This window comes from Alligator mississippiensis, chromosome 8 (genome assembly GCF_030867095.1).
Source record: "Alligator mississippiensis isolate rAllMis1 chromosome 8, rAllMis1, whole genome shotgun sequence".
Taxonomy (NCBI): domain Eukaryota; kingdom Metazoa; phylum Chordata; order Crocodylia; family Alligatoridae; genus Alligator; species Alligator mississippiensis.
This window is the reverse complement of record NC_081831.1, coordinates 34,372,927-34,516,767: the sequence shown is the minus strand read 5'-3', so window position 1 is coordinate 34,516,767 and position 143,841 is coordinate 34,372,927. Positions and strand designations below refer to the sequence as shown.

At 50.8% G+C, this 143,841-nt stretch overlaps 1 protein-coding gene across 6 annotated transcripts; it reads right to left on the bottom strand.

The window, feature by feature from the left end:
• Positions 1–33,427: 33,427 nt before the first annotated feature.
• Positions 33,428–128,357, bottom strand: KLF8 (KLF transcription factor 8). 6 transcript variants are annotated; one of them, XM_019481882.2, is made up of 7 exons: positions 86,962–87,060; positions 85,157–85,270; positions 84,876–84,999; positions 48,324–48,921; positions 44,836–44,941; positions 44,214–44,350; positions 33,428–40,318 (listed from the first exon to the last, which is right to left on the bottom strand). In XM_019481882.2, exons 4-7 carry the CDS (start codon positions 48,883–48,885, stop codon positions 40,137–40,139), a joined length of 987 nt encoding a protein of 328 aa, XP_019337427.1. In that variant the 5' UTR covers positions 48,886–48,921; positions 84,876–84,999; positions 85,157–85,270; positions 86,962–87,060; the 3' UTR covers positions 33,428–40,136. The 6 variants fall into 6 exon arrangements, with proteins under 6 accessions (XP_019337427.1, XP_059588602.1, XP_059588599.1 ...); XM_059732619.1 differs by lacking the exons at positions 84,876–84,999; positions 85,157–85,270 and adding an exon at positions 128,135–128,357; XM_059732616.1 differs by lacking the exons at positions 84,876–84,999; positions 85,157–85,270 and adding an exon at positions 127,788–128,021.
• Positions 128,358–143,841: the final 15,484 nt, after the last annotated feature.

The following is a 143,841-nucleotide window of genomic DNA, read 5'->3' as shown; positions in this document are numbered from 1 at the left end:
GGCTTCTGGCCTGGGACCATGTAGCTGCCCTGGCACTGGAACCTCAGGCAAGGGGCCCAGGAACAAGTGGCCCCTCCCCCACCCCAGGGCTGGCACTCCCTGCTACAGCCACTCACAGCCGGCACCGGGCTGTCCTGAGCAGGCACAGGCAGTCCCATGTGGGCTGAGAGCAGCTGCAGCATGGGGCTCCAGCCATGCGGTGGGTGAGGGGCCTCTTTTCCCCACACTCCGCAACAACTCCTTCCCTGCCGGCGAGCAGGGGGTTGGGGCTATGCACTGCCCCCAATCTGTACTGCGGGGCTGAGGGGCACTGGGAGTGAGTGGGCATGGGAGCACAGGGCCCGAACCGGTGTCCCAACGCCAGCAGGGCCCAGAGCAGGGCGGCAGGGATACAAGGTCCCAGCCGGCAGGGGCTCTGTGGAGTCGGGCCAGCTCCACACTCTCCCTGCTGGTGCAGCCCAGCCCAGCTCCACAGACCCCTGCCAGCCTGCACCCTGCTCTGGGCCCCACCAGCGCTGACCCTGGGACATTGGTCCCAAGACATTGGGACACTGGTCCCAAGACGGTGACCAGGGGGCGGGGCACCTGTCAAGGGGCGGGGCTACCCATGCAGCCCTCAACAGCTTGCCAAAATTGGGTAAGTAGCTCTCCGCCCGAAATAATTGCCCTCCCCTGCACTAGGGCTTCCTAGTGGGTCCATAGAAGGCAGTCTTACAAGCTGGCCGCAGCAGGGGAACCCTCCCCTAGCTGCATCAGAGCCATTAGGGTCCCTTTACATGGTGTAAAGGGACTAGAGCAAGAATGTGGAGCTCTTCTTTGAGTCCCCCATTCACTACTTTAACCCAGACTGCAACACAAGAACTAGGCACCCATTGCAAGCATTTCCTGTCAGCTGTTTTTCATTGGAAGAAGAGAACCCATTTTTCTCTATATTTTTAAAGAGGGAAAATAATTCTGTCCCAGCCAGCCCTATGAATAGTGTGCTGAGGTCTTGCTCTAGGTGTGTAACTGCAGCTGCAGTTCCTAACCAATTCAGGTATATTTGCAAAGACACATGATATTTTCACACGTCAACAACCAACAGCAGGTGTCTAAAGCTTAAGCATGCAGGTCTTTATGTATCTGTTTATGAGATCTCAATCGTTTCCCCAAATCAAGAGGCAGAGAAGCCATGGGAACTCAGTCATAAAGGGCCAGAACCTCAAAGGTATTTAGGCACCTCGGTCCCATTGAGATCTTTGGGAGATTGTTGCCCCTAGACCACCCAGGAGGCATCCCTAACCTCCCCAACAGCATCCCCCTAAAGTAACCTTCAAAGGGGGAAAATTGGTTCATGCCTCTTTGTTCTTTGCTTCATAGAAATGCAAGGTTTGTGCATTAGGGATGTGCTGAGTCTTGTTCACGCACTTTAGCAGAGGGCAGAGATAGTTCCAGTGCCAGAGCAATGATGAGACTTGCTGTTCCTTATATTGCTACACAGCTAAGAATAGAACAAAGCAAAGACTTGGAATTTTATTAGAAGCATACAATGAGCCCTGATTCAGCAAGGTACTTAAGCCTCTGGATAATGGTAAGCACGCGAACAGTGCCATTTACTTCTGGGAGCACAGCACCTGGGTATCTTGTTGTTTCATCATCTACTTCTTCAACTTTGAATCAAGAACTGACAAATAATTTAATCCCTCCTTGGGATGAGGCAATGAGATTACCAGTGACAGACCAAGTCCCAGCTGGACCCCCTGGTGTAGGCAGGCCAGGAATGCAAGGCCGCACAGTTGACTTTTGAAGCTTGTTTGTTTTTTGCTTAATCATTGCTTGAGCTCCTTGAGTAAGAGAAAAATTCTCCTCCCTTCCCTATTGTTTTCATCTTAGATAGACAATGGTGTCACTACTAAACCTACTCTAGAGACGAGGTCCTTGGCCAGGCTAATCAATGCATCTCTGCTAAAGTTAGTGAAGTGATGCTGATTTACACTTAAGACTCTAGGTTGCCATGAGATCCTTCTAAGGGTGCCACACAATATCAACACTGCTAGGTGTGCAAACACCTATGCATGATTTATATGTTAGATCCAGATTTCAATTAGGAATCCACAGGGTCCAAAACACTCTGGCCTGTTGTGGACTTTCTGAGGTCTTTGCAACAGAAGAATTGCTCTATTACTTCTCCATCGTCAAAAGATGAGTTAAAGCTAAAGCATTTTCTGAGGGGAACCTGGAGTTTAATGAGGAATGCCTAGATCAGTCGAGGCTAACCTTTTGGCAGGCATTCCACCAATTAGCCCCATACCCTTGCTAAGTACCACTCCTATCCCCTTCCCCTGTTCCATCTGCTGTTCCACTTTCTATTCCCTGACCTGTGTTCTCTGCCCAATTTGCTGCTCTCTTTACTGCCACCTGTCCGATCTGCTACTGTGCTGCCACTCTTCTCCCTGGCGCTGCTGCATTAGGAGCTAGGCACAGACATTACACACAAACTGGTTTAAGTGATCAGAAACTGGTTTAAACCTGTAACTGAACAGATGTTCAAAGCACATAAACCAGTTTGAAAATGGCTGAAACCGGTCTGAGATAAACCTAGTTGAATGTAGTATCAGACTTAACTGATTTGTCCAACCGATTTATGCAATGTCTGTCCCAGACCCCTATCTGGTTTAAGTTAAATCAGACTCCCCCAGCATCCTGGTATGCTCTCTGGACTGGGCGTGGCTCTCTGCTCCACAGCAGGGCTGGCCCCTCCCCGCTGTTCCCTAGCTGCAGCTCTGGCAGAGACTTCAGGCATGTGCCTGGCTTCTGCTCCCCCCATCTTTCCTCCTCCCTAAGCAGGGACTCCGCAGTCTCCTCTGCCTTACACAGACACACAGCACTAGCTAGCACACTACATGCTGGCTATGGTCCATGCTGTGGCAGACAGGACAAAGGCAGAATCAACACATAGCTGGTAATGTCCTTCTGTTGTTTTCTTAGTGGTCTGATAAACAGTGAGTTAGGGGTCATAAACACTGTTTTCAATTCCCTGCTGGGCTAGGCTAGTCAGCAGGTAGGGAGTCCCTCCCTAATGAGAGAATCCTGCCAGGGCCTGGCCATACCCCCACTCAGCCCAGCACTGTAGATGGGAAGGGTAAGCTGCTCTAGCACCAGCCAGCTTCTAGCCTGAGCCACTGCAGGTATGTGCCTGCATTTTTCAGTCCAGAGGGGATGTCTTTACAGTTACAAACTGGTTTAGCCTAGCCAGGTTAAACTAACCTCTGTGGTGGGCTTGCCAGCAGCAGCCTGGCATGCTGGCTTCGGAATAGCTAAAACATGATTGGTGGGGAATTTCTCCTCCAACCAGGAGCCAGGATGAGAAAGGCTTGCCCCACCCCTGCCCAGGGGTGAGGCAAAGAACTGGACCTGAAAGAGGACTAACCCCCTCTCCCTCTGGTCCATTCTCAATCTGGGGACAGAGCCCCTGAAGGGAATAAAAAGGCAGCATGCTCGGCACATGGGCAGCTGTAGTGAGGGATGGAGAAGAGGGCAAAGAAGAGCTGGTAGAGGTGGTCAGCCAGGCGGAGAGGTTGCCCCAGAGGAGCCCAAATACGACTTGTCGGATGGGGAGCGGCAAGCGGCCACATCCCCCAGCCCTGCCATGAGGGAGTGTGGCATCGGTGCACAGGCAGTGCACAGAGGGTCCAGGACAGGACCGAGGCCCCAGAGTTGCAAACGGCAGCTCAGGTTCCCAACCCCAGCACGAGGCTGGACAAGCAGAGTACAGCCAGTGCACAGAGGGTCAGGGAGAGGGCCAGGCCCCGGAGCTGCATGTGGCAGCTTGGGTCCCTTCCCCCCAGCACAAGGCCAGGCACATGGAGGACAGGTCAGTACACAGAGGGCCTGGGAAAAGGCCATCAGTGCATGCAGTGGTACACAGGGCCCTGAGCAGGCCAATCCACAGAGCCCCACGAAGTGGCTGAGGCCCCCACAGGGGAGGAGATGCCCAGCCAGAGGAACAAGAGCAGCCTCGACAGGCCACGGAGAATTGCCTGGAAAGGGGATTCCCACAGGGAAGAAGAGTTCCTCCAATCGTTTCTGTGGTTAGCCACTGGAAGGGACGCCCCTGATGGGGAAGGACTCCCGGGCTTGAGGTTGGTCTGTTGGGTGATTTAAGCAGGGTTACCAGGGGCCCATAGGGCATTGGGGTATCCTTTCCCTCTTCTTATCTTTGGGGCACAGCTATTGCTCCAAGGTAACTTGGGTTATTCTTTGCTTTTGCTGAGACCTGCGCCTTTTCATTTGTAAACCCTGCATCTCAGGCTTTGTGAATCCTGTGCCTCATATTTTGTGAACTTGCACCTCATGCTTTGTAAACTTGAATTCCATTAGAGTATAAGACTGCATGACTTTTAATAAGACCTTTGCTTTGATTCCTTTTGTTTCCTTACCCGTATGTAGAGTGTTTGCATAGATATGTAAAAAATCTGCCTATAGTTCTTGTAATGTGTATGTGTTAATACAATGACTTTTATGTCTTATTAAAATTATGCATAGTTGAGTTTATTCTGTGTCCTGGCCTTGCTCTACAAGGAGAGGAGGGAAACTGCATACAGCAGGCAGTTTCACCTCCTGCAGTGCTTCAGCACCTGCTATCATCCCTTCATTCAAAGACGAGGTACTAATATGAGTGCCACTTTGGCTAAATCTGCCAAGATTGAATCAATTTAAGCTCAGGGTTTTTGAATGTCTGTCCCTAGCCACAGAGGCTGCCCAAGCCACATGCAGCACATCCTGCAGGTTGTTCCACCCTGCTCTAGATTATCCCCATCAAGCACAATGGAGTTACACCACAGATCTTGGTGGCTTCTAGTACTCTTGACTTAAAGGGAGCCAGTATGAACATTTCACCTCTGTGCTGCAATGGCCTTAGCTTGCTACTGCAAAAATAAAGTGTAGTGTACAACAATACTGCAGACCCTCTGGATTCCCAGAACTCAGCCTGACTCCTGCTATATAGGCTGAGCCCCAGTCGTGTGACTGAAAGTTCAGAGAGTGAAGTGAGCAGCTCCCCACCCAGCCTGGGTGCTCTGTCCCTGCATGACCAGGGAAGCACAAGGCAGTGCCCTTCATTTGCATGAACTGCGGGTATTGCACAGTATAATGAGCACAATGCAAAACACCAGATCAAAAACAGCCCTGTGGCAAAGTGCTACAATCCCAGCAGGAGCAGCCAGAGGGATTGGGCCCAGAGAGTGGAACTGGTACTCTCAATCCAAACAGACCTTACCCTAAAAAAGTCCAGTTCTTGATTCAGACCCTACCTGGCAGCTCAGACCAGTCTCGAGTTTCCTCATTACTTTTTCTCTTGGCATTTGGAGTTTCCTTACTCCTGGCCAGAGTTCTTGTTCCAGGATGATTTTTACTCTGTTCTATGGAGGGGCTGTCATGCATGCAAACCTATATGAACTGAAGCCAGCAGTTGCAAAACAGCCTAATTTCCTTGTTCCTGGCAGTTGCTTGGCAGGGTTCCAGAACTATGTTTTATAGAGATATTTAAGATACAGATGTGAGTGTATGTCTGTCCATGCCTGTGTGTACATTCATTTAAGTGCATGTGCGTGGGAGGGCATCAGAGACTGGCTTTCTCAGTATGTGCACCAAACGTTCCCCAAGCTTAGTTGTTCCTCAGTTATCTATGCAACCCATGAAGGACTGTGCTTTGCACTGCTTCAGAGGCAGGCAGCAGTTCATGCTTATTTTCAATGCAGGACTGGCAGACCCAAGCTACCTACTTTGGCTATCCCTCACAGTAAAGAATGATTCCACTCAAGTCTTATCTGTGTGTCCTAAGATGGCTGATGAGGTCTATCCAGGATCAACAGACTCTACTGCAGCTCAGACATTTGTTTCTGTGTGGGGTGGTTGGCACTGGATTTTTTTATTTGGTCCACAACATGCTGTTTCTGTCACTCCCCCTTTTCCATCTCCTGTTGTTGCTGCTAAGTTTCAAAGTACTAAGATCCCTGCAGCAGACTCTTTCTCCATTTGGGCCAGTCCTGGGCAATAGTCTTCCATGAGTTGACATTGATGTTGCATTTTTTTAAGTTGGCCTTGAGGACATCCCTGAAGCACTTTCTCTGCCCTCCCCTTGAGTGTACACCATGCTGTTATTCTGTTATTTCTGCTGGGACACATGCACAAACTGTCTCCAAGACACTCGCAAGCTTCTCTGCTGAAGATGCCAGGGAGAAGTTCAGTAGTCAGTGTTGGCAGCTTCCAGGAGTCTTGTGACACTTGGTGCTTTCTTTGATAGTGCTGGCATCTGGAATTGGGGGGTTATCTGAGAATCTTGCTTTCAGTCTCTGAGTACATTTCTAGTGCCTGTGGTTGTGGAAGAAACCTGGAAAATGTGAGGTGAATGTACTGCAAAGCAGGGACATCAAACTCACTCTGTCCCGCAGGCCAGATCTGGACTACAAAGCTTCTCTCAGGCTGGATCCACAGCTGGCAATGGCAGGGCCAGCAACAGAGGCAGTGGGGCAAATGGGGCAAAAAGCAGTGGGGCTTTATGGACACCACCCTTGCTAACCCCGCTGCCAGTAATGGCCATTCCCAGCAGGACTCCACAGCCTCAGACTCTGCAGTAGACCCCACCCCTGCAAGCCCTGCCCCCACCCTGGGCCCACTAGGATACCCATGGGCCATATGTTTGACATTCCTGCTCAGAAGAGTTAAAACATAAAGTAAAAAATATCAATTTTTTAAAAATCCTATGATTCTTAGGGCAAATGTGTGATTCTGTGAGGCCTGAGGTATGAGTGGGAATGCCTAGGGTGAGCGATCCTGCCTCATGGCACTTGACACGTGCACTTGGGGGGGGGAGGTGGGGAATGGGAGCAACACCCTGTTTTACAAGCATTGACAAAGAGTGTCCTGAAACCAGCATTCAGTCCCTCCCTGCTGTAACTGATTCTGGCCCACAAGTCTGTAAATGAAGAGCTTCAAATCCTATTCACATCACCCAAGCCAAGAAGCCCTCCACAAAGTCACATATCAGGTCAGAACTGTGCAGCTGTACGTGGGCATAAGCCAATACTGGAGAACAGAGGTGTGGCTGGGAAGTGCTACCCCCCAAGCAGAAGCAGTGGCCAGGTCACCACTGCTGCTGGGACAGCAGTATTGGCAGCTGCCACTATTGTGCCCCCTCAGTCAGCAACCATGGTGGGTGTCCCACTGGCCCCTTTTTAGTTACACTACTGCTGGAGAGCTGCCCGGAAGAAGGAACCTTGGGGAAGTCAGTCACACGAGTCACCCTACCATTGGGGAAAGACCCCTGGGTTCAGGATCCTTTCCCTCTTCTAAATTGCAACTGTCCACCACAGACATCCAGACAACGGGTGAAATGCTTGCATAGCCACCCTCCTTTCCCCAAACCACTGCACCACTTGTTCCTTTATACCAATATTCAAAGGCTTCAGGAACAAACCAGACACTGCTAAAATGCCCGCTAGTCGTCGTTCCCCCTCCGCGAAGCGTACAGTATCTTCCGGCTGCCGAGCCTTCCCATGTCAGTGTGAATGATGAATGGGCAATCAAATACCTGCCTTTTTGTTTTTCTTCTTTTATTTATTTTTTTAAGCAAGAAAAAATGCCTCCCAAGAGAAGAAGGAACTGGTTTGGATGGTGTTTGTTGCATGATTGGACTTGCCAACCTCAACAGCACTCTGCCCTCAAATGACTCTGTTTCTACCAGCTCCCTCAACCGGGGCAGCTTGCAACCCAGCTTGCCTCTGAGACCCCAAGAAGTGACCCGTTTTTAAGCCAGAAGGGATCTTTAAACTCTTCTCTCTTCTCCTCACATCACCAGGGCCGGAGACTTTCTCAGCATGGTTCCTGCACTGAGGCCACAACTACTGGTTGCAAGGGAGCACCCCAAGTTTTTGCTGGGCCTCCCACCATGTATCTGCAATGTTCAAGGGGCAATGACAGCCTTTTACCATCCTAAAATCTCTAATTCCACAATGATTTGGTACTTTTCCACTTGACACAACTTAATCTCATCCCACTAGTGCTGGTCCTGGCTAGTATAATGGAAAATATCCCACAGCCCGTCACCCAGGAGACTGGATTATCATTCCTAAACTGAAAGGCACCCCAAGCACTACCAGGAGTAACAAGGAATAACAGCCATAAGTTGATGGAGAGTAGGTTCAGGCTAGATAACAAGAGGCACTGCTTCACAGTCAGGGTGGCTAAGATCTGGAACCAGCTTCCAAGGGAAGTGGTCCTCGCTTCTACCCTGGGGGTATCCAAAAGGAGGCTAGATAGACACCTAGTCGGGGTCGTTTGACCCCAGCATCCTTTCCTGCCCATGGCAAGGGGTCAGACTTGATGATCTGCTCAGGTCCCTTCCGACCCTACCTACTATGAAACTGTGAAACTATGAAACTGTATGTATTTTAAGGCATTAGGTGTAGCCTCACATGGGAAGTAAAGGAACCCCCATTACACGGATTTTTAGACGTGAACGGAGCAATGCACTCTTACATGTCCAGTAGGGAGCAATTCTTCCCTACCAGAAAGGTGTAGTGGATTAGCAAAGGGGGAGCCTTCCTATCAGTAGTGCCTAGGGGAGAGGCAGCATGGGGGAGTGGCCCCATTCCCATGTTTTGGCTGGCTTATTTTAGACTGTAAACACTGAGCCAGGGGTGATATCTTTTACTATGCCTGTACAACACATAGAACAGTGGGCTCCTGATCTGAGTTGGGGTTTCTAGAAACTAACAATACAGTTCATACCAATAATTCCTGTGGATCTATCTGTTTAAAGCGGACCCTCTAATTTAAGTAGCTTTCTTTTACTTCTTGTTTACTTGCCCTGAACCAGAACAGTTGCATGTCAGCCAGGCTAGGAGTCACATTTTAATGTTAGAAAAGCAAAGAAAGGAAAGGACAGTGATATATTATGCAGATCTGACACCAGATGTATGTCACAGCAAAAGAACAGTGGGATACTTCTAGCAGAATGACAGAGGAGTCCATGGGGTTTTTTTATCTATATAAAATATTTCTAACATAGAGGATATAACCCAACAGACTCAGTACTGCCCAGGGGGTGTTAACCATATATGCAGTCAAGGGATAGCGTGCAGGTTATGTAGAGATTTGCTCTGAGTGATAGCTATACAAAATACACCCATTCAAATCAGCATCCATTGTTCAAATTGGCCCAGATCCAGCCAAACACTTAAACACATGATTAAGGAAGAAGACTATTCACCTGCTTAAAATAACCATGTACTGAAGTTCTTTGCTAGATCTAGGCCATAATTCTGTTCAGACCTCAACACTGTTTGTGTACATACCCATAATCAAAACAGGTCTCAGCCATAATCAACCATGCTCTTATTACACAAACAACTACAGTATCTGAAGAACTGGCCCATCCTGCTTTCAATCTTTTATAGTTCATAATCACAGGGTTTGACTCTAGACAATATTAACCCTGCTCATATTTCACACCGTTTGCCAAATCTCATTTATCAAGTCGTAAGTATGGCATCTTAGAACTTTATGAAACAAAGAACATGACATGCTCAGATCATAACCTGCTTGGATTAAAAAACCTCTCTCTACAAAACAGGTTTTCTTAATCAAATTTTCTGCAGATAGATGCACAGGCATTTTGGCTTTGTTTCTTCCAGTTGGGGCAGCCCCTTGTCTTAGTTATTTTTAGTCCTTGGTAGTGTAGGAGGCAAGCCTGCCTGTGGAAAATGAGCTTTTCTAGAAGAGATCAAGTGTTCATCTTGATCTTAATCACAAATAACTTCCCAAGGTGCAAAAGGGGGCGGGGAGGGGAGAAGCTTTCCTACAAGTCAGCTGCCCTATGGTCCTGCCATGTGCACGCTCCTAACCCCATAATAAGGGGAAGGCTAAATCATGGTAACTTATACTTGTTTCCCTGAGAGGAAAAACACCACAGAGGTTAACTTTGACAGTGCAAGAGCAGCTGACACACGGGTCCTGTCCACACCAAAGCACAAGGAGCTTTTGCCATCACCTCATCTCTATTTGAAATGACAGGTGGCCACTGATATGTATAAGCTATTCACCCTTCTCGGAGTGATCACCTACAGACTCAAGTTGACGTCACTATGTCCTGCACAGCTGGGTTGTATTTTTAAACCTTTCCCTAATACCAAAAGGTGGTGGTTTTTATTTAATTTTAAATGGGAGCTGAGATTCAGATATAATTAAATGGGGTTTGGAGCAGAGGCTCATAAGCCCAGGAGCATCTAGCCAATGCTTTACCTCAGCTGTAGTCAGACTAACCTGAACTCATTATTACTGAAGGACAATTCAATCCATTAGGATTTTGTTCTGTCTTTTACTATTCTACCATATAGCTCTTCTGCTCAGTGACTTTTGACAGCACCAGAGCCAGGCTCAAATATTGAAGGGTTTGTGTTAAAACACCTCTGACTGTAGCTGCCTCTCAGAAACCTGAGCCAGTGAAACACTTCTGAGTGCCCTCCAAGGCAATACTTCCCTCTTCAGGAGCAGTCTTTGATAAAACAAGGAAAGTGTTATGAAAGGGAAAAGGAATGCAACATGAATTGAAAGAACAGAACAACACTAAATCAATAGGGTTTTTTTTAATGAATAATAATAAAATGCTTACCCCTGCATTAGTTGTGGCAGTAATCCTTTTCCTCAGTTTCCCCATGTTCCAAGGTGGATGTTTGTTGGCTACTTGTCCCCTTGAGAGTGCCCCTCTTTTCCCCTCCAGTGCCCCCCACTCAAAAGTGTCCTCTCAAGAGGCAGTGAAGTCCCAGGGCCTAGGAATGTGCTCAGGTAGATCCATCTCCAGTCTCTAGGGAGAAGGGCTTCCATGAGGAGATGCATCACTTCCACCTTTTAGTTCACAATGTCATCTCTGCACCATCATCTCTCACTGTGCTTCTACCTGTAGCAGACCTTCTAGATCTGGGGTCTACAGGCTCTTTACTAAACTTCAGCAATTCCATTTCTACCAAAGATGGAGCATTTCACTTCCTCTACCATGTTCCTCTCCATGATGCATCACCATGTAACCCAAAAAGAATTATTTCAATACAGTCATGCATTGCCTAATAAATCCAGCTACATGAGGAAACCACACCACTATTCAAAGTAATTGCCTATCCACTACCCAGCAATATACAACAGGAAAGCTGGTTACAGTGAACTCCTCACTCAGTTGGGCCTGCTCCCAGAGGAGACACATGGGTTAATGCCCATTGTGCCCCCGGGAGCTGAAGACCTGGACCTGGACTCCACAAACTCTCCAGGTAGAGTCAGGAGGTAAGTGTACTGGGGCCAGGTGAAGGTGTGCGAATGCAGGGGGTGCTTAGAGGGTGCTCCATGACAGAGTGTTTGTGTGGGTGCATGTGTGAGTGTGTGCAGGTGGGGCTGTGCCGGGCAGGATGCGCTGGCTGAGCAGAGCCCAGGAGGGGAATACCGCCACCAGATCCCTTCTTAGCTCAGCACCCCAAGGAGCCCCGTGACTAAAGCCCCATGAACAGAACATGCAAACAGGCACAGCTGTACTTGGGCACAGCAGTTTGTGCAGGCGTTCATGTGAAGGGTGTGCAAGAGATGCCCAGAGGGCTGGTCCAGGCAAGGAGTCTGAGGCCAGAGGCCCGAAGAGGAGCTGCTGGGACCAGGTAGGGGTGTAAACTTACTCCCAACCATAGCGGTGACCCATTGCGGTTGCAGGTGTCACCAAGATATCCACCCAGACAGAACCCATGGCCCTACCCCAAACCCAAACGGAGCCCCTGGCCCCGGACTGTGGGGGTTGCCCGGCACGGCTGCTGGCAGCTGGGTAGGGGGACACCCCTGCTTGTAAGGTGTTCTCTCCAGTGGAGTCTCTGGATAGCCAGGTGCAAGAGCTCAAGAAGGAGGTACACCACCTACGCAACATCAGGGGCCATGAAGACTTCATCGATGGCTACTGCCAGTCCCTTCTCCAGGAGAAAGAAGAAGAGGTAGAGACAGAGATGATGGCCAGCAAGGAGGCTGTCCACAAAGACCCACCTGGAGCTACCTGGAAGACAGTCACCACACACTCCAGGAAATGCAGGGCCATGCCTGCTCCTCCCCTGCCCTGCACAACAGGTACATTCCCCTCCCCACACATGAGGAGGCTCCGATGGTGACACTGGAGGAGAAGGAAGGTAAGCACCATGGTGCCACCCCCAGGAGGAGGTGCAAGGTGGTGGTGGGGGGCACTTCATCCTGTGGGGCACTGAGGGACCTATCTGCCATCTGGCCCCCCTAGCCTGTGATGTCTGCTGTTTCCCTGGGCCAACATTGGCTCCAAAGATGAATGGCTTGAAACCCTCTGGGTCAAGCGGGCTGGGGGGGGGGAAGGGATGTGGCGAGAGAGATCTAACTGTAGGTGAATGCTACAGACCATGAAACCAGGTCAAGGAACTTGATCTAGAATTCACCCAAGAACTAACAGAGGCTATGCAGGCACAGGACATGGTCGTTATGGGCGACTTCAATTATCCATACATCTTTTGGGAGGAACAGCCAACCAAGTCAGATTGGTTGTGTTCCTTCCTGACCTGCATCAAAGAGCTTTTTCTGACTCAAGAGGTGCACAGGCCAACCAGAGGTAACACTCTTCTAGACCTGGTCCTGGCCAAAGGAAACAACAGAAGGCAGCCTGGACAATAGCTACCATGAAACCATTATGTTCATGGTCCGTCACAAGGCAGACAAATCAGATAGCAGGCTTGAAGTCTTGGACTTCAAAAATGCAAACTTCAACAAGCTCAGGTCACTAGTAAGGAATGCTCTGAAGGACATGGGACTGAAGGCGAAGGAGCGCGTGAAGAGTGGTCATTCCTAAAGGACACAATCCTTGAAACACAAAGGATATCCATTCCCATGCAGAGGAAACGTAGTAAAAGGGCTGGGAAGCCCTCTTGGCTAAACAGGGAAATCATGGTCCTCTTGAGAAAGAAGAAAGAGGCATGCAGTCAATGGTAGCTAGGGGCAGCCCCCAAACAGGACTATATAGCAATGGCCTGCACTTGTAGGGATCAAATTAGAAAAGCTAAGGCAATGACTGAACTACAATAAGCAATGGGAATCAAAGACAACAAGAAGTCCTTCTTTAGGTATGTAGAGAATGGGAGGAAAATGAATGAGAGTGTGGGGCCATTGCTTAACAACTCAGGACAGCAGAACTGGTGTGTTTTCAATGAAAGAAACTGGATGTATATAAGTCTGTGGGACCAAATGAACTTCACCCAAGAGTGCTGAAGGAGCTGGCCGAAAAAATCGCAGAACCCCTGGTGAATCTCTTCCAAAACTTGTGGTGCTCCAGGGAGGTCCCCAAGGACTGGAAGAGGGCCAATGTTGTGCCCATCTTCAAGAAGGGGAGGAGGGAAAATCCTGGAAAAATGTATCAAGGAGTCTATGTACAATAGGATTGCAGAAGGTAGGATTCTGAATGACAGCCAGCATGGCTTCATTGCAGGCAGGCTTTGTCTTACCAGCCTCATCTCCTTTTACAATCAGGTAACTTTCTACCTGGATAATCGAGAGGAGGTTGACATTATATGACTTCCAAACAGCTTTTCATCTGGTATCCCACGATGTTCTCATGAGAAAATTGGAAGACTGTGAGCTTAACTGAGACTGTCAGGTGCATAGGAAGCTGGCTGCAGGGGTAGGACCCAGAGAGTTCTAATGAACGGACCTATGTCATCTTGGCAGAAAGTGGCCAGCAGTGTCCCACAGAGGTTGGTGCTTGGTCCAGTGCTATTCAACACCTTCATCAATGATTTGGATGTCGGGGTGAAGAGCTCACTGGTCAAGTTCGCTGACGACACCAAGTTATGGCGTGGTCATGCTTGAAGATAGGCTGCAGATACAGGCAGACCTAGACAGGCTGGCGAGCTGGGCAGATCAGAACCAGATGAAGGTCAGCATCAAGAAATGTGAAGTGTTTCACCTGGGGACAAACAATCCTCTGCACACCAATAGGCTTGGCAACTCCAGCCTGACCAGCACTATGAATGAAAGAGACCTGGGGGTAATAATTGACCAGTTTGAACATGAGCCGGCAGTGCGATGCTGTAGCCAGCAGGGCTAACAATACTGTGGCATGCATCAATCAGTGCATCTCCAGGAAAGCCAAAGAAATAATTCTCCCACTCTACTCGGTATCGGTGAGACTACAACTGGAGTACTGTGTCCAGTTTTGGGCCCCGCACTTTAACAAGGATGTAGCAAAACTTGAGAGAGTCCAGAGAAGGGCCACCTGTATGATCAGAGACTTGTGCAGCAAGCCATATGAGGAAAGGCTGAGGGACCTGGGACTCTTCAGCCTGAAGAAAAAGAAGGTTGAGAAGGGACTTGGTAGCAGCTTATTGCTACATCAGAGGCATAAATCAAGGGCTCGGCAAACAACTGTTCACCAGGGCACCCTTGGGGAAATCTAGTGTAGCCCAGGTGTACATGAGTATATACTCCCTTCTGCAGTTGAAGGGGATTGTTAGCTGGTGGGGTGCTGAGCGCGAAACTGCACACTACTCCATTTCCCTCTGTCCCAAAGAAGCCAGGCGAGAACAATCTGGAACTTAACTGTATACATACAAATGGATTATTATTTACATAAATGGATAAAAATAGTCATAAATATAAACATATGTACAGATATATTTGTATAACAGTATGTATTCATATATATACTATAAACCTTATTCTCTACAATGTGTCACCACCACTGGGGTTTCAGGTAAGCGACAAGTAAACACAGGTAAGTAATAGCAAGGGGTCCCTGCAGATTCCCCAGGCAAGGTTATAAACTCTATTAAACTACCAATACACAAATATAGAAGTACACAAAATATAAGACACAATATTACAACATATAAGTCGCTCACCTTCAAAATAAAAGGCACATCAACATCAGGTTAGCTTTAACCTCTTAAGCCCCTTCCCCTAAATCCCTCAAGTGGCCCACTGGGGCATTGGCTGCACTCCAGTAACCAGTGGGGGGGGAAATCCTGATTGCTTTCCAGGTTCCACTATGACCTTCAGGGAGAGGCCCAGAGGGAGACGCTTTAGAGCCAGGGAGCCTTCCCTTGCTTAGGCTTCCCCTGCAGCCTCACCACCTGGGGCAGCTTTCCTCTCCCCTGTGGGAATCCCTTTCCAGGGTCCCGAGTGGGTGGTCTGTGTCTCCTGGCTGGTGAGCTAGTGCCCCTCCTGCTGAGACCCAGCTGCCTCTGCTCCTTCTGGCCCACTAGACAGTGCAGGGCGCCATGCAGCCTCACGTGCACCCAAGGCTCTGCCTTCTGCTAAAAAATTGGAGGCCCAGGCTGCTTCATGCAGCACCAGGTCTCAGTCCACTCCTGGACCCTCTGTGCAGTGTGGTCTGCACCGAGCGGCTGGCCCAGTGCCAGCAGCTATAGCCCCGAGTCACCTCAAGCAGCTCTCAGGGTCTCTCACCCTCCATGCAGCACCTCCTGAACCAAGTTCCCAGCCTTGTGCCAGGGGTTGGAGACCTGAGCTGCTGTAAGCAGCTCCCAGGGTCCTGCTCTGTGCACTGGCCTGTGCACTGTGGCTCTGGCCGCATGCCAAGGGCTGAAGACCTGAGCCACCTCATGCAGCTCCCAGGGTCTGGATGCCATGCGCTGTGCTGCACACTGAGAGCCAGGCTGCTGGAGCTGTCCGCTGCTTCCCACCGCTGACGGAAGTCTTCAGGGGCTCTCCCAGGCTACTGCTTCGCCCTGCTGAGCAGCTCCTCAGCTTCACTCTACTCTTCATCCCTTGATATGTCTTCTGTGTGCTGGGCACGCAGCTCCTTTTATTCTCTTCTGAGGCTCTGCCCCTGAAGTTCCCCCGCACCGGCAGAGTGCAGTCTCGAACCAGGTTTCTTTTTTTCTCTCTCTGTCTCGCCTGGATCGGGGTGGGGCAAAACCCCTCCCAACAGTTACCTGATTGTTGGATGGGCTCCACCACCCACAAAGAAGATTTTCCAAGCCTGAGATGCGCCAGGTTGTACCTGTAAGTCCGCCACACTAGGAGTAATGGTCACAAACTCCTGGGAGACCATTTAAGGCTCAACATTAAGAAAAACTACTTCACAACTAGGGTGTCCAGACTGTGGAATAAGCTCTCCCAGAGGTGGTACAATTGCCTACCCTGGAAATCTTCAAGAGGAGACTGGACAAGCACCTTGCTGGGGTCACCTGACCCCAGTTGTCTTTTCTGCTTGGTGCAGGAGGGCTAGACCCAATGATCTTCAGAGGTCCCTTCCAGCCTTACAATCAATCAATCAATCTAGGTCATATTAAGTACAGCTGTGGTGCCTTGGTGTCATCTAATAAGGATAACAACACTTTATTACCTCTATACCCAATACTTAATGACATTTAACCAAAATTTGCACACAGCCTGCCTTGGCACAGTCAAAGCCATCTATGCAAATGAGTTTGGCTTATAGGCTTCTTTCTCTAGTTCATCAGGAGAGGGTGGCAGAAAACTCCTCTGCCTGTAAGCTTCCGACCAAAAACCAGCATTCAGTTGTAGCTGGAACCAAGCAGTTCTCAGGTCAGGATGAGGTGTGCCATGGTAGTACCTTCATAGAATTAGATGATTTGCCCTAAGTAGGGGGTGCTCAACCCCCAGCCCACAAGCCATACCAGGCCCCTGGTGTCATATCATCCAGCTGGTAGGGCTCACCATAGCTATGCGGGGAGCCCCACAGGCCGTGGCCATACATGTTAGATCAGGCATGCAGGACCCAATCTGGCTTGTAGGGTGGTCCTGTGCCATTCAATTGGCCCACAGAGCCAAAACTATGAGAACCACTTCCCTAGGTCACTAGATGCCCAGGCCAGCACCTTCCCTATGTAACCATCTCAGTGCTGCCATAGGCACTGGTATACCAAGGTACCAGACCGGTCCTCAAATTACTTTGGGCAGCCTGAAAAGGGGGGTGAGGAGGAGAGGAATTCCTCCCTTTTTTCAGCTGTGCCTTAAGATTTTAAGATTAGTTTAAGATTGTAGAGAGACTGTTTTTTACAGGGGCAGGGACCTAAACACAGACTCATCACGTACCAACCTGAATGACAGGCTGCAGCATCCCAGAATGGGGCAAGAAGCCATACTGACTTCTTGCCCCCAGATCCCTATACACTGTATGGATACCATGGAGTTTCAGGCTGGACCAAGATTAGCCCACTAGTTGCCACTCAATAACTGCAAGAACCACAAGGCAAAGCATGTGCTGGGGTCATTTAATACAGGGAAACCAAATGAACGTTTCCATGGTGGGGTGGCTCAGTGACAAGTGTTCAGCTACAAGACAGCACCAGCTTTCAATGGAACAACATAACTTGACACAACACAGAAGAGCCCTGCGGCTGTTCTTGTTCCCTCTTTTTTTTTTTTCAGTGGGGGTGTTGTTGAACCGGCCTCCTGGCTGCATGTGATATGATAGGCTGCCTTTCTGCATTACATCAGGCCTTGCCTTGTAGGCACATCCCCCACTTTCCACAGAGCTGAGCAGCTGTACCTGGCTGTGTGGGGAGCAAAGAGCAGCGCACCAGTGGGAAGCTCTGTTTGGGTTTGTTTGATGTCAGGTTAATTGCGTTAGCATTCCTTTGCATTCACCGCCTATAATTTTATTGGCATGACCCCTGCAGTAAGTGGTGCTAATTCAATCCACTGAGAGCACCAGGAAAGTAGAAAGTGCATGCTCCGCCAGGCTTGTGAGGCTACCTGGAGCCTGCACAGCATTTTCTCAGAAATAATACCATCCTTTTTGGCTGCACTTTCTGTGAAGGTGTTTCAGTCACGTTTGCCCCTTCTGAGTGCTGTGGTGACAGGGGGAACCCTGCTGAACTGAGACTAAAGAACTTCCTTATTCTCCAACCCCTCGCCACCCTTCCATTTTAAAATACGTACCTAAAAAAAAATCCATTCATCCAGTTTCATGCTGTAGTTCTCTCTTGGGAACCCCTGTTTCTGACACCGAATTATGCAAACAGACTATGCCACCCAGAAGGATGCATTGGACAGGCTGTTCCAGTAATGAACAGGTGAACCCAAAGGGAAAATGTCTATGAAATGTCTATGTCTATGAATCCACAACTGAGGTAAAAATAAAAGCAAATGTGATGGAACAAAATCTTGCTGGTGTCTTTCACTTCTTATGCAGCTGGCCGGTAACCTTTCATGCCCTGACACTGGGGCACCCAGGTCATAACCTAATGTATCACTGCTGCAACACAGTGAATACCACAAAAAAATCTTCCAGGAATAGGGCTTCTATGTAGCAGATCTAATCTAGCCCCATTACTGTAATATGTAAGCACCTTTGAAGATTTTAAAAATACCAGTCATCATATTTCTCTCTTCATTGTTCATCCTTTCCAGCCTTCAGGAGAAATTGATCAACCAGGTGATAAGTTTCTGGTTTGCTTGGGTAATGGAGGATGCATGGGTGACTGGTGCCTCCTGAATCGGGGGGGGGGACTTGCCCCCCCCACCCCCCAGCCGACAGTCAGTGACCAGGGACGAAGTTCTCCCCGCAGCCAATCCTGCAGACTGGGCGGGGGGCTGCAGCCAATCTCCCCCGCATGCCACTGGCACTTCCAGGTGCACCATTGACACTTCCAGGTTGGCGGGATCGGCCACAGGGTGACCACTTCTCCTGGCGCCCCAGTGCTCTTGTCTGGCCCCCCTGCCCAGGAACGCTGGCTGTCAAGAGGTGCACCAGCGCTCTCAGGGGGTACATGTGCACCCCCATGCACCCCCTACACATTGCCACTGGGAGGATGTCTCATGTATGTGCATGTGTGTGCTTGTTATATGTGATCATGTGTGTATACGCGTATACATTGTGTGTGTGAGTCGGTGTGTTGTATACATGGGTATGTATACATGGAGGGAAGGCTAAGGTTTGCATTTAGTTCTGAATACAGAGATCATTCTTCTCCATTATGGAAATAAGTTCTGCTGCCTCAGTTGAGCTTCCATTGAACCTCTCTCTCCTGTACTCACAAGCTTCCCCTCCGGGTCAGCTGTCATTCCTGTGATGAAAGGTAATGATTATGAATAAGGACAGTGTTGGATTTGAGTATGCAGAAAAAATAGACACTCTCTCTGCCTCCAACCTGCAAAAAGACCCCTACTTTATTCACTGCAGCCAAGTCCTGCTCCTTCCCTTCTACTACTAGCAAAACTTCAGCAACTTTCCTCCTCCCCAAGATGTCAGTTGTCAAGGATCCTTCTACCCTCAGGTTCTCAACTAGTGGTGACTAAGTGGGCCATAGATTTACAATCAGTTCTTTTTTCATCATTGAAAACCCTTCAAGGTTTGCAGACAGTACTGTTAATACTGGCTCTAAGGAGAGCTCATATCTACTTTGGTCACAAGGCATTGTAACTGGTTATAATCGGTCAATTTGTAGGGCCATAATCGTGGTTTGGAGTGTTAACAGAATTCACAGGTATTACCAGGTATTATCTCACAGGGTTCATGATGTGAGTGCTTCTGCTATGGCCTCCAAAGAATGAATGAAGAAGTGGGGCTATACCATTGATTCAACCACCTGTGGCTGCAGCAGAGCCTCAGACTATGCAACACCTACTGCAATGCCCGGTGCTTGAAGGCAATGTACAATGAAAGACCAAGTACAGTAAGGGAGCACAAGCATGTGTAACAAAATGGTCTGAGTCAAAAAGAAATGCAAAGATCTAGAACTCTTGGTTCAGAAATGATACCTTTTTTAGACCAACTGAGAAATTACAAAAAGAAAAAGTATATATTTTTTCCTATAGAAGCACGAGAAGAGGAAGAAGTAGGTCATACTCCAGTTGCTCATCACCTGGAACCCCTTTCCTCCAAAATACATCACTGCTTTTGTCACCACTTTGGCTGACCTGTCTACGACTGCCCTGAAACATCCAAAGCTAAGACCTTGGTACCTACAGCTTGAGCTACAGAGCACAGGTTCCCAGACATGACTAAGGCCTGGGCTTTTGCATCAGCTGATCTCTGGAAAAAATTATTATAACAAGATAAATCAGACCCTGTGGAATGTTTCCCTAACAAGGATGCCCTCACCTCTGCTAATAGTGTTCCCAAGCATATGAAACATGCTCTTTGCCACAGTAACATTTATAGCATTCAGGTGAGGACCACAGCAAAGAAAGAGGAAACAATATCTCCAGGAAAGGGGGAAAAAGAAAAGAGGGCAGCGTGGCCACTATGGACAGCTTTCTAAACCCACAACCCAAGCCCCAGAACTATGAAACAAGACAAAAATCATGAGCTGTTGTTAGTCTGTTGTGTGTTTCACTCTGGTTTATTGCGGCCAATACGAACCCTAGAATGAATCTGCTCCCCTCCCCAGCCTCACTTCTGCTCCACCGAGAGTGGGCATGTTGGAGAATATTGCAGCACTGTCCTCTTTTTCAGGCTTGGGGAAAAGATCTTCAGTTCTTTGCCCCTCCCCAGGTGTACCAGTGAGTTGGCAAGCAGAGGGAAAGACCTCCCCTGGGCGCTGGGCTCTTTCTTTTGCCTCCTCCTCCAGCGTCTTGGGAAAACAGTACCAGCTCTGGAGGAAAAGAAGAGAGCTCTGCCTGCCTCCTGCAGCAGCCCTGATTGGTTGCTTTTCTCCAAGAAGTGGGCAGGCAGCCAATCAGAGGGTACCTTCCTCCAAACTGGGCTGACATCCCTGAGGGGATTGGAGCTTCTCCCATCATTGCCAGGTGCGGTCCAGGCCAGGCAGGAACCGCCTGACTTGTGAGGAAATGGTGTGAGTTGTCAACAGGAAGGGTGCTAGGTTTTGCATATTAAGCTCCTCCTTCCCCTCACAGCCCTGTTCACCCCAGTGACAAGTGTATGGGCATGGGCCATCTACACGTACTGAATGCAGACTCAGCACTGCAGTACAAACCACATCCTGCTTCTGCAGCCAGAAGAAAAATGTTGGTGGATAGAAGCCCGTGAAATAGGAACAAATTGAGTTTCCTTGGGTAAGCCTCTGCTGATAGATGAGATGGTGCATGGGAAGGGAAGAGACATCATTCCCCTAGTCCACAATGTTTAATACAGAGGGTGCAGTGACCTGCTCAAGATCACCCAGCCGGTCAGTGGTAGAGCTGGGGATACATCACAAATCTCTTGAGTGCCAGGCTGGTGGCTTATCCAGTAGGAAACATTGCCCCTCTGGACCAGGAGGGGCAATGTCAACATTGTTAACTAAACATTGTTAACTAAAATCACCCTATGGTTTTTCATCATACAATGTATGTAAGGGAAGAACCTTGAAAGGAAAAATATCAATAATTCCACTTAGCTTGTCAATCCTCATTTAATTTTAAACAATAAGTGTAGACTGAACTGAGCATACATTTAAAGCCAGGCTTATAGAAACCAGTTCTGGTTGGAGTTGTCAAGAATACTGCAAATACAATCAATGACCTCTGAGCTTTCCAGTGACCTTATATAGAGCCTTTAGACAAGGGTGGGAACACGTATGTCCAACTAGTGGGCTCTCATGATCTTCATTACTCCTGGGATTGTCATAGCATGTTATGATTCAATATGCAGAGTTGAAGCACAGAGTAAAATGAAATGGACTAAGCAATATTCCGGTAGTTCCTGCTTTCAAACTCATTGCAAGCCAACAGAAGGCGAAAGATTGGATCTTCAGGATCTGAGCGGTGACTGTGATGAATGTAACTGCTGTGATGATTCTGGGAGATCGATGTACAGCTCTTGGGGACACTATACACCTGGAAGACTGCAGACTCTGTTTTGAAGGTGGGATTGTCTGCTTTCTCTTATACCTTAGCCTTCCTGGTAGACTCTAATTCTAAGGTGTGACAATACAGCACTAACAACAGAGAGTTGCTAAAGCTTGATGAGTCTGTTGGAGATGATGCTAACTACTGCCCAAAAGAACTGGGAATGTCGATGGGCTGGTAACAAGGGAAATCTTCCAAAAGGGACTGTGCCTGATGAGGCTGCCCAGGGGTCAGTTGACAAAGGGGACAGAAAGCTTTAAAGGGTTTTTCCACCATCCCTAGGGTTCAGAAAAGAAGCCATATGCAGGGGAGCACTGAGTGAAGAAGGATACTGGACTGCTTAGAAGACCTTGACCCAAATACTGAAGAACACCAAGGTGGCAAGGACAGTGAATGAGAATGCCCCAGGCTTCCCAGGACCAATTGGGTATTTTAAACCTACCCTTCCCCAGAGCTCTAACTTTGTGGGCATGTTGGTTTACAGAGACCCTCTCCAGGGATGCATAACAGTGGAAGTAGACAGCACTCAGCCTTTGCAAGGAGTTCCTAACATAAGTGACAAAAGAGATATACAGATCTAGACATCCTAGGTCAGTCAGCCCCATATAATAACCCCATTCTGTGAATGTTTAACAGACAGTATGCCTGCACCCATGGAATCTGTCAGAAAAACTGTGACTAGAGACAATGCCTGAAGCCTGCAAAGGCTCAGGAAAGCTTAAGGCACATGGAACTAGTATATAGAGACCCAAATGCAGCAGTTTGGCGAGTGTCCAGCAGGGGGAGGTTGGCCAGGCCTGGGATAACTGATCAGATACCTGGACATGAGGATGTCATTTCCCAGCTGGCAACATATGATTCTGCTTGTTATCTCCCTACACCCTTTCATGTTATTAAATGGATGTATGCAATGCAGCTGCATCCTCTGATCACCCACTGCCTTCTGCAGGTATGTATTTCAGTGAACACACTTGAGAAAAAAGAGTTATTTGCTCCCCGTCTCCTAAGCTGCATCAGCCCAAGGGGAAGGTGGCCTTCAGAGCCATCAGATGGACCCTGTCTGTCCAATAAAACATCCCAATACCAGGTTGGCTCATGACCCAGCTCAGAGTCTACATATTCCAGGTGGATCACTCTTTAAGGGCTTGATTGCAAAAAAGGCAGGGAGCAGGTAGGAAGCCAAGAGCATTAGTGTCTGTGTGTTAGGTATGAGGTGGTGATGTAGAGTAGTCAAGACTGAGATCCCATTCCACCCTTTGGGTGTCTAAGTAGTAGGTAGGTGTGTAAGGGTGAATGCATGTTCATTTTAGTCTTAAGGCTAGTCCAACTGGGCATGTCTACACATGCAAATAATCTAGGAGCAGTTTACTCTCAAGTAAATTACTCAGAGTAAACTCTCTCAGGCACATGTCTATACATGCAGGGACATGGGAGCAGATTTGCTGCTCCTGGCAGCAGACTGCTCCCATTCCCTGTGGCCCTGCAACTGGCCCCTGCAGCAGGCAGGGGAAGCTGTAGGCTCTCCCTGGGTGCTAGCCTAGGGGCCAGAAGATAGCTGCCCTCTGGCAGGGGCTAGGACATTGCTCCCTGCCCCCTGGGAGCTGCCTGCTGCAGGGGTGGGCTCCGCCATCAGTGCCCAAGAGGGGACAATATTGCCTTGCCCTGGCAGCACGGAGCTCCCAGTCCCCATTCCATGATTGCAGGGCCAGGGCTGGGACATCCTTATCTCCCAGCCCGAGTCCGCAGTCGTGGGGCTGGTGCTGAGAGAGAAGTATCTCCCAGCACCAGTCCTCTGACTACGGAGCTGTCGCTGAGGAGTAAGGATCTCCCAGCCCTGTCCCCAAGATCGTGGAGCGGGGACTGGGAGCTCCCTGCAGCCAGGGCAAGGCAATATAGGGCCGGTGATGGAGCCTGTCCCAGCAGCAGGCAGATCCCAGGGGCAGGGAGCAATCTCCCACCTCCTGCCATCTGGCTAACTGGAAGCACATTTGCTACCTGTCAGGTATCTACATGTGTACTACTTGCAGTTACTAATCACGAGTAAATTTGCTACTTGCATTTGCAGATAGTAAATTTACTCAAGATTAGAGCCAATTACTGTACAGTAAACATCTGCACGTGTAAATGCGAATGCTTACTGCACAGTAATTAGCTGTACTGTGAAGTAAAGCATCTTGTGTAGATGCACCCACTGAGCAGCAAAGAGACGGAGGAGAGGACCCGCCTAACGTCTTTTCAGGGTTTTCAGCAGGATTGAATTAAATCATACTTGGATGCCTAAGTACCACTGTTGATGCCTAACAACTGGACCAGGATCTGGCCCTGAATGATTTGTCCAAGATCAGACAGTTGGTGGCAGAAGCAGGAACCACATATCAATCTCTTTAGTTCAGTTCATTATCTCAACCATATGACCATCTTTTGAGGTAAAAGGTATAAAAGTAAAAACTTAGGGTCATTTCATTGTATATTGGCTGCTGTGGTGTCTCCTTTCTACAAATTTACACTCATTTGTAAAAGCAGAAAAAACCCTTTCGACTGCTTAGTCTGGAGCTGGGCTGGATCACTGATGTCACCATGAACAACGCTTGCCCCCGGTGGCTGGGGATGCACGGCGGCCGTGGCAGCATGGCGGCAGCGGAAGCACAGTGGTGGTAAGCGGGAGCTCCCGCAGACGACACCAATGCTGTTGGCGGTGGGAGGAGGGTGGCAAGCACAGGCCAGAGGTCAGCGACTATCTGCAGATGCCCCCAGCAGCGGACAGTGGCCAGCAGGGATCGCTGATTGCCTGCAGACATTGCCAGCGCTGTCAGCAGGGGGGGAGAGGGCGGCGAGAGGCGACCACCTGCAGGTGCTGCCAACAGTGTTGGCGGTGCCTTTTTGTAGGGGGTGCACCGCCACACTCAGGGGGTGCACGTGCACCCGTGTGCACCTCCTACGCATTGCCCCTGGATGTCACATTGATTTTTCTGGAGAACAGAAGCATCTGTTACAAGCCCTGTTTCTTTCCTAGCCAGCCAGCCAACTATTTACCAGTTTCCCTGACAACAGTGTACACAGTGTTAAGTTTCGTCAAACTCAGAAAGGGAATGAAAAGCCAAAGACAAAGAAGCCTGAAACGTTCTTTAGGGGAAGGGTCAGGGGAGGGGCTGCTCTGGAAACCTTCAACTTGGTGCTAGAAGCAAAACACTGATGATGTTTGGGAGAAACTAGCTCTGCGGCCCTGGGACAGGTTGTTCAACCCATTTGTCTTGCAGGTTGGGAGATGACACTGTTAAGGGCAATTCACATGTGCCCTGATCTGCTGCCATCTAGCTGCTTCAGGTGCACAAAGCTCCCAGCCTCACTGTCAGTGTCATCAGTCAACAAGAGGAGGTCTTCCAGGGTCACAACAGACATCTGGGTGCCTGGCACTTGAGACGTGTAAATACCTAAAAGTGTGGTAGAAGCAATACAGGCATCACTTTCAATTTAAGCAGGCTGCTTTTGCTTCTTCCTGGACATAAAGTACTCTCAGCAGGGCTCAGCTACTCTCTTGTCTGTGGTGGGTGGGGAAAACTTATCAAGTACAATTGATATATTTATAACATTTCCACAGTACCCATAGCCTGTGGGAGGGGCCAGAGGCAGGTGTTTTACAAGCGTGCTCATTCATTGACTAGTAAGGAGCATCCCAATCATTTACTGGCAAGCTGCAAGTCACATATTCAGAGAAAATTCTTAACAGACATCATTGGGTGGCTTGGGCAATTGGCAAGGGGATGCGGTAACTTTTGGTTCAAGTCTCATGCAGCCCTGAGAGCTGTTAAGCCATCGTAAGTCAGTGCCAGCCGCACTCAGTCTCCAGTCCCAGAGCAGTAATGAATGTAAGGCATTCCTCTCTAACAGCCATAGGGAGGATCATATAATGAACAATCTTGGTGAATTTAACGAAGATTTGCTGAGTTGCTCATGTTATATCCCTAAATTTGAAGAACAAAAGGGCAGGAGCTGGGACCTGTGATCTTAAAACTCCTTTTCCATCCCTTTTTGGGCCAACAGGGCCTAAAGCTCCTTGAAGTGGCAACTCATGTGTTTGGAGGCAATGGGCTTCTGGGAGGACAGGAGAGGATTTGCTGTGTTTATGGTCTTAGGCCTTCTACCTGCTTAGAATTATGATCCCCTCACCCTGATGCTCCCCACAGCTACATTTCCGCACAATTTTAGGATCACAGGGCTCAATGAGCCAGACCTATGGCCTGGATTAAAAAAGATGCCAAATACTGCAGACATGAATGGCCCTATTGAAGTGGATGGGTCTATTCATGTATTGAAAATTAGTCACGTACCTAAATAGCTGGTTGAATTGGGCCCTGCCTGAGCCAAAAGGAATGGCTGCACCTTGAGGTTTTCAATGTCTGATACATATCACACAGCAGTCGCCCCCTCATGCTAAAAACACAAAATAAGTCCTCTTTAGCAACCACCCAACTACAAGCTTCCCTCACTGGCACCATGTCCCCCTGGAAGGCAAGCTGTACAGCACCTTGTATTGTCAGCTGAGTTTTACGATGCTGTTTTGCCTGATTGCTCTTTATTTTTATGTTTAATTACAGTCATTTATACCATTAAATGTAGAGCAGAAGGAGGCCATTTGTGAGGTGATACAAATTACCCAGGCTAATGACTAGGTGGAGAGCCAGCCAGGTTTATCATCCACTGAAGCCTGGGGGTGGGATTCCAGGATGACCCTTCCCCCTTCAGCTGGAAAGCACAGCAACTGCATAGGAAATGATCAAAGCAGGTTTCCTGGCAAAGGCAGTGACCAGAGCTCTTTGCTTCTAGGTAGTGTCAAGCACAGGAGAAAAAGCTGGTTAGAAACCTGGCTGGATTGTTGGTCTCAAAGGATAGTAATCAATGGCTCAATGTCTAGTTGGCATCCAGCATCAAGTGGAGTACTCCGGGGGTCAGTTCTGGGGCCAATTTTGTTCAATATCTTCATCAATGACCTGGAAGATGGCACAGAGTGCACCCTCAGCAAGTCTGTAAATGACACCAAGCTGGGGGGAGTAGTAGATATGCTGGAGGGTAGGACTAGGATTCAGAGAGACCTTGACAAATTGAAACAGTGGACCAAAAGAAATCTTGTGAGGTTCAGTAAGGTCAAGTGCAAACTCCAGCACTTAGGACGGAACAATCCCATGCACCAGTACAGGCTGGGGGCTGACTGGCTGGGCAGCAGCTCTGCAGAAAAGGACCTGAGGGTTACACAGGACAATAAGCTGAATATGAGCCAGCAGTGTACCCTTGTTGCCAAGAAGACTCATGGCATACTGGGCTGCACTGGTAGAAACATTAGCAGCAGTTTGAAGGAAGTGATTCTTCCCCTTTATTGGCACTGGTGAGGCTACATCTGGAGTACTGTGTCCAGTTTTGCCCCCCACCCCCTATAGAGTGTAAACAAATTGGAGAGAGTCCAGTGGAAGGCAAAAAAAATGGTGAAGGGGCTGGGGCACATGACTTATGAAGAGAGGCTGAGGGAACTGGGCTTATTTAGCCTGCAGAAGAGAAGGCTGAAGGGAGGTTTAATAGCAGCCTTCAACTACTTGAAGGGTGGTTCTGAAAAGGATGAAGCTAGACTGTTCTCAGTGGTGGCAGATGACAGAACAAGGAGCAATGGTCTCAAGCTGCAGCAGAAGCTTGGCTTAGATATTAGGAAAAACTCTTTCACAAGGAGAGTAGTAAAATACTGGACCACGTTATCCAGAGAGGCGGTGGAATCTCCATCCTTGCAAGTTTTTAAGACCCAGCTAGACAAAGCTTTGGCTGGGATGATCTAGTTGGGGATGGCCTGCTTTGACCAGGGGATTGGACTAGATGACTTCCCGAGGTCTCTTCCAACCTACTTTTCGATGATTCTATTATCAGCATTATGAGAATGTCTGTATAAAGAGGAATAAATATCCCAATAAAAAAAAATCCCCACAGAAAAAGCCTTGTCAACCAATGTGGACATTGGCTTGATTATTTTCTTCTGCTCAGGCAACATGTTATTTTTCATTTAGAAATAAAACAATTTGGATTCCTTTTTTTCCAAAAACAAAATAGCTTTGTTCTCAGGGTACTCTATAAAAGTTTTGAATTCACCCCATGCCTTCCCCTTTTCTCAGAGCATAAGTGAGTGCAAAAGCTGGATTTCCACACATACTACAGTGGAATTTTTCAGAAAATCTTTTAAAAATACATTTCAAGGATTTTCCTCAGGAGGAGAAAAATTAGACCACTGAAAATGAAATCAAACCAAAGGTCTGAAGACTCTCCCTGATATATCCTGAGCCCTTCATTCAACCACCACAAAAGCTGTGCATGCGTGAATATTGTTATTTATGACTTGTAGTACCATAGTACTTAGGCGTACATGCTCTTTGGGCTCAGTGCTGTACCAGAGAGAGAACCAAAGACTTCCCACCTCAGAGAATGGAGTCAGTTGTTGGACGACACGAATGAATGGCTCCTAGATCTTACAGATCTTAATGGGTCGTAAAGTGCTTTGAGATACTGAACGAGAAGGAGAGACCTGGAGAAATGCCAAACAGTTGGCCACAGTCAGAGACATGGAGCCTGGAGACAGAGTTTCTGGCATCTGTGCTGTTATCAGGGACTCCTGAAGCAGCCAGTGATCTTAACTGGCAGACGTGAGAGTGGTTGCTATGTTCCAGGCAGGACCATCCATTTCCACAACCTCAGCAGTAGCAACACAGGACATAAAGAGCCTGTTTGCAGAAGACCTGACTCTGAAGTGGGGTGGAGATCTGCCTAAAGGGAAAGGAGTTGATTCAGTCCGCCTGGTGGATCTGACCCGTTTGGTTCACCCTTGGAGTCTCAGAGGAGGCCGTTGTTCTCTCTGGAGCCGGGAACTGCCTACTTTTACAACTCAGCGACTGCCCTCCCATGGGCTGGAAAGTCACCCCAGAGTCCATGGAGGTCTACTGGTACCCACCCACAGCCTTCTCCCTACAGCCCTGAGGCTTGGCCAGCTGGGCTTCAGAAGCAGCCAACAGGAACCAGAGATCACATCATGCCCAGTGGAGCACCAAGAGAAAGTGAAATGACAGTTTATGAGTGGAGGGAGAAGCCTGGATTCTCCTATAAAGACAAATAATGAAGCTGTGTTGCTTGCACCACTCAGCAGAGCCCAATCTGAAGCTAAGAGATCCATATACAGTACATCCGCATTGCAGGCAGTGGGGTGATGGCAGCTTGGAGCTATACCTCAGTGTAGTCATGGCATCTCAGGTTTCACTGCTTGCTGTACAACCTCCTGGGGTCCCAGACAGACACTCAGGCAGTCACTGTACTCACCTCTATGAGATCAGCAGTCCCTGAGCTGGCCAAGCTGACAACCATATTAGGGATGGCTTTGCTCTGGAAGTCATGCTCTTTGCTGCAGTGCACACATGTCTTTAGGTGGAGCATCTGCACTTGTGGTTAGTAAAATCACCATTGAATTCAGCATTGGACAAAGGTTATGCAGGTAGTTTGGGTGTCTTTACATGTGCTCCAGGGTGGAGAGGAGTGGCACTTTACTTAAAGTAACTCTCAGGAGCTGCTCTAAAGCACCCACAGAGTCTTGTTTATTCAGCATCCAGTGATTCAAAATGTCAATGGGGACACTTTGACTAAAACTTGTTGAATGAGCTTTAGCTAAAGTGCCCCTGCTGCCATTTTGAAATGTGGAGACACTGAATACACATGATGCTGAGGCTGCTGGAACATGCTAATTGGCACGCTCCAGCAGACTCCATAAACTGAAGTGCTCTGACACATGCTAATTAGCACGTCAGAGCAGGCAAGGTGCCCTTTGGTTTGATTGAACCTTACCAGTTCGTCAGTTTGCACACACCCTGGGACTAATTATACAATGTTAGGGACATGCAGTCACTCAAAGAATTGGAAAACCTAGTGCTTAAAATGTCACAACTAAACCTATGAACTGGCACGCCAACAGGAGGGAAGATGACATTCTCTTCTCCAGAGCTCCTGTTTCAGGATGTCCATACAAAGCTACTGCTTTGGTTCTGTTCTGCTCCGGTTTAGAAAGCTTTCTTTGAAGGGAAGTGGCTTTATTTACACTGAGAGTTGGCATTCTGCAGAAATCAGCATGACTTCAGTTGGCCGCATGTCGTCTAAGCTTGAAAGGTTTGACAGTACTCTTCCAGCAGATGAGCGAAACTTCTGTCTACAGTGTCTGAGAATATAGCAAATGTTATGCAAATATTGGTGAATATTCAGAGTAAGCAAATTTCAAATTCACAACTGTGAGTATTCACAGTAGGAAAACTAAGCCTATTGTTCATCTTCATCCAAACAGGTAATGAGAGCTGGTTGGCTGTGTTAGTTTGAAGTCAGGCAGAAGACAGGGCAGAGTGGCAACATAGGGTGTTTTTATACATGGTCGGAGGGGGAGAGGGGAGAAGCGGGGAGTGCTTTAATTAGAGCAGCTCCAAGAGCTGCTCTAATTAAAAGCACCACAGTGTCTCATGTATCAGCATCCCTACACTTCAAAATGGCAGTGGGAGTGCTTTAACTAAAGCTCGTTGGACAGGCTTTAATTAAAGCGCCCCTGCCGCCATTTTGGAACACAGAGACGCTGATATACGAGACGCGGAGGTTGGCTGGAGCGTGCTAATTAGCACTGCAATACAGCTCCTTGGAGAAGCCTCCCAGCACTTCCTACAGGCACCCTTAGAGACCTACTGGTTCAGAGAGGTATGAGCTTTCATAGGTGATTACCTACTTCATCAGATGCACCTGACGAAGAAGATTGCTGCCTGTAGAAAGCTCAACCCTCTCTGAACCAATTAGTTTTAAAGGTGCCCCCTGCCCTGCCTCCTCTCAAACAGGGAAGAAAACTTGTCCTGTGAATGGCATGCCCACCCAAAAAGGCTCTGAAGCACTGAATACTCACTCAATACAAGCTGCAGCACAAAAGCTATAATAGCAAACATTGGATTAACAGACACAGCTGAGCAAATGGCTCTGTGCTGGTGAGCATCCTGTGAAGCAAAAGGTGAAATCCAGCATCTTGCTGAGTTGCCAAGAACTCTCTGCTTGGCTCTTAGTTTCACAATGAGTTTGGCTGAGGGAGAACAGATTTCATTAGCCCTAAGATGTGCCATATTCCCAAACCCAGGCCCATAAATGTTTTATTACCTTCCCTACCAGCAACATCCCCATTTCCCCAGATTTGCGTAGGTCTTGTAAAGCATAGCTGCTCATGCAGCCCCACAAATGAATCAGGCCACTGGGAAAAAAATATGAGCAGCTGGCCATGCTGTGCTAGTGAAGCAACAGTAAACCCTCATGTTTCATGCAGAGAAGGCAGCACACTTTCAAAATGAAACCTCTTTAACAGGTGCCTGCATGCCAGCATTCATTCTGGTTTGCTTTCAGTTACGCATTGGGTGTGGGGCATTATTTTCAAGCGCTCTGTACAGACAGATTTCCAAATCCACTCAGGAGCCAGTGGTGGGGTCTCCTTTGTGTCTGGCTGCTGCAGCAGCCTTTTAGGAGACATGGCCAGCTGCTGGCAGGAAGGATCTGCACAGCCAGCACTGCCATGCTGTGCACCCCTGTGGCAGCCATAGATAAAGTGCTGTGTTTCTGTACTGCCCTGGGAATGACCATTCACCCTTATGCTTATCTCTAAGGGCTTTGAAGGGCTTCTCCGGAATCCAAACTATTTGGCTTGTGCTTCATTCCTGGCCTGACTCCAGTCTCAGCCCCTTCACTTTCCAGTCCAGGGGAGTTTTACTCAGTGCCCAGGCATCTCCTCTGAAGACACAAGGTCAGGCAACTTCCCTGCAAGAGCCACCGAGCACAGGCAACCCCCTGCTTCACAGGGCAGAGAACCTTACACCAGAACCTGCGAGGATCCCCTGGACACATACTGCAAGATCCACCTGCATGCAGACAACCATCACAATGCCCCTGTTCGAGTCAAAATAGTTATGGCAAGGCAGCACTGGAAAGGAGCTTCTGGGTCGTGGAGGCCAGTGTCTTGCTCTGCAGGCAGCCACATCACAAACCAATACAACTGTGAGCGAAGTGGTTGGGTGCCCCCTTCAGCCTGGTTTTGAGCTTTGGGAAGAGAAGCTGAAGTCATTGGGAATGGTGAGTGCTGTGCACCTTCTGAGTCGGGTCCCACAAAACTCAGGCTGAACCCGAGACAGAAATGACTGGTTCAATTTGAGAATGTGTGTGGAAACCTCCTGCAGATGGAGCTCAAGCTTGCAAGGCCCCCCAAGAAGTTCATCTCTGTGGAGTCTCAGTCTGAACCATTTGCCTGATACTCGATCGGTATCACCGGCAGCAAGACTGGAGTTCAGTCCCCCTCCCAGCTTCTGAATTCCACCCAAATGGGACCTCAGAGGTCCTGCTGAGTTCACTACCTTTAGGACACAGTTCATTGGAGAGAAGGTCAGAAAGCTTGATCTCATCTCTTACACAGTCCCAGCACCATCCTTTGTCCCCATTACAGTACTGGATTATTACAGAGCACAGGTGGGACATACTGACCATGTCCCAAAATAGCAGTCTGCAGAGTGTTCACAGAGACTAAGGCCTTGTCTGAACCCATTTCCCCACACACAGGAATAGGTTGGGCCACTGCTGTCTATGCTCATGCTCCCAGGCTGTGCAGCTGCTGGTGAAACTGCACCAGTAGGATCAACATGAGAGATTGTTTCAAGGTCTTGGTGCTAACCCAGCCAGAAGGCTCCCACACCACTTCAGGACAGAGCTGTGCTGGGATCAGGATAGTGGACAACGGGAGGGGACAAGTCGGCCTCCAGCCATGCCTCTAACTTTGGTGCAGGAAGACATCCTGGCCATAGTGACACCAACAAAGAAACCTCTCCAAGCCCTACAAGCAAGCACATAGTGCGCACAAGACCTAGTGTGACATGGGAAGGAAGACCAACCAGTGCCTCTCAACAGGTGCTGTGGAGAGCTGCCAGTTCTGCATTTGGCTCCAGTAACAGTGCCCATAGCAGCCAGAGCAGAAAACTGGGATGGGCAGATAGGGAGCATAACTCTTCTCCACCATGATGTCTTCTAGGGGGCAAGGAATACCATCTCCACTGAACCACTTCCGGACTCTTCTAGCTGAAGCAGAGGGGTAAGGGAAAGATAATGGTGCTGGGTCAGGTGTGGTGATGGCTAATAACTGGTGCAGAGAGAGGTGAGCACCAGCTGTCCTTGGTCTGAACCTTCTGGAGAGCAAATCCCAGAGGACCTTGCTCAGGCAATGCTCCCAGAGTCAGTACTGGGAGGGAAATGCTCAGCCCTAAGCATTTCACTGAACCTGATGAGGCCATCAGAATCCTGAATTTCAGTTGGACAAAGTACTCCGATGTCCCCTCCAATGCCCTAGGCAGGAGCCTAGACCACTACACCTCACTGCTGTGTCCTGGTGGCATGCCAGAAGCAGACCATGGGGACATTAGCCCATGCTCCCAGGGTGCATGGGCAATGCACGTGTGATCAGTTTACCCTCAAAGTTAGAAGATCCCAGTGCTTGGATTCAAGCAGATCTTGGCAGCTTAAGATGGAGCAGGGCCAGGAAGCCATGAAAAGCACCAATAAAGCTGTGTTCCAAAGTTTAAAATACCATTTTATTAATAAAAAAAAAAGTACAATCAAACTGGGTAAGATCACTCAGTACACGGGGTCGCCACAGATGGCCCAACTTAGCCACGTGCCCTGACCGGGGCTGGTGGAGAGCAATGCCAAACTGACCTGGGCATTTAGTCAAGTGACTGTGAGTGCCTGCTAGGACCAAACAGGATTTGGGGACAAGGAGCAGCATGGGGGGGATTAAAACCTACTGCATAGTGCTGCTTTTCCAACTGGCCACTCTATACAGACACGGCTTGGCTTGGAACCTCTCTGCCATGTTGTTTGAATGATGAGGCCTTGCTTGGTACAACACACCACCAAGTTAACCAGTTCAGGAGAGAAGGAACAACAGCAGGAAGGATGAAGCAAGAGAAAGCAGCTAACGCAAAACCCACAGCCTGCAGGGAAAGAACCACCCTCGAAAGACAGCTGAAATAGCTATGCTGGCAAGACAAGGACAGGCTCCCCACCATGGTATGTGCCACTAACTCTGATTAACACCCTGATGTGTGGAAGGGGAACAGCGAGTCCTGACACACACATAAAGGGAAAAGCAACACCAAGAGAGACTGAGAAGTCAGAAAGCAAAATCTGGGAGTTGACCACGGGCCAACAACTAGGGCAGGCAGGTCCATGGGAGAGAACAGCAACAGGCTAGACTTGGGCATGCATGAGCCACAGGCGTCCACTGGTGCAATCACTCTGCACTGTGAAAGAGGAGCAGACCTATGATGTACAGCCCACGCCAGCACTGCTCACTCAAATCCAGGCCAAAGCTACTTCAGAAAAACTCGGGTGAAACTATAACCATGTATGCTACACTGGCGCAGGGTTTTTGTTCAGTTTATCCCAGGGTAGCTGCTTCCCAAGGCAAAGGAGGCTATTTATTACTGGCTCTCCTGCCACCTCGTGGTGAAATGCTGTCATAGCAGCCTGCTGGATGCTGCTACCTGTGGGATGGGGGCACTGATGTAAATGTGTTATGTTGCCCAGAGCCTTACATAACAGGGGCCACCCAGTCCCACCCCACTGCCTGCAAGAGCAGCTCTAGCAGACTACATTGAGTTGGGCTTGAGGAATCAGGTTTGAAGCTTCTCGGATCAGAGGTTGCCAGGCAGAATCTAAGCTGGTGGGAATGCTCCAGATCCCAGGCAGCTGGCCTGGTGTAGAGCTAGGGAAGTGAGTTACAAAGGGCATCACGCGCTACTTGCACTGAGCATCCATCAGCATAGACCTCACATCACATGCAGCCCAAACAAACCCACCACACTTGCACTTTCTTATAAGTTACTCAATATTAATAAAATAATAATAATACTTTGCACTTCATAGCACCTTTCATCCAAGGATCTCAAAGTATTTTGCAAGCACTGTTGAATGAAGCCTCACAACACTCCTGTGAGGTAGGTTAAGCATTATTATCCCTCATTTGACAGATGGGGAAACTGAGGTACAAAATGAGGGGGAAGTGACTTGCCCAAGGTCACATAGCAAGTCTGTGGAAGAGCTCAGAAAGGGCCCCAGGAGTCCTGAACTTGGGTTCTTTGCTCTGACCACTAGAGTGCTATTTTACCAAGTGAAAGAGTGAAAACAACAACCTGTCCTAAAAAGGATCAAGCCATTCCCTGTCCAAGCCACTGTCATGTTTGGGCTATGACAGACCCTCCTGCCTCAGCTTCCATGGTGGGGATAGAGTTAGATGGCAAGAGGGGGGAAACGCTCAGCATGGAACATTGCGGCTGCATCCGTGATCCTAGTGTAACTCCTGCTAAACAGCAATGCTTTCAACTGATGTTGACACCTTTCACCAGTAGGTTTCAGAGTCAACACCCCACTTAGGTGCATGGAGAAAGTTTGCCCTCCCTACGTGATTCTTTCTGGCTGCGTATCCTGGGGGCAGACAACACTATCAGAGGACCCAGGGCAAAGGAGGTCTACTAATCACCCATTCAACCAAGCACTCAGATAGCGCCACGTCTGATATCCTGAAGATTTAGCAGCATATCTTCCATATCATTCTCCTCTTGGACTACTATTCTCAGTGGACACACAAATTAAGGCCCTCATTGGACTATGATACATCTAGGCCCTAATTTGTCCAATCTTAGGCCCTTACCTGCCTGCCCTTTCTGCATATATGACTCTGTTTGTTTGACACTGCTAGGAAGCATAATCTTGGCTGAAAGTTGTTGGAAGCGAGGGCCAAGGCTTTCAGTGATCTGGGGGCAGGGTCTCAATTTGAGCCACATTCCAGGGGCCTGGATTTGGTGAAAAAAGGAGAACCTGCTCCCAGCACATCCAGCTGCTCTGTCTATAGCCTTCTCAAGCTGAACACCTGAAAGTGGAGAGGCCAAAGGGACCAGTCACCTTGACAAACCTACCTACTACTTCCCGTTATGGGCCAAGAAAATATCCACGTCATCAAACAAAACCATCTCAGCTCCTTTGCCTCACCTCTTCATAAACAGACAAGGACAGACAGACAGGCTGAAAAAGCATGTTTAAACACTAGGAGCAGACTGTCAGCTGGTATAAACCTAGCAGGGACTCAAGGACTCTGATGACTATTTACACTGGCTGAGGACCTAATCTAAGCATCTGCATCAGGAGCTAAGCCCAGCCTGAGGGCCCTATTTTAAACAGGCTTCTGATTATGTCTGTAACCAGGATAGGCATAGCATTAAGCCCCAGTTGTGCTTCTATAGACAAATGGTTAGCAGCTGAAGAGGAGCATGCTGTGTAACCTAGTAAGACTAGGAACAGACTCCAAATTGACGCTTTTTCGAGGTGGTCACCATTTTTTGCATGCCCCCAAAATTCTCTTCCCCACCCCCACCCCCCCCCAAAAAAAAAGCATTTCCAAAAATGGATTGTTCTTGATATTGTTTGTAATCCAGATATACCATTCTCTGTGTTCTTTCACCTTTCTTTTGCCTCTTTTTTCCCCACCCCCAAGTCAACCTAAAATTTAAAGAGAAAAAAAAGCAACCTTTAGAAAATGAAACTGAGGAAAGAGGGAGAGGTACAGTGGAAAATGAGATAATTTAAAACCCTGCCAAAAGAAATAATTTTAAACCCCCTCCCCTGCCCCACACACACACAAAATGCTCCCCCCAGCTCTGTTAATAAATACACTATGAGCTACTAATTCAATTTCTGATCAAGGAATCTGAGGCCATGTGACCCACCCCATTCTTTTCCATATCATCAGAGACTGTCTGGCGCCCACATTTCCTTCCATCTCAACACTGACAATCCAGGTCAGTCTTGCTTCCATTTGTTGCATGTTACATTTGTGGGTTCCCAGAGCTGCACTGCTTGAATTGCAACTGTTCCCAAGGAGATTTTACTGGTTTGGAAAAAAATCAAAATCAAAAAATAAACCCCAAAATTTAGAAGGAATTTAAACCTGTTAATTTAAAATATTTGTACTAGAATTCCATTTGCAACTGCCCTTAGAAATAGCTCTATTGCTCTGTAGTAAAAACTTAATTTCAAAAGAGTAGAACCTGACATTTTGGGGAATAAAGCATGATCAGCATCTCCCTTTTAGAGTGATCATTATGGTGGGAACCCAGACAGCTTTGTCCTCACTACATTGTGACAGCAGCCTTTTGCCTTCCCCAACACAGAAAAATAAACCTCTTTTGTAAAGTAAGATACACACAGAAAATTTGTCTACTTTCAATATTATTCCCATGTAGAAAAATGTCAAATAGGTTTGTACAAATATCACAGCTCAAGATTTTAAAAGTTCATTGTTTAAAAAACAACCCCCCCCCAAAAAAAAACAAAAAAAAAACCAAAGCAAAAAACAACCCACAACACCCTGTGCCCGCCTGATCTGTCCAAGGGGGTTCACAGTTCCACGTGATGTCTGGGCCCTCTTTGCTTTCTTCCTTGTGTTTTGTCAGAGGCACGTGTGTTTTTACACTGATGCTCCAGAAACAGCAGGTTTCAACATTAAAAGAAAATCAAAACTCATTGGTCTTGTGGGCTTTCCCTGACCTAATTGCAGAATTGTAGATTCCAAACACTCCAAAAATCTCAGCTCTCCTCTCTCTCACCAAAAAAAATCATGAGATTACTTGTAAGAAGCTCATGATTTTATTAAGATGACAAATGTTGAGGTGCTCCTTATTTGTTCTGTGGACTTGGGAGGCTTCAGGGAGGCTTGTGTTGTCCATGTCAAGGGCTGGACACAGTGTTTTGTGATGAAAGCTGAGATTGTCCCATAATTACGACTCTGGGAGCTGGGGCTTTAAAGGAAAAAGAAAACACCAAATATGGTTGGCAACTCTAATCTGATGGAGTTGCCTTCAGATTAAAAGGGGTGTGAGGGCAGGTGGGAGAGGGGAAGGAATCCAGGTTAGCCTGTGGCCATGGTTCAGCAGGGGGACCAGCTAGCACTGCTGAGTGGTTTAACTTTTCCATGAAGCTGTCAATTACCTGACGGTTATAACTGGGTAAGGAGGACACCAGCCTCCTTCGAAACTCACCCTAAAGTAGTAAGCCTGGCAAGCAACCTCTGGCTTTGGAGTTAGCAGACCCTTGTGGTCTGTGTCTTGCTTAGGTCCCTGGGTGAAGGGGCAATGTCCGAGGCCTTACGTCACCTTGCCTGCTGGCAGCCAAATGCAGCTGTCTCTTCTGCCGCAGCCCAGGCCCAGGCTGTATGAAGCCAAGGCCTTGGGCAGGAGGCTCTGGGCTCTCCTTGAATGAGAAGTGTTTTGAAGCAAGAGGAAGGGTCCAGTGAAATTCTACTAGCCAGTCACAAGAGCGGATGATCCCCCTCATGGTCATTGGGGGCTTGACAAGGATCCAGGATGCAAAGGGTTCAAAGACCAGGGTTGCATGTCACCAGACTATGAGATAAAGACCATGTCTGCTGTTCAGAGGAGAGAGCCCTCCCACACAACTCAGCCCAGTCCTGGCTGCCTTGGCACTGGGGAATGGGCAGTCACCAAACATCCCAGGGACCACAGGCCCATCTTAGAGCACACGCACTATCAGACCCATGTCTGCTAATGCCGTTCTGCTATGGATGGAACCCAGCCCCCACCATTACCCAATCCAGATCCTCAAGTCTCTTCCCCTCCCAGGCTCTGCCCCTTCCCCTCTCCCCATCTGCTGCCTATGGACTATGGCAGGGCTGCCCAACTAGCATGTAGCCTGTAAGGTGATAACTTAGTGTCATCCCCCCCCACACACACACACACACATTCCCTGACCCCTAGCCCAGGCTCCTGGGCCTGGGGTGGGCAGGGAAGAGAAGAAAGGCATCTTTAAGATACTCCTCCCTCCTTCAGGTCCTCCCTGGGACAGTGCGGTCCTAGGGAGTCCGCAGGGCTATGGGATGATGGAGTGTCCATGTAGCATAGCACAGCATGAGGGATGGGGCACAGCTACACTGCGTGGTGTGCAGCCCTGGGGGTATGCAGCCCCTGGATGCTCAAAAGCTGAATAGCCCTGGGCCAGGATAAGGCAGCCTGTATTTGTCACATCCTGCAGCTACTGAGCTCAGTTCAGCTAAAGGAAGAGAGGCAGGGGTAAAAACAGCTGTGGGAAGCCAGATAGCCTCAGCTCCCCACAGCGTGAAAGGGGGAAAGCAGGTCTACAAAATAAACCAGTCAACCATGCAGATGTGGGCATCTCCAGGCCCTGCCCTACCCCTGCCCAGAGATCATGTCCAAAAAGACCCGATACAGACCCAGAAAGTCCACTGGGGAAGGGGAGCCAGCTCAGCCCTCCATAGGCCAGATGAGCAAGAGAAGGGTCGACTGCAGCACATGTCCAAGCTGCTGTTTAAGTTAAAATGCTTCTACTGTCCTATTCCTTGCCCCGTGATCCAGGCAGAATGCAAAAGCCCCCCACCCCCCACCCCTCAAATAGTCACAGTTCCATGTTCCGCAAAGTTTTCCCTTTGATTTGTTCCACAGGCCCTTTCCTCCCCTCCTCCTCCCCTCTTCCAGAGGCCCCGCAATCCACTTCAGCTCTGTCATTGCCTGCTGGGTCCTTTTCCTGTTGAAGCGTGCCTCTTTGCTGATGCCCAGTGCTAAGCAGATGCTCTCATGCCGGCCGCACACCAGTGGCTCAGAGTCCACAAGCTACTGTACCAGGGAGCAGGAAGGGCAGCAGTGCCAAGATGGAGTCCATCAGCCCACTGATTGAAGACACCCTGCTTCTACCATGAGGCAGAGGCCCCTCTCTTCCCCCCAATGCGTGCACGCAAACACACACACACACACACCCACTGCCCTGCATCAGCCTTGGGCTAAGCAGTTAATCCAGCCAGGCAGCTCATATGAATGGCTGAGGCCCCGCTGGTCTCAGGAGGCACAGGACAAACACAAGACTGAGTGTGCACAGACACCTGCCCACAACTGCAGCTCCTGACCCCAGAGGCAGGGAGGAGGCAGTGTGCAAAACATACAAAGAACTGGGGGAGCGACAGGCCCAGGGTGGGGGAGAGGAGGGAGAGAGAAAGGCAGTCTCTCCAGAGTCTTGCTGAGTCCCTGGTGCATGTGGAAGGAGGAGTCCTGGTCTCTGAGACATGGGCAGCCACAGGTGCCACATTGGCATCCAGCCCACCACCAAGCCGAATCTGCCTGGAGACAACGCCTCCCATGGTGCAGTCTTTCCACTGTGGCTGGTGGGGCTGGAGCGAGTGGAGGGTGGGTGCCTGCTCACATCATGATGTGCCGCCGGCGGTGCAGGGCCAGGTGGTCTGAGCGCGAGAAGCTGCGGTCACAGTCCGAGCAGCGGAAGGGCTTGATACCCGTGTGTTTGCGGAAGTGCCGGGTGAGCTCGTCGGAGCGGGCGAACTTCCAGGTGCAGCCTTCCCAGGTACATTTGTAAGGCTTCTCTCCTGCAAGGGACAAAGGAGGGCTCAATGCTCGGGCACACACCACTATTAGCATTAACTTTATTAATTCTATTATGATAGCAACAACTGGCTGTCATTGAAATCAGGTAGTATTACACTTAGTGGGTGCAATATCCACAGGCTTTAACCAAGACCAGGTATCACTGCTTATTAGGTACATTATGGTTGTACCTACAGCCCCTAACCCTAGACCAGCTATTGCCTTCAGGTGTCCTTAGAGCAAGGGTGTCAAACTCAGCTGTCCTCACAGGTTGAATGAGTCACATAGGGCGAGTCCATAGACTGGATCCCTAGCATGGACCAGCATCATCTGGTCTGCAGAGCCAGAAATTTGGCAGCACTAACGTTTGTTGCTGTGACTCTTTCTGCCACCAAGTTTCCAGTTCCACAGGCCAAATAATACAGCTCTCTGCACTCGGGATCCTACCTGTGGGGCTGGAATTTGGCGATAGAATGAAAGGCAGCAGCATTCACTGCCACAACTTCAGAAACTGTACCAACTACTGCTGCCATCTCTTGTGCAGCTGAAAAATTTCCAACTCCATGGGCCAGATGAAACAGCTCAGCAGGCCGGAACTTTGTCACCCCCGCCCTAGACGCTACTGTAATATACCTAGTAAGAAAAAATGCCTGGCCAGGGTTAAGGGCTGTAGGTACTACACCATGACCTACTATTTCTAATACAGGGTATTATGGTAGCAACAAGATCTGGCATTGACATTTTATGTTCTGGTACAGCCTACAGACCAAGATCAGCATCCCATTGTGCTGGGCTTTTCCGAAGGAAAATGCAGACCCAGCATCTTCCCAGGCTTTGTTAGAGGCCCTTGAGGAGGGACAAAGGATGCTTAGTGTGGTGGCCATGCCAGGCCTCAGCAGAAGGCCTGTTTAACCTTTACCAAAAAGCACCTATCCCCAAAGCATTAATTAGTCATTCAAGTTAAGAGAATGTAACAAAAACACCTCAAAGTGTTTTGAACAGCAGGCAGATGCCATGGAAGCCACGGAAACACCAGCCCACGAGGTGTTCCTCTTGCTCCAGCTCGTCTGGCCAGAGTCTGACCACACAGAAACTGTGGAGATGCAAGGAAGCTCTATAAATCACTAGGTGCCCCGCAGGTACAAGGAGACAGTTACCTTTGCAAAGGGCAGCTGTTGCTGCTGACATGTGTCGGGCAGAAGCAACTGCTAGGCTGGGGGATGCAGGAGTTGTGGGATACTGGAGGGGCTGCTAGGATACTAGGAGGGAGGAATGGTTGCTAGGTTACTGGCGTGGGAAGCGAGGGGGCTAGGTTGCTAGGATGCTCGATGAGAACCCTTAGACTGGCAGGGTGGAGGTGGGAGACACAGGACACTGGAGTTAAAAGTCTGCTGGCCACAGAGGCATCCCAGAACAGCAGATGCTGTTCCTCTGCCCTGGAACGAAGGGAGATATGGGAAGCTGGGGGGGGGGGAGGGAGGAAGATGCCCTTATTTATGGAAATGAAACATTTTCTAGATTATTTTAGGCAGTTGTAGAAACTTATTTCTCCCCTCCAGCTGGGAGGCCAGGAGACAAAAGGAGCTTTCAAGCAGGGAAATATGAAAAGAAACAGTGCCAAGTATGGGCTTCCAAGCTCACTTGGAAGTTCAAAACACATTTTGCAGACAGAATGTTGCATGATTTGAATATATAATAGCAATGAAAAAAAGGGAAAGGGGGAGACTGTGGCTACGTGATCAGCAGGGATCCTGGTTTTCTCTGATTTAAAAAAAAACTAATTTTCAGTTAGAAAAAAGTAACCCCAAATCCACATTTTTCCATGATTTAAATGAAACACCACTATATATATATATATATATATATATATATATATATATATAGACCAAATTCCTAGGGCAGAGCACCTAGGCTGCCAGACTAGAAGGGAGTACAGTTTGAGTTGCAGCACTAGGGTTCTACATCCCCATCACAGCCAGAGAAAAAGGCCTCCCTTGGCCAGTACAGAACTGCTGCGTTTCCTGGCTTCTGCTGATGTAGTTTAGATTCAGTCTCTCCTTGGGGGACCTTAACTGAGCAGTCTGTTGATCCCAGGAGGCCTGCACTCACATTTAGACTTCCTCTGGCGATATGGACTTGATCTGTGACAAGCTTATTAGAAGTCCATGGGGGAGGCTTGTGCTGGCCTGGACTGCCAGAGACCCAAGCTGAATCCCCTGCTACAGACTTCCTTAGGACTTTATTAGGCAAGTCATTTGGTCTCTATAAATGGGGATAATAGCACTGCACTGCCTCATGGAGGTGGGGCAAAGGTAAGGCAAGTCTCTCAGCCAGATGGAAAGGCCCAAGCTCTCCCTCAGCCTGGGTGACAGCTGCCTGGCCAGCTGGCCTGTTATTTTTGAGTTTTGCCTCTCATGTATTTACTGCTTCAGCTACACTTTGTGTGCAGTAATGAGGCCATCTAGTGGTCAGCTAAGTTAATGAAACACTGTTCCCTGCAGCTCAGAGCATCTTTCACCCACACACATTCTGGACCGAAATACATGGGGCCCAATTTGGTCCTCAGTTAACCAGTAAACCCCACTCAGACTATGATCCTCCTGCACAGATAATTGAGGAAGAGGGAATCTACTGCCCCCAACTTGCAGCAATCAGCTGCAAGGGACAGAATGCCCCAAAGGTCAAGATCTGTACAAGGAGAAAGGAGGCTGGAGGGCTGAACACCTCCTATTTAACTATTTCCACCCAGCCAGAGGCAGCTTCTGTATGGAGCCCTGCAGTATGACCTTACCAGGCAGGGCTGGGTGCAGCAGTTGGGGAAGGGGCAACATTACACTAACAGACCTATACATGCTGACAAAACCCTCTTCTACAAAACACAGCAGACTACTGTCTGGGGTGGAGGAGTGGGGAGACAGAAGGCCTGATAAGCAAACCCCTCCTCTGAGCTACCCAGGATGAATGCCCTTCCAGGATTATGTTCCAGCAATGCCCATTACTGTACCAGCTCAGCCCCTAGTACCAGAGCCCCAAGACCCCTGCAAAATAACACAGCTCAACTTGCAATAGATAAGCCAGGTGTTTACACACTACCTGCTCGCTCCTATGCTAGCCCAGCTGCCACCCGGGAAGGACAGACAGCCCCTCTCCTCATCCCTGTGGATCACAAAGGGTTCCTAAGCCCCAGGGATATAACAATTTCCCAGGCTCCCATTCAGGCAAATACCAAGGACTTCCACAGACAATAGAAGGCTGTGTCTGGCTGGGAAAAGCCTGCAACCTAGTGGTTTATGTCAGAACTACACATACAAGCAAAAGGAGCAAGGACTCCACGCCCAAATGCAGAGTCCTGGCATCTTAAAAGCACAGTGAGCAGGACGGTTGTGGGCACCGCTTAACCACTGGGGCCAGAAGCTGTACTTTTTTCTGAAGGTAAATAACTTTCCTCCCTCTCCACCCTGCACATATCTCAAACCAGCAGGGAACTCCCAGATCTGGATCCTCCTGGTTGAATCCATGCTGAGCCCTGAAACTCCTGCACCCAGCCAGCCACACCTGGAGAGAAGAGCTTACAGCCAGGCTTGGGTGGGGTGCACAGTCAAAGGATCTGAAATGCTGGTAAAGTGCCAGATGGTCATTCCTGGTCTTGCAGGAGTATCTGAGAGTCTCAGCTCCTCAGGCTCTAAGGTAGGATGGAGAGAGAGGGTGTCCTAGGTCTGCAGCTGGTCCACTTGTTCAGCAGACAGCAGGGGCTGGGGTGTGACAGCTCCTCCCACCCCTTGCATGGAGATTCCACCCTAATCTATGTAGGAATGGGGTCCAGGACTCCACTGCCTTGGCTGAGCTGGACTGGGCTGGCAGCCATGTGGCAGAGGCTGCCTCCCCACCCTGCCATACCTGTGTGTATCCTCCTGTGTGCTTTGAGGTGGGAGCTTTTCGTGTAGACCTTATTGCAGCCCTCGAAGTCGCACTGGTGAATTCGTCTCTTCTTCAGGTCTGGGGATTCTGCTCGCTGCATCCGGGCCACTGCTGACCTACCAGGGGAATACAGGACTATCACCCTATGCCAGATCCCATTCTTCTCCCAGACAGGCAGACAACCCCTTCCCCGTGGCATATTAGATCTCACTCAGGAAAAACAGAGAATACCTTCTCCAGTTGCCAGGGCTGGCCTGCCCCACCCCAGCCAGAGCCCTGCTCTCTGATGACACCAGCTCAAGCACCCTGGACAGCCAATTAAATATGATGAGAGAGAAAAACCAGACTACCCCCCAACACATAGTGTGACCATGGATTGGCCTGCCTTGGGATAATGAGACCCAAGTGCCGTTACAACTGTACAGTTTGGAAATGGGTTTGGCCACTGCAGGGTCCTGGCACAGTGGTGACCAGCTCCATAGGCAGCTTTGGTACTCCAACCCCTTTGCAGGACTCCTGTCCCAATCTACCGCTGCCACCTACGCCATCCACCCAGGGGCAAGCCTGCCTCAGCCACAGTGAAAAAACTGCTGCTACTCACTCTCGCTGTAGGTCCTGGAAGGGAGCTGAGCTACTCTCCTCTGCGCCGCTGTCTTCACTGTCACTGTTCATTTCCATGGGGTACATAGAACTGGGGTCAATTTTCACTGGGGGAGGAAACAGAAAGCCCTTGAAAACAGGGCAGGCAGAAAGAGCAGTGTCCCGAGGGAGCACAGCCACAACATAGCATCCTTCCCCGGTCCAGCACCCACAGGGCCCCTTCCCTCCCCAAGGTGTACAGTTGCCAGAACCCCCACCCCCCTACCTCTGGACACTCCCTTCCCACACCAGTCCCAGTGCACCCTCCCCCTGCCAACTCCCCCATCCTTGGGCACTCTCTCCCCATTCACCCCTCAGACCACACAGCTCTAACATGACCCAGGGCTTCAGGGGGAGGGTCAAGGGATGCCACAAGGCAGTATCTGGCTGCAGAACCAGATGTGGCCCAGACTCCTAAGCAGGTTCCTGCTGCCATTATGGGCATGATGGGCAGGGAGCCACATCACAGCCCCATGGCCCATCACTCCCCTAATAGCTGCCAGTAACATGGACAAAACAGGAGCTGGAAACCTGCCTTCTCCAGCCCTTTGGCCAGTGACATGGGTGGAAGCCATGTTGCTGCTGGGGGTGGTTAAAGGGTGCAACTGTCCTGTCCTGATCCCTCCTCCCCCCATGCTGACAGGGCAGGGGCCATGAGGCCACCCTCCAACCTGGGCCCTATTCTTCTGCCTACCAGCACTGCAGCAGCCCATCCAAGGTCAGAAGAGCTGGCTGCTCTGCCCGGTGGGAGTGGGCTCCAGCAGCTCAGAGCCCATGGAAGCCAGGGTGCAGGTCTGCGGAGCTTGGGTGCTGGCATGGTCATGCCCAAGGGAGAGACGGAACAGCATGGGCCCAGAACACGGCTCAGAGCTGTAGGTAGGCTGGAGGACCACTGGCCACCCCCCACGGGGACCTGATCATGACCTAAGCACAATGCCTGGTTCAGCTCATCAGCTGGCAGAGCAGATGGCGCTCAGGAGATCTGGCAGCCTGGCCAGGGCTGGGCCCCAGAACTCAGACCCAGACACAAGCCGCACCCACATGGCTCAGGCCAAGGATCTGACCCCACCCTCATCCTTCCCCCACCCCAGCCTGTGGCCGATGGTGCTGCCAGGTCAGGGAGGCTCCTCCCTCCTCCTCCCCTGCAGCAGAGCCCTGGTTCATCTCAGCTGTGCACCCTCCCCTATCAGGACGCCCCCCTCCTCCCTCCAGCCCCGACTTCCACATGTGACCCCAGCCAGCAGGGAACCAGCCAGGGCCTCTGGCAGGAAGCGCCTGGGAGTTCTCGGCTCGCAGGATGGGAGGCAGGAAGCCTGCGGCGGGTGGGGCGGGGGGAGCCGGTCTAACTGGAACCAGAGCAGCCTTGGAGCCGGAGGGGGGACTGGCAGGGGAGGTCAGGACCCCACCCCGCTGGGGGGGGGGGCGGCAGCCTGCCAGCTCCCCCCACCCGTTCCCAGCGGGATGGAGGGCAGACAGCCAGCCTCCTCCCCTCCTGACGCACAGCCACTCGACCGACCGCAGAGCCAGCCTGGCTCCCCAGCACTCAGGCCCCAGCCCCTCCCATCACATAGCCACCAGGGCAGGGAGCCTCCGCCCTGGCATGCAGCTCCAGGCAGTGTGAGAGACAGACCAGTCTGGAGCTGGCGCCCGAGCTCAGACACCCTGACAACAGGCGCAGCATGGGGGCCAGAAGGGGATGGGTGGTGCGGGGTGGATCACGGGGGCTCGTGAACCCACAGGCCTCTGCCTCAGCCCTGCACCCAGCCACACTGACCAGACCCCCTCCACAAAAGGGCAGGTCTTTAGGAGGGGATGCAAGTTGGGGGGCACAGAGCTGTGCCTCACTGCTCCAGGATCTGAGCCCTCTCTCCTGCATCCCACTGAGAACCACCCCCCACCCCTCTGAGCCCCAAGTGCCCACCTCAGTGCAACCCCTCCCCATGAAAGGAATCCAGCCCCTCTCTCTCCAACACCCTGCTTCTGGACACCTGGGTTCACAGGGGCCAACTGGAAACCTGGGGCATCCCAGTCAGGCTGCCCCAGGTTCCCAGTCAGAGGCTCTGTCCGCAGGCTAAGCTGCAAGCCTGACTGTGCTCTTGGGGAGCACGCCCAGCCCTCCCTCCCTGTCACACTCCCCAGACAGGCATTGAGCCCCACCCCTGCCCTTCCTGGCAGCAGCTTCTCTCAACAGCTGCCACAGGAGAGCAGCGAGGAAAGCAGGTCCTTCCCAGCCCAGTCCCATGCCCCCAGGCCCCTACTTATGCCAGCTCGGAGTCCGCAGCTGAGAACCCCTTTCAGCAGCTTGGGCTGCAGCTTTGCGGGGGTAGATTCCTGTGCACACACAGGAAGGGGGTTTGGACTGCAGAATGGGGGAGGGGGACAGGGAGCAGAGCTGGGAAGAGGGCAGGAGGGCAAGGAATGACAGGGTCAAAGAAGCAGGAAACCTCTAATGTGAAAGCTTGGAACAGACCAAGGAAATTGCAGGGGCCTTGGAAACAGAGTAGGTGACCCCTCAGCACCTGAGCTCATGGTTCAGCCTGCTGCAAGCAGCATCCAAGGCAGAGTTCTCCCAGCCTGGCCCCGCACAGGCATGCAAGGCACTAGGCAGAGAAGCCAGCCCTGGGCCCCAGCAACACCCCGTCTGCTCCAGGCACAGCTGGCATTCACAGGGCAGGAGCTGAGAAGCCTGTCCTCCTGCCACGACCAGGCTGCAGCATGCAATTAGCTGCCCAGCCCCATCTGGCTGCATCCAGGGACCAGCTGTAATTCATGGGTGGGTCCCTGGTGTGAACTCAGAACCCATCAAGAACAAGGGGATGGGTCCACCGCCATCACAAGGCAACACTAGTGGTCAGAAGACCCACAAACAAGAGAGGCATTTCTCTGGCAAAGGCAGGGCAGGGCTTTTGTCTACTGGGAGGCACACGGTGCCTGCCTGCAGCAGCAGTACCAGCACACCAGGCTTCCTCCCACACCCAGCCAGATGAGACAGGCTCCATGGGACTGGACAGGCTCCGTCACGCTCTGGGAGCTGAGCCAACAGGACGTTTATGGAGCCTGGGCTTGGCTGGTCTCATGATGCTGCTGGCCCTGGTGAGAGGTACCAGATGAAGAGCCTGGCAGATCAAAAGGCCTCTCAGCCACGGAACTGGGTCAGCAGAAGGCCAAGCTTCCCTCACCAGATTCCTGTTAACATGCCTCAGACCTGCCCAGGAAGGTCCTACCTCTAGGCTTTCAGCTTTCAGTCGGCCTGGCCCCCTCCAGCCCCGAGAACCCTCTCCTTGCCTGCTCCCCAACAGCTTTGTTTATATGCCCCCAAAATCCTGATTTGCAGTCCCCAACTGATCCTCATTCCAACCACCCTGCCCAAACAAAACTCTGCTGATGGCCCCACCCTGAAGCCACAGCCTCCCCTGCTATGCCCAGGCCCTGATGGGAAACAGGCCTTACCAGACCCAGCGTTCTTGCCATCACCCCCAATAAGTGGCACAGTGATGGCAGCAGTAACCCCATCTGTGGGCATGGTGGTATAGACCACAGGCAGGGACTGCACCACCACAGGGATGGTCTGCAGGTTGCCCATCTTGCTGGGCAGGTTGACAGAGGGAATGGTGTGGATGACGTGGAGGATCTGCTGCCCGCCGCTACCCTGCGTGGACGCCAGGATGGAGCCTGGGGACAGCACGGCAGGGATGGCCGACGTGGACGACAGGCCCGTGGATGACAGGCCCGTGGACGACAGGCCTGTGGACGACAGGCCCGTGGACGACATAGAGACCACTGGCGTCTGGATGGGTGGTGTCACCAGCATGGGTGAGGACCTGATAGAGGAAGACACCTGGGAAGAGGATTGCAGCGACCCCTTGGACTTGTTGAGCGACAGGTCCACAGGCTCAGCCTGGGGCTGGTTGCAGTCACTGGCCAGCAGCTCTTCAGGGGGCTCAGTCTTGATGTCTGTCAGCAGCACTGGTGGCTCCAAGGAGTTCTCCTCCAGCAGCGATGAGGAGCTCATCTTGGGCAGCACCTTACTCTGAATTGAGCCTGCGGCCTGCAAAGCAAAGGCATCAACTATGAGGGACAGCCTCCTTCACTGGGGGACACTGAAGAGACAGGGGCAAGGAGAAGCAAGAGACCCCTCCTGGCAGATGGGAAACTGAGGCATGGAAAGGAGAAGCACCTTGCACTAAACCACCCAGCAGCAGAATTTGGATGTCCAGATTCCCACCATACCCTATGCACTAAAACCCACTGCCCAGCTTGGCAGGCCCAAACCCTTCACACAGCCTATGGGCCCCTGGGCTAATGAGAAGTCTTTCCAGTATAACACTGGGTTAGTCACTGACAAGCACTTGGGGTCAGAGGCAGGAGGAAGGGAGACTGAGCTGGAACCAACTGCTTATCTCTGATCATAGGAGACAGAAGGGATGAGACTCTTGCACACAATCTTTCCCACATTGCAGCAATCCCTGCATCCCTCTAGCACCTGACTCTCTAGGTCCTTTCATGGGCTTTTGGCTCTGCAGAAGCAAAGGCAGTGGCAAAGACCGCTCCTTGCCCCCAGAGATTAGAGAAATGCAGCGCAAAGAGATGAAAACCTGTGGTCACAGATTAAATTCCTGGAAAAACTGAAGCAGAACCTAGGAGTCCTGCCTCCCCACCCTGTGCTTAGGTCAAACCTCCCCCTCTGCATGAGCTCTTATGTGCCACACATTACAAGGACAAAGCCAGAAGCCCAGCTCTCTACATTATCCCCTCGATAGGTCACCTCATAGGAAGATAATGTAAAGTCCTCCACCCATAACAGGCCCTCTCTGGCCAAGCTGGATTGGTCATATTCCTTTCTGACCTGCATTAAAGAGTTTTTTTTTGGCTCAGGGGGGTGCAAGGGCCAACCAGAGGTAATGCTCTTCTAGACCTGGTCCTAGCCAAAGGAGACGACTTGGTGACCACCTTAAACAGAGGGCAACCTAGGCGACAGCAACCATGAAACCATCACGTTCACTGTCCATCACAAGGCAGACAAACTAAATAGCAGAACTGAAGTTTTGGACTTCAAAAATGCAAATTTCAACAAGTTCAGGTCATTAGTAGAAGTGCTGTGGGACTAGAGACTGAAGGCAAAAGGAGTACATGCAGAGTGGTCATTCCTTAAGGACACGATCCTTGAAGCGCAAAGGAAGTCCATTCCCATGCAGAGGGAATGTCACAAGAGAGCTAGGAAACCCTCTTGGCAGGCAAAACAGGGAAATCATGGTCCTCTTAAGAAAGAAGAAAGAGGTATAACAAGCAATGGAAGCTTGGGACTATACAATAATGGCCCGCAATTGTAGGGAACACATCAGAAGGGCTGAGGCGGCAACTCAACTAAAATTAGCAACCAGGATCAAGGACAACAAGAAGTCCTTCTTTAGGTACATAGGAATCAGAAGGAAAACAAATGGGTGTGGGGGGGCACTACTCAATAACTAAAGGACTGGTTACTGGTACTCAGGAGAAAACCGAACTCCTGTATTTCACCTGGCCAAGGGGAAAAAATCACTCCAGCTAGGGTACAGAATGACCAGGGTTCAAATGACTGCCTTCCTACTATTGCTGTAGAACTGACGTATGATCAATTAAAAAAAATAGACATATAAGTCAGCAGGACCAGATGAACTTCATCTGAGGGTACTGAAGAAGCTGGCTGAAGTCAAAGCAGAACCGCTGGCGAAGCTCTTCCAAACCTTGTGGCACTCTGGAGAGGTCCCTGACAACTGGAAGAGGGCCAATGTTTTGTATCCATCCTCAAGAAGGGGAGGGAGGACCCAGGTAACTATAGGCCAGTTAGCCTAACTTCTATCCCAGGGAAAATCCTGAAAAAATTCATCAAGGAGTCTATATATGATGGGCTTGCAGAAGGCAGGATTCTAAAAGACAGCCAGCATGGCTTTGTAGTGGGCAGGTCTTGTCTTACCAACCTCATCTCCTTTTACAATCAGGTAACTCGCCACCTGGATAAGAGAGAGGAGGTTGACATTGTATACCTTGACTTCCAAAAAGCTTTTGATTTGGTATCCCACGATGTTCTCATGAGGAAACTGGAAGATTGTGGGCTTAGCTGCGAGACAGTCAGGTGTGTAGGAAGCTGGCTGCGGGGTAGGACCCAGAGAATTCTACTGAATGGACCTGTGTCATCTTTGCAAGAAGTGGCCAGTGGTGTCCCTCAGGTGTCGGTGCTTGGCCCAGTGCTTTTTAACATCTTCATCAATGATTTGCATGGGGTGAAGACTTCACTGGCCACATTCATGGATGACACCAAGTTATGGGGAAGCATGGTCATGCTTGAAGATAGGCTGCAGATACAGGCAGACCTAGGCAGGCTAGCAAGTTGAGCAGATCAGAACCAGATGAAGTTTAACATCAAGAAATATAAAGTGCTTCACCTGGGGACGAACAACCCTCTGCTCACCTACAGGCTTGGCAATGCCAATCTGACAAGCACTACAAATGAAAGAGACCTGGGAGTAATAATTGACCAGTTTGAACATGAGCCAGTAGTGCGATGCTGTAGCCAGCAGGGCAAATAATACTCTGGCATGCATCAATTGATGCATCTCCAGCAAAACCAAGGAAGTAATTCTTCCACTCTACTCAGCATTGATGAGACCGCAGATGGGGTATTGCGTACAGTTCTGGGGACCGCACTTCAACAAGGACAGGGAAAAGCTCAAGAGAGTCCAGAGAAGGGCCATCTGTATGACCAGAGACTTCCACGGCAAGGCATACAAGGAAAGGCTGAGGGATCCTGGACTCTTCAGCCTGAAAAAGAGACAGATGAGAGGGGACTTGGTAGCAGCTTACCGCTACATCAGGGGCATACATCAAGAGCTCGGTGAACAACTGCTCACCAGGGCACCCTTGGGGAAAACCAAGAGCAATGGTCACAGACTTCTAAAACACCGTTTCAGGCTCAACATTAGGAAAAACTTCTTCACAGCCAGGGTGTCCAGACTGTGAAATAAGCTGAGGTGGTGCAATTGCCTACCCTGGAAATCTTCAAGAGGAGACTAGACAGTCACCTTGCTGGGGTCACCTGACCCCAGTTATCTTTCCTGCCTGGTGCAGGGGGCTGGACCCGATAATCTTCCGAGGTCCCTTCCGGCCTTGCAATCTATGAATCTGTGAATCCTGGTGCATCTTTGAAGGGACTCCCTAGTGCCTCATGGTCAGGAGAGAGAAGTATCATAAACATGTGTCCCACCCCCACCCCCATACAGGCAGCATGAAACAAGTCAGGCTTGAGCATAATATATTAATTCCAACTATGACATAAACATTCTTTGCAGTTTCAATGAAGAGAAACTCTCTTCACCACCACTGATCCAATGGTACAGTCCTCTCACAGCACCCAGCTATTGGCCAATCAAGATTCACATCTGCATTCATAAACTGGACAATGGGACAAGGGAGTCACCCAAGAGGTATGAGCTGGGGGAGAAATCTTACCTAGTGGAGGGGCTGGAAAGGGAGAGACCCTGGGATCAGGCCCATTTTTGAAGGAGGAGCCATGCAGGTAAGCTGGGAAGTTTGCAGTCAAAGCTCCTCGCTACTGGGGCTTTCAAGGGCCAGTGGGGAATCTGGAAGATACTGTCAGATATGGAAGACAAATGCTACTTATCTGAGTTTGCAAAAGAAGGTGGGTGGATTAGTTACACCTGCAACCAGAAGCTCCTGGATGGGCCAAGTCCCTAGTGTGCCTGGCCATTTGTTTTGGATGTCACAGAGGAGACAACAGATTGTGGGGGGAACTGCAGCTCTGAAGTTCTCAGCTCTGAGAATAGTGTGCTGGGCATGCTCACCAGAGCTGTAGTCCCGGAGCACACCCCCCCCTCCAGAACAGCTCAAATCTCCAGCCAAACCTGCTTCAGGGAACTGAAGTGGCCCCATTTCCCTCTCTGTCCTAGAACAAGAATCTCCTTTAATTCTCCTTTTATACAGGGCATCCCAAAGGACCCCATTATACCTACTACAGCAGTGGCAGCCACTTCTGGGGAAGAGGATGGCAGCCATGGTGAACACAGCAAAAGGGAGGGAGATTGAGAATGGAAACATTAAACTCAGGGGATTAAGACAAACCCGGTAAGCAAGCAGAGTGCAGTGGCAATCTTCACACCCAAGCAGAGCAAGGACTTAAATTACAAAACTCTCATTTAAAAGACACACCCAGCCCAGCAATACTGCAGGGAACTCCATTTATATCCACATAGAGGCTGCTGGAGCTAACTAGAGCCTGCCAGCAGAGTCTGCGTTTCTAAGGAACCCAAGAAGCTTAAACCCAATCATTAGACCATGAAGCCACCCTACCACTGGGAAGTCTGTAATCAGCCAGGATCCTAGATTTCTCTGATAAAATATATCTCCCCAATTTTCGGATAAAAGAAAGTAACCCAAAATCCACATTTTTCTGTGATTAAAATTAAACACCACTAAAATAGATAGATAGATAGATAGATAGATAGATAGATAGATAGATAGATAGATAGATAGATAGATAGATAGATAGATAGATAGATAGATAGATAGATAGATAGATAGATAGATAGGAGTGTTTCATTTTAATCACGGAAAAATGTAGACTTCAAGTTACTTTTCTAATCTGAAAATTGGGGATTTTTTTTTTTTTTTTTTTAAATCAGAGAAAACCAGGGTCCTTGTTAATCAGGAACTGGAAACCCATCTGATCCTGACAAGTCAGCTGTCTGAATGTGGAAGGCTTTTAAATGCAAGGACATGGAAAGATGGTTTTGAAACCCTCTGCCAATAGTTCTCTGTATCTGATCCTGAGTGATGCTGGGATAACTGCTCCCAGCAACCTCAAACCATGAGCCTTTGGGATTAGGATATAACCTCTGCAAGGTTTAACCAACTGGTGAGGTGGTGGATTCTGTGGATCTGTTTCCCCTCTCTGCACAAACAAGCTACTATTCCTGCTTTCCCTGCAAAGCTCTGACAGCAGCCTACACTGGTCTGCCTCAACTCAATCATACCGCTAGCTCAGCTCTCCCAGGACAGCCCAGGCTCTCATAGCTGGTGCATGATGGGGAGACCTTTGAGGTGGATTTTCTGATTCCCAAACCAAACAAGCCCCTCTCCGGCCATGTGGATCTGCTTGGGAAGCCTGTTGGGAAGGGGAGTGCAGGGAGCAGCACAAAAGTCACAGCTTGCTTATGTATGGGCATCTGGCTGGGAAGCACATGAGAAGCAGATCTGCTGAGTAAGACGCCCTTCTGACAGGTACATTTGTTAACATAGCACGGACTTGGGCCCAATGGGAGGCGTCAACCTGACACCGGTGGGGCAACAGAGCCCAAGGTCATAAAGAGAGCTGCTAACTGCCTGTGGGTGACAGGGTCACAGGAGCCAGACACAAGTTCCACTCATCACTTTGGGCATAGGAAGGATAGCAATATGGGAGCTGGTGCCACATAGGCTCAGAGGCTTGATTTGTCCCTTCATAGCCTGGTTAAAAAACAGGGCAGCAAGACCCTGGGAACCTCAGAGAAAACCTGGTGCTTCTGAACTACATTACAGTAATCCTAAGTAACACTTGCATTTCTCCAACACCTTCCCTTGGTGAAGAATGCTCTTTATAAACACTCATGCAGTAAGTAACCCCTTCCCACACCTCTGGCAGACACAAACACCTCCCTTCCCTCCTCTCACTAAAGCAGGGAGGCACAGAGGTGATAACTTGTCCCCAGGCTTTCCAAGGCAAAACTGGGAGTTGAATCCAGGCCTTCCAGCTCCTGGTCTGCCAGCCTTCTCCTTCCAGATCAGACACTCTGGGGAGAGACACCCTCACACCTCTCCCCCTTAGATTTCCAATGTGAAGTCTGCTCCTGGGTCAGAGGCAGGGGAGGTGCCATTTCTAGCTTGGCAGATGACCCCCAGATGCATCTGGGACAACACTATCCCAATGAACAGATGAGATGATCTGCTTAGGTCCCTTCTGACCCTACCAACTATGAGTCTCTCATGTTGGCCAGCTCTTCCAGCAATGGCAGCTCCTTGGACCCAGCCCGTCAGGACAGTCCAAGCTCTGAGAGGAAATCAGTGGAACCTGGAAAGGGAAAACACTAGGACAGAGACTGAGCCTGTCTATTACAGGCTTGTCCAACATGCGGCCCACCAAGCCATTTTCTGAGGCCCGAGGTGCTGCGATGGGAAATAAAAGTAAACAGTGTTTATGTTCGTTCCCACCCCTTGTCCCTCCCCCAGCGCCTCAGCAGCTTCCTAATGGCTGCTGAAGGGCTGGGGAAGGGACAAGGTTCCCACACGCACCGGGTCTGCTTGATGTTGCCGACGTGGTCTGGCTCCTCCCCTCCCCCCTCATTTCAGTGTCCCTTCCTAGCCCCGCCCCTCCTTTCCTCATTTGCATGCCAGCCCCGCCCTGCGCCAGTCCCCGCCGGCCACACAGGCGGGCGCTGACGCCGGCTCAGAGGGATGCTGCGGCCGGGCCTGCAGGAGATGCTGCTGCTGTGGCTGTCGGGGTGGGAAGCTGGCACCCACCTCCCCATATCCCCCCGCGCCCGCAGACATTGCGCTGGGGGTGGTGAGTCGCGGGGCTCAGGGAGGGAGGGAGCCCTGCCAGTTGGGCTCGGGCTGCCCCGGGGGGAGAGGGAGCAGGAGATGTCCCTGCACATTCCGCACCCCCCTGTAAGGTCCTCGCATGTCCCCCTGGCTGCTGAGCCCTGGCGCGCAGGTGTGGGAGCATCCTCGAGGCCGCCCAGGTAGCAAGGGGGACACGGCAGGGTCAGGCGGCACCCCTTGACTTCTGCACCCCCAGGCTGCGGCCAGACTGGACAGGCTGTGCGAGCACCCGCTCCTGCCGGCCCACCGGGTGATAAAAAAGTTCACAATCCGGCCCCACATTCAAAAAGGTTGGACATCCCTGGTCTATTAGATGTGCAGTGGCTCAGCTCTGAGGAAGAGGGATTCACTGGGGCTGGGCTTGCAAGACGCACTGCAATTTCATGCCATAGTGCTGTGGGATAAAATCTGAGAACAAAGTGATTGTCACTAATCTCTTCTCCCCCCTGGCCCAGCCCCAAAAGCTGTTGGCAGCACAGAGGCTGCTGAGTGAAGGGCCCTGAAGACAGAGCTCCCCTCTGCATCACAGTGCAGGGACGGAGAGGGGGGCTTTATTATCACTGCCACAGTTGTGTACACTGTGAAGGAGAGAGGCCCCCAAGTAAGCATTGTAAAGTCTGTCACCAGCTTAGCATTTCCATCTGAAAGAGCCTTTGGCCACCACTCCCCTGCCCAGCTAGGCGCCCTGCTGCCTGCAACCAAGGGCACAGGCATTCAGTAGCAAAGGGGACAAGTTCTCCTTGCGCAGGATTCAGGTGCTGTTGAAAAGAGTACAAAAGGTATCCGAATACACCTTGTTCCTAACCTACATTGCCCCTTGCTATAGTAGGGCTGAGCTCCCTCCACACATGCAGCTCCGCTCCCACCCCAAGAGTCCTCACCTGCACCCTTGTGCCCCCCCAAACCATGCCTCGTTCATAGCTTCCCCTCAATTCAAAAGACCTGCCAGCAATTTCAGTGCCAATCCATGCCCCTACACAATGCACTTCACACCTAAAGGACCATCCCTTCCCTCTCCCCCCTCCAGCTATTTCATTACCCAAAACCTGCCCCCAGGCTTTGGCAGGATGTGTCTGCCTGTACTGAGAGCAAGGAAGAAGAGGGAGGATTGTGTCAGAGAGGCAAAAGCCATTCCCAGGCCACTCCTCAGCTTCACACAGGCCTGGAGCTCTGAAGGGCTTGGGAGGGAGGAAAAGTCACAACATCCAGCTCCTGCAAGCCAAGCTCTTGGATGTTAAATGGGGAGTGGTAGGGGGTGGGATGTGGAAAGCTCAAGTGAACAAAAGCCTCCCCCACCTTTCCCAACCCTACAGCATGGGGAACATGCTTGTGTGCTGCCATGAGAACTAGGCAGAATCTGTGCTCTGCTCAGCCTAGACCAAGGGCAGGCAATTATTTCAGGAGAAGGGCCACTTACTGTGTTTTGGCAAGCCATCGAGGGCTGCATGACAGGCAGCCAGTGGCAGAAAAATATTTGTCTAAATTTTTTAGGGACCCCGGGGGCCACATTTTGCCCACCCATGGCCTAGACCCACAGCTGAGGGCAGCAAGTTGGAGGACAAATGTAGGAGCCCATAAGCCAAGGCTTCCCCTGAGAGCACCTGGGTGGGTATAGCAACTCTGTGGTATCTCAGTGGACGAGAGAGTCAGGCTCAGAAACCCTGACCTGAGAGTATTTGTCCAACTGCTCCCAAACCAGGCCCTGTACAGACCACGGTGCCGCAGGCAAGTGGGAGGGTTGGCATCCCTTTTGACTAGCTGGCAAGGTACCACAGAGCAGGTCCAGCTGGCTTCCAGCATCTGAAGGGCCTGCCCATGCATTCAGGCAGCACTTGGGCCTGAGCCGCAGAAACCTGGTAGGCCAGAATCCAGTCCTCTTTCATCCCTGCATCTCCAGCCCTGTCTTGCAAGCCCAAGAGGCTGGATCCATGGGGACCAGCATCTGTCCCTCAGGGTGATACTCAAAACAAGGCATTTGATCATCACTGCCTATAAGACAGAGCATCAGCAGGACCAGAGGATGAGGCTTCCAAGCCAAGAAAGCCACTGGCAGATGGACGCTCTGAACAACTCCAGCTATTCAAGGGTTTCATGGAAGGAAGAATGGCCAGGGCAGGCAGGCGCAGCATCAGCCTTTCAGACACTAAGGGGACCTGTACCAGGTGGCTGGGTTGTGGTAGGGCAGCCACTAGGTGCTGCTGTCCTAGGGCAGGTGACAGGCGACGCTGGAGGCTGGACTGGGAGCTCCGAGTGATGTCAGTTTTACCCCTGGCTCTGCCCTGCCTCCCACAGGCACACGGCAGGGGCGTCAGTGGCAGCAGCAGCTGGCACAACCTGGCACAGGGCCCAGAAGCGCTGGTGGCAGAAGCCCAGGTGGGGGTGGGGAGGTGCAGGAGACTCTCCAGCCACTCCCCCAGTAGTGAGGGCTGCAAGGAGCTGGGGGAGGGCAAACCAAGGAGAAAGAGGCCCAAACCCCAGCTGGTCCCTCCCCCAGCTGCATGCCAGGAGGGTGGAAGGAGGCTCATCAAATTTGTGTGGCTTGTGCCCTGACCCAGCTGTGACCCCACCCTCGAATGAGTCACGCGCATGGCCCTCCCTCCCCATCCCTGTGACTGATGCCTCTGCATGCCCAGGGCCGTGCCAAGCGCTGCAGGGCCCAGCCATGCCGGCCCACACTCTGGATGGGTGCAAAATCCCAGGCGTTTCTGGAGCACTGCCTGGACGGGACCGAGGTCTGCACAGCCAGCCTTCAGTCACAAAACAAATCCCTCCCTTAGCAGCTGAGGCAGGCCCAGCCCATGTCCGCCACTCCCCTGAGCGGAGCCACCCACTCAGAGATCCAGCCCAGGGCTGCCTGGCTGCTTGCTTCCTCCTCCCACTCCTTCTGGCAGGCACCCCAGCCCCACTGGCTGTGTGCAGACTGAAGGCAGGCTGCTCTGCTCTGGGTGAGAGCCAGGCTGGGCTTGCCACGCTCCGTGGGCCTCACTCCACAGCTGCAGTTCAAGGTGATGCAACCCACAGCCAAGGGCCAGGCACCCCACTATGGGTACAGCCAGGCTTGACAGGGGAGGTTGAGCGTTCCTTGCCCAACAGGCTGCTGGATCCCCACCCCAGCCCCTCCGCATCCCAGCCCTGCCTGATTTATGGCCACACCCAGCCAATCCCTCCCATCTGTTTCAGCATCCAGCTGCCTTGGACCACATGGAGCCCAGATTTCTCTTTGATCCCCTCCCCCTACCCCAGCTTTCATCTCCCAGCCAGTGCTCAGCAAGGCCATTGCCCCCTCCCTGGCCTCTCCCAACAATCCCACAGGCCCAACTCCCCCTTTCATGGGTGCAGGTGCTTCTGACAAAAATCAGCCCTGACAGTCAGCCCTTCAAATCACACCCTGCTCCAGCTCTGACAAGGAAGGAATCCCCCCTACTCCCCCCCCATTAACTCCTTCCTGCCCATGCTGCTCTGCACAGGGCTAAACCAGCTGCTCCATACAGCTCTGCAGTCTCCACCCCCAGAGGCTCAGGGCATCATGCACACAAGCTGAGGAACAAATGTTGGGGTCCAAGGTTGGAATCAAGTAGCTAGCAGGGGCAGCGCATGGCCAATGCGGATCAGTTCTCCTTGGCATCAGCAATGGGCAGCCACTAAGTCTGGAGAAGCCCTAGGTAAGCTGAATGTCTGAACCATCAGAACCTCCGGGGCCTGCAGAACTGGGCAGAAGGACTCACAGGACCAGCTTCTCTTCCAAGTCATTCAGGGACCTGTTTGTGCTTGTGCCAAGGCTCAGGACTCTTGGGTCTGGGACACACACCACATAAACCGGTTTGACTCAAATCAGTTAAGTCTGATACTGTATTCAACCAGGTTTATCTCAAACTGGTTTCAGCCATTTTCAAACGGGTTTATGCGCACTGAATATCTATTCTGTTACAAGTTTAAACCAGTTTATGATCACTTAAATTGGTTTACGTGTAATGTCTATTAAGATCAAGTGTAGTCACTGCACTGGCCTATTTCCCGGGCCAAGATCACTTTAGAATGGCATTGTAATGGATGTTAACTTGTCCAAGGCACTGTGGACAGGACACCTTATGAGAGTCTACTATAGCAGTGGTTCCCAATCTTTTTAAACTGTGTACCAGACATGACAGTGGACCAGCATATCGCAAACCAGAAGTGACCGGCATACTGCAGAACAACAGCCAACCCTTTTTTACACTGCTGGTCACTTCCAGACTTCTGATCTGGCAAACAACCCTCCTGCGGACCAGCAGTCAACCCTTCACGGCCCAGGGGTTGGGAACCTCTATATTATAACCTCCCAGTGGGAGGATCTCAGCTACACACCTAACTTTATAGAAATGGACGACTCCTACCCAGCTTGCTCATTTAGCTTGTTGGCTAAGGGTAAGTAAGAGTCAGATGCATCTGAACCATAAGACCTCTGACCTTGGGCTTGGCAAGTAGGATGTCTGCCAGTGGATTTGGGAATATCTAAAACCTTGGTCTGAAGAGTCTGGGATGGAGAATACTTGCTAGTGTTAGCACCACATGGATTTGAACAACTGAGTTCTGCTCAGTAGATAGGATTTGGAACTGATTTGGCTAATTCAACCTGGAACACGAAAATTTTTAAAAAATCATAATAATAAGACTCAGGACTGAGCCCAGGCTGAGGAGCCAGAGTCCCCCACTAAGGAATTTTTTATGGCCTCTAGCCGAAGCCCTCATTATCTTTAATGCAACTGCAAAGCTCAAAACTCCTGGGTGAAGCAGGGCTCTGCAACAATCACCATCTCATAGATGACTCATGAGAGACTAAGGGGCTCAGACTTGCACAGGCTCTCAAGGGATGCCCATGGTATGTGGGGAACTAAATCTAACCAGCCCTGTTCAGAGGTGAGCAATGGATGCAACTCAAGCCAGTGACCTCAGCAATTAAACAAAAATCCCTATGTAAAGCCAGGTCATTACAGATCAGCTAACATGTTGGCAGAGACACAAGCAACACAGAGCAGTGAGCCCAGTGAGTCCGTGTCCTGTTTCCCCCACTTCACTGAAGATGCAAGGGCCCTGCAGGAGTCAGTGATGGGATAATATGCCCCAGAGGAAGTTTCCTTCTCTGCACCCCCATTAGTCATGTGGGTTAGGGGTGGAGCAAAGCAGGGAAGCAAAGCAAAGAGCCAATCTAGACCCTTTAAGAAAAAGTCTTTCAAATTCTGACAGCGTCCTTTAAAAATATAATCAAACATACACATCACTGAGGGCTACCACTGGAGTAAAGGCAGTTTGACTATTAATAGCAATGGTAGGTGAACTGAGCACCCTTTCCTTCCCTGCCACAACAGGTATGTGGTCTGGCAGATCAATTTAGTCTTCCAACCTTCCCCTACTGCATTGATCCCCCCCGGGATTAATTGGCATGCAGATGAGAACCAAGCTAATGCTCCTTGTTAGTGCCTAGATACTAGCCCTGACCAGCAGTGCTTGCACAGCTAGCTGATACCAGCCTGGGACAGAGAATGCTCACACTGGGCTTCAGCAGCAGCAGCAAGGACCAACTCATACCCCACAGGTCACCTTTGCCTGGCTCGGCACAACAGGAGAGGGATGGGCAGGACATTGGCCTGAGCTCCAGGGAAATAATTGCCAGTTCCTTACAGCAGTCTTTCACCACAGAAGGCTCCCCCAGTGCAGAACTCCAAATGTCTCTCTTCTATGGATGGACCCAAGTTAATGGATTTCTCTCCTGGTCACTGACCCAAGTCAAGTGGTATCTTGAACTAGAGCTATTGTGCAATGAGTGTCTTCTAACAAGCTGGTTAGTGCAGGGGTGCACATCACTACCTACTACTAGAAGTGATCAGAACTGCCCAACCATAGGCCCTACCACAAAGGAAAATCCCACCCATCTTGAGCTCAAGCAGTAGGGGCCTCAGTGGTGGGAACATTTATCTCCATTGCCACTGCAACATGCCAAGCAGCCAAAACACATGGTATGGCATTCTGTATGGCACTAAGAAATCCTATGGCAATAGTCATCCTCCTTTTACCAAACAAATTCAACTACCTCAGAATCAGAAGTGAAGGACTTGGAACCTCTTCCCTAACCTCAAGCCCCAAAGCAGAACTCAGCAGGCTCCTTCTGATGGACTCTACATGCAGTAAGCCGATGTCTATAAGTCCATCTCAGGCCCTAGGGCAGGGGTGGGCAAAATGCAGCCCACCAGGCCATTCTATCCGGCCCACGGGGCCCATAAAATAATTAGAAAATTAATATTAATTTTCCCTGGGCTGCCTGTCATGTAGCCCTCAATGGCTTGCCAAAACACAGTAAGCGGCCCTCTGCCCAAAATAATTGCCCACCCCTGCCCTAGGGGCTGGGAACAGGGAGCTCCAGGATTCTCCAGTGAGCGGCAGGGGTGAGCTGCTTACAGTAAGGGATCACGACTGCAGATGAACAACCACTGTCCCCCTAACCCAGCTGAAGGGCAGAGCTGCTTTTCCTGGAGCCTTGAGAAAGCTTGAAGCAAAGGGATGACAACCCTGTGTTCAAGCAAGCAGGAGTTTTCTCAGCAGGAAGGATTGACCACTCCCCTTCTTCTGGGGTCCAAGCTACACTTGCTGACGCACTGACTCCCTGCACTTCCGAATGGCACCATGACAGGACCAGGTATCTTTGCAGGATGAAGCAGGTGGTTGCTCTAGTTGTTACATGCAGCAGTGACACATACAGATCTCACGGTGTTATCAGCATCAGGAAAGTACTAGTGCCTCCGCTACACTGGGACTGTCACCATCACTATGTCTGGGGGAGCTAAGCCAGGAGCTAGCAATGGTGAGAAATCTGGGGCACAAAAGCTTAGCAAAGATCAAGCCAATACACTACATGAGTCCTTTGGGTGAGGGGGCTTCAGGATCTGGTAGCACTCTCAGCCCAGTGCAGCCATCAACTCTGCACTAGTATAAACAATGTCACTGTGGGGCTGATGGTCACTTAGGGTTCCACAGAACGCAGGGAAGATGCACAGAAGGGAAGTCTCCCAAAGCCCAGGGACTGAAGGTCATGGGAACCAAACTGCACTCAGAAGTGGCTTCAAAACAGGAAAGACCGTGAGCACTCTCCTATCAGAAGGAGCGGCAGAGATGGAAATACAAGGAAAGAGATCAACTCAGAGCTCAAGAGCTTGGAGTGGGGCACAGAATAATTCCCTTGGGGCAAACACAGTGGGAAAGCCCCTGAACTACAAGCCAAAGACAGAGTGGTCACCTTTACACTGTAGTCACCAAACCACTGGGTAGACTAGCTACCCGATTCCTTCAGCACCCTCTCCTTCCCTCCAGCCCCCCCACATACACATCACAATGTCTTATGGGACTGGAGCACTACTCAACAGCTCACAAGCATCACACCATGGTTGAGCCAATTCTGCAGCAACCTGCACCACCAGTTTGAAATCCAGGTTCCAAAACCCTTGCAGGGTATTTATAACATCCCAAAGGCCAGGATATCCAAGCCCAGCCCAGCTAGGAGCTTCTAAGCAGCTCATTCTTGCTCCTTCCTCTGGGACAGAGGAGGGGGCCCATGCACAGCAAGAGAAAACCAGTGCCCTCCCCCCTGCATCCACTTCAACATGCTTCGCTCCTAAAAGGAAGAGATGAGGCATATAGAACAGAATTGCCTCTCCAGGAGACTTTGGTAGCACCTCTCTACTCTCCCCCACAGACACAGGAAAACACAAAAAATAGAAGCTGCATTCCCTTGTTGCCCTGGGAGTCCCGGGCACGGATCTGGAGCAGGTTCCTTGCTGCCTGCAATGGCCTCAAAAGAGCTACAGTGCTCAGCCTCTAGAACCCTCATGTGCACAATGTATCAAAATCTACCAAGGATCTTCTAGAACAGGGGTGGCCAACCTGCAGCATGTATGCCAATAGTGGCATGCACAGTCTGAGTGGCATGTGAAAGATAAGAGAGGGAGCAGGGAACATGGCACCAAATACAACAAAAAACAGAAAGGAAAGCAGCAAATTGGTTAGGGGAACAGGATTGGAGTGGCACTCAAGAACGGGGCAGGACTTACTTTATGATGTGTTTACCAAAAAAGCTGGCCCCTATTGTTAAATGATAGAACAGGTGGTTAGGAGGGTTGGAATAAAAGTCTCAGCATGAGGATTATTTGGGAAAGCCAAAGGATTTGTAGTTTTGCATTCAAACTGGCCACAACATCTCTCCACAGTTTTCATCAGAGGCTCCAGACCTTCCAATCATAAGAAGGTAAAGCTGAATCAAGTTGTAAACTAGTGAAATTTAAATCAATTTAAGTCTAGTACAAAATCCTAATGGGGGTACACTTCAAATTGGTTTACATCTAGTTTAAATCAATTAGGTTGAATTCAATAAACTGATTGAGTCTGCAGAGAGCCTGGGTGGATGAATTGTGAACTATTTCCTTCTGCCTCAATGGAGTTTTAATTCCGAGTGCCAGTGGATGATCATCTCAATCAGTAGTTCTCAACCTTTTTTGTACCAGGACCCATTTGTAAACACTGATAGCCAGTGCCCCCAGACCCCAACCCCCCAGTGTATGGAGAAGGGGTGAGTGTGTGGGGGCTATGGGGAGCTCCAAGCACCCCTTGAAGGCTGGGACCCTACCAGCCTGCAAGGAAAAAGCCAGCTGCCCTCATTTTTCTCCTTTAAAGGAGAATCCATTTTTAAAGTTTGTTCGCGACCCTTTCATATATTCTTGCAACCCACTTTTGGGTTGTGACCTGTGGGTTGAGAAACGCTGATCTAAATGGCAGCACTGAGGTGAAAATTAAGGCCTGAATCTTCCCTATAGTTAACCTGCATCCAAGTCATTTGTGTTTCTAGTGATTCTTGGAGCAGCTGCCCCGGGTCCCAAGGTCCTGCTGGCTCACGTCTTTCTTTGTCTGGGTGTCTTTACATCAGCTATGATCCAGTTTGGAATAGATGCCAAAAATGGTGAACAAAGCACCTCCACAGGGGACCAGCCCCACACTGTGGAAAGCAGGAGGAATTAAAGCAGTAGTGATCACAGGCAGGAAGGTGAAATTTGGTTATTATGGAATGCAAAACTGCAAGCCTGCAGAGAAGGGGTAACCAGAAATGGAGGGAGAAAATGGAGAGAGGGAAGAACATAACCCAATAGCCGAGTTCATGACAGAACGCAAGCTTATAGTCACACTGTTCTCTTTGGGGTCTCTTGGCTTTTCCCTGGAACTGCTGGAGAAGCCAAGGGAGATGGGGGAGGGGAGGATCCAGACTGGGAGAGATCAGGCCAAGAGGTGTCCACAAAACAGGATCTTTGGCATTATAGTATACAAAGGACAGATGATGTGCGTGGTCTGGGGAGTTTCTTGACCAGAGCCAGCACTCAGGCTCTGCCCACATGGTGATCTTTTTCAGATGGGCTGCACTGATCTAGCCTTCTGGTAGGTTCCCATTACTTCTCAGCCTTCTGGCTCACATGACATGTAGCATGTAGTCCCTGTTGGCTCACAGGGGCTCACACCTAGAATCTCAGCCTCTTGTGGGCCAAGATCACCTTGAATAGTACTGTGTAGTTAAAGGTGGAGACTTGACTACTGCACTAAGGGCAGGCCCCTCTATGGGAGGCTATTATAGCCTCCCAACAGAAGGATCCGTGGCTACACGCTTTATTTTTGTGGAGATGGGGGATTTCTCCCTAGCTTGCTCCTTTGGCCTTTTGGCAAAGGGCAAGCAAGATTAGGGGGCATCTGAACTCCAAGGCCTCTGGGGTTGGGGCCTGCAGGTAAGATGCCTGCCATGGATTTGGGAGTATGTGAAGCCCCAAGCTGAAGAATCTGGGAGAGAGGATACTTGCAATGGTATTGCCACACAGACTTGAACGACTGAGCTCTTCTCAGTTGACAGAATTCAGAACTGATTTGACTAATTTGGCCTGAGACATAAAAACAAACAAACAACAGAGTGGGAGGGCACAGGAACCACAAGGCAGCCTCAGTACTGGGGGAAGGGGGCAGAGCAAGAGTGCTAGAGTGATTCCTCTACATGAGTTTCTCAACCTGTGGTACGTGTACCCTTGGGGGTACACAAGACAGGCAGGGGGTATGCAGGCAGTCCAACATTCTCTCTCTCTCTCTCACCCTCTTTTCCTCTCTCTCTTGCCCTTTCCACCTCTCAAAACTATGGCAAAAAATTTGGTGCACCGCGCATTGCACGGTGCTTTAAATTCCCCAGTAATAATCTGGCATGCACTGGGTTCAGCCCTCCTAGCTTTGGCTAACATCACCTCTAGCCCAGTTACATACTTGAGTTGTGCACCCCTACCCACACCAGATCAGACATCTGTCATATCACGGCCTTATATACAAAGCCCTTCTTCCAACATATAGCACACATTAGTTTGTAAATATAAAATCCCCTGGAAAATTGAGTGTTGGGGTACTTATTAAAATTTTCAGAATTTAGGGGGTACTTGCTACTTAAAATATTGAGAAACACTGCTCTATATAACCACAGGCACACCAGCCAGTCTTGACCTGGAAATAAAAAAAAATAAAAAATAAAAAAAAATGAGGCTTGGAAGGGATCTCAGGAGGTCATCTATTCCAATCCCCTGCTCAAGCAGAACCATCCCCAACTAGATCATCCCAGCCAAAGTGTCTACCGAGGTCTTAAAAGCCTCCAAAGATGGAGATTGCACCTCTCCGAGTAACCTGTTCCACTTTTTTACTACGCTCTTAGTGAGAAAGTTTTTCCTAATATCTTACCTAAACCTAACTCTGCCCCCTTCCCCCATTATTCAACAGAAAGATCTTTCCCATTTCTCCTTCTTCCCAAGGAGTTTAGCAGCAGGGGTGTTAAACAGCAAGATTCTACCTACACAATGTATTTTTGTACAACAATCAAAGTATGCTGGATCCAAGCTTTCATCCAGGACTCTCCCAGTTGGAGAGCACACCTTCCCAATGCAACCTTAGGGTACAGTGATGGATGCCTGCCTGAGTCTGCAAAGAGCCTGAACCAAATGATGAAGACGGCTACATTTCCCTGCTGCTCCTGCAATCCCATTGGATCAGTTCCACAGCCCAGTGATGAGACTTAACCATCACCATTTGCTATTTCATTACTGATCATTATAGGGATGGGACAGCAAAGGAAGTAGGGGTGGAGCCCTGGCAGGGTAGAAACTTGGAGTTACTGAATGGAAGTATGCTAAGTGGGGAAAAGATTTGCAAAGACAAGAGGGACGGGGAAGGAGGAAGGTAGGGAAGGAAGAGAAACAAAGGGGCTGCAGCAGCATGGCCCAGCCCTGAGCAGGCCCACTGAACTCTGCTGAGGCTAATGTCCACATCAGAAGCACTGTACTGGTGATGGGGCACTGGGAAAGCATGCCTGGTGCGGATGCACCTATACCAGTAGCACTGGGCTGTGTCCCAGTGTCACCACCCCAGGAAATGCTCTAAGGAGGTCTGTTGGGCAGATAGGGTCTGTACATGCTGCCACATGCAGCAGTATCAGGCATGGATCACACCCCTCCACAGTCCTGCCCCAATGCCAGGATGCCAGCAGAGATCCAATCGGCGAAGTGGACACTGTCTCAGAGCAGAGCTGGCCTTAATACAACTGAGTACCACAAAATGACTAATGTCAATGTTAGTCCAGGCCATGCAGTGCACTCCGATCTCTACCAATCCCCCCACAACACACCAGGTGGGTGGGACATGAACTCCCAGGGGGTTTACTGCAATCCAGGATTAACCACAGCCCTCTCAGCACCCCTGTTCTGTGCAGCTGCTCCTTGCTGCTCAGCCTCCTGCTGCTGCTGCCACCTGGTGTCTGCTAGGGGCATCAGACTTGCAGAGAGCCAGGGAGGTGGGGTGGGTGCGGTGCACCTTCCTCCTCCCTTCCTTAAAGGCACAGTGCATGCCACTGAGCACACCATCTGCTCCTTAAAGGTCCCTGATGTCCTGCCTCAACCTCCCCTTAAAGAGGCAGTGCACCATGCTTCCTGCAGAAGCTTCCGCCTTAGGCTTCCATGGACCAGCTTTGGAGGAGGGGCATGTGCACACGCACACACTCCCTCTCTTCCCCCCCACCCCCAAAAGGGACAGATTCACAGGGTTGAGCAAAGCAAACCTCCCCCTTATCCCCAACCCAGGTCCCATAGCTAGGTCCAGCGTACTTCCCTTCCTCCACCCCTCTGACTAAAGGTAAGGGGTGGGGGAAATGGGAAACATGTTGTGGCTTGAGGCATGTAGTCATGGAGGTGGGGGGCTGGAGGCCAAACAGGGATCAGAGCATTCCCCCAGCCAGGGCTGCAATGAGATGGGGAGTGATACCCCCCCACCCCCCAGGACTCCCAACTGCCAGGAAGCAGCAGGTGCCCTCCACCATGCACGATGGCACCTGGGCAGGCAGCATTATGCCAACTTGTCAAGCTCTCTCAGTGCCCCCTTCTCCAGGATTGCCCGCCCTGGCTCCAGGGTCACTTACCACCCACGCAGCGTGCTGGGGGCTCCTCCTCAAGTGCACTGTGCTTATGTCTTCCACGGGGAGGATCATACTCCTGAACCCGGTTCTACACAACTGCCCCCTCACCGCACACGAGGGCCAGATGATGCTTCTGGTCCAGTGACCAACGGGTCCGGAGGGGGTCCCCTCCACCACAGGACAATACACCCCGTTGCTCTGCCTGGTGGCGGTCAGCAGGATCCCCCGGTACCTCTCACCTCCTCTGGCCCAGCCGCCTGGAAACTCAACCCAGAGCTGGCAAGAGTCCCGGGTTGCACAAGCCGCTCAGCAAAGTGCCTCCCCGACACGCCTCTCCATGAAAGGACGAATGAAGAAGGAGGGTTGAAAAGAAGAAAGATGTGGCTGATGGCAGCAGCTTATTGCGAGCAGATAGTTGCGTTGGGAGCTGCCCAGACCAAGCCCAGTGACTTGGGGCCCCTTGGCCTCCCCCACTCTCCAGAAAAGGGCACGGCTGGTGGCTACCCAGCAACAGCCAGAAATCTACTGGCTGCCCCCAGTCCTCTGAATAAAGAGCTGCCTGCTGCTGCTGCTGCTGGCTGTTCCAGCCCGCCAGCCTGGAGCTGTGAGGTGTGAATAGTCTGACAGCTCCACCCTGGCCTGACCCTGGGTGGAGCTCCTTAAAAGGGACAAGCTGCAGAGAGGGAGAGAGGAGGGGAGGGGAGGGGAAGGGAGGGGCTGAGTGCCAAGCCAAGCCCGCAGCCGCCGCCTCCGCCTTCCTCCTCCCCTCCCCTGCCACGGAAGCATGCCAGCTCGCTCATCCCCAGGTAGCCTGGCCTCCAGAGTAGCGCCTGGCTCCTTGCTGTGGCCTCTGTCCCTTGGCACACAAGCTGCAGCTAAATGGGTCATTCAGGGCTGTGAGCTCCCCATGCGCTGGAAGGGAGGAAGGGGCAGGAGAGAAAGGTGGGGAGAAAGGGGGAGGGGAAAACGCAGCAGATCTCAGCCTGACAACTGGTTGCAATATTTAGAGACAATGCTTGCCATGGCAACCAAGAGCACGCAGCACCCGGCAAGGACAGGGAGGTCAGGGTGTGCTCCCCGCAGAGTGGGCAGGAGACAAGCAGACGGGGGGCAGCAATGGGAGTTGACAAGGGCTCCCACTAAGGGACACTGCTCTGGTGTCTGCTTTACTGTGGGTGAGGGGCCCTCTAGGGATCACAGGGTCAGCAGAGACGATCTCAAGGGCCTCTGCCCCAACAACCATTGGGGATGGAGGTGGCCTCCCATCCCCAGGCTGGCTGCCCAAGCAGGAGACCACTACACGGTTTGCACTTGCATTCTCATTAGATGACCCCACATCCCACCTCTGGCAGCTACACACACACACAAAGATGGAGCCGTTCCAGATACACACCCTTGCACACCCTCCCAGTAAGCCAGGTCCTAGGTAAGACCCCCAAGGCAAACTATTTAAAGCACATCTATCACTTCTCCCCCTCACTGGGGCTGAGGGGTTCAGGGGTGGCAGTGAAAAGGGAGTTTGCTCCTGTCCACTCTCCCCAAAAGCCCTGAGTAAGGGAGAGAGGGAGGGATGGCTCCCTGCTCCACCCAACCTACAGCAGCCTGACAAAGAATGGGAGTCTCTTGCACAGAGAGGAAAGCTGTTTCTTGTTTTAACCCTTCATCTTCCAGCACATTCCAGCCTGCTGCTCAGACAAAAGGGTCTGTCTATAGCACAGGCTTCTAGCCAGATTTCAGCCAAAACTCCCAACAGCCCTCCTACAAAACCTCACCTGCCTGTAGTTATGGGAGCTTTCAACCCAGCCTCGTGTTGACCATCTGGGTGTACAGATCAGAGCAAGTTCTCCTTTTGATATACATCAGGGGGAGGGGGTCTCTTTGGATATGCCCACTTGTAATGTAGCTAGAACCCAGGAAGCAGGGCTCAGGTTCTGACAGTCCTCCAGTGCCATCCCATGGTTCCCCAAACCTGTATTTTCTGGCCCCTCTGCCAACTGACATCCCACACACCACCTACATGCCAGTAGCTACCTGCCGGTTTATGTATATCTGTTCAGCGTTTAACCCTTCATTCCTACCAGCCTACTCCAGAACACCACTGCCAAAAGTCCCTAGATGATGCTATCCCACCATGCTCATAGCTGGCCAGATGACATAGGGTTCTGCTTACCCTTTAGTGTAACCACAGGGACTATATGGAGGCTGGAACAAGCGGTCTAAACCTGCGTATACAAAAAAAAAAAATTGAAAAGGCAGAAGATGACGACAATGAAGCCAACAGCTGTTCAAATGCAAGAAGTCCATTACATGAAGACTGTCTACCTCCAGGCCAAGAGGAAAGTACCAGTGTGTGCTATGTGGTTTTGTATATCCTTACATGCATCTCCCAGTGATACGGTTGTGCACCTGTATTCCCATTTCCCTTGCTCAATCTATGGTTGCCTCTACCAGGCAGTTCCTTGGGCCTGCTCCTGGCAAGTACTCATGCCCTCACAGTACAGGTGATTGTGCTGGGCTGTGACATGCACAACTTGAGGATGGCATTACCTATACAGATAGCCCAAAGACTTTGTGGACAGCAGCATCCTGCTTTCAGCCTGCCACATGCAGGTTTCCCTGTTGTGTTGCATCTCCAGGTGGGGAGGTGTTTAATTAAGCTCTCTCCTTCAAGGAGGGCTGAGGTTGGGATATGATTTCCTGAGCCACAGCAGTTGAGGATAAGCAACACCCCTGACATTAACAATAGACCCCACATTGATAACCATATTGTTAGGAAGGAATAAGATCCCTACATACCCCAACAAGTTCTGACTCCGTGCACCCCAAGAGATCCTGATACCCTGACTCTGCACCAATGCTGGCGCTCACTGACCTGTCTCTGATTGGCCAAGACCACAGAACACTGACTAATGGTCTTTGAGCTAGTATCTTCGCGTGCTTTTTACTGTGACCAAATCACAGACACCTAAGCACTATCAAGGGGCTTCCTGAAATGTGCTGGAGCCATTCTCTCAAATGTAGCTGGGATGTCAGACACAAGGACCATGTCCACCACTGACATTTTCATCTCACAAACGGTCACTGCCTCAGCACCAAGTTCACTTAATATCCAACTGGCTGCCCACGGACCTTTAAGCAGTCTGGGATAGCCAACCCACAGCTGACAGCAACATGCCTCCATTTGTGTCTGCTGGCACAAGAAAGTCAAGGTAAACTCTCTCATGGGGTTCCAGAACATGTCCTTCCTTGTGTGGAAGTTCTGATCATCCCAGAACAATACGACCCTAAAATTACATGCAAGATGTCCTACACCAGAAGTACCAATCTACATATGGGGAACACATACCCATGGAGTAGGCAACTGTTGTTCCCTCTCCATGACCTTGCCATCCAGCATAAAGAAACTGCCTTCCACCACCTCTCACACCCTCCAACTGCATCCTGTTACAATACCAATGCAGTCACAAGCAGGAACAACTCATCCACTTGTGCTGGATTCCTGGATTGTCACTGGCTGGAGCAGACAGAAGCAAGGAGCACGCAGATGCAGAAGTGTCTCAGCTAAACATGCTGGGGGTGCAAAGAACACTTGTGTTCAGAGGCCCTGGAGGCAGAAAGGTTTCCACACAATATGCCACAAACCAAGTCTTAGAGCACTCCGAGACCACAACACCATGCCCAGGTTACTGCAGCTCCAGTGTGAACAGAAGCATAGAGGTACAGTCTGGACATTGGGAAGCACACATGCATGCTCCCAGAAGCCAGAAAGTGGGCCACGGAGCCAATGCCCCCATCAACACAGACTCTTCAAATGTAACAAGTGGGAAATACCTAACACAGCACCCAGGGCAATGCAAGCTCCAACTGGTTAAAGGCAGTTCCAGCACTGCCCAAATGCTCTGCCAGAAGTCTATACAAGGAAACGGGGCTATCCAGGGGTGGTGAATGCCGCTTCAGTGTCACTATTCTTTACAAGATCACCCCATAAAATCCACTTCTCCCACAGGTAACGACTGGAGGACCGAAGTCTTACCCTAGCCCGACACTTCCACATCTAGTGGAGCAGATACTTCATGGCAACAATTTGGGCTCATGGCCTGTTATGATGGGGAGAGAGTTACCAACCATCCAAAGCTCATTGGCATCCCACCTGAATCAGCTGAAAACAGCTAAGGCACAGGAGATGCAGCATGGACAGGTCCTGAACAAGTACAATCTCAGTTGCAACATCCATCTGACTTGAACATACAAGGAAACCAGAGTTGCATTTTTATCTCCCAGCCACAGCCAAGTTGTGATTTGGGCAGCACCTGAAACTGGGCTCAGAGAGCACCACTGGTGCCACACTAAGACATCCCAGCACATTACCCGCATTCTGTCAGGGGGTCCCACCTCCAGCAGGAAACAGTCAAACCAGTTACAAGAGAGCAAGGACCCTCTTGGGCAGATGGCAGGAGAGCCAATACCCATGACACTCAGCATGCATACATGAATGGGAGCTACATTAAGAGCTGCTTATAGATCCTGAGTTTGGTGGTGCAATAAAAAAAACACCTTATATCCTCACACCATGCTCTAGGTACAGCACCAAGCACAGTGAGGTCCCAGTCCCTGGCTTGGACATGCAGCACAAGGATAACACACACCTGCACCTCCCCTTACAGACCTCCCAGACATGCACTGCCATGTCTCACACAGCCCCACGCTTCAGCCTCAACCAAACTGCATCTCCACAGAGCACAGCTCACCCTGCACTTGCAAACCCCTCCATCCTACACATACTCTCAAGCCCTCACCCCATCCCACACACTGCACACTGCTCAGCCTCCACCCCTCCAGGCTTCCACACCCTGTGGGCTGCTTTAACCCCTCGCCAGCTGAGTTCCAAAGGCAGCATCTTTCCCCTCTCTGCAAGTCCCATCTGAGAGAGGCACAAGGGGTGGTAAGCAAGGGTTAAGCCAAGCATGGTCTAACAGAGAGCAGCTGAGAGGTGTGGAGACAGACACCCTGTGCTCTGGGCCCTGGCTGCTGCTGACAGGGCTATTTCTCCTGCTGGAGCTGAATGAACAGGCTGGCTGGGGTGGAGCCCTGCCCCCAGCTCTGGGGCGGTGGGCAGGGGAGGGGAATGAAAGGCCTCACTGACAGGACTCCACCCTCTGCGCTCCCAAGCTGAACAAACAAAACCCTCTGGAGCTCCAGCTGGGAGAGGAGGCTTGGGGAGCAGGGGGAGGAGAGGATGGGGGTGGGGGAGGCAGAATAGAGACAAGCCTGTGTTCCTCAGGCACCACTATTCACAGGAGGCACCGACGTCACCGAGGCTGGCGCAGTGGCCCTGGCCTGGAACTCCAGCTCAGCCCCGGCAGCAGCCTCCCACAGAACCAGGCGCGGCCGGGCCGGGCTGGGCTGGGCCAGGCTGGGGCCGTGGCGCGCCCACTCCCAACTGGCTTTCCGGCCTCACGGGGTAAGAAAAAAAAATTGCATCACGAGGCCAGTGCTGTTAGAGTTACAAAGCCAGATCTGTTAGAGTTACAAAGCCAGATCTGCATCCAACCCTTTGGGGCTTTCCTGATCCAGGGCTGGGCCACTAGGTATGGAAAGGCTGCTGGAAAAGGCAGGGGGTAGGTGTTAGAATTGGAAGATCTATTTGGGATCCATGTCCGATTACAAGGGGAAATGAAACCCACCACAAAAGAGCTGCTACCATGAGAAGCAGGGGCACTCTGGGGCATGGAGAGCGCTCCTGTCCTTGGTTATTCTGTCAGCTGGGCAACCACATCCAGCACAGAAGCCAAAAAAACACGTCTGTATGCTTCTTCTGGGTAACAGCCAGGGCCAACCGTATGGAGAGTAGAATCTAGTGGTCTCAGGAGGTACTGAGATCTCATTGAGCTTCAATTCCCACTGAGAGGTCACTGCTTCGTTCTATCATCCCATTACACTAGAAAAATAGTAGTAATATTATTATTCTTAATAATAATAATAGTAATAATAATAATAGTAACAACAACAGCCATAGCAGAAAAGCAGTGCTGTTTCTCAAGCCATTAAACCACCTTTTCTTGGACAACACAGGTGTCACACTGTCATGGAAATGGTAGTAACGATAACTGTACCCCTCAAGAGAAGCTTTCTGACATGACAGACCTTCCTGACAATGGCAGTATCTTTTGCTGCATCTATTGAGAAGCTCAGGCCACCCTACAAAGTGTGACAGGTAACCATGCAATGAATGAGAACATCCCAAGGATGTGTGGCAAGCCAAATGCCTCCATGCCAGCAATGCTACATTTCCAGGCACCGTCACCCTGGCCTCTCCCCAGACACAGTTCAGAACTACTGTCACCCCTTGCCATGCAATGTTAGAGCTGTGACTCGTGTTCGTACACTTAACAAGATAAACCCAAGGATTTCAAATAGGAATCCATATTGTTAAAATCTTTCTGACCTGTTGTGGTCTTTCCGAATTCTATGCAACTTCATTGATCAGGTAATGTTTCATTTTAGAGTAGCTAAATCTTGCTAACCAAGCCCTGGCATTTTCCTGGAATTAAGACAAATGCATAATGGTCCCAAATTCAATCCTGGTGTGAGCTATTAGTCTGTGGATCCACATGAGGTGAATCTGGCCCTTACAGAAGGGGAACCCCTTGAGTGCATTTCCAGACAGATCAAGAGCACCTCTGCCTGCAAGCACTCCGCTCAAAGTGCATGCTGCCAATTTCTCTAGTCCCCAGAATGGGTAATCTTGTCCGTCTGTTGTCCCTCCACCCCCAACGGGTATGTGCACACCCTGCCTTGAAAACGGGTGTGGGCATGTTGGCAGCTCCAGGCATATCATCAATAACATCCCTTCCCACCCCTCCCCACCACACCCTCCCAGAGGAGGGAGACGGCCTCATCTCACAGGCAACCCTAAGTAGATCTTGTTCATGCTCCCTCTCTTAAGCACAGTGAATGGGATTGAGGCCAGGTCACACCAAGACAAAGAAACAACAGTGCCCAGTCTGCATGGCCACAGACCGCACGGAGGGACAAGCACAGGGTGGAGTCTTCACCCTGTGCTACAGCTCTGCTCCAGAAGTGCTGCAATGACAGCTGCCCAGGCTCCCCACCAGGCCACTTCTGCATAGAGAAGGCAGTCTCTATCTTGGTGTTCCAGGAGCCGGGCTCGGTGAACTCAGCTGCTCCTAAGAGGCTCCTGCAAGAGCCTCACATCCACCCAGAGGTGCCCAGAGCTGAAAAAAGGAAGAGTTAAAAACAAACAAACAAAAAAAACCCTCTGCTAAGTTAACCCACTCTCTAACAATGGGGCTGGCAGCTGGGTGGATGCATTCTGCCCTAAGCAGAGAGATGTCTCACACTCAGCCAGGGATGCTATCCAACTCACCACGCCACCAGAGAGGCATCCCTACCCCCACCTCCCTTCCCCAGAGGCTCCCAGTGCAGCAAGCTCTGACTGGGAGGGGTAGCTGCCTGCTATTTTTGCTTACACTCAGAAAGCATCTGATTTACTTGTTCAGTTCAGACTGCGTCCTTTCCTAATTCCTCCCTGCTGCTAGATGCACTCCATCCCAGACCCTAGATCTGAACTGCCCTGCTAAGCTAGTCCTGAGCACCACACAGAGTTCAGCTGGCACCCTCCATCCTAACCTCCCCGCTACCCCAGTCCTGGGGAATCAGGAGCTTTGCTCATGCACTTCATATCAGGACGTTTCCAGTTACACTAATGAACATGTTTAGATATGCTCTGTGTGGGCCATGCACAGGCACATTTTAAATAAATCTGCATAACTAAACATCAGGTAATGTGCAAAGATGAAAATTATGGTAATCAATAGCAAACACCTTCCCTCCCTCCCCCAAGGAAACGGCTCCTACCAATGCATACCCAAAACATGACACCTCTTTTGTGAGCTCTCCAGGCCTCCCACAATCTTTGGCTAAAGAGTCAGAATCACAAACTGGTTAGAGTAGGGACCTGGGACTCAAGGAGGACCAAGCCCCAATCCAGGCATCTCCTATGTGTCTCAGTTTCCCATCTGTCAACCAGGATGATGATAACTGAGCCTGGCTTTGCAAAAGGTTTTAATTCCCTCAGTGACAGGAGCTCCCAGGGTGCCGTCTCCTCTCTCCATGAAGTCCTGGTAGTGTCTGCACAAGACCTACAGAGAAGCTTCCAACTATTGCAGCTACCCGCTGGGGTGCACACAGGGCTTTGATACTTTTAGCACGATGCCATCTACGCTGCTCAGAGTGAATCTCAGCAGAGCAGCCATAGGGGCCTCAGTGCATTGGGGCTACAGTGCTGGAGTGAACCCCCCTCCCTCCCCCACCCAGGCATATGGCACAGAGGAGGCTTATGCGCAACCACTCAGCTCTGCCCACGCAGGTCCCTTCCACATCCAAGGCAACAGCCGCGCTCGCTGTACAGTTTCTCAGCTCCTGGCACACTCCAGTTGCTCTGCAGCCCAGGGGCCTCCTTCCCTCAGCACTGCCCTGGGGTCACCCCAGCCAAGGTCAACGGGGAAGGGGGTCCCAGCAGCACTAACTCCCACCCTCACCTTCGCCTGAGGTCAGTGGACAATTCCTGGTCCCTCCCCCACAGCAGACACACCCACGTCCTGCAGCACTGGGGCCCCAGCCAATGAGTGCCCCGCAGGGCCCAGCTCTCCTGCCCCACCAAGGAGCTCAAAAGGATGAAAGTGTTTTCTTCCTTTGAGGGAGGCTTGTTAGTCTCATGCTGGGCTCACTTTGTGTGCAGGCCACAGGGACTAGATGCAAAAGGCCCTGGCAAGTTAATGAGGGAAGCCTATAGCATCCATATGTCCCAGCAGCAGGGCCAAGGGCCTTTGCAGAGAACTCAGCCTGGAGGTTGTGTTAATTAGTTTTACACAGCTTTCTGAGAGAGCGATAGGCCCTCCCCAAGCATGCGTGCCTCCCCCGCCCCTGCTGCAGGGGTCTCAAGAACCACACACTCCCATGGCTCCCTGCCCTCCAGCTAACCTGCCCTTAGTGAGAAAGGCAGAGCCCTGGCTGTGCCAAAGTCACAGCACAACAGACCCCACTCCCCAGCACTGTCCCAGACATGCAGCACCACAAACCAGTGGCACCAGTTTAACCAGAGTTCCCTAGTTCTGGTTCTGTGCCAAGATACATAGGATCCAGGTTCTGCCCTCTGCTAGCTTCCTCCCCACCACCTCAGGGCTACCCTGTAAACATTCCCCTTAATTCGCTGTGTGCCAAGCAACTAGAGCTTCCCATCCAGCTAGTCACAAAAGAGCCCACCACTGCACTGGAAAGCGAAGAGACAGCAGAACTAAACCTTGGCCATGCCACAGGGATGACCCCCCAGCATGAGCCCTGTGCACATGTGCATTAATGCATACACATGCACACCCTCCCCCACAGGAAGGCTAGCCTACGCACGTAACCCTAAAGCCTCCTTGGGTTTCCTCCCTTAGCTCCCCATTTTCCAGCCCCTTCTAGCTCCAAGACCAAGACACAGCCTCCTGAGCAGTTTTCAGCCACAAGCTGGACCTCACTGCCTACCCATCCCTGCTAGCCACTCCCACCTACTTCAAAGCAGTATCCTGTACCCAACGGAAAGAAAAAGCCCACAGGAACAGGCTGCCAACCCCACCCTCCGGCACCCCCACACACAGGGCACAGCCCTACAGCTGCATGTGCCCTTGTATTCAGAAGCATCTCCAATTCCCCCCCCCCAACCACGCATGCACAGAGCTGGGCTAAGTGGCACACCCCTGCAGCAGAGCATGGGTAACCCCTGCTTTAGTATGGCATGAGGCTACCTAGTGCTGCCTCCTCTACTCCAGGGGCACAGCACCACAGTCTCCGCGCCCCAAATGACGATTGCCCCATGCCGAGGTATATCCATCACCTTCATACATTGTCCCCATCCCTCTACTCCTTGGATTTAATCCAAGGGCTTCCCCATGTACCCTGGTCACTACTTGTCCAATAGGAATGGTCCTCCTATTAACCCTGTGTGCAAGAGTCCACGTGGGTCCCGCTGCTAATCAGCGGATCTGCTCATGTGGAAGCTTGTTCAATCTTGTATGCAGGGGTTATGCACAGAGATACTTCTCAACACCTACTGTTCTGCTTAGAAGAGGCAAATCCGTGAGGGTTTCCAGAAAACAACTCTCACTGGAACAAGATCTAACCATAGCTCCGGTATCACACTACCATCTGACCTTTGAAACAGCCCTCCGTCTCCAGAGGGACTTTACCACAATTTGCTTCTCCCCATGTGGAGAATCAGGAAGAGCTTCTCCTAAGAAACTGCTCAGGGGCCAATGCTACCCCCTCCCACCCAAAGCTCAAACATGCCTTTCCTCCCTGTTTACGGAAAAGAGAGGCTGGGGGGCAGCTCTCTGCATGTTAGCTAACTTAAAAGAGGCTCCTTGAGATCCCAGTTGGTGTTCAAGAAAAATGTCATATGTCAGTTCTGCTGAGCAGAAATGCCTTCCCAGCATTATGGTCTGGGTGCCCAGAATCCGGTTGTGAGGACTGGACCAGATGTAATCTGGTGGCCCCCTCCAATCCAACTTTCCTAGGACTCTATTAAAATGCCACTTCAGCAAGTATACTTTAGAAGGAAGTACACTGTCTCAGTTTTGCCAGTAAAACAGCATCACCATCCGGGTTTTTCCAGCATAGTTATGTCAGTCAGGGCAGTAAATTTTTCACCTTCCTAAACAACATAGATATTCTGGCAAAACTTATGAGCGTAGACCATGGCTTGCGTTTTCTTCCTCTTTCCTAGAACTCCCAACAAACAAAACCTTCTCTGAAAAATAGTCTAGGTTGCTTAATTACAAAACCCACCCCCACAAGCGCTTACCAGCAAGGAAATGGCATAGGAAGGTAAACTGCAGAGATTTTCTAATACCTCTGGTCACCATTACCTGTCTGAACAACAAAGGAGCTCCTCCACTCTGGATGGTGGGGACATGCCCCGCACAAACCGCATTCCCCGTAACTGTAGCCTCAGCATAATTGACATGTTTCTTCCTTGCTTGCATGCACTGTAGAATCTTATGAGGGAGAAAGCGTGAGGTCAGAGTTAAGGTTCTGGCTCCTAGTTGCAAAAGCTTCACAGATCTTGTGAACTTAAGCAATTTCCTCCAGCTTTTAGTGCATTGGGTAATTTTCTACAAGTTTTGCCTATTCCAGGTTTTTGTTCTGAGAAAGATGCAAGCCAAAATTTTTAGAAACAAGGAGGCTAAAGTTCAGCTGCTGAATAAGCAAACGCTCAAGTTAGAGGATCTTCAATGGACGTATGGGGAAGTGACCGGATGGTCAATATGTTTTAAAAGTTGTTTTGTTTTGACTTACCTGCACTTCAAAGTTGTAACCCAATACAACTCTGGGAGAAGGGGACCTAGCAGAAACCGGACACACACTGCAAGCTTCCCTCAGCCAAAAAGTGTCAGGGTCATGTGAAATAGGATTTATTACCAACCAAAGAGCTTAATGTAGATGTGGTTATACTGGCTAACCTGCACTTTTACCAATATAAACCTTGTCAGCACGGGGAGCATTGTGCCACTGTAATATCTCAGTACAGGTAGAATGGTCTTCCTATTGTAGCTGCAGAAGCAAGTGCTCTAGCATGGCTGTAGTTATCCTGATGTAATGGGATATTGCCCTTCCCCTGGGATATTCCACTAGCTCCTTTCCACTCTTAGAACAACAACAGTGGTATAAGACAGCTGAATATCAATCTACCTGTATCCACACTTGGAGGATTGTACCATTTTCATTGCCAGGACAACTAAAGTAACAACCTTTTAACACAAACATTTGCTCAGATGGGGGTTTTATACCCATTGAACAGTCCTGGCACACTTAAACCAGTATGACTCCCCAGAGGGGCATTTGTACTCTGGTATCAGAGTGCCTTTTCCCAATTTAACATGTCACTATGGAAACAACAAACTAAACCGGATAATAGGCCCTTTTTGCTACTGAAGCAAAGGCTCTCTGATATTAGAGTATCTCACTCAGCTCTGACTGGCATGTTCCTCAGCAGAACAGTGATACCAGGAAAATTCTGCCCTGTGGATAAACCCCATATTCCTCTCATTTCCAGGGCAAAGATACAGGCTTCAGAGTAGAAACTGCACTACTCCTGCCCTGTTAAACCAGCCTTGTGGAAGAGGAAACACCCTTCAGGCCTTTACAGCTGTATCACACTGTGGCATACAGCATCCCATGACCACAGAACCAGCGTCAGGAAGGGTTGTTAGCTTCCTCCCATAGGAACAGCAATGCCCCTTCCCCTCCTGCCTGTGTTCATACTCTGGAGGCAAAGCCATTCTTATTTTCATCCAGACCACAGCTGTTCCCATGATCACAGACTCTCCTGCCCTTCCCAGAAACTCTTTCCCAGGGAAAGAAGGATTCAAGGCCTTGTTGACACTTTCCTACTTCTGCCAGCAGCAATTCTTGCAGCAGAGAGCAGCCACCATCAAAACACATGTGCCCATGTACTTCTGGCATGTACTCCACATGGCTTTAGTCACCAGCGCACGAAGTGCACCCTGGGAAGGCATCCACTGCTGAAGGGGGCTGCAGTAGCCAGCAGAAGACATGCACCATCCTTCCAGGGGAAGTGCTGGAGCTGTTGGCAGAAAGGGGCTGGTTCTACCATCAGTGAGGCTTTGAGGTAAAGACATCAAGGACCTGTCTCCAGAACAATGAAGTGTTGACTATGCCTCAACACGCCCTCTCCTCAAAACCACTTCTTCCTGGTTGCTAGATAGTCCCTCCCCTGGAGGTCCTTCAGCTGGAAAAAGCTGATGTGCAACTCCCAGGAACCCAGCTCTACACAGCTGAGAATCCCACATAGCAGCATCAAACAGCATTTTCCTCAGGGCTGGAAGGCAGGGCAGCCCTGACTTTCATCCAGGTGGCTGTAGGAGGGGCCTGGTAATCAGGAACTGAAAGGCTCAGGGGTCTCCAAGGGGGAACATAATAATTGGGAGGAAGGGCGGGGCAGATTCCAGGCTTTTGTCCAGAAAGATGAGAACAGGTTAAGCAGCAGGAGGCAGGATGGTGTGGAGAGGCATGGGGGAGAAGAGGAGCCGTATAAATCAACCCTCCAAGGGTTAATGCACAGAGCCATTTCCTACCGCTGTTTTCTATGGAGGCCGGAGATCTCATGGGATTTCACACTAGTATAAATCAGGGTTAACCACACAAGGGAACCCCCCAATTTAGCCCAGAATCGCCAGCAGAAGAACCAGGCCCTCACACAACATGTACGGGCAACTCCTTTGTTCCTCCTGTACAGCCTTTCCCAAGCAAGCAAGAGAAGAGTCCAGCCTGTGGCAGCTGGCAAGAGTCGGAGGGAACAGCTCTCAGCATGCAGTGTTGCTGACTGGCAGCATTTCTTTCCATATTTTCAGGGGAGAGGGGACCTCCTGGAGACCCCCATAGTCCCCATCCCCTGCTGAGCCCAGCAGAGGTTTCAACCAGGTCTCCATAAATAAAGCCTGTGGGTAGCTATCACACCCTCGCTACTTCTTCACTCTGTCCCCCTGAGGTGGAATACACGATTGCCAGAGGGCTATGCTGGGGCCAGATGCTCCCAGTGCCCTCACTGCCCCAGTGCCACGAGTTTCTGCCCCTGAAGTGCCAATGAGTTTCCCCGGTGCGACGGGCACCATGGAGGGCTCCCAGGAGCCTAACATGCTGCATTTCTGTTCGGGAATGAAATCCGGTTGAACTTCCTCTGACTCTGCTTCTGGGTTAGAGAACTGTCCTGAGGCAGGCAGAGCAGGGAATGGCCAGGCGCTAAGTGGTTACAACAACAGCAAAACAAAAAAGGCATTTCTCTGGATTCAGCTATAGTCACAGCCTCTCCACTCCCCGCTTTACTGGTCATCTGTGTTGCTTTTAAAGGCTCAGTCCCAGCTTCCATCAGCTACCTCAAGTCAGCCACCACCAACCCTGCGTCCTACAACCAGATGCCCAACCCCAGTGCCTCTGCCCTGCTGAGCCCTGCCCAACTCATCTGTCCATAAGGGCTTCTGCAGAGCTGGTTGTGTGGCAGTTCCTGGTGGTAGGCTGCAACCTGGGTTCTACTCCCTACTGCCAGAGCTACTTACCTGTGCTGGCTTAGACAGGGACAATCCTTCTTTGAGGACTAAATGGCCCTGTGAGCTCCCTCCCAGCCCTAGTTTTCTAAGGAAGCATAAAGTGAAAGGAATGAGATCACAGCCCTGGAAGAAGCAGTGCAGGATGACAAACAGGGCTTCCAAACATCTTTCCAATCTGTGTGGGGGCCAACACAGAACCCCACATCCTGTTATTCTGTACTCCCCTGATGGATTCTCTTGGCATAGTTTGGTTTCTATCCCTGCTAGTCCTCCTAGATCTGATAGGAATGGCCATGGCTATAGCCAGCACATCTTCCTCCAGCAGCACAGTCTGGGTTGACACCGGCAGAGGGACAAACAAACAGCAGCAACCCTGCACACTATGGTGAAATGCCACGCCTAGCTCTAACAAGACAACACCTTTGCTTCACCACTCAAGGACCAAGCACTGGGGTGTTGGTCTTACAGTTAGGACTCCTAGCAGGAAGGGGCCAAACGTCGTCCCGTCCCGTTCCCCCCCCCCCCCCCCCCCCCCAATTTCAGGCTGCCTTGGATACAGCAAGTGGGAGCTCTTCACCATGGCTAACTTTGTGATCTACATCCCCTAAACTGACCCCATTGCCAGAATGGTCCCTGTGTAGCCCTGCCCCTTTAGTACAGGCACCGGGTGGGGGATAGCAGCTGGGTGAGCTGGATAAGCTAGATCAAACCTACAGCATTCACACTCCCACCACAGCTGCACACACCCACCCCTGCCACTGGGCCCCTGCAGCCAAACACGCATGTTGGTTCCTGGCTTCCTGCCTGGAGTAGGCCCTCTCCCCTCGTCTCCCCAAGGTGGCCAAACACTGCTACAAGTGACCAACATAAAATGAGATCAAGCCAAGAGGGTAGGAAATTTACTCCCTGAAGAACAAGCAGCACCAATCCTCAGGAAAGGAGTGGAGACTTCTCATGGGAACAGACTAGATCCAGGATGCATAGGGAACCACTAAACTACAGTGGAGTGCAGGTGGAGAGGGTGGAGATAGTGGGTACCTGGGATACAGGGGGTGGAGCAGAGGATGCTCAGGGCCACAGGTACTGGGGCAAGCAGGGAGCAGGCAGCCAGGCCCCAGACACAGGTGAACAGATAACTACACCAGAAGGAGCCCACCTTGCACCTCAATTAGCCTAAAATGTGCACGGATTTAGTGGAGGCCGAACACCTCCCATAACTGGAGAAATCTAACTGGATTAGAGAGAGAGCACTGCACAAACGTCTCTAAATGGCTAGGAATTAATTGGATCCAGTCTAGTAATCGGATTGTTGGGCTGTAATGGCCCCGCCTGCTCCACACAGCCGCTCCCCTGCTTCCTCCCTCCCTTCCCCCTCCCCTCTGGGGAATGGGGCAGCAGAGCCACTCTAAAGCCTGTAGCAAGGTCCCCTCCCTCGCCCCAGAGTCAAAGCCTCCCTGTGTGAAGGGGAGGGCGGTAGCAGCCACGCGACATTCTGGTGTGGGGGACTGGGCCGTGAGAAAGCAGCCATCCGACTCCCCGCCTGGCTCTATCAGGCCTCGCTCTATTCCCGGGCACAGCTGGGAGCTGCAGATATCTGGGCAGCCCTCACAGATTTAATGAGAGCAGGGCTGTGCGCTGCCGAGAACAGGGCTGTGCGCTGCCGAGAGCGGACACACCCTGCCTCCAACAAGTCCACACCTCCTACAGGAATTTCCTACCAGTGCAGCTTCTCCCTCCACCACAAGCAAAACCCCTCCTCTGCAGCCTGCCAAGGGATGCTTGCCACAGGCATTCTCTATCTGCCCTTTAAAAAGGGGGACAAGCAGCCTGTCATGTCAACAGCCACTCTCACCACTGCCGATCCAGACCATATAGAGCCAGATCCTCAGCAGCAGTAAAATCAGTGTTGCTCCACTGGCACGAACACCAATTTAGAGCTGACAGTTGCTTAGACCATAATATCCTACCACGCATGGTATAAAAACTATGGCCCTCCAGACTCAGTCTGTTTCAAGAGAGTTAAAGAGCAGAGGTCAAGGCCTGCTCTCAGTGACTCTGGCTTTGTGCATTTGTGTAGAGAAAAATTTGGTGCTGTACTTTTGTATTTCAAAACAAAATCCTTATGTCTGGTGTTTCCACCCCCCCTAGCTTATAGCAGCCAAGAAGTCCATTTTCCAGGCCACTGCGTAAACTGTTTACTTCTTGCTTTTCCAGGCCAGGACAATGAAAATAAGCTAGCTAGTTCCATTTGTTCCCATGCACTGTGGCACCGAGGTTACCATACCCTGCCTGGGGAGAGTGCTAAGGAAGTAGGTATTGAATTTTTTTAAGAACGAAAAAGTCAGAGATATTTCCAATGGGAATTTGCATCCACCAATGTTACTAAGCTTACATGTGGGAAGCACTTACCCTGGACACCAAATAACTGAAAAAACAAATGGCCAGCCCTTGGCTTCTTGAAGCCCACCAAGAAAAGCAAGGTCCCCAAGCACATTTTGTTGAATGAGCCCCATTGAAGTTTTAGAGTTGTGGGCCGGGGTACGTAATTCAGGGCCATTAGCACCAAGACATGGTCTAAAGTATTGATTTAGAAGGTACAAGCCACTACGTGCAAAGAGCCTAAAACATATATATATATATATATATATGCACACACACACACACACACACATATATATATAGAGAGAGAGAGAGAGAGAGATTATGCTATGTGCCTTTAAATGCACCTTCAGCATGTATTAAAAGTACAACCTGTTTAAAATCATCCAGCTTTGTCCACTCTAGGATCAACACAGCTTGGTTGGCACCATCCTCATTGCTTGCCTGTACTGGCAGACATTCATAGTGTTGAATACATCAGTCTGAAAGGGCTAGCCTACAGAGAGAAACAGACTGGAGTAGCTATTCCAAAATAAGTTGTTCCAACTCCAGAACAGCTTTCTACTTAAACATTATTCCCAGTTAAAAGACAGTTAATACCAGAAAGACAAACATCTTTCCAAAGCAGAGTAGTTCTTTCCAATTCAAATTACCTGAACTCTGGAGCATGCACTGTCCACACAGAAAACTATTCTGGAATGTTTTGTTCCAGGATCTCTCTTCTGGTCACTTTCCCCAGACAGACACCGCCATGCAATGGCTCATACCTGCAAGAAGTTTGCTCAAACATTGAGAGTAGAACAGACCTACGTGGTAATCAAAACATTTTATGATCTGTTCAGTCAGCACCACTCAGTAAGATCCTGTTCCCCATTAAAAGCACTGCTCTTTAGTTTCTCTTCTTTTCCCATCCTCTTTCTTTTTCTTCCTTTCCCATCTTTCAACCCCTCTTCTTCCTGCTGCATTAATCTTCCTGGGAGCAACTCCCAATTCTCATCTCCTCTTCTTTCACGTTCCCAGCACCTACTCCCTCCACTGCTAAAAAGCACCCACATTTAAATAATTAATGATAGTACTAGAGGTGCATCACTGGACTCCAAAGCTAACATCCTAAATAAGGCGGTGGATGCAGAGGAACTCTCATGTCTAGGTTGCTTCTTCAGGTTGCCTGCAGACATCGCTGCATGATTCTATGCTGTGTTTCACACATGTGGAATACTTCTTTGCGACTACAAAGCCTAGAAACTTTAAAAGATTTCAACTAGCTGGAAAAGCCACATAGACCACACAAATTTGGAAACTCCTAATGGGAAGGAATCTGTTCACCCAGCACAGAAATGCAGCCATCTCTGGAGTAGCTATTTAATAACTCACAGCAACTCTGCACAACAGATCTGTAAAGGAAATGAAGAACAATGCTAAACCCTTCCTGCTGTTTCAACTGGATACAATGCAGCAGACTGCAATGCAGGCCATAGAACAGTTCTAACCCTACTGCACACGAAGAAATAACATGTACCCATCATTCTCATACCTTCATCCCCTCCAAGATCATCATCTGTGCCCATGTAGGAATTCTGTAACCAAGCAAAGCTCAGGGCTCCAGAGCACTGTGGAAATGGACACTGCACAAAGCTTCCTTTTAACCCACTTGTTCCTTTGGCCCCATAGCACACACATTGAAGTACTGAGGGATGGGCTGGCACCTTGCCAAAAGCCTGTGGGATGCACCTACATTTACATAGACTTTTAAGCCGAGATTCCCACACAAAGAACAACACCACTTTGAGGGTTGCAGGGCAGCAGCATCTATGGATTAAGGGGCAATGGTGCTCTGGAGTTGGGCTTTTACACAGTGTGTACACTATGGCAAAAGAAGGGGCTGGTAGAAGCAGTGAGTGGGCCAGAGAGGGATGGTTTTAACCAAAACTCATTAAGTGGCCCTCCAGCCAAAATAATTGCCTGCCCCTGGAATACAAAGACAAGTTAGGGTGCTATACCTTGCAGCTGTTTGACTGGCTTGGCTGTAGGGAAGCATAAAAAATAAGGGTTGGAAGGGACCTCAGGAGGTCATCTAGTCCAGCCTCCTGCTCAAAACAGGACCATCCCCAACAACATCATCCCAGCCAAGGCTTTGTCAAGCTGGTCCTTAAAAACCTCCATGGATAGAGATTCTGTCACCTCTTTAGGAACCCGTTTCAGTGCTTCACCACCCTCCTAGTGAAGAAAGTTGTTCCTAATTATTAACCTAAACTTCTCTTGCTGCAATTTGAGACCGCTGCTCCTTGGTCTGTCACCTGCCACCACTGACAACAGTCTAGCTCCATCCTTTTTGGAAACACCCATTAGGTAGTTGAAGGCTGCTATCAAATCCCCCTTTCAGTCTTCTCCTCTGCAGACTAAATAAACCCAGTTGCCTCAGCCTCTCCTGAGAAGTCACATGGCCCAGCCTCCTAACCATGTTTGTCGCTCTCTGCTGGACTCTCTCCAACTTGTCCACATCCTTCCTGTAGCGGGGAGCCCAAAACTGGACACAGTACTGCAGATGTGGTCTCACCTGTGCAGAACAGAGAGGAATAATTACTTCTCTCAATCTTGTGGCAATGCTCCTTCTAATACAGTCTAGTATGCCGTTAGCCTTCTTGGCAACAAGGACACACTGCTGGCTCATATTCAGCTTACTGTCCACTGTAACCCCCAGGTCCTTTCCTGCAGAGCTGCTGCTTAACCAGTTGGTCCCAAGCCTGTAGCAGTGCATGGGATTCTTCCGTCCTAAGTGCAGAACTTTGCACTTTTCCTTGTTGAACCTCCAACTTGTCTAGGTCACTCTGAATCCTAGCCCTACCCCCCAGCATATCTACTAATCCCCTGCCCCCCCACCCCAAGTTTGGTGTCATCCATGAACTTTCTGAGGGTGTAATATATCCCATCTTCCAGATTGTTAATAAAGATAATGAACAAAACAGGCCCTAGGACTGACCCCTGGGGCACTCCACTTGATACCGGCTGCCAAACAGACATCAAGCCATTGATCACTACCCACAGAGCCTGACAATCCAGCCAGCTCTCTAGTCACCTTACAGTCCATTCATCCAACCCATATTTCCTTCTTAGCTTGCTTGCAACAATGCTGTAGGAGACAGAAGTGATGCTGACTGGTCTGTAGTACCCTGAATCCTCCTTCTTCCCTTTCTTAAAGATGGGCACTATATTGGCTCTCTTCCAATTGTCCAGGACCTCCCCCGATCCTCACGAGTTTTCAAAAATAATGGCCAGCGGCTCTGCAATTACATCAGTTTAGCACCCTCAGATGCACTGCATCTGGCCCCATAGACTTGTATAAGTTTGGCTTTTCTAAATAGTCCCTAACCGGTTCTTTCACCACTGACATGTACAGTCGGAACATACCCTCCGTGGTCCCCCTGGACCTGCTCGTGTCTCTCACTCCCCTCCCCCAAAGCCCTACTGGTGCCCCTCACCCTCCACCCACAGCCCCTGCTCCTCCAGCCCTGCTGGTTTTGCCAGCCATGGTTTTGCCAACCACATCCTTTCTGCAGTGGGGCGCCCAAACTGAACACAGTATTCCAGATGTGGCCTCACCAGTGCTGAATAGAGGGGAATAATCACTTCCCTTAACCTACCAGCAACACATGTACCAGTGTAGCCCATTATGCTGTTCGCCTTCTTGGCAACAAGGGCACACTGCTGGCTCATATTCAGCTTACTGTCCACTGTAACCCCCAGGTCCTTTTCTGCTGAGCTTCTGCCCAGCCAGTCAGCCCCCAGCCTGTACTTGTGCATGGGATTGTTCTGTGCTAATTGCAGGGCTTTGCACTTGTCCTTGTTGAACTTCATGAGATTTCTTTTGACCCAACCCTGCAATTTGTCTGCATCACCTCTGAATCCTACCCCTACGCTCCAGCATATCTACTCCCCCCTGGCTTAGTGTTATCTGCAAACTTGCTGAGGGTGCACTCTGTGCCATCTTCCAGATTGTTGATTAAGACATTGAACAAAACCAGCCCCAGGACCAACTCCTGGGGCACTCCACTTGATACTAGCTGGCAACTAGACATCGAACCATTGATTACTACTCCTGAGCCCAATGCTCCAGTCAGTTCTCTCTCCACCTTACAGTCCATTCGTCCAGACCATACTTTCTTAGCTTGCCTGCAAGAATGTTGTAGGAGACCATATCAAAAGCCTTGCTAAAAATCAAGTTACACCACATCCACCAGTCTCCCCACATCTACAAAGCCAGTCACCTCATCATAGAAGGAAATCAGGTTGGTCAGGCACAACTTGCCCCTGGTGAATCCATGCTGACTTGTTTCTAATCACCACCTCCTCCTCCAAATGCTTAGAAATTGATTCCTTGAGGATCTGCTCTATGGTTTTTCCAGAGACTGAGGTGAGGCTGACCAGTCTATAGTTCCCTGGATCCTCCTCCTTCCCTTTCTTAAATATGGGCACTATTTTTGCCCTTTTCCAATCATCCAGGGCTTTTCCTGATGGCCATGAGTTTTCAAAGATAATGGCTAATGGCTCTGCAATCACATCAGTCAACTCCCTGAGCACCCCCAGATGCATCCGATCTGACCCCGTGGACTTGTACACTTCCAGTTTTCACCACTGAGGACTGCTCACCTCCTCCCCAAACTGTGCTGCCTGGTTCAGCAGTCTGGGAGCTGACCTTGCCTGTGAAAACTAAGGCAAAAAAGGCAATGAGCACTTCAGCTTTTTCTATATCCTGTGTCACAAGGTTGCCTCCCCCATTCAATAAGGGACCCACACTTTCACTGATCCTCCTCTTGCTACCAACATACTTCCAGAAACCATTCTTCTTACCCTTCACATCCCTTACTAGCTGCAACTCCAGTTGCACTTTGGCCTTCCTAACTTCACCCCTGCATGCCTGCACAATGCTTTCATATTCTTCCCTAGTCATCTGTCCGAGTTTCCACTTCTTTATAAGCTTCCTTTTTGTGATTTAGTTTACTGAAGAGGTCCCTGCTAAGCCAAGCTGGTCTTCTGCCATACTTGCTAGTCTTCCTGCACGTCGGGATGGTTTGTTCCTGCGCTCTCAGTAAGGCAGGAATCCCTACATGCCCGAGCAATATTCTTACATCCCTCCCTAGTCATCTGTCCAAGCTTCCACTTCTTGTAAGCTTTTTGTGTTTAAGCTCACTGAAGAGTTGTCTGCTAAACCAAGCTGGTTGCCTACCATATTTACTACTCTTCCTGCACACTGGGATGGTTTGCTCCTGTGCTCTCTCTAAGATTTCTTTAAAATACAAATGGTTTTAGTAAGAACATGTATGGGATGGCTGGGTAGGGAGATTCTGCCTCAGGCAGGGAGCTGGACTAGATGACCTCCAGAAGTCCGTTTCAGCCCTACTTTGCCGTGACTCTATGTAACGACCTCCCCGCCATGCCAGTGCATTGCTGTGCCCCTAAGGGGGTTCCAGCCCTGGGGAAGGAGCCTCCATTGACTGTGTTAAAAACCACAGCTCTGTTACCAAAGCTGCAGTAGGTACAAATATGTGGCCCAGGCACTGTTAGGGAGGGGGGCAGAGACCCAAGACTGATGAGAGGGTCACACCAAGCCTGTATTTCTACCCAGTTAAGCTTTGCAAATACCAACCCATGGCTGTGACTGTTCCACCCCAGGCAGCCTCCCAGTGCCCTGCTCCATCTCCAAGTGACCTGCTGGATCAAGCTGCCATCCCCCACATGCTTCTGTTGTACACCATGCTACTTCACTACATGCGTTACTCCCCTATGGATCAACCTGTCAGGCCTGCCCACCTTGCCTCACCACCAGGCCTCATTCTTCTCAGTGCTCTAAGCCTCCTTTCCCTCTGGGACCCTGCCCCTAACCACCTCCCCACACTCTGAGAAAGACTAAAAATTCCTCAAGGACAAGCACCTGCCACGGGGAATGCATCCAGGGGCAGAGGCAGGCCAAGTCTCAGGGGGGAAAAGGGAAACAGCCCTCCACCTTTGGTTTGGTGCTGCTGTGCTTTCCTGATGGCCTGTCTCATACACATCAAAAGAGGAGAGAAAGCAATCACACCACGTAGGCACGGTGCTCCAGACTGCCAGCTAGCAGTGAAGGAAGGAGAGTCACTCACTGGCAGTTAAGGAAGGAGAGTCTTCATATGGGGGTTTTAATATGGGGATGCAGCAGGGAGGTGCTCCCCATAATCCACAACAGCCACCTGCAGAGCAGTAACATCTTGTGGCGCTGAGGGAGAATTACAGTAGGAAACACTAAAAATTAGAGCTGGGGAAATCCTGGGTCATTCAGTTTGGCATTTCCATATTATCTAAATGCCCCCTCAACAGGTCCCGTTCCAGAAATAATCTTTTTTTTTTTTTTTTTTTAATTTTCTATATTCCAAGCCAAATGAGCCAAAACAAATTCCAAACCTGAGAGTCAGTCCAGAACCATAAGTGGCCCTACTACCAGCAAACATCCTCCACCCCTATCTGGGGCTTCAGACGTTTCCAAAACCTTTGGCAAGCATCCTACTAGCAGGCCCAAGCCCAGAGGCTTGGGGTTTGGATGCCCCCAAGTTTTGCTTGCCCTCAGCCATAAGGCCCCAGGGGCAAGCCAGGGAGGAGTTTCCCATTTCCATAAAGTGAGCTTAAAGCCAAGACCTTCCCACTCCAGCAGCTAAGTGGGAGGTTTACTGTACATTATCTTGGCAGGTATTATCCCCGTGCCAGGACAGCAGTCCTTCCTGGTGCGGCTAGGAAGACCGCCTCTGTGATCACGGCGTTTCGCTTGCCAGGTAAACATAGACTATGCTTGATCTGAGCCTTCAAGAGGCCAAGAAGTGATGATTTCTGGTCCCATTCCAGAAATCTTTTTTTTTTTTTAATTTTTTCATATTCCAAGCCAAATTGGCCAAATCAATTCCAAAACCATGAGTTAGTCCAGAACCATAAGTGACCTTCCATCCCAAACTGTGGCTTCAGATGTTCCCAAATCCTTTGGCGGGCATCCTACTTGCAAGCCCAAGCCTGGAGGCTTGGGGTTCGGATGCCCCCAAGTTTCATTTGCCCTTAGCCATAAGGCCCCAAGAGCAAGCTAGGGAGGAGTCTCCCATTTCCATGAAGTGGGCATAAAGCCAAGGTTAACTATGCATTGCCTACACGGGTACTATCCCATGCCAGCAAAGTGGGAGGGTGGCCATCACAGAGGACATTCCAGTTTTCTGCTACTCTGTCCTCTATTGATATGAAACCCGATGCCTTTATGTCCTCTATTTTTCTCTTCAAGAGAAAAACAGAGGACAACCAGACTGTTCTCTATGGTGGCCACCCTACAGAGCGGTCTTCCCTGGGTGCAACTAGGAAGCCACTGTGGTGCTCACAGTATTTCCCCTAGGTAAGCATAGACTAAGCTTGATCTGAGCCTTCAAGAGGCCGAGAAGCAATGATTTCTGGTCCCATTCCAGAAATCATCTTTTTTCTTTTTTTAATATAATTTGTATCCGAGGCCAAATTAGCCAAAACTAATTGCAAATCCAAGAGTCCAGAACCATAAGTAGCCCTACTACTGGCAAAAATTCTCTATCTGCACCTGGGGCTTCAAATGTTCCCAAAACCTTTGGCAGGCATCCTACTTGCAGACCCAAGCCCAGATACTTGGGGTTCAGATGCCCCAAAGTTTTGCTTGACCTTAGCCATAAATAAGGCCCTCAGAGCAAGCAACAGGGGAGACTCTCATTTCCATAAACTGGGCTTAAAGCTGCTGCACCTCGGCAGGTACTGAACCATGCCAGAAGAGCAGTTCTCCTGAGATGCAGTTGAGGAAAACTGCCTTCTTGGACACAGATACGTAGTATTTCCCCTGCCACGTTAAGAAGCCACTATACTTGCCCTGAGCCTTCAAGAAGCCATCTGAGCTAGAAATTATCAATCCCCTGAGATCCAGGACCCCACAGCAAACCCTGCTCTGTGCCCCAGGCAGTACTACAGGACCTGCCAGAGGCGGTGAGCATTGGAGTTGCCCGAATCCTCCGCTCCAATTTTGCTCTTAACAGTGTCATTTTAACTACATTCTTTTTATAGCTGCTCCAGCAGGCTCGCAGTCAGGCAGGTAGAAGGAGCCCGAAGGAGCCCGGAGGCAGGGCTGGGTGTTGGTGTCAAGGCAGCACTGGCTGAACCCATCTGCTTACAGGCCACTCCACCCAGCCACCGCCCACCTGCAACAGCACCAGCCCTGCCCAGCAGATTACAGTAGAGCTGGGTGATTTAACTTGAAACTCCTGTCATTTCCCCTTACACCTTAGGCCTTTAAGTGCAGGCATCTCACACACTGCTCATCCACCCCTTTGGGACACACCCAGGGGTCTCTACAGCTCTGAGTCTCCTCCCAGTGCAGCTGGGCAGGGACTGCCTCATTGGATCCTCACTAAGAGGATGAAGGCAACATGGCCTATGGCCACACATACACCCCTGGGCTGCTGCTGTTTGGGGTGAGAAGGTCTAGAGGGAAAGAAGTGCATGGAGAAGAGGTAAGTGCCCTGAAGCCCAGACTGCCCTTTGCCTGCCTTGTGCTATGTGTGAGGAAGGGGGCAGTGGTAATCCTGGTTAACTGGGCAACTCAGCTTAATGTAAGGTGAGCCACTCAGCCCCTGGGGTGGAAGAGGCACCAGGAGCAATGCATGGTTCACATGACAGCATTCCCCCAAACCCTGCCCCTTAGGGCAGTATAGGCCCCATTCCCAAACCCCTCCCTCTCCTCCACTTTCAGTGAGATCTTACCCACTACCATGTCATGCACAAGCAGCCTCCCAGCCTGCTCTCAAGATCTACACAATGCCCTGGGTCCATACTGTACCCAGCCTGGGTCCTGGCTTTGTTGTCAAAAAAGCACCACCAAAGTAAAGCACAGCTTGAGCTTACTCTCCAGACTTTGCTCCATAGGGCCCTCTAACAAGACTGCTCAGCCTACACCACAGATCCACTCTCCCCCATAACCCAGGGTATGGGTAGGCAGGAAGAATTAGAATGCACTTAAACCTCATCCTGGCAGAGGTCATACATGCTAACAGACTGGGAATCATACAGTACAATCCAGCATCACCCACTCGGTGGGGTATAAAGCAGAGCCATCCCTCCAACTGTGAAGATTTCAGTTTAGACCAGCAATTCTTAACCAGGGTGCCATGGGGTGCCTTGCAAGGGTGTCACACAAGGTTAACACTGTATGGTGTACAAATGTGATTCACAGGTTATACCCAGAGCTTTCAATAGGAATCCTTGGTGTCAAAAACACTGACCTGCTCTGGGCTTTCCAAGTTCTTTGAAACAGAATTGCTCTATTATTTGGTTGTAGTCAAAAACTGAGCAGAAGCTCAGAACTGGCATTTTCTGAGGGGAACCCTTGAGTCTATCAAGGGGTGCCTCCAGTTTAAAAAGGTTAAGAACCTCTTGTTTAGACACTGCCTTTCAGGCCTACATCAGTACCACAGTACTGTGCTAACACAGACATATAGAGCCCAGATATCAGGGTACTCATGAGTGCAGGGAAGGCCCCAGCCAATTCCACTACAATAATGCCCAGTCTTTCCCCTTCCTATCCAGCACCTCAAAGGGCTGCATGGACATTGATTCAGCCCTCCAAACCCCTCTGAGGTAGAAAGCACTGTTGTGTCCATCTACACAGAGGGGAAACTAAGGCATGGAGAAAGTCATACAGCAGCACCAGGAATAGAATCCAGACACCCAGATCCCCATCCTGTCTTTGATCACCTAACCCCCAACCCCCCACAACCCAGCTTCCCTCTCCTTACTAGCTAGAGCCTCTCTGTACCACTGCCCCGGGAGAGCTGAAGCCCTTCCAAGGGAGGGGTGCAGCCATGCAAGTAGAGGCACATGCAGCTAACTCAAGCAAGAGTTAAGCGTGGGGTGTGGAGCAGCCCCACCCTGGGGACACACCAAGCTCTCAACCTTTCCATAACCCTGCACAGGAGGCTGCCAGCAGTGGAAAAACACATTGAGCCACTTCCCAAGCCAGCCCTGCCTCTGCATGCTGGGCCTTGCAACAGGGTCACACATGGCACAAGGCTGCTTGCAGAGCCACAGCCCTCAAATGGGTGCCTGCAGTCAAGAAAGAGAGGCAGGAGGAACTACAATGCAGACCATATGAAAGACAGACCTATCAAGGATCAGAAGGAAGCTCCAGGTTTAGATGAGCAGGCAAGGTTCTTTGAGTAGATGTGATCTCTTTTATTAGACCAACTGAGTAGTTGGATAAAGTTCTTAGAAAGCTTTCGGGTGCAGTCACCCTTCTTCAGGCATAGGGGGTTCCTGATGGTCTTTCCTTGGAGTCTCAGACCATCAGAGACTCCCTATGCCTGAAGAAGGGTGACTGCACCCAAAAACTTGGTAAGAACTTTTTTTCCAACTACTTAGTTTGTCTAATAAAAGAGATCACATCTATTCAAAAAACCTTGCCTGCCTATGTCCTTAGACCAATACGGCTACAACCAAAAACCCAGCAACAGGGTTTAGATGAGGCATTTTAGAGGGAACTTGCCTTCTGCTTCTTTTTGAAGAAAGGAAATGTTTCTATTTAAAATTCTGGCCCCTGCAAATCACAGCAGTGGCTGGAGATTTAATAAAGAAATCTCATAAGATTCACAACAACCTGAGCTGAGCAGCAAAGCAGAGGTTGTTAACTGCACGGCCCCTAATTGCGCAGACATCCATTTAAATCCAACAGCTAATGAGCAGAGTGGAGAAAGAAAGCATTTGTTAAAAATAAAATTGACACCTCTGCCTTTTCAAATCGATGAACAGGTGGAAGCATGCAAGTGACATCCTAATGGACTTTCTCAACAAATCCAACAGCAAAACCAGAGACCAGGGAGGCTGAGATTCCTGAGGCTGCTAAAGTGAAAAGGGCAAGACAGACACCCCGATCTGTCAAGTCTTCGTTAAACATTGCTGGGGGACTCTACCTCTACTCTCCCCAAAATCCTTTGCAGCTTCACTTTGCTTCCCATCTCTTCTCTTCCAATAAGCCACTTACACCTGCTGCACATGCAGGGTTTGTGCCACCAGGGGGAGATGCAAACTCCAGAAACAATAGATTTGTTCAACATAGAGCAGCTCCAGCACAAAAAGGAAAAACGTCATGTTAAGCAGCAAGGAAAGTTTCTGTTCCAGGACTTATCAACAAGCAAGGACAGGCTCTACCCAGCCAGATTCCTTCTTCCCTTGCCCTTCCATAGGAGAATGGAGGGTGGAAGGGAGGGGGCATTATCTTATCCAGCAAGGTAGCAGGGACTTACCTACTGAGCTGTGCTGCAACCTTATTTACTAGCTGGCATATCCCTGGCTGGGGGAGGGGGAGAGACGGATAAAGCCACACAGCACAGGCCTGTGATGCTGCTACCACAAGACATGATGCCCATTGTCTCCATCACAGATGCCTGGGGTATCCTCGAGATCCTGTCTATTCTCCCTGGTTGGATCTCTTCCAACAGAGCAGCTTCCCCCACCCCTGGTGCCTGCTCTTCATTAGCCAGACTGGGACACTTAGTGCCCCCACAGGAGACCCCTCAACCTCTAACGGATCAAAAGAATGTCCCTACCAAGTACGAGGAGTTAAACCCTCACCTGACCCTGTGACACAGGTGTGGCAGGAGCCACTAGCTCAAACATGCTCTTTTTCTCCCCCAACACTGGCAACACATCCAGCTCGTCAGGAGGGTGATTTCTCTGGCTCTCCAGATATCCCAGAGGCTCTGCACCTTGATCACTTTCCAGGCTGTGGTCCAGTTTAGAGAGGGTGCAGGTCATCCTGGTGGCCCCTAGATATCAAGGATCTGAGAGCAATCGGTGCTTTACAGCGAAATATAGCACCCACTGGTGCTTTTCCAGGTCACCAGCAAGTCAGAGGCCAAAGCAGCCAGGTTCTCTCTTGGACAAGTGCCACATGCCCCTGTGGTACCTCAGCAGGGTAAGACTATCACTAGGGCAGAACAGGGGGTGTCCAACCACAACAGGGAGGCATTTGTCACAGTGTCTCTATGGCTTGAGGTCACACAGTTGGCAGCTCTAAGTGCCTGAGGGGGGTGGGGTGTGCAGGGACTGTGGGAAGAGGGAGGGCTGGGCGGGGGTCAGCCAGCGGGCGGGCGTGCCTGTTCCAGGCTGCCAGCTGCTCCCTGGTCTGCTCCCACCCTTTACATGCCTCACTCATACAGGGCTAGGCTGTGCAGTAGAGAACTCCCAGCCTCCAAGTCATTATCCCTTTGCTACAGATGGGGAAACCAAGGCATACGGTTATCCAAGGTCACACCACAGTCAGTGACAGAGCAGGGGGCATAGAACTCAAGACAGATGCACCCTCCTACAAACCAGACAAGACCCCATGTCACCTGACTACCCACTAGACCACCCCCTGTTCTCAGGCAGCAATAAGGTCAGGGGCCCTGACACCGGTTCTAATCCTTGAGCTAAATGCTTCCCCCAGAGCTGACCCTGGGGTTGAGGGTGCCAGTACCTAGGTCTCCCCACCACACCCAGGCCCTGCCACTGGCACAGCACAGAAGCTAGGACCTCTGCCCAAGCACCCCCACCCTGCACCAGGGGGGAGGGACCTTCACAACCAGGTATGTTACTGTGAAGCTTCCCACACTGGCAAAGCTGGGTGAATACAACTGATATACAGAGAACATGCATGGGTGACAAAGGCCATGTGTGTAACTGTGGTAGGTGCCGGGGAAGAGACATGGCCAAGACAAAAGAAGTTTAAAGGGAGAACAGAGTCACATGGCCCAGATGCTATCAGTGGGAGGTGCAGGCTAAGGACAAAGAGCCCCATTGGGTCTCAGAAGGAAGGGGAGTGGTGGCCACAGCAGGGAGCTCCCAACAGTTACATGGGCCACATAAAATACCCAGGCTCTAGCTCCATGCCAGCTATCTCTGGGCACTAAGCAGCATCAGAGCTATGAACCTGGGGATCCTTCTTCCTCCTTCCCTCAGAAGCCTGGTTCAGACACCTTCTCTGTCAACCCCAGCTTTGCTCTCATGGAAGCAAACCCCAGCTTTGCTTCTCTGTCAACCTCTGGTTTGCTCTCATGGAAAAATCCCTCCCACAGCACTGGACCTGCTACACAGACTGTCTCTCCCTCTGTGTCCACAAGGAGAGCAGGCTGAGCACGCATGTACACACACGCACATGCATACTCATGCGCACATGGGCCACAAGGGTTAAAGATCAGCACTGAGAAGGCCAGACTTGCTTCCACCCCATCCCACCCCCACACACAGGTCAATAATTCCTGCAAGGAGAACTGGGCAGGCTCCGGGGCAGCTAAGGTGCTCAAAGCTGCCTCTATTTTAGAACTGGGTGAACTAGATGGTCTTGGAAGAGAGGCTAAGCAGAGCCCAGCTTGGCATGGCAGGGGCAGGGCAGGGCAGGGCTAGGTTCCCCCCAGCCCAAGCTCTGCTAATGTCTCTTACTCCTCAACTACAGCCCCACCCTCCCAGTCCTGGACTCTCCCCTTGGCTCTGTCAATGCCCCTCACTCCTTCCCCACAGTTCCCCTACTCCATCCTTAGGTGGCCCAGGGTTATTTCAGGACATGAACCTTCTACCAAAAAAAATGCATCCCATAATGTGCGATGCCTGAGCTCTGATCCAGTTCCTAGACCAGGTCCCAAAAGGCCAATGGGTTCTGCAGGGCCAAGAACATTGAGCCATACAGTCCCCTAGGATCCTTGTGGACCACTGTAATATAGGCTCTGGCCAGCTGGAAAGTGGTAGGGACTACCAAGTCTTATCCCAGGCATGTAGAGAAGAGCAGAGGCAATGTGCCCTGATGTGAATTGCACCCATGCATTTATTGAGTCATGACTACAACCCTGCAGGTGTCTCCAAGACCATCTCTACCTTCCAAGAGAGCTCTTGGCAGATGGAGCTTAGGCCCCTTCTCTCCATCACCCCCAAAAGCTCTATTTCTGGGCAGCCTTGATCACTCCAGCACCCTTCCTTCTGTGCAGCCTGCTAACTACTCTGGGCTGCTGCCTTAATCCCCAGGTACCTGAACTGCACTAGCTCACGGGGGTGAGAATCTCACCAACATGACCATATGCGAGGTCGCATTAATCTAGCCAGGCAGGCACCCTGGCTGGTGGTCAGGACTCGGTGAAATGCTCAAAGCTGTTCTATTGTAGCCACAGAGTTACAATCTGTTTCTGAAAAAGTGTCGGACAGACCTACCCCGAGCTCTCTGGTCACATGTGGACAGGAAAGGAAGTGAAACTGAGAGGAAAACCCAGTGGGGAACCCTCTAGGAGAGGAAGACAGTGCACACTGCCTTGTGGGAATCAGCAGCCACAGCCCCATCTCAGAGCAGCACTGCAGTCCAACTAGCACGACTGAGGCCAGGCCTTGAGCCCAAGGTGCAGTTCTGTTTTGGGACAGATGCAAAGCCTGGTATAGCTGCCATCCAGCTCACCCCACATCAGGCCCACACCTAACACCAAGTATCCTTCCTGCTCCTCTGTCCCTTAACCACCAACGTATCTGCCCAGAAAGGGTTAAGGAAGAAAAGCGAAAATATATGCACCTTGCCCAGCGCTGCTGCCTGGGTGCCAACACTGCACCAAGCAAAGGTCAACACTTCAGCAGCTCCCGCCTCCCCCACTTCCCCCCCTCCGCAGCATGGCTGCAGTGAAGCATGGAGGCCCCAGCTGGGCGTACAGTGCAAAGGCCAAGTATCCTAGTGCAGCAACAACACCGAACCCCGAGACTGCAGCCAGACCCCCCCATGCAGCGGAGCCTTCTCCAGCTCAGCTCCATGGGAGCAGAGCTCTAGATGATGACTCAGCCTTGCCTCCGGTCAACAACAGTCATCTTATTTTTCCACAGTCCCATTTACCATGGAGCACAGTGAGGACAGTTAGCATCAAGCCAATCAAGGGACACTGTGGATGAAAGGTAGTTACACTGAGGTAATTCTATTATTACAGCCATTAAAGCAGCTATACTGATGCGAAGCCCCATTCACTTTGCCAGTGCAGGTCTTTACCCCATTTCAAGCAAGGATATAAAGAACTGATGCTCCACAAAGCTTCGTAAACCCAGCCCATCAGGGCAAGTCTAACACAACTGGCTCCAAGAATACTCAACATACTGGCTTTGTGGGGTTGACGGCAAGGCCTCCAGAGACTAGCAGTGCAGAGCTATCACCCCTGCTCAGTGCATGGGCCCCTATTGAGTTCATTCTCTCAGCCTTAAAAAACAGAGCTTCAAGCAACAGCATCACCTCCCAGTTCATCCCTGGGCATCCCAGTCCCCAAGAGACCACTGAGCAGAGCAGGCAGCTGACTGTGGGCAAGGGAAGGAGTCATACAGTACTGCAGACCTAGGGGACCGGCCCAGATGCCCCACAGTGGGACTTCAGATCCCAAGGCCGGGCCAAGAGACTGATCTAAGAGGCTGCAGGTCGGTTTCGACCTGGAAGGGTGTGGGCAGTGGGGTCCAGCAGGGCTCGGTCCTTGGACCGATACTCTTTAATGTCTTCATCAGTGACTTGGACGAGGGAGTGAAATGTACTCTGTCCAAGTTTGCAGATGACACAAAGCTATGGGGAGAAGTGGACACGCCGTAGGGCAGGGAACAGCTGCAGGCAGACCTGGATAGGTTGGACAAGTGGGCAGAAAACAACAGAATGCAGTTCAACAAGGAGAAATGCAAAGTGCTGCACCTAGGGAGGAAAAATGTCCAGCACACCTACAGCCTAGGGAATGACCTGCTGGGTAGCACAGAGGTGGAAAGGGATCTTGGAGTCCTAGTGGACTCCAAGATGAACATGAGTCGGCAGTGTGACGAAGCCATCAAAAAAGCCAATGGCACTTTATCGTGCATCAGCAGATGCATGATGAATAGGTCCAAGGAGGTGATACTTCCCCTCTATCGGGCGCTGGTCAGACCGCAGTTGGAGTACTGCATGCAATTCTGGGTGCTGCAATTCAAGAGGGATGTGGATAACCTGGAGAGAGTCCAGAGAAGGGCTACTCATATGGTTAAGGGCCTGCAGACCAAGCCCTATGAGGACAGACTAGAGAAACTGGACCTTTTCAGCCTCCGCAAGAGAAGGTTGAGAGGCGACCTTGTGGTTGCCTATAAGTTCATCACGGGGGCACAGAAGGGAATTGGTGAGTATTTATTCACCAAGGCGCCCCCAGGGGTTACAAGAAATAATGGCCACAAGCTAGCAGAGAGCAGATTTAGATTGGACATTAGGAAGAACTTCTTCACAGTTCGAGTGGCCAGGGTCTGGAACGGGCTCCCAAGGGAGGTGGTGCTCTCCCCTACCCTGGGGGTCTTCAAGAGGAGGTTAGATGAGCATCTAGCTGGGGTCATCTAGACCCAGCACTCTTTCCTGCTTATGCAGGGGGTCGGACTCGATGATCTATTGAGGTCCCTTCCAACCCTAACATCTATGAATATCCCCAGACCAGCAACCTCCGGCTGTGGGAGTCAGACTGGCACATGGAGCTGAGGGCATTTGTAAAATGCAGCTTCCAGTGAGAACTCTATAGATAAAAAGGAACAAGCCACCTGGTGCTCCACCCCCCTGTGCCAGCATACTCCCCACCACTGTGTTCCCAGGCTCAGCAGCTCAGTCTGCCAGGGCCCTAGGCGCCAAGAAGCACCTGCTCCTGCTCGTTATGAATGCCGAGGAGGTTCCCCAGGAAGCCGCAGGCCTGTACAGACCTGGGGATTTCAGATGTCAGGGTGGGTGCAGCGGGAAGCCAGGGAAGATGGTTGGGGAAGGGCCATCTACTTCTCCCTGGGCAAAGCCAGGTGCAGGAGAGCTGGCAACTCTACAGGCACAGGTATGTGCATGCCTGTGTGCATGGGCACACAGACAGGATCCATCATCTTATACCTCCCTTTCTCTGCCTGTTAGGCAAAGCCATCTCATCTTCCCTTATTACAGGCTGCCTTTCTCAATCCTGCCAATTATGCCCAGTTCTGCATGCACAAACACGCTCCTTCAGCACTGCACTGGACCACCAGCCTTGCTACATGAGGTACCTGCAGCCATCTTGTCTTCACAATGCAGCAGGTCAAGGAAGAATGTAGTCCGAGACACACCAACTTCTGGAACACCCACCTGTAGAGCCCCACACTGTCTGGCCACCTGCCACACCCAGAAACATGCCAGGCAAGGCCCATCTGCAGGCACCTGGGCCATCACGGGGTCACCTCAGAATACCCCAGTGAAGGCAGGGGAACTGAGACAGAGCAGGGCAAGGTGCTATGACCTTGAATAAGTCCATTAGAGCCTGCTAGTAACCTGGTGATCTGAGCCTAGAGCAGTGCTATCTCCTACACCAGGGAGGGATCATTCCAGTCCCAGTCCTCTTTTCTGATCATCAGACTTGGCTCACTGGGAGCTTGCCCAGAGATAGTTTCCCCTCTGCTCAGCCTCCTGCTAGTCCCACACAGGTCCCTACTGCACTAGCACACAGCCTTGGACACGTACATTATACTGACCAACTTGCGAAATGACAAGTCTCTGAGAAACAAAGATCTTTAATGGGGATCTCATCTGCTAGCAGCAGTGCATGAAAACTAGCCATAAGAGACCTTGAGCAGGCACCGGCCACATTCAGAAGGGAGGCAGGCAGGTACCAAAGCTCCTTTCTCTTCATGGCACGTTAAATCAAACTAACAGATCATAGCTAGAGACAGGGGGGCAGCATCATGTGGAAGTCACACACCCCAATGCAAACCTCCCCCTACTCCCAACCCTCTGCCACTTAGCAGCCAGGCCTACAAACTTATCACCCCACCATCCTGAAATATTCATGCCTGAAAATGATCTGCTGGCCTCCATAGGGCAGCTGTGGTAGCAACTACAAACATGCTGTGGGTCAAGACAGAGTTGCAATGGGGCACTAGAACAGCAGAGCTGGCCAGGGTTGTGGGCAGAGGAAAGCTGGGACGGTGGAGGTGCACCAGCAGAGCTGTGCAGGGGACAGCAAGACATCAAAACAGTTCACTACATACATGTGGCTGCACAAGCAGCGTAGATTCAAATTTACTACGGGCTGATATTTCTAAAGGCTCCCCTTGTACTTTGCAAAAAGCATCTGGTAGCATATATGCAGAAGGCAAACCAAATAAGGGAAGTAGAGGTGGAAAAGAGAGCACCCTACAGGTTTGGGAGGCAGATCCCTGCTCTCAGCTAGGCCAAGAACTCAGGTGTCCCAACCCAGACCACCCTTCCCTCTATCTGGCCAACTGCCCTGCCCTATAAGACTTGACTCCGGGAACTCAGGAACACTGTTTGCAGCCTTAAGCACCAGGGGGAAACATCCCAGCTTCCTGCATGTCTCACTGTAAACCCGTTCACCTAGCCTGGGCAGGAGTGGGAGGGGTATGCCTTGACCTGGTCTGCAGTAGGACATACAGCAAGCTAAAGGAGAAGAGAAGCTTTCAATACAACTCAGCACAGCTGCTAATTGGATAATGGTTTTAGAAAATGCAATCAAGGAGAACAAAAATACAAATAAGCAGTTGCCAAAAGATTCTCCACTCAGCTCTGCCCAGAGTCCTGGGGAGAAGGGGGTAAATATTGTTGCAGGAGAAAGCCCATGAGCAAAGGAAACCTTTTAATTAGCAACTGCCACAGGGCCAGAGATTCAGGAGAATATGGGAAGGGGGTGACCCAGAGGGGCTGGCAGAGAAGAATAGGGGGTCAGGATGTCTGGTTCCATTGCTCAACTTGGCAGCTGACTTCCTAGGTGGCTTTGGGAGAGTCACACTGCTTTTTTGTGCCTCAGTTTCCCTTGTACAATGGGGCAATCTCCCCCCAACAACAGGGGGTGCTCTGGGGAAATCTGTCCCATAACAAAGACCCCTGAGTGGAGGCTGCTGGGGAAGTCCCAATGACCTCTGTTCCCTTTTAGAGGCACAACCAGCCTCACTGTGGTAATGAGCAGCCCCTAAAACATGCAGATCTTTCCTGTGTTCACTGCTTTCTCCATGCCATGGCCCTTGAAGCTTCCAGCATTTGATGTCTGCTGAGCTGAAGCAGATCACAGGTCCAGAGAGATTTATGAAGAGCGGAAAACATCAGGAAGAGAGACATACAATGGTTGGACCCTTCAGTCGTAGGGAGAGGCAAGAGGATCCCCCCTCCCATTCTGTTTTCAGACCACACTAAGCACAGGTTGGGGCCAGTGCAGAAGGGCAAGGCCCCAGCCTCAGCCCTGTTCAGACACAGGCACCACAGAAACTCAAGTACTGATGAACTTCCAAGTGGCAGAGATCCCTGGGCACAGGAAGAGGGTTTTAAAGGCCCAGCAGCAGCCATCTCTGCAGACACCACCTGTTTCAGAGGGCCTCCAGCAGCCATGCCTGCTGCTTTAAGAGTGGGACCTGTTCTGCTTACAAGTCCAGCCCAAGAGCCTGCATCCCAGTGGGGTGCAGCCCCACCCAGCACAGGGAGGGAGGTGGCTGGCCTCAGACAGGCAGTCACAGAGATGCTGCAGTCGGAGTCCTCCTCGGGGCCCCCCCATCGCCTGCTTACAGCTGTGACCTTCCAAGCCTGTCACAAGAGTCTGCCTCCCGCTCCATGGGAAACTAACCCTACTCTTAAAGGCAGAGAATCCCACATGCTTCAGATCAGGTTAGTCTGGTGTAGAGGCGGGGTTGTAAGGTTTAATCCCAGTTTGCACCCGGGTCACAGGAGAAGGTTGCTCTGATGCCAAGGTGCCTGCAAGTTCACCTGTGGTGATGCACTGAACTGGAATCAGGCAGGACTCAGCCTCCTGCACTACCCTCCTGTGTCCCTACAGCACCTAGCATGGCACGGTCTCCAAGGCATTACTACAATACAAACTGTGTCACCTGAGCCCAAGACAAATGCCAGAAGAAACAGATGATTTACAAGGTCCTGACATTCAGAATCCAGAGCTTTTCATGGCTCTGATGCCAGCCAAAGCCACTGGCAGCAACAGACAGCCACTGCCACCCCTGTATTATTCAGTGTCCCTTGAAACACAGAGAGGTGGGAAGAGATCTCAGCACAGCTTTTGGCAGGCAACGAAAAGCCCACACAACTGGCATGATCACTGGAGGAGACAGATGAGGTCCCAGAAACAAGCTCCCAACAAGAGCGGCTTCCCCCAGAGAAAGGTGGGGCAGGGGTTGGCAAGCACCGTGGGGCTGGCTCTGCACAGTGGCAATCTATCAAGTGGTGCCCAAGGGGTTGGCAGAGCAGGGGTGCTTGGCTTATGTCCCCCAACAGCCCTGCAGGCCAGGAGATGAGAGCCATACCACGCCACTTATTGCTGCTTTGTGCTGCATTTGCAGTTCACACACAGGATCCGACAGGAATTTCTGCAGCTCCAGAACAAACTGGGGCATGGGGCATGAGCAGCTCTGTCAGTGCTGATGTGAACAGGCTACCCAGAGGAATGGACATGGGCTGAGTCCTAGTTGTAACTCCAGACCAGGCAAACAAGATATTTTTCATGCAGAAGACAGCCAAATCAGTCTCAATAAAGGGAAACTAGACAGAGGGCCTGCAGGTCCTTCCTTCTTGGGCAGGAGTGGGGAGGAAGGGATTCTTCAGCAGGTCACTCAGTCCTTACCCCTCAGACACCCCATACACAACCTGGGGGAAGCACAAGAGGTTGGAAGAAGGTTATTTCAGCCTATTCAGGACTCACTGAGACACTGCACGCTGTGTTTGAGTGTCCCTGTGCCCTTGACCTCTCCCCTCAAGACAAGGGTGGTGCGTTGTGGCAACCTACTAAGAAGGCAGTGGCTGCCATGCTGTGGATGGGAATCCCACAGAGGAGGACAGGCCCCACCTGCCAAGGCACAGTGATGCTGCAGAAGCACAAGCTGGGAAGGCCAGAGAGAGATGGGCAGAAAGGAATAGTCTCTGTTGTCACCCTAGGGGCCATGCCACACACACCTGGGACAAGCCCCTCCTGGGTAACAGGCAAAGCAAAAGAGAATGGGATGTTGTAGCAAGCAGTTGCCCTACTTGGCATGGAGCTGCCTCAGCAACCAACAGGGGCAGGCTGCCCCAGAAGAAGAAGCGTGCTTGTTATCTGGGCAGTGAAATGGCTGGAAGAAGCCAAGCCAGCCCAGCCCAGCAGGACACAGGGAGGAGTCTGCCACAAGGCAGAAGACTTCAGGCAGGAGGCCTGAGGAGATCCTGGAACACCCAAAAAAGGAAGGGGAGAGAGCACTGCTGAGCAAGACAAAGCAGCCAGGGCTAGGAAAGGGCAGAGCCAGCTAAGGCTGAAATGCAAGGAGAGAAGAGGCAGGAGCTTGCCTAGTTCAGTGATGGCTGAAATCTCCCATCCCACACAGCCATTTCATACCCGCTCCCCACTTAGACTCTGTAGTGGGGCCTGAGGGTGGCAGTATTTTGGCCAGCAAAGCTCCCTGGGACTTTGAAGGAGCAATGCCTTCAGCCACCAAACGTCCTGGAGAGAAGCAGGCAGCTGGCAGGCCATAGCTTCCGCTCCCAGTGCGCAGAGCCAGGCTCTGGGGGCTGAGTGGGGGCAGGTACAAGATCCCCTCTCCTGCCAAACACACACAGGAGCTGGATACAGAAAGTAAAATGACTCCTCAAGAAAGGACTGGACAGATTTCTGCTCCCCCTGATCCAAACACTGGGTCCCCTCAGCTTCCTCTCCCCACCCCGTCCCCTCCAGTGCATGCGGAGGAAGAACAGAATTTACAAATCAAGAAAGGGCAACTCGGAGGGTCAAGGACACAGGAGCCAGACTCCAGGGTTCTAATTCCAGCCCCACCACAGACTTGTACAATCCCAGCACATCTCAGCTGCCCCCTCAGCAAAACTGGGATGCTACCCAGCCACAGGGCCTGGGATGCTAACTGCATTCCCACTAGCACAAGCATGAACACCGTGTATGGGGGGAAGAAAGGTAAGAAGGGGCAGGGACAGGAGAAAGGAGTAGGAGTTGGGGTGACAAGAACCAAGATGATAGGGGTGAGGAAGGATGGAGCAGCAGAATCCCAGAACTGCAAACAGCTATTCTAGGGGTTTAGGTTGTAGCCGTGTTGGTCTAAGGATATAGGCAGACAAGGTTCCTTGGGTGAATTTGATATCTTTTATTAGACCAACCCAAATGGTTGGAGAATAGTTATTAAGCAAGCTTTCGGGCATTCCATCCAGGAAGAGCATGCAGCAACTGCTGCAGCGTCCTTAGCCTGACGAAGGGTTTTTGAACCCAAAAGCTTGCTTAATAACTATTCTCCAACCATTTGGGTTGGTCTAATAAAAGATATCAAATTCACCCAAGGAACCTGAACAGCTATTCTAGATACTATTCATGCTTCTTAAGCAGCGTCATTGGTAGCTTAGGGATAGATGCCTTAGACATACCCCTAAGGAAATACAGAAGCAGATCATTAGACAGGGATATCCAGGGACCAAGGAGAAGGACCTTAACTGACACTGGTTAGTTGTTATTTTGTTGGTTAGTTCCCCAACATGGCTTCATCTTGGTCCCAGTGCTTAGATCAAAGAAGAGCACTTCAGAAATCAAGACATGAGTAAACAAATGCTGCTTTGTCTGATGTTAATCACTGAAGGAACCATGGACTAGACAGCCACCTGGACAAAGCTGGGACCCCTACAATCTCTGCCGGCATTCCTCAGCAGTAAAGCCATCTGGCATCCCACCAGTCACCTCCACAGGTATGAGGAGCATCAGGCACAACAGAAACAAGCCACGTGGAAGGATCCTTGTGCACACACAGGGCAGTTCCCATGTAATAAGGAGAGGATGCTAAGAAACATCCCCTGGCATGGAATCTATGTCTGCCATTGGACCAGAGCTCTGTTAATGCCCTAACTGACCTACCAAAGGTGCAGAGAAACTTTCATATCTGCCCAAAGTCCAAGGGCATAAGAGGAAACTGATGCCCTGGACTTGTCTTGACCAAGGCTTCAGCCAATGAGTTGTCAGCCAGGAGCTTCCCCCCACCTTGAGGTGCTCATCACAGCACCTTCTGTAGCCACCCAGATTCCCTGGCAAGCGCACACAGTTTATATCCTTGAACTAGGCCTGACCCTCCCATGGCTGCCAATGAATGACCCATGTCATTGTTTATTAAATTTCACACTGAATTAATACACCAAAAAGGGCAGCGTGCCCTTTGGACACATGAGTACTGGTGAAATTCAGCCACCTCTGGAACAAATATAGTGAGAAGAGGAAAAGGGAGGAAAAGATGAGCATTAAGAGCAAAACCTCTAAGCCGTTTACACACAGCACCACCTTCACTACAGGCTAACACACTCTAGTGTGGACTCTCACTAACATACACCTAGCTTGAAGAACCTTGTTTTTCTGTGGATTTCAAATCTCAGTTGCCTAACTGTTGCTGACCTCCCAAGGTATTCTGGGAACCCAGAAGAGTTTGAAGAGCCAGTCCCACCAAAATTTAATACTCACAAAAACAAAATAAAAATTCAGATAAGATATAAATGATCAAACAGTACAAGGAAAGCATGTCAAGCCAATGATTAAAATCTTTTATTTCTCTAAATGAATGCACATTTTACAATCAGGTTAACATTTGAGATTAATTAAATTTTAAATTATCTGAGTCCTAAAGTCTTTAAAAAAAACCTCTAACAGGTGGTCAGCCTGTTAGGTATACAGCTTTCTCATCTAGGCGTTACATTATGTTTTAAAAAGAGCACTTACTTATCTTGGGTCATGTCCAGATGGACAATTCAGCAAGAACCACAGTTCAAGGCTGAAGAGCAAATATTGCAAGGTGAACCCAGATTTTTATACTCTACTGCCTGGCTCAATAATCAGAAAGCTTCCTAAATAAGCCATTTTTTAAACAATGTTCCTAATAGGTTCTACTCTAATTAATATTCATATGTTTATTTTTAGTTCCTGTTTAAGCCAGATCTAGTTAGGACAAGATATAACTGACATAAAACAACTAAATGTATTCTGAGCAACCTGTAGTCTACTTCTTTTAACCCATCTTCTTCACCTCGACATTCTCTTACTTGCTTATTCCCTTTGCCTCTTCTCTTACTAAAACTGGTCAAGCAAATGCAAGCAAATGCTGTACCATATTGCCATCTATACTCTCATTGGACACTGCATGGAGCCAAACTCAGGCAGGGCTGTGGATTTCACCAGAAGCAAAATGTCTGATGCAAGAGAAAGGGATGCATTATCCAAGTCCTCCTGGGGATCCACCCAAGAAGCCGCTTCTTAGTTCTTGCAGCCCCCTCCCCACCCCTTAAAAGAGCTAGGAAGGAACACACGCACACACCCCAAGGACAGCATGGGAAGATCTAGGATTTTGAAAAGGGGGAGCAGATGACATGGCACATTGTCATATAACACATCTGTCTCCAATTAAAGAGAAACTAGAAGCTTTACTAACATGGTTGGGGTGGTGGGGCTAGCACTATACTATTTAATTTAATATCAAAGCAAAAACAAATATAACTATCAGAATGTGCACTCACTTGCTAGATTATATCTAAAGTGTTAAAAAACACAACAAACTAGGCAAAAAATAGTCAAAAGTTATTATGTCATTAGTCCTGCAATCAACAAAGTTAAATGTATACTTCTTACTCAGATTCATAAACCAAAACCAGCCTTTCTGAGTGGCTTGCCAATGCCTCCGATACTTCACTGTCAGTCATTTCTACACCCAAGTTAATACTACCACGCCTAAGTTAAGGTTTTTAGAAGCAGCAATCAAAGAGGGGTGCAACGGCACCACTGTACCCCTCCTGGATCTGCCCCTGAGCATGAGCAGCCCCCGAGCCCCTATGTGGGTTATGGCCTTATTTAGGAAGCTTTCTGATTATTGAGCCAGGCAGTAGAGTATAAAAATCTGGGTTCACCTTGCAATATTTGCTCTTCAGCCTTGAACTGTGGTATACAGATTTCTCATCTAGGTGTTACATTATGTTTTAAAAAGAGCACTTACTTATATGATCCTGCCTCTCTACCCACCGGGTGCATCTACATGTGCAATGAATTGTGACACAATAAATGAATATCACTCTGGAGTTTATTGCTCCTGGGTGCCGTGTCTGAACATGCTCCCAGGACCACAGCACACTGAGCCAGGCCAGGGCAGCCCCGGTTGGCAGGCTCAGGACCCAGCTCAATGTGCTGCGGAGGGGCTGGCTGGGGCACAAGGGTACTACAGTGCAGGGCTAGCTGGCAGGCAGCCCCCACACTGAAGCACCCATGCACAAGTGCATCGCTACAGAATAAAACATCCTGCCGCAGCTGCAGGACAGTACTTGTATTTACAAGCACTAACCTGGCCAGGAGTTAATTAGTTTACTCCATCCTAATAGCACTGCACATGTAGATGATGAGATGTTTACTGAGGAGCTAGTGAGGCAGCTCCACAGTAAAGGTCTCATGAAGATACACCCACAAGCATTATCCTCTCTAACAGCCACTCCCCTGTAGCAACACATCAATTTCCCACATCAAAGCTCCAAGTGGGATCCAGTATTGTCATTTCTCCTACACTGACCTGGAAAACACACAGATGAACCACAAAGCCAGCTTCTCTCCCCTAAACTCACCAGGGTTAAAACCACTCCCCAGGTGTTCCTGAGACTAGTGGGTAGGAGAAGAGAGTAGTTTGGTTCCTAAGAGACACCATCAGGATCCACTCACACCACAGTCATCATTCCCCCCCCCCCCACCACCAAATCCACAAAAGGGTAGGAGTGACAAGCTTCTGGCTGCATGGCCACAGTCAGCATAGGGCTTGTGCTGAACCAAAAGAAGGGCAAAATTAAGGCAAAATTAAAGCAGACTCCACTGGAATGGAGCCAGCTGCCTGTTCATCTCACATCTGGAGACCTCTTGACACCTCTGTCCACGGAATCACGGAATCAAAGAAGTAGAGCTGGAAGGGACCTCAAGAGGTCATCTAGTCCAACCCCCTGCCTGAGGCAGGATCATCCCTATCCAAACCATCCTATATAAATCCACTAACTTCTTAGCAAAACTACATAGTCAAACTTAACACAACACAAGACCTAATAGCCTCCTAACCTGCCACCAGTAAAGTAGAGAGACCACAGTGGCCAAAGTCCTGCTGCTACAAAATGTTAAAAATGCTCAAGAGATCCCAGAAATAAGGCCATGCACCCCGCCACTGCAGAGGAAGGCAAAAACCCACAGTCTGTACCAATCTGACCATGGGATAAAATTCCTTCCTGACCCTAAAAATATGGCAGTTGGTCTGACCCTAAGCAGAGGGGCAGGATACTCTAACCAGGAACCTCTGACTTTTAAGTCCCAGCAAGCGCAATGACACATCCATCAAAATCCACAGCCTTGACTGCAGCCAACACCCGATGCCTCCGAGGACAGCTTAAAACAGAACAAAAAAAACCAAAACAAAACAAAAAAAAACCCTGATACTTGCGGGGAATGAAATTCCCTCCCGGCCCCATGCAGCAACAAGTAAAATACAACCATCTGATCTCAAGACCTGTCAGAAAACACTTCAATGAGCTGTCACTTGCACTGGCTCCATACACCAAATCTACTTCCAGCAAGCAGACTGTGGCCAGAAGTTGTAGGCCTGCTGTTGTGCCTTTCCACCTAACACTGCTGGGAAGGCAAGTAGGGGTGTAGGGTAGAGGTGAAGGGGCCAACAAAGAACTCCACACAAGAATATTCACCGCTCTCTGTGGCTTTGCTGAGGTGGATTGCGTGAAAAACTACCTGCCCTCCCAGTCAGAAATCCACAGAGACTTCTCCTCTCACTCCTGGAAATATGGACGGCCAGAGAAACATCAAACCATTGGTCAAACAAATCATGAGCTTCCTGTTTCTGGCAGCTTCAGACAGAGACAATAAGATTTTGGATGGGAGAATAGAAGACCCTGAAGTTTTATAACAGGAATATGCCACCCCATGCTCTCCATTCCTGGAGCTTTGCTAAATTTAAACCAAAACATGCATGAAATGTATTATTTAAAAAAAAAAAAAGGGATAGTGTAAAAGCACTGTGTAGTTACAGAGCTTATCACCCTGAGGTGCTCAAATCACAGGTCCTCTTATGTCTCTTGCATTAAATGACCTTGGAAGGTCATCTCCTGCCAGTACAGGGACTAGGGGTGTTTAGCTACAACTCTACATATTTTCAGTGTGATTGGACACCCTCAGTGGAGCTGCTAGTTCTCTGTACCAGTTGCAAGGTGTCCAAGAAGCCCAAGATCAAAGTACCCAACAAATGTATCAGCATTTGAAGTCAGATTCTAATAGGGACAACTTAGCCCATCTTCCTCCCAGGACAGAATCAAACTAAATGCCATGCTGCTGCTGTGCATCAGGATAAGGAAAGATAAGGGGTGTTCAGGGAAATCTGAAGCCCCCCTTCAGGAATGCAAGAACTGGTCACAACAGGATAGATTTGCTGTAATAACCTCAAACAAGGTTTGGCTGTAGATGTACAGTGCTAGCCAGTTGCATCCTAAAGGTATCAGGAAAGTTCCGTTATGGGGTCTTGGGCAATAAAAGAGCTGATGAGCAGAAGGAAAGACCACCCATCTCCACACCCACCATGGCAGATGCCTGCAAAGAGCACAAGGTTCTCTCACTTCCACACTGCCACACCTTCCACCTCCTCACACGCACAACACAGGGTGCCTTCGCAAGGACTTCCTCAGCCCTCAGAGGAAGTGAAACCTCGACTGAGCCATATTCAAAGATCTGGGTCAGAAGCCACTTCCGAGCCCGGAAGAAGACGGAAACCCCACATGCAGAGAGGAGGAGGAGGAGACAGGAAAGCAAGATGAAGGGACTCTAGAGATATATATAAAAAAAAAAAAGATAAGGATAAAACCTCCAGGATATGGACAGGGAGTCACTCCCATCCCAGGAAGGATACCCAGACACTCCTTGGAATATCCTTGCCCAGTTCATGCTGATGTTGAGGAAATGGACCATGTCAGTATCATGAAGTGAGAAATACCAAGAAGGCCAGGAAACAAGGAGGCCAGGTACCCCTTTGGGCTTCGGATATTACAAAGGAGGTCTGGACTGAGCTGAGTCAATTACATCACATCACCAAAGAGCATGGCTTGTGACAGATGCTTGTAGGTAGAGAGCAAGTGGGTATAACAGGGGAGAGCAGAACATGGAGTGGGAAAGCCACAGGAAGAGGGCAGGGAACAGCCAACAGAGCAGGGACCATGCAATGGTAAGAGGATCATTGGAAGGTTCTACCACAAGCCCAGCACGCCCCTTTGCTGCTGTTCAGGCCCAGGCTTCCAGCAGCAGCCACAGCTGTGCCAGGAGGGCAAAGACAGGTAGCTCAGAGGAAAGGGAAAAAAGTCCTAAGAGCAATGGCTTCCAACCTGAGGTAGGGAAGCAGGCTCAGACAGGGGAGTCCTCAGCCGCTCAGCTCCCAGGACATTACAGAACATCCGCCCTGGATTGTGCAGTCTGGAAGTGAGTTCTTGGAGCCAGAGCCTGGGCACCCAGGGAAGGTGATTGCTGACAAGTGTAACAGTGAGGAGCAACAATTAAAAGGCATTATCAGCTGAGCTGGGATGGCATTAAGAGACAAGATACCAGCACAGTGTCCCAGATTCATATGGAAATTAGAGGTGATCTAGGGCAGAGATAAGAGGAGAAGAAGAAGCTGAAGGGAAACAGGGCAGGGCCCGGCTGGATACAGAAGCAAAGCCAGGGAATATGCTCCTGGAAGAAGCTGCAGGAAAACCACACTGCATCTAGGTGATGGGCACCTGAGATTACAAAAGGATAGTGAGAGAGCCAGTCAGCTCTGCTGGTATGACCACCAGACTCGGGAGGATGCTGCAAACAGATTAGCAATATACAAAACCTTTCCTAGCCTTTTCCAAGATTTAGCCCATGTTAAACTCATGCCTTCCATGCCCAGGCTGAACCAGCCCCATGCTAGCTCAGTGTAAGCACCTAGACTACAAGTTGTACAGCTTTTACTGCTTGTATTAGAAAAGGCTCCTATGGCACCGGTTCAAAGCAGGGGTCCAGTGTGCCAGGTGACAGGATTTGTCTTTACAAGAGAGGCATGGCTGAGCAGTGTTAGCAAACTAGATTTAAAATAGCAGGGAAAACCAGGAAGCTTGGTTTAAGTCAGGTCCATCCCAGGCTCCTGAATGAACCCCAAATTGCCTGGGCATCCTTGCTGTTATAGCCAGAGCTGGTTAAGAGGTTAGCCAGTGCACGTGACTCTGGGTAAGTCATTTAAGGAAGCTGGATGGCTCAAGTGCTGCTTGCCCTGTGGATAGGACTGTTCTGCGTGTACCAGTAGAGAGCACCATTATGGGTATGCCCTCAGACCCTCACCACAATCCTCTGCTGTGTTCGGACCAAATTCGCAGGACTCCCCAGTCCCAGAAGAGGCGGGCAGAAGGGACTTGTTACCTGTGGACAGAACAGATCTGATGTGGATTGAGTTAGAACTGAAGAGACCTTGAGTCTACACTGGACAATGGAGCCACAGGCTAAAACAGGATTCTTAAGCATGCAGGGGGCACTGGCCCAAATACACTTGGCAAAGGTTCCAAATATCTTAATGCCAGGGCCAAGAACCACAGCTCCAGAAGGCCTGCAGCAAGGCATGATTCCTGCCAAAGGCCAGAAGGAGAAGAAATAAAAATCAGGCCGCAGACTGCTCACCCATTCCCAGAGCTCAGGGGTGGGGGTGGGGGTGTGGATGGGGGTAGACCACAGCTAGGAGCAATGCCCCAAGCCAGCTCTGCTGTCACTGGGAGGCACAACCCTCCAGGGTGTTTGCAGTGAGCTGGTTGCAGTGCTGGGGGGAGTGGAGGAGCAGGGTGGGAAAGGGGGGGCTGGATTTTGTGTTTGCTCAGCCTAATCCTCTGACCTGTCAGCTGCTCCACCTCATGAACCTGGAGCCTATTTTGCAACACTGGTGTCCCAGCCCCGGGCGGGCACCAGCCACACACAGCTGGGTGTGGTTAGCAGGCTAACACACCCCTGTGGAGCTGGCTGGGTCCCAGCTACAGCCCAGCCCCCTAATCCCTGGCCAGAAGGACAGGAGGAAGTGGGGCCCCTGGCAGGTGCCTCCTGGGGACTGTTTAACTTGGCTCCCAAGCTGCAGAGAATTTGATTTTTTTTCTTTGAGCTCAGAGACTGATCTGGCCCAAAAAGAGACAGCTGGGGTAGGGAGGGGGCAGGAGCTGCCAAGGCCCAGGGCTGACAGCTGTGGAGGGGGTGGGGAAAGTAGCACAGCAGGGCGCAGGCCCAGGACAGGCAGGATAAGCAGCAGGTCGCACAGAGACTGCCTGATACAGGCCCAAGAGCCTCACCCTGAAAAACTAGTGAAGAAGGCTGCAATGAAGCCTACCTCCGCCTCCCACCTGCTACACAGGGCCAGAGACTGAGGGAGAAGCAGCAGCAATGGCAATGCAGATTGCTGGGGGGAGAGAAAGCCACCACCTTTCTCAGTTGGAGAGGAAGATACCAAGGGCAGGTCTATGCGCCATGGTTCTGCAGGTGCAGCTGGGTCAGCTCAGGGTCTGAAGAGATCCTGGCCGGCTCCTGCCTGGAGACACTGCTAGGCAGACACGAGGGCACCTCTACCAAAAAAAGCCCTCCTGCTGCCACACAGCATGTTTCCACCAGGGGGCCTCACTGGCACAGCTGTCCCAGCACAGCTATGGTGGCAGCAGCCCCAGCATGTACACAGGCCTCAAGTCATAGGAAAATAAGACTGGATGGAAGCTCATAAGGTCATCTAGTCCAGCCACCTGCTCAAGGCAGGATCATCCCAGACTAAACCATCCCTCCCAAGTGTCTATCTAACCTGCTTTTGAAAGTTTCCAGATAGAGATTCCAAAACTTCTCTAGGTAGCCTGTCAATGCCTGACAACTCTCAATAAGAAAGTTCCTCCTAATCTCCAACCTCAGTTTACCCTGCTGCAGCTTGAGGTCATTGCTCCTAGTCCTATCCCCCATGGTCACTGAGAAAAGCCAATCTCCATACTCTACATAATTGTCCTTCAGGTATTTGAAGACTGTTATTAAATCTCCCCTCAGTCTCTTCTCTAGGCTAAATCTAGTTCTTTCAACCTTTCCTTATAAGTCTAGTTTCTCAGGCCCCTAATCATTTTTGTTGGCCTGTGCTGGACTCTTTCCAAACAACCCACGTCCTTCTTGAAATGTGGGGTCCAAAACTGGACACAGTACTGCACATGATGCTTCACCAGTGCTGAACACAACAGAATAATCCTAATCACTTCCCTTGATTTGCAAGCAACACCTTTGCTAATACAACCCAGTATGCTCTTGGTTTTCTCTGCAACAAGAGCACACTATTGGCTCATATTCAGCGTATGGTCCACTGTAAAACCCAGGTCCTTCTCTGTACTGCAGCCTACCCAGTCATCCCCCAATCTGTATTTGTGCATGTGGTTATTCTGTCCCAAGTGCAGGACTTTGTACTTGTCCTTGCTGAATCTCATCTGATTGACTGTGGACCATTTTTCTAGTCCATCCAGGTCATTCTGGGTCCCAGCCACATACTCCTGACTGTCCGCTATTTACCTAACTTGGCATCGTCCACAAATTCGCTAAGCACGTACTCGATCCCAACTTCCAAATCATTAGTGAAGATGTCTGCCCTCGGTCTAGAATTGTTCAGCCTCTGAGGAACCCCACTTGATGCCTCCTCCCAAGCAGACACTGAGCCACTGAGGGCTACTCACCAAGTACAATAATCCAGCCAGTTTTGTATCCACCTTACAGTACTTTCATGTGGTCTATATTTCCTTAGCTTGCTAATGAGAATGTCATAAGTAGTATCAAAAGCCTTGTTAAAAATCAAGGTATACAACATCCACTGCTCTTCCCTCATCCACAGATCCTGTCACTATCCTAGAAATTCATGCTGTTTCAGATCACCTTGTTCTCCTATAAGTGCCTCACAATGAATTCCTTGAGAACCTACTCCTTGATCTTGGAGCAACAGGACAGAAGCAGTTGCCCCACCTAATACAGCACCCTGTCCCCAACAAAAGGCTGCACCAGATATACCATAAAGAAGCAGCAGCCCCCACCCTGCCTACATGTAAAACCCCTTCCTGAGCCAGCTTGGGAACAGCATATGCCCTGAAGCATGAAGGCTGAGAACAGCCTCTTTGAGAGCAAATGCAGCCCGATAGAGGAGGGGTTCCCAACGAACAGCCTGGGAGGCCAAGCCCAAAGCAGGTACAGCCCAGATGGTAGGACTGGTGCCCTGTAGGTGAGAAACCAGTAGAGCTCCTCTGCTGAGGCAGGCATTCTTCCACTGCAAAGTGGACCAACTCTGCCAATTCCTTCCACCAATGCCCATCAATAGCAGCTACCAGAGCTCAGCTAGAAACAAAACTGGGGTGACATCAACATGAGGGGCTCTGTTACCTGTTGCCAATTGCCTGGGCCACACAGTCTTGAAGATCCCCAGGCCCCAGCTGAACTCAGCTCTACTCTGGAAAAGACCCAAACTTCTCAGCTGGGATCTCAAGTCAACACCCCCTCCAAACACAAGGGTTTTGTTTTGGGCCCAGTTCTGTTGAGAGGTTCAGGTCCTTATTATCACACAATGGTACTACCCACATCCAGCTAGAGCAGGAGTGGGCAAAATGCATCCCACCAGGCCATTCTATCCAGCCTACGGGGCCCCTAAAATTTTTAGAAAATTAATACTTATCATCTGCCCCTGGTTACCTGTCATGCGGCCCTCGATGGCTTGGCAAAACTCAGTAAGCGGCCCTCTGCCCAAAATAATTGACCATCCCTGAGCTAGAGCCCCACTGCCACAGCCCCAGGCCTGACACCACCCCAGGGTGGCACTTGGAGCTCTAGCACCACCTACTGGTCACGCAGAAAGTGCCTCCTTATCCCCTACCAAACCTCCTGCCACATAAAGCATTTCTGTTGCAAAGGGCAGCAACAGTGACATGAGCCAAGAACAGAGCAATGCAGAGAGGGGGCAGGTCCAAGCAGGGATGCCAAGGACATCTGCAAGCAACAGGCGGAGCTGCAAGTTCTCAATGTCAGAGAGCATACATGCTTAGAAAACAGCTTTGCCAGAGGCAGCAAGCAACTAGGGAGGATGTGGGGGCAGCCATTCCCAACACACCCAGGTGCACAATTCCTGGGTCAGAGGATGCACCCCAGAGGCTGGATTCATCTCAAAAAGGTGTCAAGGAGTTGGAACATCGATCACTGACTGAATACTACAGCAATGCCCAGGAACTGCCAAATCGGAGCCAGGAGTACCATGCACACAGCAGTTGCCACTCCAAATAGCTCACGGTTTGAAGGGGACAAGCAGGGGAGGAAGCACAGAAAGGGAAAGTGACTTGACCAAGGCTACATAGGCCACCAGTGACAGAGTGGAATAAATAAACCCCAGTCCTTTATCCACCAGGCCATGGCAGTTCTTGATTTGAATGGGAACCAAACTGACTTATTTAAAAAACAATGCTTCTTCCCTGCTTCTCATGAGGCCATAAGACCTGCTCTCACATGGAATGGAAGTATTTCCCAGATTAGCTGAACTCCAGACAACAGAGTCACTCATCTGGAGTCAGCAGCCTAGCATGGCAGGAGTTAAGCAGCCTGGTTCTGCCAGGGATGCCTTATGCAACCTTGGAGAGGTCTCCTCCCTTCATTCACCTGTTTCCTCATGTACCTTGGGGCACTGATATTAGGACATATTTCACAATCTGGGGGTGAGCCAGGGCACAGCTTGCTATTGAACAAGCTCCCTTGGGGCATTTTACTCTGTGCCTCAGGTTCACACTGGGCTCACTCTGCTTTGAAGTGGGGAGGGAAGATGGAAAAAGAGAGAGTGAAAGTGACTTTATACAAACCAATTCACTGCTTCCTCCCTCATCCTGGAGCCAGGTGGCCTTTGCCCCTCATCCCTCAGTACACAGAGTACATGACCAGTGACATAGCCCCATTGCTGGACAGTGACCAAGTCCCATGAGTTTCAACAGATGACAGGAAGAGGTAAAAACCCACATTATAAGCCAGCTTATGGTTGATGCTAGGCTTTTTCTGAGCATTCTCCTAAGTAGCTTGAGAGGAAACAGGGACCACTCAGTTGGGGAAAAAAACACCCAAGCCTTGAACATGGGGCAGAGGCTATCCAGAGACCTCTGAATTTGTATTCAGCTTGTTCACAGCAACCACACACAAGTGGTCTGAACAACGAGGTCCTTGCTAACTAGGCTCCAGAAGGGTTAGCAATCACATGGTGACATGCAGACAAGGCACGGGGAGGGAAAAACAGAGGCACAGAGCAAATCATGGTTTCTATTTCAGTTTGGGAAAGTCAGAACCGTTTTAGTCCAGGGTTCCTGGCTCCCCACACCTCCTCCAAAAGGAAAATAAACCACAACCCTGCTAAGCATGAAGTGAAGGGGGTTTCTATAATAGCAGTTCCCAAGCCTATTCTGATCTCTGGAACTACAACAGACACTCATCACATATAATGGACACTGTCCATTTTTCAGCAGGATTCACCAGTTCCTTCAGGCCTCAAATCCAACTTGCCTTCAAGCAGTCACACTTCTCTGGCTTCAGCCTTGCTCCCACTGTGCACAGAGTCCCCAAGTGAGTGCTGTACATACATGAGGTGCCAACAGTTGGCACTCACCCTTTTTTATAGGGTGGCCATAAGTGGGAGACCCAGACTTTAAGCCTGTCTCAGCCTAAGGGGATTCCCACTCTCATTTCCTCAGAAGACTGCCCTAACCATATGCCTCTGGACTGGTCTGTGAGGTACCCTGTACCCATGGTTTTGAAGCCAGACTGGAAGACAATGGTGCAAGAATCAGGGGGCTATTACAAGCCTGACCAAGCTGGAAGGCTTCTCTTCCTGATGCTAGGGTTATTTCTGTTTTTAAACCAGTGACTATCAAATACAAAATGCATAAGCTGTGCTGGCAGACAGCAGACTCCAGGACAGGCCTCCCAGAGGAACACCCCCATCTCTGAACCAGTCAGGTGCCCTCTTCCTGGCTTTCCTTCAGGCCCAAGGACTCCTGCATTTGTGGGTACCCAGTGACACAGCTTCACCACATGGACTAGAGGGTGCTCTGCCCTCCTGACTATACTACAGGCAAGCAGCTGGAGCACTCCCTTGCAGTGGTGGGTTTGAATCTGCTCAGGATGAGGGGGCACAAAATCCAGGTTTCCTATTTCCTAGGCAAGCGGTCCGGCCACTGGGCTGTTATGTGAAACATGGGCACCAGTATCAGCTCCTCTTCCTGCTCCTGTCATGCTTTTCCAAGGACAGTGGCCTTGCTGAACTCAATGTTGTTGGTGTGAATCACACGGGCTCTTGGCACTCCTAATGGATCAGGCCTCTTAAGTGGAGTCTGACACGTCCTTGGCTCTTATCTAGATCACAAAAGGGGCCCACGTGGCAACACAACACCCAAGGGCCCAGACTGGGGCACTTCTGGACATGTGCAGAAGACTAAGTTAAGGTGCCTGAGGATCTTTTCAGGCTAAAATGTATGTGGCCTAAAGCAGGGGTTTTCAACCTTTTTTAATAAGTGTACCCTTTCTCACTCAAAGTTGCAACTCATGTACCCCTTTATATTTTTTTCTTGTTTTAAGGGGCAGGGGAGGCAGATCAAGGCCCTCATGGTTTGGGAGGGAGCAGGAGTGGGGCTGGGGCTGCCCAGGCAAGGCGGGGCAGCGCAGAGCCGCAGCTGGTCAGGGGAGCATGGGGAGAGGGGGGAGGCTCTCGCTGGTGCATGCACCCTGGGAGACCATGGAGCGCATGTGCCCCCAGATCTGCGTGCGGGGCAGAGCGGGGCAGGGCAGGCTGCACCAGCAGTGGGGCTGGGGCTGGAGCTACACAGCCAGGACAGGGCACAGGTCTGAGCCATGCTGGGGTCAGCACCTGCAGCTACGCACACCCTGGGAGGGCACGGGGTGTGTGCACCCCCAGATCTGTCCATGCGGCGGGGCAGGGCAGGCTGCCGCTGCAGGCTGGGGCCAGCACCAGGCTCTTCCTGGCAGGGACTGGGTCAGGCTGCACTTGGGTAGGGCAGCGGCAGCACTAGGCGAAGGGGTTAGGGGGGCTACAGCAAATTCTGGGGTATCTGCAGCCCCGCCCCCCCCATAACTCCCTTCCATCACTGCCGCCCGCCCCAAGTGCAGCCCGGCCCAGCCCCCCGCCTGGAAGAACCTAGCGCCGCCCCAGCCCCAGCCCACAGCCACAGCCCACCCTGCCCCATGCAGATCCGGGAACACATGCCCCCTCCATGCCTTCCTGGGGCACACTCAGCAGCAGAAGCCACCTCCCCCACATCCCCCAGATGAGCTGCTCATGGCTTCATCCTGTGCTGTGCCCCAGCTGGGCAGCGCCTGCCCCAGCCCCACTCCATCCCTCACCACAGCATCTGCCCTAGCCCCACTCCATCCCTTACCAGGGGCCTCGATCAAGGCTTCAATTGGCTGGTCCAGGGGGTGCAGGGAAGAGAGGGACGGCTCCTGTCACTGTGCGTACCCTAAGAGGACATCCGGGGGGGGGGGGGGGGGAAGGAGGGGGAGGCATGTGCCCCTGAGTCTGCACACGGGGCAGGGCAGGCTGGGCTGGGCAGCACTCGGGGCAAGCGGCAGCAGTGCTGGGAGGGGGCTACAGGGGTGCTACAGCAAATTCTGGGGTGGCTGCAGCCCCTCCCATAGGCCTGCTCCCAGTGCCACTGCCGCCCACCCCGAGCGCAACTCTGCCCATCCCCTTGCCAGGAACAGCCTGCTGCCAGCCCCAGCCAGAGTGGCAGCCCGCCCTGCCCTGCGCATAGATCTGGGAGGCATGTACTTCCCATGCCCTCCCAGGGTGCACGCAGCAGTGGGAGATGCCCCCTGCACAGCTCAGTCCAGTGTCCCACCCTGCACACGCACGCAGCATATATTGGCCACATTAGGTTTGCATACACCCTGGGACCTTTTTAAGTACCCCTAGAGGTATGCGTACTCCCGGTTGACAACCACTGGCCTAAGGAGTTTTGCAGCTGCTGGCACAGGGTGGGTCTGGATCACACATATCCCCAAATTCACTTAACTCCAGTTTATCAATTCAAATCATAATACATCAATGAGCAGACCGGGCAGAGAAAGCAGTGCAACAATGCAAGCACAAAATGGGCAATGGCAGATCAGGAAGGCTTACAGGACCTGCCCAGGGTCATGCATTTATTTGCTATCCCATTCCCCATTATTTTGGTGTAAAATTAAAAATAACACATATGCCTTCTGCTCGGGCTGCAGCAAACACCTGGCCAGTGACTGTACAACCCGACAGCCGTGCAAAGGGGTCAGGAAGCCCAGCTGTATTCAGTAAGAAAAACAGGAACATTTACTAGCTAGCAATAGATGAAAGGGGTAGGGGAGTTCCTAGTGAAGGAGCAGGGGCAGCAAATAGAGGGGAAAGAGAATCATAGCGAAGAGAAAGCCCAGCCACAAAGCCACCCTTTCCCCATTAGGTGACGGACAGCAAAGCAAAGGTGCTGCTTTCCCACTGGCCCTGGTATGTCCCAACAATGCGATCTTTTGTTGAGGGGCTGAGGCTAATTCCATTTAACTTCCTTAAAAGAGTGAGCAAGCGAGAAACCCAGAGCAAGTGGGGCAGCAGGCTTAAAGCAGAGATCGGATTTCCCAGGACGGCATGTACTGTACCACCCTGCATGCCAGCAAGGGATCCCAGGGTCATGAACTCATGCCAGGGCCACTCTAATGAGAACATGCTGAGGAAGGGAGGGTGGGCAGCAGAGGAGTAAGGAGCCCAGCTGGGGCCACTTCAACAGGTGAACAGAAGCATCACTAATGGAGGCTCCCATGGGGAGCCTGACAGGTAGACAGGAGGGAAAGAGCAACAAGGTCTGAACGTCCCTGGATCTTAGACGATTGCCCTCAAATGCTACTAGCCGCTGGATTGCCAGGCACAGGCAAGTAGAGCATGCCAGCCAGCACATCACCAGGCTAGAGACAAGCAGCTGTTTATGCAGCTTGAACACTCCCAGGCTGGGAAGGGCCATGTGAGGCCACTGATTCCAGCATAAGCTGCAGTACAGGGCTGCAAACTCATGCAAGTTACCCCCTTTCTCCATCAAGGTCCTGTGTTTTCACTGGGGTTTCAGACTGATGCAGCTATGTCAGTACATGATGCCCCAGCAGCCAAGCTCCAAGAGATCCATGCATGAAGTCTCGCATGCACAGACTCCCTACAGCCACAAGTTGCTTGATTTTCTCAAGGCTTGGACACCAAGCACGCGAGGGAAGTTCTATCTATTCAGGACATGCTGAATGGGATCCCAGCACACTCCAAATTAGCAGCCGCAAAAAGACTTTTCCCCTTCTTAGCTCCACATGTTATCAGGCTGCTCTAATATTTACATGGTTGCAACGTGTACATCCCCATGGCCTTGAGGTAGCAGGCTGGCCCCAGAAGAGGGTGCACCACAGTTGGGTACAAAACAATTCCTGTATGCTATATATGGGAAATGCTGAGGATGACATAGCTACGTTTTGCAGTGCTTGGTATGCAACCAGTGCAGCTTGTCAGCCATGATTCCAAAGGGATCAAAATGCCCATTCAGGAACCCAGCTGCCAAGGCCCAGGGAGGCTGGGTGGGTCCCAGAAGGCAAACATCAGAAGACTTAGCATGCTGAAGCATTAGGGCATCACCTCCAGCCCAAGTCCAGGGAGAAGACATAAGTAGTCATTTCTCCAGCCAAATGTCCTACTCCCACTGGTCCAAGGCTGATAAGAATTTACTTCCAGCAATTCTGATCTTAAAAGCCTTTAAACTAGAAGCTGAGTCTTGAAAGTGCTAATTCAAAAAAGATCCCCTCCAGCTAATGTGGGCTGCTGGATATCTTTGCACTTGCCAAAAATGGCTTCTTGGGCACAGAAGTCTTCCACGTTTTCTGGCTTTCAGCTGGTGAAAGATTCACAATGCAGGCCCTGGCAGCATGGACCTAACTAAAGTGTGGCATGTAGCACCCAGCAGCCTCTGTGATGGAGTAGGGCAGATTGCAAGGGTTACATTGGAACAGTCCAGCTTTTCCCACCACCCTTTAACTCTAATAACTAACACACACTTGGCAGATCCTGTTAAAACTCCAAGACACTCAGTTTCCCCATTAAGGTATCAACAACTTACAAGAGGCATTATAATGGGGGTGATCCTCCATATGTCCTCTAGCAAGGAAAACAACCCAGCAGAATCTAGATGTATTTTTATTAAAAGAGATGAATAAAGAGCATTAAATATATTTCTTTTAAAAGAAAAATATTTGCAAATCACCTGTGAAACACAAGGGTACCTGTAATCTGCCCGACTCCAATTAAATGATGCATTAATCCCTCCATTCCTGGCACTGGATGAAGGATCAGAAAACTGTTAAATGAAGCGATATTATCTGAATTACAGGAGAATCCAAATCAGGACTGTCTTGTGGTTGGCAGTGCATGCACTGACAATGGGAGAAACAATCTATGCCCCAGAGGACATTTTATGTAAACACACAGACTTAAGAAAGGAAATAAATACAGAGAGGGGAAATTCTTTATTTAAAAAAAAAGAAAAAAAAAATCACCCAGCAGGTTGCTGGGAGAACTGGAAATAGAACCCATGTCCCCAGAGTCCCAGCCCAATGTTTCATGCATTAGCCAGTCTCTACTGGGTGTGCCCTGCAGTCTGGACAGATTCAGATGAACTCCAGGGGTGAAGCCCTCTCCTGAGTACCAACATTGTTAAAACAGATCCCAATTTTAAGCTATTCCTGAATAAAAATAATTGAGGAACTTATTTTAAGAAGAGCCTAGAGAGTGTCGTGGCTACTTAAAGCACTGGAAAGTGCTACAGATGCCAACTTAAAAGCATCAGTTCCGATCTCTTAGCCATTGATATTCAGAGAATTACATATGAATTCTTATGCAAGAGATTTGGTTAAACAAGACACTTGATGATTGTAAGTAACAGGATCAAGACAGGGTCAATTCAGCTGAAAGCTAAGTTCAAGTAATGCATCCCTGGAGAGAAGGAATCTGGGTGTGCAAGACAGCCAAGGGAACCAGATATCTGGGAGAAAGATGGGGGACCCAGGGTCATCTGGAAGAATGCTGGATAGTCATAGTGACAGAAGCAACCAAAATCAAACATATGGAAGTACAAAAGAAAGAGGGGAATGATTAAGACACCTGGCCAGACAGGCAGAAGCAAGTATGGGAAGAAAGGCAGAGTTAAAGAACAGGACATCAAGGTACACCATGACACTGGGAAATGTCCAGGAAGTCTTGAAGTGACACTACTGAAGTTCATCCTGGTATAGCTCCACTGTCATTAGAAGCAGTGAGAGCACTTGTATATATCAGCCACCTGCCTTCTTGTCGCCATTTCACCAAATACTCCTTCCCAGAGTAGATTCATCCGTGGATGGTGAACAAAAAAAATCATGACATCAGAAGTTTGTGAAAGGTGAAGAACGGGACTGGTAGATGTTTTACCACTTTAGGGGTTGTTACTAGATTCTGTGCCTAATTAACTTTGTGGGGAAAAAAGTCGATATGAAACATATCTGCCATGTGCTTAATTAGAATGATCTCCATCTCCCAAGACCTCACAAGTTCACCAGTAAAACCACATTTTACATTTCTAAAGGGAAGCATAAAATCAGCAGGACCCCTGACTGACTTTCTCCATCAAGGACCCTTGAGAAAGATGACACAAGGTCAGTATCTGTTTGTTATTCCCTCTGGCAAATCGCCTTTTAATTAAACAAAAAGCAAAATAATACATTAAATGATGCACCATGTACTAACTGTGGATAAAAATGTACCTGTTCCAGTCAACCCAAGGGATTTGGTCAGCTCCTTGTGTGTTACTGAACCTTAGACTGGGTAACACCTATTCTAAACCTAACAAGGTAAGAGTCCCTCCTTCACAGGCCACAGTCCTAAACTGAAAAGCCTTTGGAGATGCATGGGAATGGTAAAAGGCAGGAGACAGGTGCAAATGGACTAGCTGATCAAATCAGATACCATCACACAGGTCACATGGTGGTGAAGCTTAGTAACAGAAGACCAACATGGATTTTAGTTTTAAGCTTGCCACTGATACAGGACAGATCAGACCAAATATTTCCTCTGGTTCCTACTTGCACTATTGCCACCAGTCAAAAAGACTAGATGACTTCAGACTCAGGATTCCTGGGTTCTGTTTTCATCCCTGTCCCTGGCTCCCTCTGTCATCTTGCACAATTGCTCCATGCCTCTACTTATGTACACAGCCCTTATCCTTCCAGTATCAAGGTGCCTCACAAATATTTACAGATTATCCTCAACAATCCTGCAGTTTTATCATCATCATGGACCTGGAGCTAAAAGAGAGAGCGACGTGCCCAAGACCACACAGGGAGTCAGTGGCAAAGATGGGAACAGCCCATGTTGTTTCAAGTCTCAATGCGATATGATGCCTCAGACCACTTGAACCTTTCTCAGTTTTCTCATTCATAAAATGGGAGTCATGAAACTTACCTTGGAAAGCTCAGGTTAGGATTGCCCTGTAAATGCCTCTTGCTACCTTGCTGAAATGGGGCTTTGGGAACCCCTTAATGAGATACTACTTAGGAACCACTGCAAGTAGTCTAATGCACTTGGCATAATGGGCCAAAGAAATGGGTTCTCAACTCCAAGCCATGAAAACCCAGGAAGTCGTGAAGCCTGAGCTGCAGCAGGAGCCAAGGTTGTCTACAGGGGCGTCAGCAGGTTCTGCATTTAAAGCAGTCACTGTAAGAACCAGGGTGGGCACCAACAATCATGCCAGTGCCAGCATATGTGCTGTCTACCACAACAGGCCAGCACCCGACATCCAAGCATGGTGCTATATGCTCAGGCAATAGGGTCAAGAACAGATGCACAATGAAAGGTGTCCTATGCTTCCAGGGAGGGCAGGCTCTTTAAGTCACCTGTGTAAAAGCCTCTTCTCCAGTCAGATTACAGAAGAGCCCCAAGACCTTAGCCATAAAACTAACATTTCATCAGTGCCCTGCAACACATATGCTCATTAAGGTTCCCCAGCAGCCTCCTAATCAGGGAAGCCATTCTCCTCATTTTATGGGAAAGCTAAGATACAAGGAGGATAAGCGACGTGCCAGGGCCACGTGGCAAGTCAGTGGCAGCACTGAAAACAAAAGCTTGCAGAGTCCTGGCTCGCAGACAAGCCACTACAGCACATTTCTAGTGGAGAGGTCTGAACCTCTGCTGACACCAGCTCAAGAGCTATGCCATGTGGAAAGGATTAATACACAGATCGCTCCGCATGTTCAGTTTTCTGGACAGGCCCAGAGCATGAGAACGAAGGGGCCAGTGAACCTGCCCAGACCGCGAGCAAGACAGCATCCTTCTTGTGCTGACAGATGGGGCAGCGAGAGTGTCATCTGCCAGCATCCTCCAGCCAGAAGGGTTGCAAATACACCTGCCCCCACACGCTTTGTGCCTCACCCCTTGCCTCAGGTGGGTTTCATCTCCCACACCAAGGGCAAGAGGCTTCCCCAGCAGGGAGGGGGCAGCGGCCCAGCCTGCAAACCAGCGGGCCGGGGGCAGGTGCCACATCCCCCTTGACCACACCTATGCCAACCCGCCCCCCAGGGCCGCTGCCAACGAGCGGGCCTTCTCCTCCGCCCCACCCGGCCCCGCGGCAGCCTCGCCAGCCAGGCGTGCCCGGGGGCCACAGGGATGATGATGCCACCGCCGCCGCCGCCCCAGGAAGCAGCGAGAGCCTCGGCGCCGGCGGCTGCTGTGGCGGGGCCGGGAGGCGGGAGGCGGGGCCTGGAGCCAGGGGCGCGGCGCTGCGGCGGGGCTGGGGCCGGGGCCGGGGCCGGGCAAGGAGCGCCCCCGCCCGCCCCGGCCAGGACCGCCCGCGCCGGCAGCCGCCGCCCCCTCGCTCCCGCCCGCCTGCGGGGGGCCGGGCAAGATGGAGCCGCCGCCGCCGCCGCGCGGGACAGGGCAGGGCAGGGCACAAGGGCTGCGGAGCAGCGGGCGGGGCGGGGCCGGGCCGGACCGGGCCCTTCCCGCAGCCCGCGCCGGCCTCGCCGCCCCGAGCGGCCGCTGCCCAAGGTGGAGCCGCCGCCGCCGCCGCCCGGCCCGGCCCGGCCCGGCCCGGCAGCACGCGGGGGCCCAGCCCGGCTCGGCCGCACTTACTTTCTCCGGCGGCTCCTCCGAGTGCATCGCGGAGGGCAGGGCGGGGCGGGGCGGGGCGGCCGTGCGGGCGGTGTGCGCTGCCCGGCGGGCTCCGCTCGCGGCCCCTCGGGTCGGGTCGGGTCTGGGTCTGGGTCTGGGTCCGGGTCCGGGTCCGCTGCGGGCGGGCGGGCGGGGCGGGGCGGGGCGGCGCCCCCGCTCTGTTCGCTCGGCGCTGCGGCCGCGGCCCCACCCGGCTCCACCCCGCGCCGCCGCCCTGTCAATCACCGGCCCCGCTGCGGCTGCAGTGCACGACGCGCCCCTGCCCCGCCCTGCCCCGCCCCGGCTGCGCCCGCCCCGGCTCCACCTACCTCCTGCGCCGGAGCCGGGCGGGGACGGCTCGGCAACGCCTCGGCCGCGGTGGCGGCCCGTGGGCCGGGTGTGTCCCGTCCCCGCCCCCAGCAGTGCCGGCCCCGGCGTGGACGATGCAGCCGCTCCGGGATGATCGGACACCCCCCTCCCCCCGTGTGCGCACTAACGCGGGGCAGCACCTGGCCCCGGGCGGGGGCCTGCAAACTCCAGGGCTGACCCGCGAGCTCCGGCGGCTTCTCCGCCCCCGCCCCGCAACTCGCACCTTGCCCGCCCCGGGCCAGCGACTCCCGCCCCGCGCGCTCCCGCAGCACTGCTTCCCCCGGCCGCACCGCAGGAGGGCAGGGGCAGAGGGCAGCTCCTCACGGCCCCTTTGGGCAGGAAAGACTGCTCTCGGGGGTGTTCCAGTGAGACCCCAATTCAGCTGCAGCCTGCAAGGGAAGGAGCCTCCCACCCGTCCTCCAGGGTGTTGAGCCAGTGCTGCCAGGGGCCACTTCTCTCCCAGGCTCCTGGCACCCAGCAGGGCAGCTGCCAGCAGCCTCCAAAACCTTCCCCTGGGCCAGGAGCCAGCCTCCCCCAGGATGGGTGCAGCTGGCATGCGAGTCAAGGAGGGCATGCCTGCTCTCATGCCACAGAACTGCCCCTGTAGCTAGGAGCAGGGGGCCTGCCTTGAATCCCTGCCACCCTCAGCGCCATGCTGCAGCTACTCAGAGCTGTTCCTGAAGCTTGCCCTCACAACACCCCCATCACCAGGGAGGCAGGAGCTGTCAGCCCCATTTTACAGCCCTGGGAACTGAGGCACAGGCAAGGAAAGAGACTTGCAGGGCATCACAGTGCATCTGTGGCAGGGACAGGAACAGAACCCAGGGCACCAGAGTCCCTGGCCCTGCTTTAGCCACTAGTCCATACTCCCTGCTTCTCAGGAGGGTGTGGGTAAGAGCTGCCTGGAAAGGACTAAGGCCACTAGCTGAGTCACCCCAGGCTCTGCAGGTAGTACCCTCCTATTGCAGCAGGGCTGTATGCCATAGAGGTAGAAACACAGGTGATGCCCATGTGCCAGGCAGGAAAGGTGCCATGGTGGGTAACTGCACTTGAACACTGGGAGGCACTAGCTGGACGTGTCCATGGAGGCTCTGGTGATGGCAGTCCATCCTGGGAGAGGGGCTCTGTGTCTCCTGGTGCATCTGGTCTCCCTACTTTACAGGATTCTCTGCAAGCCTGTAAAGGCTGCTCCCATTCCCAGGGTAGCTGGGCAGATAATCAGGGAGGTCTCTGCCCACAGAAGGTAGTAAGAGAGCCCATGTCTCCTGCCCTTCTTTTCCGTGACAAGGAGGTAACCAAGATGCACCTAAGGGTCCAGAGCCCCCATGCTACTGGACTCTTCCCTCATCCCACTGTGATGGGGGGTCCCTTGGCTGTACCCACCACCCTAATGTCTAAGTCAGAGGACTTGGCTGAGTTCCCCCTCATACCACCGATGTCTGGGTTCCTGGTGGTGTGTGGGTAGCTGAGCTGCCTCAGACCCACTAAGGCCCCAACTCTGTGTTAGAGGAAGAGGGAGCTTTCTCACTCCCTCTTGCTGGTGTATCCTGAGTGACTGCTAACAGTGCAGCTGCTGGCTCCCAAGGGAGAGGCTGGGAAAGGGCTGTTGGCCCCACCCCAGGAAGCCCTTCTAGTTCCTTCAGCCTGTGTAGCTAGCAGGGGAGGCAGCAGCAGAAAGCTGGTGCACCTGGCTGTGGGAGGGGAGAGCTACCATTGTCCCCATGTGCTACGCTGCACTTCATTACAAGGGATATTTCCAGCACCTTCAATCAGAGAGAAGCAAGCTGGGTTCAGGGCATTGGCTGGGCAAGTGAACGCCCTGGCTTCTTTTCATTGTACTTGGTCAGGTCCGGTATTATGGAAGTTTGCAGAGGGAATAGATGCTTCCAGGGTACTGTCAGGGCTGCCCAGGCTCTGCCTTGCTGCCAGCCTGGGTGCTGTTTGTGGAGCATGCCATGGCAGGTACCTGCCCTGTTAGGGCTGGGTATCATTATTACCAAGCCAATGTACTTTGAGCCCATCTTGTTCGCCTTCATTGCTCTTGCCTTGAGTTGACTCTCTCCATCTGGCTCAGCTGGGAGCGAGAAGCCAGACAGGGCTGTATGGTCGGTTTCACTTCCGTTTTCACCCTCTGATGAACTCAAAACATGAAACAAGCCTGTGTGAACCCTGCCTCAGGCCCTGGCTCAGTTGGTGTTTGCAGATGGACTGCAGCTGGACAAAGCAGGGCTAACTCCCCTGGGTCAGTCTGTGAGCTCAGCCAGCTTTGCTGTGGCCAGGCTCCACCATGTCTTGTATGTACCCATGACATTGAGATAGAGTTCTAATCCTGCTCCTGCAACAGCAAGATCCTAAATTTGTAGATTTTCAGCCTGAAGGGATCATCATCTCTCCTGACCTTCTGCATGACAAAGGCTAGAGAACTTGACCTAGGCATCTCTCCAACAAGCCCTTTCATATTAAGATTTGTAATAATTGGCCGGGAGATATGGAGAAGGCCTGGTAGGTTTGCACCTTATGGAACTCACTAAATTGGAGACCATAAATTTACTTAAACAGGTGCTGTCAAGAGAAATATCCCTTAATTAGTCAGGGAATGTGTCATCATTAGCCTGGGGGCTATTAGTTCAAAGGCTTCCCTGGGCCATATTGAATGGGGCCAAAAGATTTGACCTACTGTTACTTTACTGGCTTGGAGTTTACACAGAACAATCTGGATATCCAGTTTCGATTGAGATAGGAGCTTCTTGGCATCTTGCGGGCTCAGATCAAGCACAGTCCTATGCTTACCTAGGGGAAATACTGTGATGATCACCACAGTGGCTTCCTAGTTGCACCCGGGGAAGACCACTCTGCTGGCATGGAATAGTACCCATGTAGGTAATGCATAGTTAACCTTGGCTTTATGCCCACTTTGTGGAAAAGGGAGACTCCTCCCAAGCTTGCTCCTGCAGCCACATGGCTGAGGAGAAGCAGAACTCAAGGCATCTGAAACCCAAGCCTCTGGGCTTGGGCCTGCAAGTAGGATGCCCGCCAAAGGATTTGGAAACATCTGAAACCCCAGATGGGGGTGGAGGACCATTTATGGTTCTGGACTGACATGGATTTGGAATTTGATTTGGCTAATTTGGCTTGGAATACAGAAAATTTAAATAAATTAATAATTAAAAAAGGAGTCTCCCTAGCAAAGCCACCAGGACAAAGTGCTCTCTTGCTGCCTGGGAGACCAAGGACTGAATGGCCAATGGACACTGAGGGAGGAAGAACATGGGTGAAGCAATAGGAGGACACTATTGTCAAATAGCATTGTCCACGTTGTGTGGATATACAGGAGACCCTCACCATTCGCAGGGGATACGTTCTCATATCCCCTGCAAATGGCAAAATTCACAAATAAGGCACTGCGTTCATGAACGCAGTGCCCCTGGTGGCTGGGGCAGGGGCATGACTGCTCTGGCAACTGTGGTAGCATGGCAGCAGCGGTGGGAGCCCAGCAGCGGCAAGCACTGGGAGCTCCTTTAAGTGTATTTAAGAAGGGGGTTCAGCATTTGCGAATATTTGAAAGGGTCAATGCCGAACCCGCAAATAGCGAGGGTTTCCTGTATTGAAAATCTCCCATTTCAGAGCTGTCAGGCTGAGTCTTTTGCTGCAACATGAATAATTTTGAAGGGGAGCATATGCTATGAAAGCCCATGATGCATTTATCAGCATAAGACCCTACTGCCAGGGCACTCCTCCCAAATCTGCCCTGCTGGAAGTTCCACATCCCAGGACAACAGAGAAGAGGAGCAGCAGGCCAAGAGGTCTTCCCTTCCACATGCCCCTGTGCATATAGACATAAGGCATGCATCTCTAAACTGCAGCCACTTCTGGGGTGGAAGGTAGCAGCACATCAACTCTCTCTATGCAGTGGCTTGCAGGGGTGGAAGTCAAAAAAAAACCCCTCAGGGTAAAACTGATGGGGGAATTGCAGGTCTACAAATGGGAATCCAGGCAGGACAATGGCATTAACTATACAACAAGCTTGCAAAGAGTGACCTAGGGTCCATTCAGATCACAGTGAGAGGGAATATGGTTTGTCAGGATGTTCTATTTAAAGTATTCCCTGCCCAGAGCATACAGACTTCTCTTCCCATGGAGTATCATGTTGCCAGCTCATCAAATGGCTCCTTTTCTTGGGCACAGGTTTCTGAGAATCCCTCCCCCGCACCACTGTCTCAGCTCCAGCAGGTCAAGGAAGGATGGGGACAACAAGTAGAAGCTTGGGTTTTTAGAGGGGTTCAGCATGCAGCGCTACATACAGTCTTGCTCATTGATGCTGAGAGGCCTACTGGGAGGAGCTGGACCCGTTAAAACCATCTGGTGCAGAGCCTGGGGAAACCTTTCCCCCACATCCCATTGGTGTATAATAGAGAAATATGTAGTCCATGTCTCAACATGAAACAATCACTTATCAGCCTCTTGTGGGCTCAGATCAAGCAGAGTCTATGCTTACCTGGCAAGGGAAACACCGTGACCATGGAAGCGGTCTTCCTAGTCACACCAGGGAAGACTGCTCTCCTGGCATGGGCAAGGTACCTGCCAAGGTAATGTATAGTAAACCTCTCATTTAGCTGCTGGAGTGGGAAGGTCTTGGCTTTAAGCCCATTTTATGGAAATAGGAAACTCCTCCTTGGCTTACTCCTGGGGCCTTACAGCTGAGGGCAAGCAAAACTTGGAGGCATCCAAACCCCAAGTATCCGGGCTTGGGCCTGCAAGTAGGATGCCTGTCAAAGGTTTTGGAAACGTCTGAAACCCCAGATGGGGGCAGAGGATGTTTGCCAGTTGTAGGGTCACTTACGGTTCTGCACTGACTTATATTTAGAATTTGTTTTGGCTAATTTGGCTTAGAATATGGAAAATTTAATTAAAAAAAAATAGAGAAACATGTAGCCAAATACAGCCATTGGTTTGAAGGGGCTTCAAGGGTCACCAAGTCCAAAAGGTCACCAAGTCCTGCATGGATGTAGGGTTGCCTATTCCTTGAACGCCCCCCCGGCCCCAGACAGATGTCCCTTCAGCCTTTTCCTGAAAAATTCCCAGGAAGGACTTTCCACAACTTCCCCATGGAGCGTTCTCCACAGTCCTCCTGTTCCTATGCTTAGACCATGAGCTGGTTGCAGTATCATTTTGGTTACTCACTGCCCTTCTTCTAGCCTACTGGGGGTCCAGTCATTCTGACTCTGGTCATGATCCATCATGAGTCTTGTGAACCTGAGGGCCCAGCCCTTGCAACAGAGAAACCAGGCTGGAGACCTCTCCAGGGCAAAGATCCTGTGGGCACAGGGTGACCTCTGGAACCCAAGCTTTCTTCTGAATCCCTCATGCAGCTGTAATAAGGAGGAGAGTCCATGATGTCTGCAGACTGATCATCAAACAGGTATGGAGTATGAAACCCTTGTATTCTTTCCAGCTTCTCTTCACAGTCCAAGCCCTGCCCTTAGCTCAGCTGCCTTGGCCAACTGACCCAGCTAGGTTAGCAGGGGAAGCACGTCATGGGCTCTTTCTTACTCTTCTTTAACCTACTGAAGTAAGCAGACCAGCTGATCCAGCTAGGTCAGCAGTGGCAGTGTCCCAGCAACAGCATCCCCATGAGGCAGATGTGCCCTGGAGACATCCCAGCCAAACTCCTGACTTTGGGTGAACCAAAGATGGCTGCAGAGTTCTTGGTCATAGCTGTGTTTGTCTAAGGACATAGGTAGGCAAGGTTCTTTGGGTAGATGTGAATTAGACCAATTGGTTTAATAAAAGATGGCACATCTACCCAAAGAACCTTGCCTGCCTAAGGTGGTTGTGCTTGTCTGAGAATCCAGCCATGGGTTTCCCCTATGCATGGGACATGGGCAGATGGAATTTAGAGGACATTCACTGAAGGGAGACCCAAGCTGTGTACTGTGGTCTGAAAGCTCCTCACATGACTGTACCTGTAATAACATATCTTGTGACTGCTGTGGTTCACTTGACAGTCCAAAATACACTTTTACAGTTACATCATTCTTAGTCCCATTACAAAGACTGCACTGCACACCCACTCTCCCGTGTTCCTGCTCACCTTCACCTTTAAACTGTCACAATTATGCAAAGGACCTCAGACCCCTATCCCCCCCCTTCCCCTCTCCCCAGCCTGTTTGCCCAGTCCTTTCACTCATTATTGTATTTGTTGTTTTCATCATTGTCATCCTCATTGTTGTCTTCAAGAGGGCTCACCTCAGGAAAGTCTATGCCAGTTCCTTGTCTTCCATATGAGGTCTGCCATCTCTTTCCTATCATCTTCTTCGGTCTTCCTGTAGTACTAATACATTTCACTCAGTTCAATTTTAAATAGTGTTTTTCTTTTATTAAAATATATCAATATAGATATAGATATATAGAGTTACATATATACATCCTCTATCACAAACTTTCCATCACACATCTTAAAAACCACATTAAGAAACCTGTGCTTCCTGTTACAATAAACACACCCACTCCCCTGTGCACCCACTCTCCACCCTCACCTACCCCAATCACAGTCCTTTAGTTCAAACCCCAATTTGGGGTTTACATTCTCAGTTCATTCACTGCCCTTGTCGCTGTCAATGGCTCTGTCACTTCTGCTGCTGCTGATCCTGTTGTAGTCCTTCTCGCTGTCTCCAGGTCCAGTTGCATCTCTGTCCTCTTCGTTCTCCCTGTGAACAGCCTGTGCCAGGTGTCACTTTTCCAGATGAAGTTGACTGAGTCTTCTCCATCCTCGCTCATTGATTTCTGGTGGTAGGACTGAAGTTCGCTCAGAAACATTTTAACACAGTCTGTTTCCTTGAGCTCGGCATGCCTGTATAAACAGGAGGTTCCTGCGTTGTCACAGGGTGGTCCTGACATGGGACACACACTGGTCGAAACATGTTGTCTAGGACCCCTGCTGCTCAGTCAGGCGTCCATACATCTCCACCTCCCTTGTCATCAGCCTGACTCCTGTCATTCTTTCAAGGAGCTGGCTTACCTTTTTCCACACACCCTTGACATACAGGCAGTACCATAGGAGGTGGTCAATGGTCTCTGCTTCTTCTTGGCAGGTTTCCCTTGGGCATGTGCTCCTGAAGCAAGAGATGAATTGGTTGAAGCGGGCTGTTGCAGCCCCATGCTGTTTAGTCAAGTGCCCATCCAGAACCACCTCTCTGGTCAGGGTCATGAAACCTGTCACCATAAGGAGAGGAGCTGAGCCATCGGTCTGATCTGAGGTGGTATTTCCTACATGAGAGGGTCCCCTGCCCTGCCCTACAGGTACCACCCAGCCTGAGGGAAGGGTACCTTGATTGCCCTATCCCCATTCCCTCCCTTAACCACTAAATGGCTTCTTGCAATATTTCTACACCCACCCAGGGTGGGGTGGTGCCACAACCCAGCCAATGTTGGCCCCTTGGCCTCTAGCCCAGGGCCTGCCAGCCCTGCCTATCATGCCCAGCAACAGGGAGAGATACTTTATGCTTGCTGCAGGGTTTAAGGAAGGACAGGGGTGGGGCAGGGAGGGGTGAAAGAAACTCCCTGCTCTTCTTTTCTCCCTGCTAGACATTCTTTTCACTAAGGATCAGGCAGCCTGGGAGTGGGGGTGGAGGTGGGGAGCTGTGAAAGAGAGGAGGAGGAACCTCTGACTACCCCAATGAAGAGGGGAGGGTACAGGACAGATGCTGCCCTTTCTGAGGGGGCTGTGCTGGTAGTTGATTCTCCTCCCAGTCACTGCCTTTACTCCCCTGTGATCTCAGTGGTGTCACTCCTGACTTACCGTAGGGGAAGCAAAAGCAGTGACTGCTGCAGTCAGAGTTGAGGGAGGTGGGTGAGGCAGAATGGAAGGTGAGGAGGTTTTAGGGTGAGAAGGAGGGATGGCAGGAACAGAAACAAGGCGAGAGGAACTTATGACCCAGGATGAAGAGGTTTCAGCTCATCTCTGAAGAAGCCTCATCAGCAGGGCAAGTCCTGAAATAGCAGTTGCCATGTGAGAGGCCCTGCTCAGTCCGCAGTGGGCTGGAGCATAGTCCAGCAGACATGGTCTGCTCCCAGGAGTGTGCAGACATGACCAGGGGATCCCATGAGGCTGCTACAGCTGGCAGGGACAGGAGGCTCAAGCAGGGAAGCCTCTGTGTGAGAATTTGAGCTCTGGGGAACCCCGCTGGGCACCCCCAACTGCAGGGAGAGCACAGGGTGGGAAGTCCAGCTAGCTCACAGGAAGACAAGAAAAGCAGCTCTCAAGAGACACTGCCAGGCCGGGCAGTGTCATCTAGCACTCAGGGAGCTACCCCACTCACCCCTGCTGAGCGCCTGCCCCATGTAGGCAAGGATTCCCATTGCCCCACATCACATGCAGTTCCTTCTTGCCATGGGTAAGAGTTGGTGGGAGCATGGGGTAATGGAAACCAAGGAAAGACCTAAGGTCACCTGATGTACCACCCCTATGGGGAACCTGCATCCTGGGTGTGGGGAATGGATCTGTGATTGTTAGTCGGGCCAGCCTAAGGGCAACCATGGCCTAGGTAACTATGACCTCCTGACTGGTTGCTGAAGCTCCCCCAATACCCTCCCCTCCCCCCTGCCCCGCCCCATGGTGGGAGGTTCTGGAGTGAAGGATTACATTGGTGGGTCTAATTTGCCCCGTCCCTGCCCCCACAGGTTACTGCAGTAAGGGTACATGTTAGGGCTGAACCCCTGTAGTTACTGGAACTGTCCAGGCACCCAAGGCTCATAGGGGACATGCTGGGAACAGCAGCATCCCCACTGTGGATGCTGAGTGGGTGCAATACCAACTAGAAAAGCTAGACATTTATAAGTCAATGGAACCAGATGGACTTCATCCGAGAGTGCTGAAAGAGCTGGTTGAGGTCATTGTGGAACCCCTGACAAAGCTCTTTCAGAATTCGTGGCACACAGGGGAAATCCCTGAGGATTGGAAGAGGGCCAACATTGTGCCCATTTTCAAGAAGGGAAAGAGGGAGGACTCGGGTAACTAAAGGCCAATCAGCCTAACCTCTATCCCAGGGAAAATCCTGGAAAAGCTCATTAAAGAATCTATGTGCGATACGCTCACGGAAGGTAAGATTCTGAATGACAGCCAGCATGGCTTTGTCACGGGTATGTCTTGTCTTACTAAGCTCGTCTCCTTCTATGACCAGGTCTCTCACCACCTGGACATGGGAGATGAGGTAGATATTATATACCTAGACTTCCAAAAGGCCTTTGATCTAGTATCCCACGATATCCTTGTGGGAAAACTGGAAGATTGTGGGCTCAGCTGCTCGACAGTTCAGTGGGTAGGAAACTGGCTACAGGGTAGGACCCGGAGAGTTGTCATGAACGGATCTGTGTCATCCTGGCACAAAGTGGCCAGTGGTGTCCCTCAGGGGTCCGTGCTTAGACTGGTGCTTTTCAACATCTTTATCAGTGATTTGGATGGGGGAGTGACAAGCTCGCTGGCAAAGTTTGCAGATGACACCAAGTTATGGGGCAGTGTGGTCATGTCAGAAGATAGGTTGCAGATAGGCAGACCTGGACAGGCTTGAGAGTTGGGCAGACCGGAACCAGATGAAGTTTAACACTTCCAAGTGTAAGGAGCTCCATCTGGGGGTGAACAACCCACAACATACATACAGGCTCAGTGGTGACAGCTTGACTTGCATCACGGCCAAAAGGGACCTAGGGGTAATGACTGACCATCACATGAATATGAGCCATCAGTGCGATGCAGTGGTTAGCAGAGCAAATAACACGCTGGCATGCATCAACTGATGCATCTCGTGTAAAACTAAGGAAGTGATACTCCCACTGTACTCAGCACTGGAGAGACCGAAGTTGGAGTACTGCGTCCAGTTCTGGGTGCAACACTTCACTAAGGACTTGGACAAACTTGAGAGGGTCCAGCAAAGAGCCACCCATATGATCTGGGACTTGCAAGGCAAGCCATACGAGGAAAGGCTGAGGGACCTGGGCCTCTTTAGCCTAAAGAAGAGAAGGTTGAGAGGGGACTTGACAGCGGCTTACCACTATGTCAGAGGAGTGCATCAGGAGCTTGGTGAACAACTGTTCACTAGGACACCCCTGGGGAAGACCAGGACCAATGGATACAAATTCCTGGAAGGTCGCTTCAGGCTTAATACCAAGAAAAACTCCTTTACAGTCAGGGTGTCCAGAATGTAGAATAAACTCCCTCCAGAGGTGGTGCAGTTACCTACCCTGGTGGTTTTCAAGAAGAGCCTGGACAGTCACCTTGCTGGGGTCATTTGACCCCAGTTGTCTTCCTTCCAGGGGTGGGGGACAGGGCTGGACCCAATGATCTGCGAGGTCCCTTCCAGTCCTAACAATCAATGAATCTAGGAATGTCGGGGTGCTAGAACCTGAGTATAGGGCAGAGACATGCTGGTATAGGGCCATTTGGATCCAGGATGCAAGCTCCTGCCTTGCTTTATGTGGGGTTAAGGACAGAGGTCCCCATAGGCTGCTCCTGCCATGCTGCATTTCCTCTCATCTCCCCGTGTCCCCTCTGTTCCCAGAACCATGGGTGCCTCCAATGCCTGGGCAGATCAGTGTGTGCCATGGAAAGGCTGTGCCATGCAGAGTCTGGGTGTGTTGTGATGAATTGGGAGCCCCTCCCTCTAAATACGGAGGTCCAAATACTGCACTAAGGTGATGTCATTCACAGCCAATCAAAGGGCTCCAATTGTATCCAACATTGCCATGGAAACAGATGTGCTGTTACACATTCAGCACTGTCACCTACCTCACTGCAGGCTCCTGTGGGTGGATGTGGGGGGTGGGGGAGATGGGCTGGAAAGCAACAAAGCTGCCCGCCGCATGCAGATCCCTCGGGCAGGCAGTAGGCAGGTGTGGAAAGCACATGGAGGCTCTGTCTGGGAGTTTGATAGGCCCAGAGCTTCCCCAGGACAGATCCCTCATTCTAGCCCTGTGAGCAGAGTCCCTCCTCTGTCCTCAGTGCAACTCAGGGTCCTGAGCCAGAATCCAAATGCTGCTCTAATTCCCTTCCCTTAGGAGGCCATGCCCACCTCCTTATTTGCAGGGCACAGCTAACACATGGCAAGGTCCCCCATTGCACATCCCCCCCCCCCCTTGCACCTCCCTAAATCCTTCTTAGCTTCCAACTTCCCTTAGGTCTGCAGTGCATCTTGACCTTCTTTTCTGGACCCCCTCTTGCCCCTCCATCCTTCTCCCTGCCCCAGCAGCCATTTCATGGTCAAAAAAACTATGAGCTATGAACAGCTAAGTGAGGCTGACAAAGAGAGAGACCCATCAGACTGGCTTCCATGGGTGACCTGTGGCAAACATGGGCCCCAAGTGCCCAGCTGGAAAATGTATCACCTGTTTGCTTTGCATTGGGTAGTGTGGTGAACCAGCAGAGGGTATTCCTTAGAAAGAGAAGGCTGCAGACACATTACAGCGGGTATCGTGAGTTCCTGGCTCTTCAGTCTCAGCATTATGTAGGCATTATGACCTTCATGATCTAGAGATCACAAAGGGACCTACTGGGCTACTGCCCAACCCTAGAGAGGGCAGGTATAGACTACTGCTTTAGGATACTTTGACTACAGAAGGCCCTGTGGACAGCTTAGTGAAATAGCTCCTGGAGATATTCCAATTGGCACCAATGGGCTTAAGGCAAGGAGGTAAGATCTGACCAGTAAAGCTAACTGTCACAGGGAGAAACAGAAGGGGGGACCCCAAAATACCAGGGGGGAACCTTCAGAGGGGATGGAAAGAGAAAGAAAAGATGAAAGGAGATACTTACTTGCAGCGGGACCAGTTGCGAAGCAATGTGTCTGAGGCTCATCAGCCACGCCTTTATACAGTTGCGGCCAGCCGGTCAGCAACGATTGCCTGCCGGTGGAAATAAAAAGGGCCGCCGGCAGGAAGGAAGGGGGCAGCAGATCGATGCCGGAACACCGGCGGGAGGTGCCTTCCCAAAGCTCCTGTGGGAGCAAAAGGAGCCAGGAGCTGCGTCCCCCAGCAGGGAAGAATGCGCTGGCACGCGTTGCCAACCAGAGGCTGCCGGCAGCAGCGAAAGGAGCCGGGAGCTGAAGGCAGCTCCTCAACACTGGAAGCCTGGACAAAAGGGCAGAGGGACCCAGGAAGACCCTGATGCCAGAGGCCTCAGCAGAGGAGTTGCAGAGACCAGTGCAGGTCATGGCACCAGACCAGGTGGGACCATTGAGGGCACCGGGGAAGCTGAAGAGGAGTACCAGGTGGGGGACAAGGGGATAGGAGTCCATCGGAGAACCACAGCGGGGCCGGCAAAACCAAAGGCTGGGCAAAGAGAGCTATGGATCGGATACCCTGAGAATACCCCGGCCACGTATAGGGCCGAACATAAACCCTTAAGGTCGAGAGGAAGTTGTTAGCAAGTTGGCCAAGGGGGCTGATGGAGGGGACAGCTGGGTTCCCCAAAGGGTATCAGTAATATTTTTTGTTGTTGTATTTTTTGCATTTCTCACTTTCGGAGGGGTTGAGGGTTAGAGCTTGGGGAACCTGTTTGGTACATAGGCCACAGGGTGGTTGTTACCCTTTAGGGACAGACGTTGGCCTCGTGGCCCGGGTAGGATACCGCTGACTGTTTCTGCTTTAGGCAGGGGAGCTCACCTCTCCTGCGAAAGTAAGTTGGGAGCAGCAGTCGGGAGGCTGGCCAAGAGATCAACAGTGACCTGCTAAGTTTGGGTGTAAGGGTGAGGTAGAGGGGAGGTGGAGCCTTGCAGAAGACCACCAGACAGACGTCCCACCGTCGAGAGGCCTGAGTGGTTCGACCCTCCACTGAAGTAAGATTCAAAGTCATGGCAGGAGGGACTGGGGAAGACCACACCGGAAGCGAACATCTACTCAGCAGACCACCAGGGGCGGTAAGATGAACATTATCAAGGATCCAGAATAGAGCCGCACGTGACCAGATGTTCGAGGCCAGGCAGGCACATCAACCCTCCCTAATTTTAGATACCTAATTTTGGGGCTATATCCCAGTATCCCCAAAGAGTCCCTGAAATGTTGGTTGGTCCTGAGAGCTCACGCATATACAGCTGGATTGAACTGTTCTGCTTCGTATCCACACAGGGAGAGTCATGCAGTTACCCAATATAGCCTACCTCCTGACCCAGGAGTATGTTGCTTGCCTGCTACACTGCATTAAATAGGTCCAGCTAAACTACTTCTGTCTCCAGAAGTCTGTAGTGGACCTCAGATTTGTTGGGTCCCATGGCTTTTGGTTCCCAGAAGTCAGGCACCTTTGATCTTGAGTTAAATTTCTCCACCCATGCTCCAGATGGGAGGTGCCACCATGGTTATGTAGCCTAGCCCAAGACCCAACCACCTATTTGATTGCACATACTGTATATATCAGTACTTTGCCAAAGTCCACAAAAAGGAGGGTTGAAATGCTGCTATTGCATGATGGTCCAGGAGATGTAAAAGAGGCTGGAGTTCTTGTGGGTGATATCTTTTATTGGACCAAACATCTGGTGAGTGTAGACACAGGTAAGTTTTCAGATATCACAGTACCCTTCCTCAGGCCTCTGAGACAGAAGCAGACATAGCTGAGCTAAATAGCAAATGCTGAGCTAAATACTTCACAAATAAAAACTTTTTAAAGTAGGGTCATTATCACTGTCAGCTACAGAAAGGAGGGCATATTCCAAACCATGCCAGACTTTGACAAGACTGGGTTGAGGGTGAGCAGGGTCTGGCAGACATCAGCTGCCCCAGGTGTTTCCTAGTGTCCCATACACACCCACCAACCCCACTGGCCTGTACTTTCTTTCTGGTACCCAAGCCACCTCCAGTCACAGGTTTTCCACTGTTAATACTCATGGCCACTAGAGAGCAGCAGAGGTTCAAGAAGAGAGAGGGCAGTGAGCAAGGCTAGGGTTTCAGCCACCCCAGGCACCAGGGGCCTGGCAGACGGCGGTATCATGTATAAATTGGCTTAGCAAACAGATGCTGGATTCCAGCACTGCAGCTTCAGGGCTCACACAGACCAGGTGTAGCACATACCTACAACAAGGTATGTTGTTGAATCCCAGCCATCAGCCCCTGACTCACCCTGTACTTGAGCCAAGTATGCCGACTTGTATGGGGGCACGTGGCTGTCCTGGAGCTTAGGACTGTAAAGATCTTTCCTGGTTACCAAGTGCAGTGCCCTGCTATTGCAGGCAATCACATCCTACACTTGTCCTGATTTTGTTTGCTCAGATGCTACAATGAGGGGTAAAAACGTTCTACCGATGGCCTCACTGAGGTATCAAGAGGAGCGGCCTGCTCAAATTGAATCACAGTGAATCAATGGCAAAACTGGAATGGGAACCCAGGAGTCTGGGGAGCTGGCCACCAGACCAAACTGCCTCCCAAGCTGGCAGTGTACCCGCTCAGATCCCACAGTTGAGGACTGTATTAAAACAGGGCTGAGTGAGATGTACTGGTACTACAGAAAGACAGAAGAGGACGATGGGAAAGAGGTGGCAGACCTCATATGGAAGAGAGGGGACTGGCATAGACTTTTAAGTGGTGAGCCCTCTGAAGAGAATGAGAGGCACAATGGCGAGGATGACGATGACAACAGTGATAAATATGATGAAAGGACTGGACGATTTGGAAGGGGGAGGAGGTAGGGGGGAGGGATCTGAAGAAGTCTTTTACGTAACTATGATGTTTTCAAGGGAATGGCGATGGGTATGTGGGAATGCAAGTGTGCAGTGCAAATTTTGTAACAGGACAAAAACAGTTGGACTGTAAAACTGTTTTTGGTCTGTCAAGTGAACCACAGAAGTCACATGACAAGTTGTTAGAGGTACAGTTAAATATATAACTGTACCTGTTACAACGTTTTTTTTATATTATATGAGACAGAGAGAGATCTTTATATCTATAGAATTATTTTTTTTTTTTTGCAAAAAAAATTAAGGGTCATCTTGTGACAGGAATGCAGGCATGCACCCCCATTTCCAAAGGGACCAGGGCAAAAGCCAGAACTTTTCCTGAGGCCAATAATTAGCCAGAAATCATGAGAGATGTATTTCCTGCATAACAACATCCTGAGAAAGCTGTTTCCTTGGTAACAGATGCCATTGATAGAAAGAAACAGGGAAGGCAGCAGACCCCTACATGGCTTGGCAGTAAGGGTAGAAACCACTCTCTGGGGGGAGAGGCATGAGCACTAGAAAGAAAAAGGAGACAAACTGAACACAATGAGAGCCAGCAGTGATTGCACCTACCTAGGATTCATCCCACCAGAAATTTCATTGCATAGAAGCCATCAGAGTCAAACATCACATCTCCTTAACCCAGGCCCCCGCAAGCCTTTTTCTGTCATTTCTCACACACATGCTGCTTCAAGATTCACTCCTGGTTCCTTTGTTCTTTCAGTGGGGATTGGGATCAGGATTCTTGCGGAAGAAGCAACATCCACTAATACAAAGTGCTTAGTCAGGCATCTAGCAACAAATGCAGAGATGGAAGGCAGCAGGAGCTCAGGTAGAGATAACAAGGAGACTCCCCGAGTTCACCAACACTCACTCAGTCACAGATGTGAAAGTGAACAAATAGACTAAGTTAGGGATCCTAAGACCCCTAAGGAGGGCTTGTGGGGGCAGGGGCAGGCTCAGAGATATCACCC

Bases quoted from the DNA above. Each gene is read 5' to 3' on its own strand.
- KLF8 (XM_059732616.1), bottom strand. From the start codon at position 127,814: ATGCACTCGGAGGAGCCGCCGGAGAAA. The intron at 87,061-127,787 runs GTAAGTGCGGCC...TGTTCTGCACAG, and splicing joins CGGAGGAGCCGCCGGAGAAA to GTGAGACCACATCTGCAGTA. The intron at 40,319-44,213 runs GTATGGCAGGGT...TGTCCCTTGCAG, and splicing joins ACACAGGAGGATACACACAG to GAGAGAAGCCTTACAAATGT.